The 144,179-nt window shown below is 30.3% G+C and overlaps 11 protein-coding genes and 1 long non-coding RNA gene across 22 annotated transcripts; 6 read left to right on the top strand and 6 right to left on the bottom strand.

Moving 5' to 3' along the window:
• Nucleotides 1-6,694: 6,694 nt before the first annotated feature.
• On the bottom strand, nt 6,695-8,130 carry LOC107605725 (putative galacturonosyltransferase-like 1). The gene has a single exon (XM_016307694.3). It carries the CDS (start codon nt 7,876-7,878, stop codon nt 6,805-6,807), a length of 1,074 nt encoding a protein of 357 aa, XP_016163180.1. The 5' UTR covers nt 7,879-8,130; the 3' UTR covers nt 6,695-6,804.
• A 13,194-nt stretch (nt 8,131-21,324) lies between these two features.
• On the top strand, nt 21,325-23,891 carry LOC107647809 (protein LYK5-like). The gene is made up of 3 exons (XM_088491202.1): nt 21,325-21,375; nt 21,798-22,422; nt 22,675-23,891. Exons 1-3 carry the CDS (start codon nt 21,325-21,327, stop codon nt 23,886-23,888), a joined length of 1,890 nt encoding a protein of 629 aa, XP_088347328.1. The 3' UTR covers nt 23,889-23,891.
• Nucleotides 23,892-24,064: 173 nt separating this feature from the next.
• LOC107605724 (protein DA1) lies at nt 24,065-30,531 on the bottom strand. Of its 2 annotated transcripts, none has more exons than XM_016307692.3 (12): nt 30,078-30,531; nt 29,365-29,526; nt 29,146-29,236; nt 28,476-28,632; nt 27,671-27,806; nt 27,467-27,550; nt 25,780-25,899; nt 25,486-25,698; nt 25,315-25,377; nt 25,103-25,221; nt 24,771-24,829; nt 24,065-24,608 (listed from the first exon to the last, which is right to left on the bottom strand). In XM_016307692.3, the coding sequence occupies exons 2-12, from the start codon at nt 29,482-29,484 to the stop codon at nt 24,316-24,318; spliced, it is 1,455 nt and encodes a 484-aa protein (XP_016163178.1). In that variant the 5' UTR covers nt 29,485-29,526; nt 30,078-30,531; the 3' UTR covers nt 24,065-24,315. The 2 variants fall into 2 exon arrangements, with proteins under 2 accessions (XP_016163178.1, XP_016163179.1); XM_016307693.3 differs by having other exon boundaries at nt 27,671-27,791.
• A 6,885-nt stretch (nt 30,532-37,416) lies between these two features.
• On the bottom strand, nt 37,417-44,070 carry 5PTASE11 (inositol polyphosphate 5-phosphatase 11). 3 transcript variants are annotated; one of them, XM_088490257.1, is made up of 8 exons: nt 44,043-44,070; nt 41,773-41,938; nt 41,409-41,542; nt 40,052-40,131; nt 39,741-39,866; nt 38,973-39,160; nt 38,549-38,686; nt 37,417-37,836 (listed from the first exon to the last, which is right to left on the bottom strand). In XM_088490257.1, exons 2-8 carry the CDS (start codon nt 41,905-41,907, stop codon nt 37,603-37,605), a joined length of 1,035 nt encoding a protein of 344 aa, XP_088346383.1. In that variant the 5' UTR covers nt 41,908-41,938; nt 44,043-44,070; the 3' UTR covers nt 37,417-37,602. The 3 variants fall into 3 exon arrangements, with proteins under 3 accessions (XP_088346383.1, XP_088346382.1, XP_088346384.1); XM_088490256.1 differs by lacking the exon at nt 44,043-44,070 and adding an exon at nt 42,043-42,181; XM_088490258.1 differs by lacking the exon at nt 44,043-44,070 and having other exon boundaries at nt 41,745-41,938.
• Nucleotides 44,071-44,279: 209 nt separating this feature from the next.
• Nucleotides 44,280-47,245, bottom strand: LOC148563164 (zinc finger BED domain-containing protein RICESLEEPER 2-like). Its single transcript, XM_088490255.1, has 4 exons — nt 47,116-47,245; nt 45,004-46,720; nt 44,606-44,894; nt 44,280-44,536 (listed from the first exon to the last, which is right to left on the bottom strand). Exons 2-4 carry the CDS (start codon nt 46,681-46,683, stop codon nt 44,439-44,441), a joined length of 2,067 nt encoding a protein of 688 aa, XP_088346381.1. The 5' UTR covers nt 46,684-46,720; nt 47,116-47,245; the 3' UTR covers nt 44,280-44,438.
• A 17,477-nt stretch (nt 47,246-64,722) lies between these two features.
• Nucleotides 64,723-67,968, bottom strand: LOC107648581 (zinc finger BED domain-containing protein RICESLEEPER 2-like). 3 transcript variants are annotated; one of them, XM_016352393.3, is made up of 4 exons: nt 67,705-67,968; nt 65,668-67,346; nt 65,255-65,570; nt 64,723-65,185 (listed from the first exon to the last, which is right to left on the bottom strand). In XM_016352393.3, exons 2-4 carry the CDS (start codon nt 67,306-67,308, stop codon nt 65,055-65,057), a joined length of 2,088 nt encoding a protein of 695 aa, XP_016207879.2. In that variant the 5' UTR covers nt 67,309-67,346; nt 67,705-67,968; the 3' UTR covers nt 64,723-65,054. The 3 variants fall into 3 exon arrangements, with proteins under 3 accessions (XP_016207879.2, XP_088347814.1, XP_088347813.1); XM_088491688.1 differs by having other exon boundaries at nt 65,668-67,282; nt 67,705-67,881; XM_088491687.1 differs by lacking the exon at nt 67,705-67,968 and having other exon boundaries at nt 64,833-65,570; nt 65,668-67,322.
• A 1,383-nt stretch (nt 67,969-69,351) lies between these two features.
• Nucleotides 69,352-72,181, top strand: LOC107605723 (F-box/FBD/LRR-repeat protein At1g13570). Of its 2 annotated transcripts, none has more exons than XM_016307691.3 (5): nt 69,352-69,519; nt 69,662-69,716; nt 70,183-71,025; nt 71,236-71,391; nt 71,664-72,181. In XM_016307691.3, the coding sequence occupies exons 2-5, from the start codon at nt 69,714-69,716 to the stop codon at nt 71,940-71,942; spliced, it is 1,281 nt and encodes a 426-aa protein (XP_016163177.1). In that variant the 5' UTR covers nt 69,352-69,519; nt 69,662-69,713; the 3' UTR covers nt 71,943-72,181. The 2 variants fall into 2 exon arrangements, with proteins under 2 accessions (XP_016163177.1, XP_016163176.1); XM_016307690.3 differs by having other exon boundaries at nt 69,362-69,558.
• A 1,153-nt stretch (nt 72,182-73,334) lies between these two features.
• On the top strand, nt 73,335-79,717 carry LOC107647807 (MATE efflux family protein). Its single transcript, XM_016351856.3, has 9 exons — nt 73,335-73,613; nt 74,517-74,712; nt 75,619-75,964; nt 76,679-76,765; nt 76,899-76,955; nt 77,423-77,661; nt 78,634-78,752; nt 79,054-79,140; nt 79,658-79,717. The coding sequence occupies exons 1-9, from the start codon at nt 73,335-73,337 to the stop codon at nt 79,715-79,717; spliced, it is 1,470 nt and encodes a 489-aa protein (XP_016207342.1).
• Nucleotides 79,718-84,122: 4,405 nt separating this feature from the next.
• Nucleotides 84,123-89,367, bottom strand: LOC107605722 (large ribosomal subunit protein uL30w). Of its 4 annotated transcripts, none has more exons than XM_088490289.1 (8): nt 89,310-89,367; nt 87,840-88,192; nt 85,886-86,064; nt 85,675-85,772; nt 85,504-85,561; nt 84,887-84,966; nt 84,696-84,798; nt 84,123-84,612 (listed from the first exon to the last, which is right to left on the bottom strand). In XM_088490289.1, the coding sequence occupies exons 3-8, from the start codon at nt 86,060-86,062 to the stop codon at nt 84,397-84,399; spliced, it is 732 nt and encodes a 243-aa protein (XP_088346415.1). In that variant the 5' UTR covers nt 86,063-86,064; nt 87,840-88,192; nt 89,310-89,367; the 3' UTR covers nt 84,123-84,396. The 4 variants fall into 4 exon arrangements, with proteins under 4 accessions (XP_088346415.1, XP_088346414.1, XP_088346416.1 ...); XM_088490288.1 differs by lacking the exon at nt 89,310-89,367 and adding an exon at nt 87,467-87,555 and having other exon boundaries at nt 87,840-88,119; XM_088490290.1 differs by lacking the exon at nt 89,310-89,367 and adding an exon at nt 87,467-87,559 and having other exon boundaries at nt 87,840-88,116.
• Nucleotides 89,368-94,663: 5,296 nt separating this feature from the next.
• Nucleotides 94,664-96,548, top strand: RPS9 (ribosomal protein S9). Its single transcript, XM_016307686.2, has 2 exons — nt 94,664-95,165; nt 95,993-96,548. Exons 1-2 carry the CDS (start codon nt 94,830-94,832, stop codon nt 96,278-96,280), a joined length of 624 nt encoding a protein of 207 aa, XP_016163172.1. The 5' UTR covers nt 94,664-94,829; the 3' UTR covers nt 96,281-96,548.
• Nucleotides 96,549-98,057: 1,509 nt separating this feature from the next.
• LOC107605720 (putative hexosyltransferase MUCI70) lies at nt 98,058-101,997 on the top strand. 2 transcript variants are annotated; one of them, XR_001612548.3, is made up of 7 exons: nt 98,060-98,557; nt 99,569-99,789; nt 99,877-100,053; nt 100,139-100,294; nt 100,763-101,039; nt 101,285-101,681; nt 101,777-101,997. XR_001612548.3 is itself a non-coding variant. In XM_016307685.3 (6 exons), the coding sequence occupies exons 1-6, from the start codon at nt 98,173-98,175 to the stop codon at nt 101,515-101,517; spliced, it is 1,449 nt and encodes a 482-aa protein (XP_016163171.1). In that variant the 5' UTR covers nt 98,058-98,172; the 3' UTR covers nt 101,518-101,997. The 2 variants fall into 2 exon arrangements, 1 of the variants encoding a protein (XP_016163171.1); XM_016307685.3 differs by having other exon boundaries at nt 98,058-98,557; nt 101,285-101,997.
• Nucleotides 101,998-129,277: 27,280 nt separating this feature from the next.
• LOC110263659 (uncharacterized) lies at nt 129,278-134,002 on the top strand. The gene is made up of 2 exons (XR_002349556.2): nt 129,278-133,368; nt 133,522-134,002. It is a non-coding gene; the product is annotated as an uncharacterized LOC110263659 (long non-coding RNA).
• The last annotated feature ends 10,177 nt before the right edge of the window (nt 134,003-144,179 follow it).

Raw genomic sequence — 144,179 nt, 5'->3', positions numbered from 1 at the left:
ATACTTAATATATTGAAGTGAAATATCACTCAATATGTAAACATGTACAAAAGAAAAATATTAAATTAAGAATTATTTTAAAAATTTTAAGTGCTGTTAATCTATTTAACTGATCTAACAAGATTTTCTAAGTTTTTGTCTCATAAGACGTAAAGAAATATTTTGAAAAAAAAAATGAGCAAATTCAAGTTTTCAAACGGTCACTTTTATTTCTTTCTTGAATGATTATATGATCTCTATATTAATTTAAAAATTATTTTTTTACTATATTAAAACTTATTTTATTCAATTATTTTCTGCATTAATCTTTTTATTTATTTTGAGAAATCTTTCCCAAAATTCTTTTCCAAATCAATTCCAAAACCTATGCAGCTCTATAACTTTTCCACAACTGCTCTTTACTTAGCATTGATCACTACCACTCTACCATCTAAGTTTGCTAAACTTCCAAAAGAAAATTTTGATTCCAAAAGATTTTTGCTCTTAACAAATTGGATTTTTTTCAAATTTTTAGTTGCTAAGAATGGCTATCTTTGTTTGTTGCTCGCGGCAAAGTATATCCTGATTTGGTTAGGCCATTTTATGCTGATATGACCTATCAAGATTTCAGGATTATTTCCTATGTCAAAAGCAAGGTTTATTATCCTTGACAAAAACAAAATTGGTGAAGCATTGAAATATTAAGATATTGGAACCAATTTTTTTACTTTTGGAAAATGGGACTCTGATTTTATTGTTAGCCTAAATACTAGGGGGTCCAAAATCAACATAGTCAAAAATGTGATCCATAAAGTCAACAAACTTACTGATTTGTTGATAATGTGTACCAAAATGCAGAGGAGAGACTAAGCAGACCTTGAATTGGAGATTTCAAAATCCAATCCAAGATAGGTATAGTTGAGCAATACTTTCAAGGAGCTCAATAACTTTTTCTATTTCTATATGTATGTTGTTGTATTACTGTTTTGTGCTCTCGATTGATGGATGTTCATAGACAAGGGGAGCATGTTGAAAAATCAAGGAAGTCATTCATTACTATCTCCTTAATTTTAGTTTAATCATGTTTGTCATCAAATGAAAGATTTTGAGTCAAGAATTGAATATTCACCTTGTGATGACAAACATAATTAATTTTCTATTATACTTATTTTTTTTATGAATATTATAGGTATAAATGGATTCGCAATCAAAGATCAAAATCAAGCGATTCATAATTTAAGCAAATTAGCACATATATGAATAATATACTCTAAGATTCAAATAAAATATATTTGGATAATTGCTGCACTTAATATTAAAGAACAAAGGGAAAGATTCTCTTTTTATGCCAACGGCTAGAATATTAATGTGTGCAATGGCTAGCTTGATCAAAAGAGAAAGTATGTTAACATTGAAGAAGAGATATCAAGCTGTAGTTTGAGTGTTTGATTTTGAAAATGTGTTGGGGTTAGAATGCACTTGATTCTTCTTAATTAGGTTGGGTTAGCATCTAGGAGTTACTAAATTTGGGATAACTTATATGAGTTATAAGAGTGTGAGTCTCTTGGAATTGATAATTGTAATAAGTATTGGTTATAGTAAAAATTCTACCATAATTGTAATACGTTGTGTTTCTCTTCTCTATCCTTTTCCTTTACAACTTTTACTTTTGTTTTGATCTGCACTCTGGGACGAGATAAAATCACAAATAAAATCACAAATAATTTCCTGAATTTTGTGTACTGCACAACCTCTTTTATTAAGTATTAAAAGTGGTTTTTTTATTTAACCCTTGTTTCTCAACTCACTTGTGAACTTTAAATGACATCAGAACTTAGGCTTAAGAGACAAGCTTCATAGCTTGGAGTTATAGATCCATGGCAAACAACGCTTACATACACTCTAATAGAATGATAATTCAACAATAGACCATTATATTTCAACGATATTAACTATACCGATTGGAAAGAAAGAATGAAGATTTTCGTATAATTCATTGATTACAATATCAGAAAGATCATTTTCAATGGACTAGACATTTTTACTAAAGTCAAATGAAAAAGAAAATGTTTTAAAAAAAGATAAAAAAAAAAAAAACAAAAACTATTTTAAGTTTTTTTATCTAATATTTTTTTTTCACAATTTTGGTGATGTAGATGGAATAAAATAAAATATAAGTTTATTTACTATAAATTTAAAAATATAAAACTTTGTGGTTAACATTCTTTTAAGCTTGTTTGGGGTAAGTAAAACCATTTATTAAATATTCGAAAATTCAATTATAAAGAATAATTTCTTTGTTTAATTTCTTCGGCTCCAATGCAATAATCAGCTTTCTTCTTTTCCTTTCAGTGTGGATTCCTCATTAATGCACATGGGCTTGTTTCCTATAGTTGAAAGGTTATTCAGCTGCCACTATGCCCCTTTTCAACCTCATCCCATTATTATTATTATTATTTGTATCACGACAAATGCTAAAAATGAATTCAATAACTCAAGGAAGTACAAGCAATAAATAAATAAACAATGAGAAAAAGAGTTCAAATTTCGTTGGTTTTTTTTTTTTTTTACTAAATACAGAGAAATTCGAATCCATAATCTCTTAATTGAATATAGAAAAATTATATCGTTTGAATTATAATTCATTGGTTTAATTGGTTAGTTTTAGATAGCAAAATTAAGTTCATTTATATAACGAACCATGTGTTTGATGTAATATATAACCAAATTTATTTCATTTTGGCATTATCAACGTTTGTAAGTTAATAGGTATTACAAGTAAGCACGAAAACTAATGCAAGTCCTAGTTGCTTAGTTGTTTAAGCTCTATGTCTCCAGTTTTAAGAATAGCGGGTATGTTTAAGGAAAATTCATAAACAATAAAGGTATTAGCATGTCTATTAATCAATTTTTTTATTTATCAAATGTGTATAATATTAAATAAATGTGAGATGAATCAAAATAGTAGAAACTTCTCACTAAATATATAAGTAGAAAAAATTAGGGTGCACATGGTCGAGTGAAGTCGGGTTTGATGTGACCCAGATCCGGCTCGAAATATACACCGGGTCTATTTATTAGACTCGAATCCGACCCTAAATCCGATGAAACCAATATACTTTCGGGCCACAATTATACCGGTGAAAACCGGGCCGTTAACATTACATTATGTTGATACCTTCTTGTAAGCTAGCATATAAAAATATCTAAATTTCTAAGACTCCAACCATTAGTTAACATGGTAAAATTCACTTAGAAAAATATAACAAGAACCAACTCTTCTTCAAAATTAAAGCATAACCACAATCAATACTAATATTCTCTAATAATACCAAATATTTAAATCAATACAAATAACACAATCTTATGTATTAGTCTAAAGTCTTATGCATTCTAAACATAAAACATTAATTTATAGTCTTATAATGACTAATAACACAAAATATTAAGATTTACAATACTTAAATTCCACATAAGAATAGTCATGATCCATCACTAATAACACAAAATATTAATTGTGTATGATGATCGGACCACCGAGCCAATTTCGGGTGACCTGAGCTATGACCCGGACCCGATCCGAAATTAGGGCCGTCAAAATTGGCTAAACCCATCGGGCCAACCCGTTTACCCATTTAAATGGGCGGGCTTTGCCTCAAATATTAAGCCCGTTTAAATTTCGGGCTAAACGGGCTGAGCCCGATTAACCCGAAAAAAATGACGGGTTAAACGGGCTAGCCCGCGGGCTAAACGGGTGGCCCGTTTATTTTTTTTTTACATTTTTAGCTAATATTTCTTCCGATCCGACCCGAAAATCCGACCTATCAACTAAAAAATATTTTTCAAAAAATAAAATAAAATGATAAACGGGCTGGCCCGTTTAACCCATCGGGCTGACCATAAACGGTCCGGGCTAGAAAATTCTGGCCCGCAAATAAAACGAGCTTAAACGGGCCAGCCCGTTTAACCTGCGGGCTTAATGGGCCGGGCCTAAATGGGTCGGGCTAGCCCGTTTGACAGCCCTATCCGAAATAATGACCGGGTCTATTTTTAAGACCCGTACCCGACCTTAAACTCGATAAAATCACACCAAATTAATCCTTAAAATGTTCGGGACCGGGCCTAAGGAAAGCTCAGGTTATGAAATCGCTTAGCCAAGCAATTCATATTGAAATATGGGAAAGAGAGCGCCGTCTACTCATACTCATAATGTCACTCGAAACGAATGGGAATAAGTAAATCAGAAATGAACTTATATAATTGCGTAGGTGACGGCAGAAAATCCATCAAGTAATGTGATACCCTTCGTCCATTCAACAAATAGGGGCCGTTCAATAATTTGTCTTGCATTCCCAAAATCATCACCTTGGCATTGAAAAAAAATGTCCCTGAGTCCATGTCGTGATAATAGAGCAAAGCCTTAATGCCGAACTTGATAAACAAACAAAAACAACTAAGAGGTCCCTTCCCTCCTGTGCACCCCTAGATACAATACATAATTAATATTGAAAATTTTATTGTTAGAACGATAAGTAGCTTTTATACGGATAAAAGAGGATTTTATCATTTCATTATAATTAATAAGATATTTTTTAAAAGAGAACAACTAGGAAATCAAAAGTATATCAGCCAAAAATCAACCAAAATGTGTTTTGATTCCATAAAAAATCGGGTTTTGATTCGTGCTCTCAGGAGCGGTTTTCAAACATATTATTCAAAAAATAATTTTAATTAAACAGTTTTATTTACTTTTTGGCTGGTCACATTTTGGTTCATATACTTTTTCTTTTTAAAAATATATTATAATATATGAAATGAAAAAGTTGATACTAATATGTTTATGCTTTTGTGATGTGGCACTAAGTAAGTCATAGGTGTAATTGTCCTCGTCACTTTAGATTTTAGGTTTGAACCTTGAACTTCATGCATCAAAAGTGTATACTAATAATTGTACTTATTAGTAAATAGTTAAATTCATTCTTAAAAAATTATTCATTTTTATATTGGTTTTTCATAATTTTTTTTAATTAAATTTATTTTTTAAAAATTTTAAATCGATCACATTAGTTTTTTTGTCATTTTTTTATTACTAGTAGTATCAGAATTTATTAACATGATGATAAATTTATAAAATTAGATTAAATCAATTCTAAATTAAGGAATTTCAATGTTTCAAGGTTCCCTTCAATTTAGAATTTACTTGATTTAATTACATAAACTTATTATTTTAGAAGTCAATTAAGACTATTAGGTGTATGTTGTGATCAGTGTGATGTTACTTAATGTGTCGCATTAATAAATTTCGATGTCGTTGACAATTTGAAAGTGACAGAAAAACTGATGTAACTAACTTAAAATTTTTAAAAGATAAATTTAATTAAAAAAATTTTTAGAGACAACTTTAAAAACAAATGATCTTTTAAAAATGAATTTGACCATTTACCCTTATACTTATACTATAATCAACCAATATAATTCATATAATAATGTTTGGTGAGAGTAACATTTCATATGTACTAGTTTTATCAATTTTATTCATCACTATATTATATGAGAGAAGTTTGAAGATTAATAATTTTAATTTATATTAGTCAATAATACTCAATAGCTCACACATTTAGCTCAATAGCTTAGAACCATACTTTAAATTAATATTTTTAAATATTATTGATTAATATTGAATAAAAGCAATAAATTGTGTTAGTTCTCTAATATTATTTATATTATATTTCATACTGAATTTTTAAGATTGGGCTATCAAAAGTTGCCTCCAAATTTCACACACACATAGTAGAGTAACAAAATCGGAACTTCATATTACTAAATAATAATGGAAAAGTATTATAAAAACAGAATTTTATATTAGTGATTGTTCATGTTGTTCAAAAAAATTATTAGTTATCTAGCATTGCCCAATGATAATAATAAGATCAGAGTGCAGAGAACAAATGAATGATAAAGATGTAAAGTGAAAATTATCTATGCCAAAAAAAAAATTTCATGTTGTTCTCTTCATTAGAAACAAAAATTGCTTTCTGGATCCAATAAAAGATATCTCTTTCTCTATATACTCACTAATAACTTGTTTACAAATTTTCCTAATAATACAATTATCCTCAATGAAAAACTCATAAACCAAACTAATCATCTTTGTTCCTTCATTTACAAATCACAAATATAATCCTTCCCTTCTTTCTCTTGTGAAAATGAGTTTTTCAAATTTTTGGGAATGAATCAACAAAAAGGATCATCAACCTTTCTCTGATCTCTCCCCTGCATATGCTTTGTTCTGTACATAGCTAATTTTCACATTGAAGAAAATTCATATATGATCTTAAAAAGCAAGAAATTTCTATTTACTCTTGTTTATTCCTTGCTTCACCAACCAGCATTGCAACTCATCTTTGTTTTCTTATTTTATTGAAAAAATATCAACTTTTTTAACCTTACCTAATATGTAATTTGACGTTTAAAAACAATTAAATACTACCTAAAAAAAAGTGAAAATTCAACTGCAGTCGACTTCACATGAAGTTATAGCTGAAAGTGGTTAGATGATTTGACTAAATTTTCATCTAACGGCTATTAGCTATCAACTTCACGTGAAGTCTGTACTTAAGTTTTCACCCTAAAAAAAGTTATTACTTACGTGAAATTATTTTCATGTAAAGACGATAAATAAAAACTATTAGATGATATAAAATATTTGGCTAAATTATCGTCTAACAGTTCTCAACTATCATCTTGATTGACCTGTTGCAATGCTGATTTGTTATGAAACAAACTCATGGATCCAATAAAAAGAAACAATTTTGTTGATGATGATCAAGAATCCAAAGAAAAAGGAGTGATCAAAAGATCATAAGGTGCCCAAAGAGCATCCAAAGGACAAGGTCTATTAGCATCAAGCCTCACCCATGGCTTCCCTTTCCCACTCCAATGCAACAAACTCACAGGCCCAGGATGAAGATCTCTACACAAACCTCTAAAGTTGTCTCCACCAAGCCCATGCTGGTTCCACCGATGGTCCACACTTCCGATCTTCCCCGCGAAAACCAGTAAAAATGGCGGCAACGATCCAAGCTCGTAGATTCTCATCCTCTTCTGAAGCTCCATCCATTCCTCTATCTTCCTTGTGTAATCTCCTTCCCGCCATTTCTCAAGATCAATCACCATCACCCCAGTGTTGAAGTAACAAGCTTTTCGATTCGCAAACGTTAGCGAAAGCGAAGGGTTGGACCAAAACGTGGGAGTGAAGTAAGCTGTGAAGTTTGCATTGCAGTATTCCGGTGCTGCAAGAACTTGATCCTTGTTCAATGGGGTGGAGGCTAGTTTCGTAATTTCATCGACTAGTACGAGGTCGGAGTCGAGGTAGACTATCTTTTTCACGCATGTTGGGAGAATGGTTGGGAGGTAGGATCTTGCGTAGTTTAGAGAGCAATCGAGGGCAGAGCGAATTGACGTTGAAATCAGGCCAGAGACTAATTCGTCGCTGAAATCGTAGAGTTTGAATTTGAGGTATGGGAATGATTTTGAGAGTGTGGTGTGTAAGAGTGATGATGAGTTGGATTTTGTGGAAGAAACAAAATGGAAGAAGATGTTTTGTGGACATGAAGAGTGTTGAAGGACACTTAGGATTGCTGCCATGGAACCTCGTATGTATGTCTTGTCTAGTGTCATTGCAACATGAACTAGTTCATCAGAGCATATGTAGTTATTGTCTTCAATGGAGGGGCAATTTGGGGAATTGTAGAATTGAGGTGCTTCTTTGAATTGGTGTTGGAAATTGGTGTTTGTTGAGGATGTACATGGTAGCAATAATAAGAACAAGGAGAGGGTGAGAATTAGTAATGAGAGTGGTGATAATGTTGGTTGTGATTTTTTGGGATTAGAGTTCATAGTATGATGTTTTTTTGTGTGTAATTGAAATGGAAGGTTGAGAAGGGTGTGTTTTGATTTGAATATATTGATATGGGTTATGGTGATGATAATTGGAATTTCATGATTATTCAAACATGCTTATTTCATTATTCCAAAGATGCTTAAATGTCTTTGATTTATTAGTAAAAAATATTTTTTTTATATAAAAAAAAAGGAAAAGATTTTTAGAGAGAAAAGAGAGTAATGGGCTAGGCTGGCTTGGAGGGTGAGAGTGAGAGAGAGAGAGGGGAAAGTCAAGAATATATATATGGAATTGAAGAGTAGGTGGAGTTCACATATATAATATATATATATATATATAATAATAATATAATTATTTGGTCATAGAAATGTATCATTTGATGGCATTGTTTTTGTAACATTTTCTTTTCAGGTATGGGATGGGGACCCTTACCTTCTTTCTAAGGTTCTGAACTATTTAATTAAGAGAAGTGTTAGGTCCAGTAATTTTTGTGTTTTGTAATCATCAATTGGCCATCAATATTGTGAGATTATATCCAATGGTGGGAGATCACTCACTTTTTTTTTTATGGTTAAGTGCTGACTACAAAACACAAAAGTTGCTGACCCTAGACTTTTTCATTAATTAATTACCCTTCATGTGTATGTCATTTAAATATATCTATCTATGTATTGTATGGAATATGGATGGGCTATATATAATTATATATGAACTCTGAAATTAAATATACATTGGATTAAAATTATGGATGGGGAGAGAGTAAATACTAAATACTTAAATAGGGTCATCTCATCCACTTTACAAAATACAGGGTATGTAGTATGTACCTTTGTAATATAGTGTACCATGAAATAGGGAATGTATCTGAATTTATATTTATGACACAAAGATCCCACCCTTGGTTGTATCTTCATTTTTATTTCATTCTTATTTCTTTGAGACTTTCTTATAATGGAAATAATATCAAAAAAGGGTTTTGAGCTGATCTAATTTTGAACTAGGTTTAAAATAGATATAGTTATATTTTAAAATAATAAAATATATTTTTACCATCTAAAAAGTAACGGAAATGTTTGTTAACCAAAGAAAATCAGCCAAAAACAGTCATAACTTGCCTTATTTAGCATTCATTAATTGTTGCGACAATTAATTAATGCTAAATAAGGCAAGTTCTGGCTGTTTTTTTTTTCTACCTAGCATTACCCAAAAAGTAATAACTTAAATTAAATTAGTTTTTCTATAATAAATTGTTTAATTATGTTAAGTGTCCACAAAAAATCAGTTACCAATTAACTTTTATATATAAAAATATATATTTAGTATTTTATAATAAAATTTTATTACACTATTGTTTAAAATTTTAATTATTTATTTATTATAAATTTAATTATTTTATTATGATAAATTTAATTATAGTGATGGTTAATTATTTAATTAAGAAATATATAAATAGATAGTAACTGGTTAAGTGATTCAATTTTAATGTATATGGAGAATCTTTAATAATTTATTCATGTGTATAATATTATCATACAAAAGAAGACTAATAATAAGTTTAATGTTTTTTATTGGATATATAGGAACAAATTTGTTTATAAGAAGTTGAGAAATGATAAATATATCCAATAAAAAATGAGTTATTATATATCATCTTTAAATTCCAGAGGAGTAAAATCAAATGTGAAATTTTAATTATGCTCTTAATTATCACATGTTCAATATGAAGTTAGATATAAAGTAATTCTCTTCTTTCTTATAATGATTTTATCCATATTAATTAAGAAAGAGCACTTTCAATTCCCTTCATCTTGGATTAGAAATTTAGAATGGTAGAAACTACTTTATGCACAAGTAACAGTGACACAAGACTAGTAAAAAAATATTAAAAGAAAAAACCCCTAAATTTTAAGCAAGCATATTCAATTAAAACGTTGTTGTTAAGGCTATATTCACATTCGTCTAAGGCACATTGAATGTTTTTCATGCTTCATGACTTGTTCTATTTTTTTTTTAAATAATTTTAAACTATCATGCTCTAATCCGAAAACTATGTCCCAGCAACCGAATCTTCCATAAGGAGCATTTCCAAGGAAGAAAATTTCCATTAAAATAAATCCACCAAAGTATAATTATATTTAAATTTTGATTAGCTGATTATACCAACTTAAATTATTAAAATGTTACTAATATATAAAAGATATAGAAGACATTTGGAAATTGATTACAATATCAAAGTCAACATATATGTGTGCCGATGTGAAATATACATCATCACATGTAAGAAATTTATATTATTTAGTCAATATTAAATTTTAATTATTACTTCTTCACTAATTATATATAAGTGAAATAATGAAAAAGAAAACCTAATGGTAAGAATAGTATTTTTTTTTTTAAAAACAAGAAAAACTAAAGTTAATCAACCTAAACTAATATTATATATATAATATAATAGGAAGAGTTTTAGGTATATTGGAAATACTAGTGTTCCAGTTATTTTAACCGTTGATATAAATTATAAAAAATATATATAATATATATTAATTAAAATCAACGGTTAAAATAACTGAAACACCGATATTCTCAATATAGCTGATAACTTTTCTATATAATATGCTTACTAATTCTGCAGCCAATGTCAACAGTGATACTAACTATAATAATATCTCTCCTTTTAAAAATTTAAATTAATAAAAAAAAACACATAAATAAATAGTCTCTACCAATAACTTAAACTATATAAAAAGATGTTTATTTTGAGTAATAATCTAGTTTAGTTACATGAGAGACCAATACAATGGTCTATTAATATTATTTATTATTATTAATTATTATTGGCATGAGAATCAATATGACCAATTAAAACCTTGTAACCCTAAACTTATCACCCACTTAACCATCACAAGACACACACATATATATATATATATATATATATATATATATAAAAAGCAAAAAGTGAAGCCAAACACGTTGTTTGCAAGCAATTATATTTGATATTTTGAACTTTGGGTAAAAGAAAGGCATCTCACCTTTCTTGATGACATTTGACATGTTGCAACTTATTTGTTATTTACACGTACATAATTTTATATAATTATTGTGGATCTTATTCATCATTAGTGTTCACAATTTTCTCAACTTTCATAGGTTAAATCATTGATTAGATATGAAATCAAATTAAGTTATTTCAATGTTGATTCTGTTCTTCCATTCCTATATGTATGTCAATGCAAAATAATATATATGAAGTTTTTCTTTTTATATAAAAAGTTACTCCGCAAATTCAAAAATAATGTAAAAATATTTAATCTTCATAATGTTAATTAAACTTAAAATTAGACATTATTTAACAACCCACAAGCCATAATAATGTAATATGCACGATAATAATTTAATTATTTAAGCAAACTTTTCCCTTATTATTATGATAGCATAAAAATAAAAATTTATATTTAAATTAAACGATATACATGAATTAATTTGACTATTTTAAGATGACAATATTTATAAAATAAAATTATTTGATAAGATCTACACATAATAAAAAAATATATATTTATAGCGATGATTAGTAGTTCAAATTTTTTTATTCTATAAATCACCTAATTTTAGAGAAGTCAAATCTATATATGGATAGATATATTCCTTTCCTTTATTCATGCAAAAAACTAAACAATATAAATGAAAACCGAGTGAAGAAAAAGAGAAAAAAAAAAAAAAAAAAAAAAAAGAGGGGACAAGATTTTTAAGTTTTGGGGTCCCCTCACCACTCCTCTGCTCTCGAAAAATATGATTACTTTTGGCATTATATATTTGTTTGTTCTCAAAAGATATATTAAAAATTTAAATGATAATAACTTAAAGCGTTTAGTTTAGTTTTTCTTTCTTTCGTTCTTTCTTTTCTTTTTTTTATTTTTGGAAAAAAACGCGCTTAGCTAGGTTCATAGCTTGACCTCACAAACACCTCAAAAGTCATATAATTGTTGTAAGAGAATTTTGTTTATTATAGCAGTTTACAGTTGGCAACACCTTTAATATATACTCTCTCTAATCTAATTTTGGAGTGTCCACTCTATTATTGATGATTAATCTATTTGAGTTCCAATTAATAGTATTAACATAAGTTCCAAACTTAATTACCAATAAGTATATATACAAACATATTGTTGTCGGTGATATATGATCAGTCAATGTTATCAACATTATCCACACACACATATATATAATTGAACAAATAAATGATATTATTATATATAAGATTACTGTAATATATATAGATGGATTATTCCATGTGGACAATGTTGAAGAAAGCCACCATTCCTAGTAGTACGGTCACACACACATTACGTAGTGGATTTTATGGGCAAACAGATCTGATTTTGGACAAGTTTTGCAGGTAATACTTTCATGAAAATAATTAATAATAAGGATTCTAAAGATTATTTATAATAGTTAAAATTGTAAAATTTTAGATAAAAAAGAAAGAAAAAATAGTAATTTTATATATGAGTAAGTATGTTTTTGGTCCCTAAAGTTTAGGTCCAGAATCGAAATCGTCCCTCTTGTAATTTTCGAATTAAAATCGTCATTAACGTTTTTTTTTTGTATTAAAATCGTTCTTTTTAATAAAATTTTTAATTTAATTCCTAAACTACCCCTATTTTAATAAAAAAAATAAAATTTAAAAAAATAAAAAAAAACACGTTTTGGAGGAGGGGGGCAAAGGAAACGCATTGGGGGTAGGGGGGAGAAAGGAAACGCGTTGGGGGTAGGGGAAAGGAACCGCCGCTGCCACCATCGCCGGTCCGCCCACGAGCCGCCGCCGGAACCACGACCAGAGGAAGACGTCGCCGTTCATGCATGCTCCTGCCACCGCGTTGGGGGTGGGGGAAAGGAACCACCCAGCCGCCGCCGCCATTCACCTTCTGCTTCTTTGTGCTTGAATTTGTTGATTTGGCTTTGTTGATTTTCTGCTTTCTGTTTCTGCTTCTCTACTGGAGGTGGAGGTGGAGGTGGAGGTGAGGGGTGGGGGTGGGGGTGGGGGGAAGGGAAGACGGGGAGGGGGGTGACGCGGGGTGGGGGTGGGGGTGCGGGGAAGGGAAAACGGGGAGGGGGAGGGAGAGGGGACGCGGGGTGGGGGGAAGGGGAGGCGGGGAGGGGGAAGGGGAAAGGGGGAGGGGGACGGCGGCGGCGTTGGTGGTGGTGTTGGTGGTGCTGGTGGTGGTGTATGTTGGTGTTGGTGGTGGTGTTGGTGGAGGTTGTGGCGGTGGTGTTGGTGTTGGTGGTGGTGGTGGTGGAGGAAGTAATTATGTTGGTAGTGGTGAGGGTATTTTTGTCCAAAAAGAATAAAAAGGACGATTTTAATACGAAAAAAAACTTTAATGACGATTTTAATTCGAAAATTACAAGAGGGACGATTTCGATTCTGGACCAAAACTTTAGGGACCAAAACCATACTTACCCCTTTTATATATAACTAGTTAGAGAATAAAAATCATTAGATAACACACAAAATTATAAATATATGATATTTTTTGCATGAAAAAATCATTTATTTTAAAAATTTAAATTAATAAAAAAATAACATAAATAATTATATCATTAATATTTTCTCTCAAATAAAAATTTGTTTTAGTTTGCTTGATTACGCATAAATGTTTTTTGTCCGTTTAAAGATTATTAATTAATATATATTTTAATAACTTTCATCTAAACCACTCATATATAATTATACTACTTAATAAATTTACATATTTCATTCTCATCTAAGGCAATATATCTCTTTAAATAAATCACATAAATAAATAACAATAATATTATATGTATATTAAAAATTAACTATCAATAAATTATTGTATAAAAATATATATATTTGATATTTCATAAAAAATAATTTTTTTTATTATAAAAAAGTTCAATTATTTTACTATGATATTATTTTATTATTCTAATAATTGATTATTTAGTTAAAAAATATAAATTAAAATATATATTTAATCACAAATATATAGTAGCTGATTGATATATATATATATATAGAGTTAAATCTCAGAGTGGTCCCTGAACTTGCACTCGACACTCAAAGTGGTCCTTAATCTTGCACTGGCCTCAATATTATCCCCGAATTTAACACAAGTGTTTCACGGTCGTCCCTGAAGCATTTTCCGGGGAATATTCCCTAACGGAGCGCTAACGTGTGTGGAGAGGCGCCACATGGATATCTGACGTGGCTGTTATCATTTTTTAACTCAATTTAGTCCCTGAATTATTTTATAACCCTAATCCCCAATTTATTATCAGAAACCACTCTGTTTCTTCTTTTCTGCTCTCCTTCGTCTTCTCTGCCATTGTTGAGCTGCCATTGTTGAACGTGATTTGAGTGGGTCATGGTGGGTGGAGACAACAATTTGAGGTTATGATGAAGGCCCGAATTTTGGAGGTTATGATGCTCAAGATGTATATCATGATGAGTTAGATGGGACAAATTCTTGGCATTCCGAAGAAATGAAGACACCTCTAACTCAGAGGATGACGACTCATTTCCTGTTTTCAGAGAAGAAACAAGGTTCGGAAAACTCCAATTAGAGGTAGGATGAAATTCAACACGAAGATGGATTTTAAGGAGGCTGTGAGGGAGTATTGCATCCAGGAAGGTAGAAGAGTTAGATTCAAGAAAAATGATAATGTACGATGCAGGGCTTTATGTAGGGGTGAGGAATGTCCATGGGTTATCTATATCTCTAAGGATAGTGAGATTGTTTGCTGGCAAGTTAAAACCTTCAATGATGATCATACATGCCCAAGGGAGACAAAAAATAAATTAGCTAACAGAGGGTGGTTAGCAAACAAGTTGGTGAAGAAGCTTATGAAATTTCCAAATATGAAGCACTCTGAAGCTTTAACATACTTCAAACCCCGCAGAAGAGCCCACTTTTGACAAGATGTATATTTGTCTGGATGGGTGCAAGAATAGATTTAGTGCGGGATGCAGACCTCTAATAAAGCTTGATGGAGCATTCCAGAAAACCATATTTGGTGGACAAATCTTGACAGCAATTTACGTCATTGCATATGCCATTGTACCAGTGGAGAACACGAATAATTGGAGGTGGTTTCTTGAGCTGCTGCAAGAGGATCTAGGGAGCTACACCCAAAATGGGTGGTGTTTCATTTTAGACATGTAAAAGGTAACGATGTCTTTGCTATTTACTGGTTATTGTATTTTAGTAAGGGTTGAACTCCTTAGATTGATGTATTTTTTGTAGCCATGTTTTGCTTTCATGATTCTGTTTCTATATTTACTGATTTGTTTCACACATTATTATTGCCTGTATTGATAGAATGGGGGTAGGAGTAGAACTTAATAAATCGTGGGGATGAATTTGCTGTCACTTATACATGTGTAGGGATTAATTTGATGTCACTTATGTAAGGTGAGGGACCATTTTGGGTCCCGATATTGTAAGTTATTAATTTCAGTGGTTTCGTGCAGGGGCTAATCACAGCTGTGCAAGAGGTCTTCCCTGATGTCCACCACAGATTTTGTGTATAGCACTTGCGGAGAAACTTCAATAAGCAGTGGAAAGACAATGAACTTAGAGGATTACTGTGGGAGTGTGTAAGATCTACTGCTCAAGAGGGATTCATTGAGGGGATGATGAAAATCCAGAGAGCTAAAAAGGAAGCATGAGAGTACCTTTCCAAATGACGAAGAGATGCATGGAGTCGGACCTTCTTCCCCTCCCAACCAAAATGTGACAACATATATAACAATGCTTGCAAAGTATTCAATGCTATAATCAAGGAAGTAAGGGCCAAACCAATTATCACACCACCAGGTACTTCAACTATTACTCCACCCATCATGACCCACTAAAATCACATTCAACAATGGCAGCTCAACAATGGTAGAGAAGACGAAGGAGAGCAGAGAAGAAGAAACAGAGTGGTTTCTGATAATAAATTGGGGATTAGGGTTATAAAATAATTCAGGGACTAAATTAAGTTAAAAAATGATAACAGCCACGTCAGATATCCATGTGGCGCCTCTTCATACACGTCAGCGCGCCGTTAGGGAATATTCCCCGAAAAATGCTTCAGGGACGGCCGTGAAACACTTGTGTTAAATTCGGGGATAATATTGAGGCCAGTGCAAGGTTAAGGACCACTTTGAGTGTCGAGTGCAAGTTCAGGGACCACTCTGAGGTTTAACTCATATATATATATAATCAAATAAATGAGTTAAACCTCAAAATGGTCTCTGAAATTGACGCCGTGCACTAAAATCGTCCCTGAGATTCCAATTGCACTAATTACGTCCATGAGATTGAAAAAAGTGCATCATATTAGTCCCCGACTTTTTTCCATTAACGACGTGATGATATGGCATGATGACGTGGACTGTAAGTGACACGTGTCACTTCATGATTTGGCCACGTGTAATGGTATGATGATGTGGTGACCAATGACACGTGGCATGCTGACGTGGATGGTTGTGCCACATGTCACAATGTTATTTGGCCACGTATCCGTTTGTGCCACGTGTCGCAACAGTATTCCTCCACGTGTCATCTATTATGTCATCGTTGTATATGCACCAAATTAGTCACTCACTTTGCATTAAGTGACTCATTTTAGTCCCTGAAATTGAATGTCGTGCACCAAACTAGTCCCTTCACCAGTTTTTTCTCTTTTTTTTTTTAAATTTAAAATTTTAATATCTTGGATACACTAATTTTAATTCTATTTTTTCATATATCGTTTAAATACAAGTGCTTTCATAAAAATTTTTAAGAATTTAATTTTAATTATATAATTTTTTAATAATTTAATATTGGTAAATTTTGTAATATATAAGTATGTTATTATAAAAAAATAATTATATGATTAATTAGACATATTTTTTTTCATAAAAAAATATGTGTTTTTAACAATAAATTAATAATTAAAATAAACATTTTTTGTCTTATGAAATACACGTTTTCGTTATGTGTAAATGAGCTAGATTGAAGGCACTTCAAGCACCCTCGTTACCATCTTTGACCTCTGCAGTCTAGACGAAAGAGGTCGGAGATGGTAATGAGAGAAGCTTGAAATGCCTTCACGTCAACTCCAAAACGACGGTTATTAGGGATATCCGCAAGAAAAAAATATTTTATAAAAGTACTGAAAGAGGTCAGAGATGGTAACGAAGGTGCTTGAAAAGCCTTCACGTCAACTTTAAGTCGACGGTTAGGGTATTCGCAAGAGAAAAAATATTTTATAACAACACTTTTATTTGAAGAACATGTGAAAAAATAGAATTGAAATTAATGCATTCAAAAATATTGAGAATTTTGAATTTATAGAAAAAATTGAGAAAAAACTGGTGAAGGGACTAGTTTGGTGCACGACATTCAATTTCAGGGACTAAAATGAGTCACTTAATGCAAAGTGAGGGACTAATTTGGTGCATATACAACGATGACATAGTGGATGACACGTGGACGAATACTGTTGTGACACGTGACACAAACGGACACGTGGCCAAATAACATTGTGACACGTGGCATAACCATCCACGTCAACATGCCACGTGTCACTGGTCACCACATCATCGTACCATTACACGTGGCCAAAATTATGAAGTGACACGTGTCACTTACAATCCACGTCATCATGCCATGTCATCACGTCGTTAATGGAAAATAGGTCAGAAATTAATATGGTGCACTTTTTTCAATCTCAGGGACGTAATTGGTACATTTGAAATTTCAGGAACGATTTTAGTGCACGACGCCAATCTCAAAGACCATTTTAAGATTTATCTCTCAAATAAATAGTATTATCTTGATATTAAGATTAATAACAGGGTGACAGAGCAATAATGCATATAAAAAAAAAAGAAAAAGAATCTATAAAAATGATTGTAATGTAAGAGAGACGCGTTAAAAGGTAAAGTACTGAATGGGGTAACATGATTTGTACGACATTTTTATTCATTCACACACAACCGTACATTTGTTTTTTAGTTTCTTTGTTTTGTTTCAAAGTCCCATTTCTTCGGTGCTTCCTCACTTTCACAAATCTTAATCTCACCAACTTCTTTGTACATCAATGACATCGGATGGAAAGAAAATTTGAAATCCAACACAATTAAAAAAAAAATTATACAGATTTTGGTAATTATCAAAGGGTGTTAAAAACTGTTTAACAACATTTTTTAATTTGAGAATTTATATATGATGTTGGCAATAATAACAAATTAAGTTAATTATTTTCATTGGCAGCTCTTTCAAGTGCTATATGGCCTAATCATATATATATGCCTTGCTAATATCTTCTTAATTATCACAATCACTCAAATCTTTGTCTTCTCATTAAAAATGACATACTTTAATTTATTGCATTCATTCCATGGCGAATCTTTGAAATATTGAAATTTCTATGTCATTTTGTTGTGTGGTCTATTTTGATATATATTCCATCCAAAAAAAAGAGGGAAATTAAAGGAAAAAGATATTGATATGTAAATCATATTTTTTATGGGAAATATAATTTTTTTTTTTAATAACAAGAGCCTTGATCAACTCGTTTTGAATTAATAAAGATAATTAATGATGTCCTTTTTACTTCCAAACTTCCATGAGCTTTCCTCAAAACACTATAAACACATTCAATTTGCATATTCTATACGCAACATCGTTTCATGATAATTACAAAATTTAATTACTGTATTCCACCAAATAACAACTAATTTTGGTTTAAAGTGACAGTCATAGAATATTTTTTATAAGAAAAAAATAAAAACAAAAAAAGAATGTTACTATCATCGTTAATTGTCATTTTTAGACTGCATTTGCTTATAAAGATAGAACATTAAATCAGATCATAAAGATACAAAATTATATTTGATAGATGAGACATAAATAGAGATATTATGTTTAGAGACATTTTGTATCCATCATGATAAGAAGGACACAGAAACAATAACAAAGGACACGATTTATTTTTTATTTATTTTTTATTATTCTTGTTAATTTTTTATAGTTATATTTTTTTATTATTATATTTTTCTTCTCAAATTTTTTGAATGAAAAAAATGAAAATAAATTAAATTTTCATAATTTATTCTAGTTTATCACCAAACACAATACAAGAATACAAAATTTTGTACTTTTGTCTTTTATGTCTTATTTTCAGTGTCTTGTCTTATTCTATTTTCAAAAACAAACACAATTTAAAGACTATAGAAATAGAATTGTATAGTTAATTGTAGGATGGATTAATTTTAAGATTATTTAAAAGTGGTATATTAGTCATAGAAGATCTTTTGTGAAATAAATAAATAAGTTTTATTAAGAGCTCTTCACTTATAATTATCAACAAGAAGTTTTCTCATAATTAAAATGACAAAACTTTACTTAGTTGTTCCTTCTTTAATTTGTTATATGAAAAAATTGCATAAAACCCCTTAACAAAAAGAAAAAGCATAGTGATGCTGCAATTAACACGTATCAAATTTTTAAGTTATAAACTATTTACTTCTTTTTATTCTTTTCGATTTGAGATTATCGTTCACACTTATATAAACTTGTAAACAACAAACAGCCAGAAGTCTTTTAAATTAAATTAAACTAGCTTAGATACTTGCCATTAAAAAAAAAAGAAAAAGTTACATCATATTATTATTTATACCCAATCTAAATTTTGGGACATATATAAATTATTTCTAAATGATGGAAAGCTACATATTTATTTATTTATTTATTTCTTGGATCTATTTGCTAAATATTCAGCCATTTTTTTTACCAAAAATCTGAGACTGGACTTTTTTAAAAGTCTTTCATCACATCAAGGAAAAAAAATATTGGATAAAGTATTAAATTGGTCTCCTAGATTTGGTTTTGGTCCTTAAGGTTTAAAGTGTTCTATTTAAATTCAAAAAAGTTTCATTTAGCATCAATTTAGTCCCATAATGAGGTCAAAATTAAATAATTAACAAAATGTCCTACATAACAACAGTACAAAAACAAAATCGATAATCTGGAGAACAAGTACAAGCTCCAGAGGCATAAAATCAACCATTGATACATCAATACATTTATTTATTATTTTTTTTATAATATAAATAAAATATTTTCTATAAAACTAAAGAAAATGATAAATAAATGTATTGATGCATCAATGGTTGATTTTGTGCCTCTGGAGCTTGTACTTGTTCTCCAGATTATCGATTTTGTTCTTGAACTGTTGTTATGTAGGACATTTTGTTAATTATTTAATTTTGACCTCAATGTGGGACTAAATTGATGCTAAATGAAACTTTTTTGAATTCAAATAGAACACTTTAAACCTTAAAGACTAAAACAGAATTACGTCCAAACCTAGGGGACCAATTTAGTACTTTACCCAAAAATATTTTATCATTGTTGTTGTTGTTGTTTTTTGTTTTTTTTGGTCTAATTTAGCAGTTAGAAAGACCACCCTCTTCTGTCCAAAAAAAAAAACCTTCTAATGAAAAAAATATAAAATAAAAAATAAAAAAAAAAGAAAAAACTATCCATTGTAAATAATCCAAAATATACTTTAGATATTAGATATCTTCCAATATATATACTTGAAGGTGAGATATTTTTTATTTTTTCCCCTCCAAGTGCCTTGGAGATATTTTAGCTGAAGTTTTTGTACTTTGCAGTAGGTTCCTTCATTTCCATGAATTAAAAAAAATTATTAAGAACTTCTTAGGGTTTATCTCCTTTTACTCTCTTAAATTATTTGCATTGGACTTTGATATATATTCTATGGGCTCTTCCCATTGTAATTTGTCTAATTTTAATGTGCACTTAGATTTAAAGAAGAATAATATATATTTCAAAATCAACCTCTAGTGTATGTAACTAAGAAATTCTTCCTCCACTACAATTTCTTTTTAATAAAAACATAAATAAAAAAGAAAACAAATAAATCATAATAAGTGCATATGCTTTTAGATGTAACCAAAGTCTAAAACTGTGTAATAAACTAATAATACATCTTCAAAATCAGCTAAAAGGCCAGAATTTAATTGCCAATTGTTTCCTCAATAAAACTGGATTATATTATGTGTATATCAAAATTAGCTACTAAAATTAGTCATTAATATAAAATATATATTAAAATATAAATATATATTAAAAATAAATTAAATTACACATATATTTATATATAAATATATTAATGACTAATTTTAGTGTATTAATAATATTTTTTATAAAAGTTTATAGTACCCTGAGGCCTGAGCTATGAAATAGTCAACAAATTACAACATTGTAAACTTCGTCTTTGTCTCTTTGATATTTTTGTTTAAAATAAATTAAATTCCCTCACATTGTATCACTTATTATTCTACTATAAAAAGTGCAAGTGAGGCATCAAATATCTTCAATTTTCATACACTTAAATGTTCTCATTTTTCATCAATGAAACATCTTGTGTATCTAATCATTTTCTTCTCACTCAGACTATGCTCGGTAAGTGATTATTTTTAAGGAAATTACGTCTTTTTTTTTTTTTTTTAGGGGGTAATTACTATATTTATTTTATTTTATTTATATGTTGATATTTAATTATGTGTTAGTGTGTTACAATGTGAACAAACATATTTTTTATATCGTTTATTTTTTTAAGAAAAATAATTTTATTTATAAATATATAACCCTTAACTAGATATCAGTGTAGATAAGATTTACATCAATAATATAAGAAACTTTTCTTTTTTTGAAATTCACTTATTATTCCCGTTAACAAAGTCTTATCTCACTGGGTGAGATCGACTAATTACTCTCAGCATTGAACTTTTCAAATTCTTTCTTTCTTTCTCAAGAAGTTTTGAACTACTAATCTTAATTAACAAACTAATTAAGCTTTCTTTGTTTCTTGAAATGGCAATTAGGCACAACAAAACTACTCAGGAAACTCAATATTAAGATGCAACAATGATGACAAAAAGGGACCTTCACCATCATTCCTCTACACATGCAATAACAATGGCATCAAGAAATCATCATCATGCATGGCATTCTTAATCTTCAAATCTCAACCTCCTTACAACACCATCACCACAATCTCCAACCTCACTTCTTCAAACCCAATAGACCTTGCAAGAATCAATGATGTCACTACTTCACACACAATGTTCCAAATTGGTAAAGAGGTTATTGTCCCTTTGAAATGCTCTTGTTCTTCAATGAAGGACACCAAGTATTACTATTACCAATCCAAAACCAAACATGTCTTGGGTGCAATTTTGCCACAAACAACATATTTCAATGTTGCAAATGAAACTTTCCAAGGCTTAACCACTTGTGATTCCCTAAAGAGGTTCAATCCTTATCCGGAGCTCGATTTGCGCGCCGGCATGGAGTTGAATGTTCCATTAAGGTGTGCTTGTCCAACATGGAATCAAGAAAGAAATGGCACCAAGTATTTGATGACTTATTCTGTGAATTGGGGTGACACCATTTCTAGCATTGCATCAAGATTCAATGCAACAATACAGAATATTCTTGAAGCCAATGGTAATTCTAAACACTTTTTGATAGATTCTAATCATAATAAGTGATTTATAAATCTATCAATCTATTCTTAATTTTATAATCTCCAAATACTACTTCAAAGATATTGGTTCATTTCATTCACTACTCTGTCTTTTAGCTTACTTGTGATGATAGTTTCTTTTAAGTATTTTATATTTCAATGGAATTGTCATATTCACATATCATATCTTATGATATTTAATATTTGTGTTCATATTGTTGCAACATATATAGGTATTTCCATGGAAACTACAATTTTTCCATTCACAACTCTTCTGATTCCTTTGCCAAGTGAACCACTGAGTTCATCAACAATCATAGTTGCCAATGTTCCACCATATGATTCTACTTCACCACATGCCAAAACCGGTTCCAAAGGGATCGAGTTAAAGATACTAGTAATATTCAATATAGTTCTTGCTGCTATATTGATTCTGAGCATCATGTTATCTCTAGTGTCTTTGATGGGAAAGATATCAGAAAGATTCATCAAGGCAGGCAAAATCCATAAGAGAAATAGTGCAATTTCAGAAGATATCCGCGTCGAAATAGTGAGCATTGATGTGAACTATTCCAAATTGTACAAGTTTGAGGAAATCAAGGATGCTACCGAAAATTTCAGTTCAAGGAACAGAATCAAAGGTTCTGTATTTCACGGCGAATTCGGTAACAAAAGGGAAGGTTTTGCTGTCAAAAGAAGAATAAATAAAGGGTATGCTTCAAAGGAAATAAATTTGCTTAGAAGAATCAATCATTTCAACTTAATCAAGCTTCAAGGGTATTGTGAAAATGAAGATTTGTTCTATCTTGTGTTTGAATTCATGGAAAATGGTTCCTTAAGAGAATGGCTTAGTAGTGAAGAAAACTCATTTTTGCATAAAAGTTGGTCAAACAGGATTCAAATTGCTTTGGATATTGCAAATGGACTTCAATATCTTCACAACTTCACATATCCTTGTTATGTTCACAATGGTATTAACAGTGGAAACATTCTTCTAAACAAAGATCTAAGGGCAAAGATAGCAAATTTTTCTCTAGCAGAAGAATTATTAGAAAGGAGAATGATAATAAGTTCAAGTTCTTCTCACACTTCAGATGATGTTTATGCCTTTGGAGTGGTACTTTTGGAATTGATCACTGGCAAAGAATGTGTTACACTGCATGGTTTATCAAGAGAAGGAATAATAATGGTTTCTAGGATCATGATGAATAATCTCATTGGCAAGGAGCATGAAGAAGAGAAGTTGAGTTTTTTCTTTGATCCAAGGCTCATTGGAAACATTGAGAGAAAAAGTGCTTTGATGCTAGTTAAGCTAAGTTTAGCTTGCTTGAATCAAGAATCAGAAAGTAGACCAAACATGTCAGAGGTGGTCTCTACCTTGTGGAAAACACTTTCTGAGTCCCATAATAATTGTTGGAGTGAGAAAATTGTCATGTTGAAATGTTAATAAATGTGTGCAGAATTTATGTCTACATATAATAAGGTTGAATGTACAATTTTGTTTTTTTCTCTTTGTAGTTATTATAGGATATTTCAAATTTCACAATCATTGTATCAAATTTTATGTATTATCACAGAATTAATTAATAAAAATGGACCTCTCTAGTACCCTAAGACTACACCTTTGCTATGAAAGTGTTCTCCCCATTGTTTTTCGCTTTTTCTTCTTTTGCTACAAAAGTACTATTATGTTGCAAAAAATCATATGAATGTAATCAATGCATCCAAAATGGTATCCATTTTAATTACAAGTACAAAAAAATCATGAGTTTGCCAAATCTAATGCCCTAAGGAACCTTTTTATCTCCAGAAAAGAATGAGGGAAAAAACAATGTGTAAAAACAAAAAGTGGGAGGGTTTTTTCTCAATGCTTTTCAAAATGGAAAAGTACCAGTCATCCATATATGGTTTAGGGTCTTCTGAAGACCATACTTCTGTACTGCTTGGTGACCTGCCCTAAACCCGTCTCCGTAAACTGGCGAGATGTCGGATTCAATCTGGTGCTTGAAGAACTCGCCGAGCTTCATCTCAAAAGGGGGTCTTTTCCCTTTTCTAGATGTTGAAGATGAGGATGAGGCTGACGCCGAAGTGAGCTCAGAATGCAACCACATGTATGCCATAACCTGACATATACCTTCTTCGACGTTTTGACTTAAGGTTCGGTAGCCTTCACAAATAGAGCAGATAGCTTAGAACGAAGTACATCGATTTGATGACAGATATTGAAATGCATGATTAAATTCCTTAAATCTTAAACCCTAAACTCCAAAATGGATAACAAAGTTCACATGATACTCTACATTCAAAGAATTTCTAGGTGAAATAGTACCTTTAAGCCGCAGCCAAGCATGCATCATCTCGTGAGCTAGGATCGATCCAGTAAGCAATCTGAAAAGATAAAAAAGAATTGTATTCATAAATAGAATCATGATTCATCCAACCACAAGATGAGGAAACAGGAATATGCAAACATATAAATTGAATATCAACAAGAATATGAAGAAAAATACCATGAGCAAACTAGCAGACACAAAGGCAGAAGAAAAATACACTGATGAATTTTTCCCTTGCAGAGCTAGATTTGTTAACTTTGAAAGATTTATGTACTCATAAGCATTGAGCTTTGTGACTCTGGAATTTGTAAAAGCATTGAATTATTACCTTGGAAGTCCGAATAAAATGAGAATTGCCGTCACATCACAACGTCTGGTCAATTTGTATGATTGTGTTCTCATGTCGACCGCTCTATTTCCTGCTCCAAGTCTCGGTCGTCTTGAGATCTGATTAAAGTTCAAATGCAATGTATCATTTAATAGTGCGGGCGAGAGAGAAGGAAACGTCACTAAAGCCGAAAACATAAAAGGAAATCTTACGCTGCTGATCGTCTGCTCTTCTGAAAGGCAGAGTCCTCGAGTTTCCGGCATGTGATAGTGGCCCTGGCCAAGATAACAAATAAGCAGGATGAAAACTAAAACATTAAGATCAAATTTATCAGATATTATAATATAATTACTATAAATAGGTGAAAATGCATTTTCACTTACATGCTTCTCCCCCTCTCTTGCTTCATTCAGGGCTTGTCTTTCAACCAAGAGCAGTGGAATTTGCTGCTCCAATTTCATGTCTAAGCTTTCATAAAATCTTTGTATATCGACATAAAGCGGTTGGCATTCGCTTGTATCCATGATAGCAGAGTCGAGGCACTCTAAGCAAAGCTTCCGGCCATCATTAAGACCAATATATCCAGTCTCTCGTGGCTGTGTAGGAAGATAGAAAATTTTAATGACATTGTTCAAAATAAAAGTTCATTCATGATAAAATTTTTCATTCATACTAACCTCCATTCGCTCACAGCTGCAACATCTAGGAGTGTTATCGTGTTCATGAGAAGGGCAATATTTTTGGACCCAGAATGGATGTGCCCTATATTCAATAAGACCAGCAGGGTTTGTTGGAATCTGTCAAAAGATATATATTACCGAATTAACAGCTACCGCAATGAGGTATAAGGTGTAAATTACTAAATTCTGGTGAAAATTGAGTAGCATATACTTAATTAATGCCAACACTTGAGAAGCTATAAAAACATCATGATTTCACGAACGACATCGGCTTTAGATCTATACCATCAAGAACACAATGCACAAACTTTGATAACATAACATCTTTCCACTCTTCTCATCCATTTTTACATATTACATGGTAAATGGAAAAGAAACTTTTTTGGCCTTTTGGGTATCAATTACAATGAAGGGGAGCCTTGGAGCAACGGTTAAGTTGTCTCCGTGAGACTTCAATGTCACGGGTTCAAGCCGTGGGGTGAAGACAGAATCTTGTGGAAGCATTTGAAGGATGGAAATCTTGACATAGCGAGTACCTACAAGCTCTTATCTAATGAAAATTTAAATGAAGACCAAACTTGGAACATCATTTGGAAATGGAAGGGTCCTCAAGGAATCAAAGTGCTTCATGTGGATTATGGTGAATAAATGGCTTATGACTGCGTGTAGAAGAGCTAGATTTTTTGGAGCTAGCTCGGACTGCCACCGCTGTCTTGGACAGCAGGAAACGCTGCTACATGTGATGAGAGACTGCCAGGTAGCAGCCAGGATTTGGTCAAGCCTTATCCTCCCTCAACATCTAAACAATTTCTTTAGAGCTCCCTTTGATCTTTGGGTAAGATGGAACCTCATATCACACATTGGTAGAAACAAAGAGGATTGAATTTCTTGTTCTCCCCACCTTATAAAAGAGCTGTGGATGCAAAGGATTTCATAATCCCCTACGTTCAAAATATCAAAGAGGCCTTCAAGAAGGAATCTCTCATTAGACCACCCCCCAGATAGAATTGAGGCTCACATAAAATGGAAGCCTCCTTCCACGGGATGGGTTAAAGACGACTCGGAGGGATGCTTAGAGATGAGCATGGAAGATGGATTGCTGGGTATGCAATGAATGTAGGAGTCACAACCGCTTATCAAGCGGAATTATGGGGCATTTTGAAAGGTCTTGAGGTGACTTGGGACTTGGGCTTTAGAAAGGCAATTATAGAAACAGATTTTAGAGCAGCCCTAGCGATGTTACAGAAGCCAGAGAAATGCTCACAACACCCTGATCCTATTATTAGATTACACTGGATGAGGAGTAGGGATTGGAGAATGAAATTTACTCTCCTTCAGGGAAGGAAACAGAGGAGCAGACCTCCTAGCAAGAAAGAGCTTAAGCTTGAGGTTGGGATTCCGTTTTTTGGATCAACCATGTGTTGAATTGAGGAATGTTCTGTCTGATGATGTTACAGGGGTTCAGTTACCCCACTTTATCTCTGTAGTGTAGTCTTTGGGCAAAAGCCCCGTTCATTCACCAAAAAAAAATATATATATCAGATTAAGCTGAGTACATTACATCCTTTGGATGCAGCCCTTTCCCGGACCCTGCATTAACGTGGGATGCTTGTACACCAGGCTGTCCTTTTTTGGGTATCAATTACAAATTTACAATAAACAAGAACATAAAATTTGTACTCACGAAATGCTTGCAGACGTCACATTTTGGATGGTAGCTTTCCTTATAGCATGATTTATGGTAAGGGTAATTTCCCGACGTGGAGAACTACAAAAGTAAGAATGCATGTGTAAAAACAACAAATCCATAGCCATGCAAGAAAAAACCCATTAATGGAAAAATGAAATCAAGAACAGCATTTTGGCAGGTAAATGGAAATTCGGGCACCTCATAATCGGAGATCGGTAGGTTGCAAGCATGACAGCGGAAGCATTCAGGATGCCAGAAAGCATTCAAACAATTTAGGTATCGTCCATAACCAATCTCATTATGGCAGCCGGCACAAATCCTATTATACAAAAAACTAAAAAACATTCAAATATTTCTGCATCACATGAACATATGATATCTTGATTTAATAGCAAATAGAGAGAAGAGAATAATTTCTTCATCAACTGAAAACAAACACACAAGTTTTGTTCGTGAGATGCATGATGCGAAGTTTTCAAACCAACAAATTATGATATTTTGCAGGCGAAAAATTTAAGTCATTGGGATCTGTGTTATTTGTTTGCTAATTGAACTATACGTGCGGTTATCAATCAATTACGGTAACTTTATGGTATATATGGTACAATATATTTGAAAAGGATACTAAATATGAAGACTACTATGCATGTGTATATAGATTATTTGATAAATGAGAATACCAATGTATTATGCTACATCCTAGTTCAGTTACATCCTCCCGAAAATATCCATAACGAGGCACGAGTGCCAGTTAATAAGTAGTCTAATAAGGACCAGCAAGAATAGATGGGGAAAATATGTTAATGAATACAAAGGAGTAAAACATATGTCAAAATAGAGAATTCGAAATCATCAAGCATGACAGAATGGTAAATGGTGAACAGATAATTTTAGATGATAAATTGATAATCTTAGCATGCACATTTAAGTAGCCAAACAAAGAGTGTTGAAATGGTGATACCAAATTCGTACAATATTGTGTGACCTGTCCTCTAACTCGTACCTTGATCCCATTGGGAAATACACTGGTACTGGAATTGGAACCGCCGGATGGGGTTGATACATGTTTTCGTTTCCATATTTGGGAGGAGACTCTAGATTTAGGCTTTCTTCTATAGCTCTGGCAAGTTGTTCATCTTCTTCTAATTGAGATCTGTAGTCTGCATAATAGACAGAAAAACTCATTGACATAAATTCCATTTTAGTTGGTTTTTAAAAAAACACAATTTACAAGGTTAAGGTAACATATATCATCTATAAAGGACAGAGCGCCGGATCCAAAAATATGTAAAAGTAACAGTTAATGTTCAACACAAGCAGAAAATTTCTAATGTAAACAAACTGCAAAAGCAAAACAATAGTAAATAGCTACGACTAAATAAGTTTTATTCAATTCTATAGCAACTGAATTTACCATTGTAATTGACAAAGACTACATTCAATAGACTATCACAGATTTGATAACAAACTTCTCATAATTACAAAATGAAAAATAGGGCGATTGAAATACAGGAACAATAACTAGAACAACAGCGATAGACATTATGGAAATTTAGAGCATTCCAATTTGCATTATTCTGTCTCTGAACTTAACAACTAAAAGAACGCAATGGTGTAAATGCGTTATTTTTCTTTTAAAATATACCATAACAGTTTGAAGTTATATCACTCACCATTTACATGGTTTCCTCTATGATTTTGCTCTGCCAGAGATAATGCAATGGCACGATCTATATCTTCGTTCTCATTCTCAGGCCAAACATCCTGCATCCAAATTCCCATCAACATATGTTTGAAAAGTTGGACAAACAGTAAATAGAAACAATGGCATATTTCAACACTTTGCAAAAATTTTCCAATGCATTCAAAAGCAATTGTTAAGGAGTTCTCACGTTTGTTACACCAGACGTCGATGGCAAGTAAGAATCCGCATCCCCGTTATAATATGAATGGTAATGCCCTTCCGAAATCTTTTGGTCGGAGCCTTTAAAAAATTTGCTAAGCCAACCCATAATTCAAGTTGCTATATGTTCATAATAGGTACAAATTCCTTCCTGAAAATCAAACAGCCAACAATAGTTCAATTAACTCGAAAACTCCAATACTATTGGAATTTGGAAACACCACTACTATTGGAGACATAGGTTAAGTGCTATTCAAAGAAACTATTTCCATCTTCATAATATGTATGCATTTCAATTTGCATACTCCAAACAATAGTTTAAAGGGCACAAACTGACAAACTCTTTCGATTCATTTCGACATCTTCAGCAAAAACAAATTGACTTTTTCGCCTCAAACAATGACTTGGGCAGAAATTGCAATGGATCAAAATCATAGTTTGCAAAACTATAAACAAACCAAACACACCTTTAACAAGTGAAGCTGCAGCTAAAGAGAAAAAAGGTACATCTAGAAACATATTTGAGAACTGAGACTCAAATTGCAACTCTAAGTAAATAACTCCAAAATTAAAGAACCCAGAAGAACAAAAAGTTTTTTTCCCAAGCTCCATAGACCAATTTAATTGATTACATAAAAATAAAAATCCAAATCCTGGGGCAATAATTCAATAATAAAAAGAAAAAACAATAAATAAACTCACCTCTTTCTTCAGAAAAAGCAGAGAGAACAAGATCAAAGTAAGATTCTAGAGCATGTAAATTTGCTTCTCCTTTTCTCTCTCCAGCAACTGCAAACTTGATGATGATGATCTAAGAAACTTCAACTCAAGTTTTTGTATGTGTTAAGGGAAAGCAAATAGAAGGAACAAGGAAGGAGAAGGAACAAAGCAAAAAATATATGTTTTATTTTTTTTTTCCTTTAATTTCAGAAACGAGAAACAGGAACACGTATACTCCACAATATCATTGACAAAGAGGAAAAAAAATCAAATTTTTAAATTAAAAAAATAATCTTTTTACAATTGGAAACAGGGGAAAGTATAATAAATGCACGGGATTTTTCAGAAAGGTCAAAAATTGATGAGATTGATGATAACACCAAAGGGGGGAAGGAAGAAGGTTTGACAAAAAAAGGGTTTTGGAAATTGATTAATTAATTTATTTATTATTAATAATAATAATTTATGGTGTTGTGTTGTATGGGAAACAGTGGTTGTGACAAATTCAACTATTTGCGACAAAAGACTACGAAGAAATTCAACAAGAAACAAGGTTTGTGTTGTTTAAGTGTGTTGTGTTGTGTGGGGTCCTCTTGGTTCTTTGTTCTTTCTCTTTCTTCAAAGGAATGAGATTGAAGAGAAAGAGAAGAATGAGAAGAGAAGACCCCAAAAACGCAAAAGCAGAAAAAGAAAATAAATCCCAAACCCAAACGCGGTAATCCCAGAAAGTTTCTTTTGTGAAAGGAGGAACAAAGAAACAACAAAAAGGTTTTATTGAATTTTCTCTTTTTTTTTTATTTGTTTTGGTCAATTAAAGGTTTTAATTAATGTGAAAATTGAAGTGGAGTTAACTTTACGTGAAGTTTATAGTTAAGAATTATTAAATGAGCCGATAAATTTGATTAAATTATTACTTACCTATCAATTTTATATAAAATTAATTGTACCTGAATTTTTGTCTTTAACTAATTATGTTTTGGATAAGAATCTATAATAATCTCAATTAAAAGATAATATACCATTAATATTTTTATATTTATTTTTATTTAAACTAATATTAGTAATTTTTGACTTAATTCATGTTAATACATTGAATAAAATAAAATTCAATTATGTTAGGTATAGGTGTATATTAAAAAATAAATATTAAATTAGTTATTTGTATGTTAAAATATAAATATATTATAATTATTTTTTGTGTATATGTAATCTTTTTTAATAAAATTTGAATAGATAATATGATAGCAAAAAAATTACATGATAATTTTTTTTCTGAAAATTTTTTAAACAAAAGATAACTACTCCCCACTCTTTTAGTTAAATCTGTTGTTGAGTTGTGTTGAGATGGTGATGGAGATGGTCATTGTGCAGATGAGTTATTGAGGATAAAATTAGTAAAATAATTTTGACAAATGCCGATTGTCAAAAAAACAATCTTAAAATATTTAATTAAAATTTATTTAAAATATTAAATTAAAATATATTTAAAATATTAAGATTCAACAATAAAATTTAAAAAAAAATTAAAATTTTAAAAAAAATTCAAAAATTTCAATATTAAAACATATATTTTGTCTTTTTTTTTTCTTATTAATATCTCCTCTAGCTGAGTTATTACTGGTAATATTACAAAGAGGATTTTCTTTTTAATTATTTTCTAGTCAACAAGAGGTTTTAACTAATTACGCGTTAGGTATGGACTTATCCGGAATCATTGTGCATTAACTTATTTTAAAAATATCGCTTAATAATTTTATTAAGAGTAAAGTATCGTTTTTGTCCCCAACGTTTGGGGTAAGTCATATTTGTGTCCCTAACGTTTAAATCGTCCTATTTGTATCCTTAACGTTTATTAAAGTGATTCAATGTTATCTTACTATCAATTATACTAACAAATCAGATTATATTTTTCAATTATTCTCACTTAGATGTATTCATTCTCAATTAGGTCTCACTTGGATGTGGTCGATTTTAATATTATATCCACTATTTGTGTTTAGATTCAATTATGTCCTTAGAAAACTAAATTATGTAAATGTTGTAGGAATTAGTTTCAACATTTGATGAGCTATTTTTTGAAGTAGATCATCGATTCTATCCCAAACATTTATATTCTAACTTCAAGAAGAGGTTTTTAAAACTCAAACTAAAGCGCTCATGATGTGTAATTGATGGCAGGATAACATTGAATCACTTTTACAAACGTTAGGGATACAAATAGGACGATTTAAACGTTAGGGACACAAATAGGATTTACCCCAAACGTTGGGCACAAAAACGATACTTTACTCTTTTATTAATTGTAGATCGTTATTATAATCAGCATATGTATTCATGCTCTATACGAAATAATATACAAAAATATATAAAATATTTTTTTAAAAAAATTAAACAAAAATAAATAATATAAATTTTATTAACAGAATATAAAATATAATTTATACTTACTTTTTATTCATAAACACTATTGTATAACTATTTATGATCTCTAGTCTTCATAATAAAAAAGATAATCACAAAAGATGAAGAAAAAGAGGTACAATAACCTTTTTTAATGTTATTTTATTATTCAATATTTTAAATTAGAAATAAAATTTAGCACTTAAGAAATATAATTTGAACATTAAAAAGACTCAATATGTGAATAGTTATAATAAATTAATATACATAAGATAAAAAAATTAAAATTTATAATAAAATTTTGTTAAAACTTAAATAAATAGAAATAAAAGAAGAAAATAGAAGAGATAGAGTACAATAATAAATAATAATATTTTATAATTTATAAAAAAATATAAATAAGTATTATAGGAGAAAAAACAAAACTTGTTTAATAGAAGAGTAATTGATAAAAAAATAAAATTTTCTTATAGTATATATTATTTTTTATAGCTAATAAGTTATGAAATACAAAAATAAATAAAATAAAAAAATATTGAAATTGTGTCTTTTTAATTAATTGATGAAATGTTCACAATCATATAATTGATGATGGATATGTAATTATTAGACAATAAATTATAATAAAATAAAAAATATAAACAATGACTAAAAATTAAAAATCAAAATATTTAAAATAAAAAAAAATTTTGATAAACGATGACTCAAAATTAACATAACAATAAATTGAATCAAATAACATATATTTAAATTAATTAAATAATTTATATAATAAATTAATTATTATTAGTTGACTAAATAAAGTAAGTCAAATAAATAAAAAATATTTTATAAATATGTTATGTAAAACTTATAACGTTTTTAAAAATTATTAATCAAATAAAGAGCGCAGTATTTTTTGAATTTTAAAACTTAAATTTTGAATTTTAAATTTTAAATTTTAAATTTTATACTCTAAATTTTAAATATTAAATTTAAGTAATTGACATAAAATATAATAAATAAAAAATTAAAATTTATTTAATTGATAAAAAATACAACACGTTTATTTAGTAAGAAAAATATTGCAGACTTGACAAATATATTTCTTTTTTTTTTTTTTAAGAAGTGGAATTGACAAGATCCGCATGTGTTAGCTTAGCCCATACATTATGCAAATTTATTATTATGTTTGTAATATCTTACAAGTCAAGTCATCCATGCAATGCTAAATTTTTCAATAGAGATGCTTGTGCTAATAATTAATATCACGAAGTAAATTATATTAAATATGAAATAAGTAACTTGTAACAATTTGGGTCAATATAAAACATACATGACTTGTACAAAAAAAAATTAATAAATAAAAGACTTTTGAGTGGAGAAAAATCTATGCATTTGAGAAGATATGAAAGTTGGAGGGCTTTTGCTTTCGGGGTAACTGGAATGTTGAAATGCCACTCATCAATAGAACAAATCTTTTAAGCAATTGATTCTATTTTATTTATGGAGAAATATTAAAGGTAGAGATTTACGTGTAGTTATCTTTAGGTAAAATTGATAATTAATAACTGTTATATAATTTTAATATGTTTGATTAAATTGTTGTTTAATAATTTTTAACTATTAAATGCATAACTCAACAGTATAAAGAACTAATTAAACAATTTAATTTTAATAATTTTATATGTGCATTTAATTATATACATAACAAAAAATAAGTAAATATATAACTATTTTTTATTTTAATTATATAAATAATTATCTAAAAAAACGACTATAATTAAATGACTGTATAAAATATTTTACGATATGAATGTATTAAAATTAAACTACTAATTAAATAGGACAGTGTTGGACTTGAAATATTGATTAACAGTGCTCATGGTGGAGACTAATGTGTAATATAATAAATGGGCAAGTTGATATGTTTTATTTCACTTTGAAAAGTTATTATTAATGTATAACTATCTGTCATTTTATTTTATTTATTTTTTATTTATTTAATTACATGTTATTCTCTAACATCTTATAGGTAGTGTTTGTTTTAAGGTACTGAGACAGAGACTGAGAGACTAAAATTCAGTATTATGTTTGTTGGTTCAGAAACTGGTACTAAAATTTTTGTCAGTGTTCCTAAAATTTCAGTATTTCAGTACCTCCAAAAAGTAGGGACACAGGAGACTAAAATTTTTAGAGATTGAGACTGAAACTTTAATAACATTTTATACCTAAAATATCCTCATTTCAATTAATTAATTCTAATTTTACCTTTTGTATAAATTAAATTAGAGTTTCATTCTTGTTTCAATTTCTGTCTCTTATGTAGCGTTTGGTGGAGAGACAGGGACGGAAAGACTAAGACTGAGAGACAGAGACTAAGAGACAGAGATTGAAATAAATCTCAGTATTCTGTTTGGTGCAAAGTGGGAGACAGAAATTGAAACAAGAATAAAATTCTAATTTAATTTGTACAAAGGGTAAAATTAGAATTAATTAATTGAAATGAGAATATTTTAGTTATAAAATGTTATTAAAGTTTCGGTCTCCATCTCTAAAAATTTTAGTCCCTTGTGTCCCTACTTTTTTGAGGTACTGAAATACTGAAATTTTAGAGACAGAGACAGAAATTTTAGTACCAATCTCTGAACCAACAAACATGATACTGAATCTTAGTCTCTCAGTCTCTGTCCCAATACCTCAAAACAAACGCTACTTAGTCTCAGTCTTTCCGTCTCTCTCTCTTCACCAAACACTACTATAGAGGTCTTGCAAAAGTCTTACTTATACCCTATATATAGGTAATTCTAAGTATAGTAGACAATAAAAATATTAACACAATAAATTGGATTTAAGTAATAATGTTTTGTAGAAAACTTTGAAAAATGATGAAGATTCCTCACATCAGAATCGAAGATTCCTCACAAATATAATGTGCTTTCCCAAGAGTTGTGGCATCGAATCTGCTTTGCATCTTAACGGTTAAAGAAAATGATGGACCAACAACAAATTAAAGGTGTGAAAAGCAAAAAAATTAAAAATAAAAAAGAAAAGAAAAAATGGATTCATTTCATTTGTCAAAGATCAGAAGAAAAAAAGAGTAAAGGTTCAAAAGCATGAAGAGCCAAAAGCTTAATCCAGTACAAGTGTGTGTTTGAGGCTTTATGTAATTTTTTTAATATAAAAATAATTAAAAAGATTAATATTCATCCTGTGTGATTAGAGTGCTAGAATTTACATTTTAAATAATTAAGTATTTATAATTATCGTGTATTGATTATATAAGCAAATATGATTAATATGTCTAAACTTCCCAATAATTTGTTGTGACATATATATATATATATATATATATATATATATATATATATAATGCATGGTGTATAAAGAAAGTATAAAAAGAAATTTTAATCATATAATCACATATATAAAGAAATAAATAAAACTAACGTTTAATTAAAGGACAATGTATAATTAACATATTAAAGTTTAAAAAGAAGGGAGATTCTTTAGTTGGACGGCTAAGGCAAATGAAGATTCCATAATAATTTCAAATTAATTTTAAAACCAATCGATAAAAATAATCGCGCATACATTATTGAAAACTATAATATTAAGGAGACAAAAAATTAGTCATAATTTATTTTATTAATTAATAAATATTAAATAAGATAAATTTTAATTATTTTTTATTAATTTATTTTGGTTACTAAACATTTTCGTATTAAAAACATTAATTTAGATGAGATTAGAGTTAAAGTATTATTTTACGATATATTGATATAATACAATTCTTAAAATGCTTTTCAACTTTTATTATATTTATTATTATTTCGCATAAAATGTGTCATTAAAACAATGTGAAAGAAATGCATCTCATCAATTAAAATAATGGTATTGGGCTCTCTTAATTAATACTGCTGGCCAGGAATTTCTAGCTTTTTGTTTAAAAGATTAAAAACGCGTAAAAAAAAATTCAAAATTTTGCTAATGAATATTGTAAAATATCTGCTATAGTTTTTTTTTTATCATGAAATATATTATAAATTTTCTGAAAAAAAATAATGTTAAACCTTTAATATACTTGTCAATCATCATGCCAAAAGAATTGTTAACTTGATTAAGCATTTAGCTAGATATTTGAAAATAAAATACAATAATGGCAATATTTTAATCTTTTTGTATATAATCATTGCATTAAAAATTATTAAAACTTATCTTTCCAATAATTTTTAATAAAATATTTTATTTCATAATACTCTTAAAATATATTTTTAAAACTAATATCATGGTTACTTTTTCATACGAGAAAGAGTGAATCAATGAATCATCGATTGGTATTTGAAAAATCCAAAAGAAATGACAAAAACAAATAAATTCAAATAGTCGGCAAATAAGTAAGTCAACTTCAACAATGGTGGCTTAAGTTGGAACAAATCCAAAGGGCATTAACCAACCAATCATAAAATCCCCAAAGACAAAAACAAAGTCAATAGTTAATAAACCGACCAAATTAAATGACTTTATTAGCTTCCATCGTACTTGCCTAGGAATCTACTATACTACCAATAATAACTAACAAAAATTCACATTTCACATTTTTTGTCTTTTATTTTTAAAAAAATTAGGTGACTATCTAATATATTTTTTATTTATTTTTTAATATTTGAATAATTTTATTATATAAAACTCATGTTTTATAAGTATAAATAGTAATTTTTTTTTATGAGTAGATATGTCAGTATTTTCAATTTTCGTAGATAGAAATAATAATTTATTCTAAAATTTGAATTCCTTAAATTTTATCAATTACTACTTTATTTGTTAGTTAATTTTTTACTCTTAACATTTAAGGGATTAAATTATTATTATTATTATTATTATTATTATTATTATTATTATAAAAAAATAAATATTGAACAAAAATATCAACAGATGACTATTGATGAAAAATTTAATTTCCAAATGTTTCTATCTCTAGTACATTAATTAATTAATACAAAATTATTGACAAATGAGAGATTATATAAAAGAATCTGAAATAGTAATGATTAATGAACAAAGGAAAAATTACGACATTACATTATTAGAATACGACGTTTCAAGCGAAGCACTTGCTAACTAGAAATTAAAGTTGATTAATATTATTATTATTATTACTATTGCTAATAGAATTAGAGTTTTCAATTATTGGTGGAAGACGACGTTGACGAATTAATCTTAAGCAGAGATGTGCCTTTACAGGTTTATGATCAGAACCATTAATTTCATCCATGGATTCATAAGAATGTAAAGTTGCTTCAATGTCACTTTCATCTTCTATTTTGAATAATATGCGATCGGTCCATGCTGGCACTCGAACCTGCTTTAATCACATTCATTATCTCATAATTAAATTACGATGAATGTCAATAATAATAATAAGCTAAAACCACACACTAACACAAAGCTTTAATTAAGTAATTAAATACACACGTTGTTTGACAATAATATAATAAATAAATTAACCAGTTGTTCGTTCTTAATAACCAATAATAAGAGTAAATTATAAATAAGTTCTTGACTTTTTATCTTTAAAAAAATAAATTTTTGATTAATTAATATAAAAATATTCATCATTTTTTAAAATGTGAAACATTTAAGTTTTTCAGAAAAATATTATTTTTATATATTTTAGACGAAAGAATTTAAATATTTTGTATGTTAAAATAATATAAATGCTTTTATATTTTCAATAAATTATAAATTTATATATTTTTGAATTAAAAAATTAAAGATCTATTTATATTTTTTTAATAAGAATAATAAACATAGAGGAGTACTAGGGGCAGTAATTTTTGTGTTTTGTAACCATCAATTAACTGTCAATAATGTTTTTAACGGTATAAAATCATTCATTTTTTTTATGGTTAAATGCTGACCAACTTTTTAAAAAATTGCTGCTCCGAGACTTTCCCATCATAAACATATGATCATAGCAATCTAGCTAGCTAATCAACCATATTAGTAGATGGCATAATAATGTTGTCATATGGAATTTAATTATACTAGAATAAGATGAATAATGAGATGACCTTGTAACTTGTATCATAGTTGCTACTTCCTTTGTTGTATTTATAAGTAGGCTTAAATGTCAATGTTCCCTCACAGAAGCCATTGAATATTTGTCCACGCCCAGCTTCTTGTAAAAGCTGATCTTTTCCATGCAGCCTCTGAAATGAAAAATAATTAAAAGGGACTAATAACTATTTTATTTTATTTGAAAAATATTATTTGTACACCAAAATCGGCCACTAAAATCAGCCATCAATATATTTATGTAAAAATATATGTGTAGTTTAATTTATTTTCAATATGTATTTATATTCCAAGATGTATTTTATATTGATGGTTGATTTTGATGACTGATTTTGGTCTACACGTAGCATAATCGATTTTATTTTTATTCATGGTAGCAATTTTGTTGTGTATTATATGATGCCTCTATAATATATATACCTGGTGAAGGTGATTGTTGATAAGATTTCTGGCTGGATAAGTATGAATGCCTTGAAGCCTGTAGTTTAAATCTCCTAACCAAATAGTAATATGTGATGGTCTTGAATATGGATTCCAATTCTTAGAGAATAGAGAGTGTGATATGTGCCTGCATTCACAATTTCTTTCCTCCACCTTGCTTGCATGAGCTTATGCAAATTTAAAATAATTAACACATTAGTATGTAATTATCCAATATATTTCAAAACATTTTTAAGAAAAGTTTATAATTAGAAATTAATATATGATGTTGTCTAAAATCACAACTTATATTAAAAGCTTAATTATATCATTATTTAAGTTTTGTATACTCATTCTTTTTTATATTGTAGTACCAAATTCACACATTATCTTTTTTTATAGTATAAATTTTATTATTTAATATTTTTGTCATGATATTATTTCTTCTAAACGTTTAAGTTAATAAAAAGAAACACATGAATGAATAATATTTTTAACATATTTTCTTGAGTAAAAGTTTCTTTTGAGTTTGTTTGTATTTTTTATAAATTTTTTTTCTCTTTTAACAATTTGTCTTATGCTAATTTTTTTTTAGAGATCAATAAAGATTACACTCTAGACTTTTAGGTCAGAAAAATTCTAATATCATATAGTAAAACTACTTTTTCAAAAAACTTAAATTAAAAAAAAAATATATAAATAATTATATCTCTAACAATTTAAAACAATTTTAATTATGAATTATATATCCCTTAAATATATATTTACCGGAGAGATGGCAAGAGATGAAAACAATTCTAATGCCTTTGTAGTTAATTCGGATTGCAACAGCTCCTTTCTTTCTTCCAATTATTCCTCCAAATCCCCCAATTGACTGTTTGTCCATCTTCAATTCTGCATATAGTAAAAACTATTACATATATTAGTAGCATGATTTTGAAAAGAAAAAAAAAAACACTAATAAAAAATGCTAAAAAAATATTTTTATTATTCAACTAATTAATTTCTTAAAAAAAAGTTACCCTTTAGTATATTTATTTTCTTTTCCTTAGTATTGCATAAGGGTCAGAATATTGTACCTGTAATGGAAGATCTTTTTGCATTTGATGGCCCAAATAGGTAGAGCTGCAAAGATCCCATTATTACTTTACCTATCATGCTTCATTTAAAGAAAAAAAAAATACAATGATGGAAAAGAGAAGAACATTAATTATTAGTTAGTACACAAACAAAAGAAAATCAAAGATGGTCCTAATTTTGATGATGACAGAATAATGCTGTAAATAACAATAATTGTTGTGCTTGTAAATTCATGTAATGATGAGGTGCAAGATATTATTAATAATACAAGATTTTATATACTTTTCTTTTTAAGTGAAGTTCCAAGAGTTGCATTTTGTAACATGACACTTATTAAGAGATAGATATAGATATAGATATAGATATAGATATAGATTCTTCTAGCTATACTATATATAAAACATGGTGCATGGCATAAGGTATGAACATATATGTAAGGTGCATCATCACTCATCAGAAGTTGACAACACATTACAATTGGATAAACTTTCACAACTTATTGCGCCACACTTCTAAGTTCTATCTCCCTCGATCTTAAAGCCGAACCAAAAGTTAAGGCTTTTGTACTTGAAACAAAAAAATCTACCAAATAATAATAGGTGGTCAATAATTTTTAGTTAAATACATAGCTAATAATTTCATTTTAATTCTCTTAACTTCTCACAAAATAGAAAAAGAAAACCCAATTTTCTTTTAGAAAGTTTGTTACAACTAGGCCTACAATTTTTTTTTGTTTTGGGGGGGGGGGGGGGGGATACTAACTTAGCTTCTTGACTTCTTGTTTTCAGTTGGTGAAACTTAATATCATAATTTCTTTGACTTTGTCATTAGGATAATTAATTGGTTTCATTGTTTTTCATTTTTATATTAATAACTCAATCTTGGCTAAAAAAATGTTGATGATGTAACATAATAAGTCTAAAAATAATAAGATAACTATTGACATTAAGATGTCTTATATAAAAAATTATATATAATTGACAACTATTAAATAATTTGATTTATTTTGACTAAATTGTTATATATAGTATATCTTGAGTTATTATCTAATAATAATGGCTTACGTGTGGCCAACGAACTATAACTTAAATAATATAGTCTTTCATTTCTTACTTAGAGGTCTTGAATTCGAGTCTCAATCTTAATTTTAGAAAAAAAAAGGTTATGCTAGGTAATCAATAACTTTTTTGAACAACATGAATAACCACCAATAAAAAAAAAACACACTACACTTCCAAATTATCCACTTAAATCTTAATATTAGAATAACCATCCGCAAACCTAGTGAAATGAGTATCTGATATATCCATTGTTCACATTGTCTACCTATATTTTTCCAAAAAAAAAATGGCTTACGTGTGAGTTTCATGTAGAGCTTCTTTGAGGAGTGTTGCAACTTTTCTTTCTTTTGGAGCTTCTTGCAATCCAACTGCTAAAAGTTCAAATTCCCGGTTGCTACCAACCATATCTGCCAGCTCTTCAAACGAAACCTAATAATATTCACAATTTAATTAAATTAAAACATACATGAAAAAACAACAAACCAAGTTCATAACATATATATTTGGTTTCTCGTTTGAAAATTTTCTAAAACCGATCATATAATAATATAACCCTTATTATATTCAAGTTAAACTACTAGCAACAATATAATTAAAGTGTTTTTTTTTTTTTTCAAACGAAAAACCTTACTTGTTTAAATTAGAATTGTTATCTGCACCTGGCCATTCATATTCCAAGTAGCTATGGAGATACATAGATCCGAATGAGTTGAAAAGTTGCAAACATTTTCAGCTTCCACCGTTCTTATTCCTATGTGAGTTGGAGAAGCTTGGTTATGAATGAAACTCATCATTGGCCTCCTCTTCCACCTTGAATAATTCTTCCTGAAAAATATTCAATAATAATTCAATGTCACAAAATATATTAAGAAAATATATGTGTAGTAATAAAAAAATGTTGATCATAATTATTCCATAATTTCACTTACCCTTTGCAAAAGAGGTTCCCCATTGTGTTAATTAATAATATATGTGATTATCAAGAACAAGAAATTTCCCAAAAAGAAGAAGATTATTTTGAGTGAAAAGTCACTATTTTTGAAGGATATAATATAATAACAAAGAGAGATGAAATGAAGGGTTTTTAAATTCATTGACTTGGACCATACTTATATATATAGAGAGGGGCATGCATGACAATTATTTATGTGATGCTTCTCTACCATTCTAGAGATCTTCAATATTATTGAATCAATTTAAAATTGAAACATTTGAATATGATATATTGTTTTGTTTTTTTTTCTAACGAGTTAGGTTGAGTCTAGTTGACAATGAAGAGAAGTTAAAAACAAAGTTGAAAAGGACCATTGAGTTAAGATTATACCACACACCATGCAATTTACGTCAAGCAAACATACACTATCTTAAATCTAAATTATAAAAGTCTAACAAATCATACGTCTAAGATTATTGTCAATCGAAGGAGTAATTAGAGGCTGCTACAGCTATATATATATTTGGATCTATATAGCTCCAAATCTTTACTTTTTTAATAATAACGAATAATAAAAGAACTAATAAATTATTATGATAGCTTGTTTAATGCCAACATGAGTTTTTTTTTTCCTTTAAAATTATTACTAGGTATATAAATTAAAATCCATTTGCAATTCGAGATTTATCTATTGTTTTTGTAGATTTAATTGGTATTATGGTGTATATATTAATTATAAAATTTTTACATATGTGCACGTATTATTTGGTACAAAATTTACTTAAAAATCGTTTATAACGCATCATTCATGTGTTCTATATTAAAAACATAGAAATGATCGTTAAGATCGATAGTTTTAGGGTCCTTATTATGTTTATCCTTTTTTTCCAAGCATGTTTTTATTCTCAATATGTTTATTCTAAAGGCAATAATTAAACACTACTTTAGCGCATAGCATAGTAGTATTTGAACTCTATTTTTACCTATTAATTCTTTCATGAAAGTTTGAATAAGAAAAATATGACTACCAAACGCTTTAAATTATTTTCCCCATGTAATTAAGAGTTTTGTGAAATTTGTAAATATGTTATTACTAACCACATTTAAGGGTTAGTACATTTATAAAATACTACTACAAATGTATTGAAGAAAGATGACAAATCCCACTCAAGTGAGTAATAAAGCATTGATTCATGACCATCTAGCATGCATAAATATTTGAAAAAAAGAAAACTATTTTGTCCTTACATTAAAACAAATATTAATTAACTTTATTCTTCTTCACTAAAAATATTATCCCTTAAAATTTTCCTAATTATATTACACATACTAAGATTTATTAATTGGCGGCTACATTAATCCGAATTGGGAAAGGATAATTCAACTCAACACGTGGATATTAGTGTGCTATTGCTGAAGTAGTTTGGCTACCTATAAAACATTTCCACATGTTCATACGAATAGACTCAATAGAGAAATGCTAAAAGTATACGAAATCCTTTTGGCGCTGACCATATTAAAAACCGCTATTATCTGTATTATGCATGCTATTGAGTTGAAAAGCTAATATTCTAAAAAAGTGTAAACTAAGAATAAAAAAAACAAATTAAGATACTCATCAAAAAATTAAATTTATTCGATAAACCTACTTAAAATAGATAGTTTGTTGGGTAATTTTGCTAAATATTTTGAATAATTTTATTAGACTAATTCAATAGGTATTGAAGTATTGAACTATTTTATATCTTTCATAATTAAAATAGAAGAATGCTAGGAGGCAGCAATTTTGGTGTTTTGTAACCATCAATTGGCCATCAATAGTATTTTTAATGGTGTGAGATTACATCTAATAGTGGAAGATCACTCACTCTTGTTTTGATGGTTAAGTGTTGGCCAGAAAACACAAAAGTTGTTGGCCTCCTAGACTTTTCCATTAAAATAAACAAAATATTTTTAATGGTGTGAAATTACATCTAATGGTAAGAGATCACTCACTTTTGTTTTGATGGTTAATTGCTGGCCAGAAAACACAAAAATTGCTGCCTCCTAAACTTTTCCATTAAAATAAACAAAATATTGTTAGAAAATAAAAATGATAATTTAATCTTCAGATATAACTATAATTGATTGTTACTAGGAAAAAAAAAAGAAAATACTACTATTTCTTCACAAAAATACTCTTCTAAAACAAAAGGTATCTTCATAATCAAAATTAAATTTGACTACCTGAAATTAAATCCAAACAACTTCTGCACTTCTTCATACGGTACGGCTGAACAAAATTAGTTTGTATGTCTCAGAAATCATAGCCAAAAACAAAAAAATAGGCAAAAAATTAAGTAGAAAGCATGACTCTAATAAATTGCAAGGGTAAATGGATGATCCAACTCTTCAACCATTAAGACCATCATCATCATCCCCATCTTCATTTTCATGAGAATCCCATTCACATTCATCTTCATCACAATTAAAGTGATCTTCATCTTCATCTATTACCAAAATAGAAAATTAATAAAAACAAATGGATATATGATAACAGAATATCTGAAGGAAATTACCTTTACAGTAAAAACCACGCAACCAAGTTCGACCACACATGAAAGCTTCATCATCCTCTGAGTACCTTCTAAGAACTCGACCACCAATACTAAATTCAGACTTAGACGCCACATTCGTAATGGGAATACTCAGCAAGTCACAAGCCATCTTTGATAATTCTGGAAAGCGTTTCTGGGTATACTTCCACCATTCCAATACATCCAAATCCTCATAATAATCAAAGTTCAAATTTGGTTCATCCAGATAGACATCAAGTTGACTCTTTCCAACTCTTAGTGCAAGTTCATGCTGTTTCAACGCCTTCCATACATAACAGTCACCATGTAAACATCATGAGTCAATTTAAAAGAGAAAAAAGAAGGTTAAATCATATATAAAATTGAATAAATTTACTTACACTAAACATTCTCTGCTTCATTTCATTTAATCCAGCTGAACTTGATGGTGCAGGGTGGGAGCGAGTTGGAGTAGCACTCTGCACATTGGAAGTAGTAGAGGGAATGTTGTTGTTGCTTGTATATCCCTCAAAAAGCTTATACAACTTTCTTTTCACATGCTCTGTCTTCTCATGACTTGTAGAAGGATCAATTTTTGAAAAGAGAAACTCCAAAGAAGAAAGCTTAATCCGAGGATCAAGAACTGCTGCAAGTCCAAGCACAACACTGTACTCCTCCCAATATGTCTTAAATTCTATCAGCATTTTTTCTCCCACACTCCTTATCACCTCATCTTCACTATTTAAACTTTCTTGCAGGGCCAGTTGAATTTGGTGAATTTGTAAAAAGTATAAGTTGGAAGTGGGATATGATGTGTCGGAAAACAATTTGGTAATGTCAAAGACGGGAAGTAAGAATTTATACATCCTTTCGGCTCTTTTCCATTCTTCAACAGAAGGACAGCACTTAAAATCATGATCTTTCGCTTGAAAGTTAACAAATGCACTCTGTTTTTTGAGAGCACATTCAAGCATCAAATAAGTTAAACTCGATCTAGCAGGAATATCTCGACGTAATTCAAGCTTGGTGCCTTTACCACCAAGCGTTGCAACGCAATTTTTAAACTCTGTCCTCCTACTATCTGATTCCGTCACGTATGCAACACTTTTCCTAATCTTGTCCAATACATCATGACATGCTTTCAATCCTTCTTGCACAATAAGATCCAAAATATGGGCACAACATCTCACATTAAAAAACTCTCCATCACATAACAACCAATTCTCCATACACAAATCAGTTTTCAGATATTCTTGCATGCCATCATTGTCTGGATTATTGTCATAAGTGAGAGAAAAAGTCCTTTTCTCTATTCCCCACTCACTCAAACATTCTTGAATTTCTGAAGATATATGAAATCTATAAGGAAAAGGTATGTAGCGAAGACCAAGAATTTTACTATTCAACTTCCAGTTTGAATCAACAAAATGTGCACTCACAAATATATAATCCTCAAAAGTAACTGTTGACCATAAATAGGAAGTTAGACAAATCCTACTAGGAATACTTGCTAGTGTTTGTTTGAGCTTCTCCTTCTCTTTCATATGAATCTTCGACACAGCATCTCTAATAGCGTCACTAGAGATGGGCACTATCGTATGAATCTTCGACACATCTCTAATAGTGTCACTAGAGATGGGCACTGTAATTGGATTCATAGTATGCAACAAATCTACAAAGCCATCTTCATCGAACACACTTATTGGCATATCATGCAGAAGTACAGCGGCAACAGCCTTCTTAAGTAACACCAATAGGTATATCCAAGGATACTTTGATTGCCCTTGCATATCCTTAACCAGTTGACGAACATCTTCAATCTCAATTTCATCACATTGATCAATATGGTGGATTAATAATGATGTCCCATCTAAACAATCCTCAACTTTTAATTCCTTTCCACAAGCATTACACCTAGCCCTTTCTTTTCCATCCTCTCCATCAATTTTGGTAAAAAAATTCCAACAATCAGAGATTGTTGACTTACACTTTTTACAGGTAGGTTCTTCAAATTCAGTTTCATGTGTGAAATCTTCCATTTCCAGACTTGGCTGACTCACAGATTGGTCAGACAGTTCCATTTTAATTGTCAAACAACAAAATGGACGATTCAAGTTACTGCAGAAAACAACATAGCACAACACAACAATTATTTGAGTTCTGGCTTCTAAAGTTAATTAACTAACACTAACATAAAACGAAAAACATGTATCAGTATTTTTTTTTTTCATGAATGAGTTTGATCAATTAAATTTGAAAAAAAATACTGATCAAGTAAGTAAGTCGCAACTTAAAATAACACAACTGAATCTTACAAAGTTAAAAAACAAAGGAGAGAGAAAAGAAAGGTGATATTGCATAACACAGGAACCAGAGAACAAGGGTTCTTCCTGAATATTACTACACTACGAAAATCCGAAAATAATAAATATCGTATACAATGTATAAAAGTTAACCATGATTAGAAAAAAAAAAGCACATAAGTGACACGTATTTCTTTCATCTATACGTACGACAAGAAGGCAAGATGCGATCGCCGGAGACGAAGAGCGGAAGAAGAAGCAGCTCGCCGCCGGGAGAGAGAGTAACCTTCGCCGGTGATGGAAGAGAAGAAACGGAGAAAACAAGCAGAAGAGTGATCGAGTGAGAAATCGGAAGTTTCAAAAACCTAAGTCATGATTGAGTGAGTAGTGACTGAGTGAGACTGAGAGTGGAATGTGGATAGCTTCTGACTTTGTGTGTATTCGCGCGCCAAATGTGTGTGTGTGTGAGAGAGAGAGAGAGAGAGAGAGAGAGAGAGAGAGAGAGAGAGAGAGAGAGAGAGCTCTACGTGTATTGGGCTAATTGGGCTAATTGGGCCTACGTGTATTGGGCTAGTTTTTTGGCACTAGTTGAATAGAACATTTCAGGAGTATATCATTGTCACACAAAATCTGAAAAAGCTTATTGGCCCAAAATTCAGCGTCACAAGAGTATGGCATGGGCCCAATTAAAGGCCCACTCATGATAGACAGTCAACAAGCTTCATGGATAAATGGGCCAAGTATTTGAAGCCCTTTTATAAATATTGGCCCACAATTCAGTGTCACGAGAGTATAAATTTAATGCACTATATTGGTAGTGCTTTTAGTTTGAATTGTTCAGGTACATACAAAAACAAAAATGGGTACAAAATACTTTGAAGCCCTTTTACGAATTAAAAGAAAAAAGGGTTTAAGATTTGACTTAACTTTCTATGCTTTTGTTGAATCCAAATTAAAAGGCAATGATTAAATGGTAAAAATATGTTATTTTAATTTTAATAATACTTTTTAATAGTTATTAAAATTTTATAATCACTATAACAGTTGTAAGTATAGACATCATAGCATACACTTAACTAATTATGTTTTATAATTATTACATCAACAAAAATAATTAATTTTTAATTTATTATTTAAAAATTATTTAAACACATTAATATAATAAAATAATCGTGATCATAATAATCACTTATAAACATTGTTGCCAACTCTTGTCATATAATTGTGTAAGGGTGTTCATGGTCCGATCCGGTCCCAAATCTTTTAAGGGTTAATTTGGTGTGATTTTCATTGGGTTTAGGGTTGGGTAAGGGTCTCAAAAATAGACCTGGTCATTATTTTGGGTCGGGTCCGGGTCATAGCTCGAGTCATCCGAACTCGGCTCGATGGTCCGGTCATCATATACAATTAATATTTTGTGTTATTAGTGATGGATGATGACTATTCTTATGTGAAATTTAAGTATTATAAACCTTAATATTTTGTGTTATTAGTCATTATAAGACTATAAATTAATGTTTTATGTTTAAAATGCATAAAATTTTAGACTAATGCATAATAGTGTAAAATCATGCAAATCATGCAAATGATTTTTGTGTATTGTGGCTCGGACCCCTATAATTGTGGTACAAAAATTTAAGAATTTTCATTATTTTGTCATGCTGACATCATCACGTCTATATATCTGTTGATTTAATGATTTCCTTCTTTTAGTTTCACAAATATAATTATGATTAAGAAATAACCCCTACTTTTCCGGGTCGTATGTTTCTAATTTTCACATTATGTGTGGGGCTCTACAACTTAGGATTATTTCATCTTCTTTTTTACTTTTTCCCTATCTTCTTTCAACTACTAAGTTTAGAAATTAAATGAATTCAATCTTAGTTAAATTATGCATAAATCTATAACAATATATAATATCAATACATAAATTTTGGTGTCTAAATTTTTATTTTTAATTTTGCTTTTTTTAATAATCTATCTCCATATAAATCAGTTATTTCATATTAAAAAATTTACAGTACCTCATTTTTTCTTTTATCATATACATTTACGTTATTTTTATCTCATTAATTTATATTCACAAAATTTCTATAATTATCTCTTTCTTATGTTAAATAAAAAAATTTCTGCCCATTTTTTACAGTAATCTTATTAAAAATTTTTTATTAGAAGAATAAAAGTAAAATAGTTTAATAGGATAACATTTTTTTATAAAAAGTTTATTTAGAATATTTTTTTTACCAATATATCAAAATTCATTTTACATATAATATTCATTCATTCGAGTCCATTCATGAAGTACCTTATAAAAATTATATTTAAGTAATTTTTTTATCTTATAACTATTTTATATTTTGAAATTTAAAATTTTGTATTTTTATTTTTATTCAAGGTTTATTTTTATGTTTTATTTTAATTCTGTTAATAAAAACGTGTTAACATTAGTTTTAATGTTTAACTTTTAGGATAAATAAAAAAATAAGACCTTTTTTGTAAATTAGATGATTAAAAAACTATTTATTATAGAAGAAGTTAAGTGGGAAGGAATTGTAAAATCATTAATAACACAAAATATGATTTGCATGATTTGCATGATTTGCATGATTTTACAATTCCTTACCCACTTATGCATATGATTTGCATGATTTTACACAAAAATATTATATGTATTAGTGATTTTACAAATCATGCAAATCATTAATTGTAAAATTATATGCGTAAGTGGGCAAGGACTTGATAAAATCACTAATGTATATACACACAATTGGGAAGGAATTGTAAAATCATGCAAATTATATGCGTAAGTGGGCAAGGACTTGATAAAAATCACTCAATTAAACATAATATAAACCATAAAATAGTGGTTTATCAACCTCCCACACTTAAATATTAGCATGTCTTCATGCTTAGCTTAAGGAGATAGAATAAATGAGTAGGGAAAAACAAAACTCATGCAATGCAATGCCTATGTATATGAATGCAACTATATGATTCTGCCTACTTGGTCAAAAGTAAATAAGTTGTTCAAGACAAACATAAATCAAATTCCACTAATTCAAATTATATAGTAAAAACAAGTAAACTTGTAAGAAGATAGCTCATAAAAGCAGGGAACATAGAATCAAGCATTGAACCCTTACTGATAGTGTATATGCACTCTAATCTCTCAAGTGTATAGGGCAATCACTCTACTCTTTTCTAGTCATGCTTTCTAAACTTTGTTCTTCACCTAACCAATCAACAAGTATTTAATGTACCAATGCATACATCATGAGGTCTTTTCAATGTTGTAATGGGGCCAAGGCAAGGGTGAGGATATATGTATGGGTAAGTGAGCTATAAATTGAATCATTGACTAACATAAGCTCTCACATAAACATACACACACTCTATATAACTTTTTAAATCATGCCTAACTACCCAAATTTCCCACTTTTGCATCATATACTCATGTATCAATTTTTCTTTTAATTTATATCACATATGCAATGATCTTTTATTAAACTTAGCATTGGGGTAATTTTTTTGTCCCCTTATTTATTTGCTTATTAAAAGGGATTTTTTTTAAACATAAATACAATATATCAATGCACATGGTATTTTAATTATCTTGGTTTCACATGAGCATGCACCCAAACTCCAAATAATTTATCAGTTGAATGCCCTTCTTATCATCCCAAGTTCCCACAGTTTTTCCACACTTAGTTGATACACAATTTCTATCTTAAGCTAACCAAATATTCAATTTGGGATATTTAATTTGTTTTTCTACTTAAGGATAGTGATGTGGTAAAATTTTAAAATAAATAGGGATAAAAAGGCTCAAGGGGGTTAACAATGGTGATATAAAAGGGTAGGCTTGTTTGGGATAAGTGAGTTGATAATCAAATAATGGCCTCAATCCTATGCATGCATATAAATACACTAAACATTGGACATATAGGATGGAACAAAATATAGATTACAATCATAGAGAAGTAAACACACAAAAATAAAATATTATGGTTAAATAATATAACCATGCAATTAAGCTCAAATCTCACAGGTTGTGTGTTCTTAGCTTTTTAAACTATGTTCCAATTTACAATCTTTAAATCAGTTTAACACAGAAGTTTTGATTTAAATTAGTGAAAATTTTAAAAATAAGATCTTGAAAAGAAATTTATTATTTTTCAACTAAATAGAACATGCATGCAGGTAATCTATTACTATGCAATCTATCCTATCTTAACAAAAGAAAAATAACCTATTGGTGTTAAGAAAAGAAAAAGAATTTCCCATAAACAGCTCCTTGAGATATGTGAATCGACACTGGTTACGGCACTCTCTGAGCTTTGTCTTCTGGTCCTGTCGGTCCAACACAAATTTAGTGTGAATGAATTTATTAGCATGTTAATTGTGATTTATACATAAAGTCAAACTTTGACTCACAAAAAGGCAAACCATAAATCCAAAGCATACTCTTTGTGATGCATACTCAAAAAGAACCCTACAAGATCAATAAGGGAAAGAACTTAAAAAGAAGCAGAATCTTCCCAAACTCTCTCTCTCTATATGTATATACAGTTTCAGGAAATAGCAATCAAAGATTAATGTATCGAAGTTTTCAATTTGCAATAAGATCGATCACCTTGCTCCTCCTTCCCTTTTGTTGGCGGGGCTGGGGCCCTTGTGGCTCGCTCTTCTTGGTAAGTTCTTGGCGAACCGCATCCTCATCAATCTGATTCATGGTGGTGAGGGCAAGCTGAGGACCCGCATCTTCTTGCATATCTTTGTTTCCATTTTCTCTGACATCAATCTTATTTCCATCTTGACGACAATGTGCATCTTCTCTCGGCACTCCCCTATCTTGTTGATTTTTGTTGTTGCCCTTCTTGGTAACATCAACTTGGCTGAGGGCAAGCTCATAATGAGGAACCGCATCTTCTTGTATATCTTTGTCAGCATCCCATTTTCTCTGATATTCTGGAGCTCTTGCTTTAATTCTTCTCGTTGGAGATCTCGCAGTTTGTTTTGCAAGTTGTTGTATGAATGAAGAGGACTTGTCACTGTATGCTTATTCCATTTTAAGGCATTCCATTTTGAGAGCGTTAAGGCTATAATATAATGTGTAAACTTCTTAATAATATACCTTCTAGTTCAATGGTTAGAAGAAAGAATCTTAAACTCCAACACATGAGTTCAAATTCCATTTTATACATTTTAAATTTTATTGTATTTTTTATGATATTAAAATCAAAATATATTAAGTGAATTATTTATTAATATGAATATATCTTATATATTATATTTATTAATTTATTTTAAATATATATATTAAAAGTATTAGAAAAACAAATTTATATTATTTATTTTATATCTTTTATAATAGGAATAAAAATTAAAATTTTATGAAAAAACTTTGATATAAATAATTTTTTTAAATTAATTTTAGTTTAAAATAATATTAAAATATATAAATTTTTTATTAAAACTTTTAATTTTAATATGGTACTTTCAATTTTTTTCGGCTCCCTCTTTATAAAATTTCTGGATCCGCCACTGGGAGTAATCTTCATGATCCAAATCCTTTTCCAGAAGCTTCAACACACACGTCGGTGTAAACACCGAACTGAGCATATCGTACGTGGCTTCGAAATTTGGTGACTCTGGTCTAAAATGGCGGCGGTATTTACATTCTCTCTCCGAATACCTTCCTATTTTTTCTGCAATGCGCGCACTTCGGCATTCTGAGAAAGAATCGAAGCCGGTCAGAGAAACAAGAAAAACGGGAGAAAGCAATGGACGGTGGCTCTAAGTCTAAGAGTAGAAACAAGAAAGAAGCAAGCTCACAAAACCGGCTTGACTAAGAAGTTAGTTATTTATACTCGAAGAGTTACTTAGCATTTTGCATTTTTCTTACTTTGCTCCTATAGAATAAAAAAAAATAATAATTAATTTAAATTTTTGTTGATAAAATCTTAAATGCCGATAATATCATATTTTTATTTATTTAAAAAATATTTAATTCGAATATAGTTATAACTTAAATTAATTTGTAAATAATTGGTATATACTAATCAAGTAATTATGCATTACCCAAATGATAAACAAATTAAAAGTGTATAATTTAAAATAATTCTAATATTTCGTGATCATTCTTATTATTTAAGTTCTATATATATTATTTGTCATTGAATTACCAATTATACTGTTAATTAATAAATTCATATCAACAAACAATATTTAATAAAATTTTTTCCGTTTAAATTTTATAAAATGTTTACTTAACAAATAAGATAAAAATAAAAATAAAAAATATAATAAAGTTTTTAAAATAAAAATAAATATAATTTAGTTGAAAAGTACATTTACTTAGATAAAACACACTAATAAATTAATTCAACCTCAAAATTACGTCAATATCTTATTTTGATTTTCATTACAAGTATATCCTAAATGATTCTATGCAAATCGAATCAATTGGATCCGATTTAGCATGTATATGTTGTAACAGTAATAAATCTAATTGATTCGATTTATATATTAAAATAGGATATTGACGTAATTGAGGCTAAAATGATTTATGAGTGTGTTTTACTCTTGAATATACTCTTAAACACAGGTAAATATTAATTTTGTTATTTATTTACAAAATACTTCATTCGTACATAGTTGTAACTTAAATAAATTAGAAGATAAATAGTACTTATAATGTATTACACAAATAATAAAAATATTAAAATAGTTTATAATTCAAAATAATTCTAAAATAAATATTATTGTAAAATAAATGAAACTATTTTTTATTTTATAATATGTAAAATTTATAATTATATAACATATAATATTAATAATATAAATATTTTGTTTTATAATAATAATATTTGAGTAAAATACTCTACATAGATTAAGACACTAATTTGTAATCAGTGACATAAAATTAAGATAAAATAATGTCTATTTTGTTGTAATATAAATAATTAAGGAAGATATAATAAATATAAAATAAAAAAATATAAATAAGAAATTATAGTATTACTATTCACTACAATTACTATCACAATATAATTAATATATTAATATTGTAGTATAAGAAAGAGAGAATAGTATAAGAGAGAGAGAAGAGATTGTTGTTATTGATTTTGTGTGTAGTGTATAATCAAGGGAGGCTTAACCTCCTATTTATACATGAATAGGGTCCACATTTTCAACCTTCATTAAATGGAAGTTCTCTTGGTAATATGAGTAGGTGGCTACTCCAATGAAGATTTAATGATTGTCATCATGTGAAAATACATCATTTTGACAATTGGATGATAGATTGTAGGGTTTGATTTTTATTTAAAGTAAAAGTGTTACTTTTATTTAAAGTGTTGCTAAACAAATAAGTTACACTTTTTAAACAAGAATCATCATGAAAAGATGTTTTTAGTATCTTCATGTGAGTAGTTGCCATATGAGTATTCTACCATGAAAATATTGAGCCATCCATGTTATTAATGGTCATCCACATCATTCATACTTATCACAACACTCCCCCTTGGATGACCATTTAGGATTATTGACTCATTAAAACCTTACTAAAGAAAACTCAATGGGAAAAACTTTAGTGAAGGAAAAATAGTACAATATTCTTTGTGATGGGGACTGTCTCATTAAAAACTTTGTCAAGAAAAATCCAATGGAAAAAAACTTGACCAAGGAAAAAAGAGTAGAGTCTCCCCTTCTTGTCGACATCATTTAATGTTTCGAAATCGGCGCATCCCAATCTGATGTACCAATCTTTCAAAAGAGAGTTTTGTGAGTGACTTTGTAAATAAATCTGTCAGATTGTCACTTGAGCGGATCTGTTGGACATCAATTGTCCATTGATTTTGAAGATCATGAGTGAAGAAGAATTTGGGAGAAATATGCTTTGTTCTATCACCTTTGATGTATCCACCCTTAAGTTGGACAATGCATGCTGTATTATCTTCAAACAGGACAGTTGGAGCTATCTTATGATCAATCAGTTCACATGATGACATAATATATTGGATCAAACTCCTCAACCAAAAACACTCGCGACTAGCTTCATGTATCGCTAGTATTTTGGCATGATTAAAGGATGTTGCAGCAATCGTATGTTTCGTGGACCTCCATGATATAGCTGTACCACCATATGTGAACAAGTATCCTGTTTGAGATCTCCCTTTGTGTGGATCAAACAAGTATCCAGCATCCAGTGGCATGTCATTGAAAACTCTCTGTGCACTGTCTAAACTCCCACTTTTAGCATACATGTCAACCAATGCAGTAGCCACAAAGATATCATGTTGAAATCCTCTTTGTGATGCATACTCAAAAAGAAGCAGACCTATCTTCCCAAACTATCTCTCTATATATATATATATATACACAACACAAATTTAGTGTGAATGAATTTATTAGCATGTTAATTGTGATTTATACATAAAGTCAAACTTGACTCACAAAAAGGCAAACCATAAATCCAAAGCATACTCTTTGTGATGCATACTCAAAAAGAACCCTACAAGATCAATAAGGGAAAGAACTTAAAAAGAAGCAGAATCTTCCCAAACTCTCTCTGAGCTGAGGACCCGCATCTTCTTGCATATCTTTGTTCCCATTTTCTCTGACATCAATCTTGTTTCCATCTTCATGACAATGTGCATCTTCTCGGCACTCCCCTATCTTGTTGATTCCTGTTGTTGCCCTTCTTGGTAACATCAACTTGGCTGAGGGCAAGCTCATAATGAGGAACCACATCTTCTTGTGTATCTTTGTCAGCAGTCTGATTCCCATTTTCTCTGATATTCTGGAGCTCTTACTTCAATTCTTGGACTTCTCGTTGGAGATCTCGCAGTTTGTTTTGCAAGTTGTTGTATGAATGAAGAGGACCTGTCACTGTATGCTTATTCCATTTCAAGGCATAACTCTAAGATAACCGTAGCAACCATATATTAGCCACGAAAGAATGTTTGTGGCTAATCGGAGGGTTGCATTTTTAATTTGCCACGATTTTAGCGTTATTAGCCACATCGTGAAGACCTTCAAAGAGCCACAATTTGTATATCATTGTCCACGTATAATGCCGTGGCTAACTAATTTGTGCAGGCCAGTTTTTTCAGTCACAATTTTTTGTGTGACTAATGTTGGGTTATTTAATCACACTATTTTTGTAGTTAACTCACTCTATTTTTCACATACAATCTGTTGCTAATTTATACTAATTTGCTCTAATTGAACAATTTTATTAAATTACAATTATATTTATATATATAACATTAATAACAAAAATCAAACTTTTTAAATATATAATATCTAACATTTTTTCATAAAAAATAATAATAATAATAATAATAATAATAATAATAATAATAATAATAATAATAATAATAATAATAATAATAATAATACAAGTCTAAACTTATATATAATAAAAAATAAAAAAAAATTAACATAAATAAAATAAATTCTAATTCTTTCTAGAATAAATATATTTAAAATTTTAACTATTATTATTAAATACACAAATTAAATGTCTGGCATATCACTGGATAAACTAAGCATTTTATCATTGTATTTTGATAATAAAAATTTATACAGAGCTGTTAACTGAATCTTGCATTGGTTTCTTCATATCCATAACTTTTCCTCTAAAGTTTCTCACACGTCCTACATTTTCAGCACTAAAGACTTTTACAATTTACAGCGTTGCTCTGTGGGCCAATACACCCAGAACCGTACCAATAAATTTGCGTCATTATCTCGACTTTGTCCATGCCTATCAAGTTTCATAATGTCTTTTTCATCATTTTTTAAATACCAAACTTGAATTGTTGTCCTTTTGCCAGTTGTGATTTCTCCCATAGAAGTGTCTACAACTGAATACAAAATTGAATAAAAGAAATAAAATAAATACTAAAACTCAAAAAATCACGTAAAAAAATTGAAATTTCATATACTTTGACATTCACGATTAAAGGGTCATTATAATCTTTTCTGGTAGATACAGTTGCTTGATTCGTCCAAATCTTCTGCAAATTCTTCATTGTTGTTGACATTTTGTGGTTATCGTAGTTCTGCTAAAAGGGCCTCTCCTAAATTATTACGTTTTTGCTCCACAAAAAAATCTGTTAAAAAAACCAACAAATAACATCAAAATTAAGAAAAAAAAAATATGTATTTTGAGTTTGGAGGATACCCTGTCATATGATAGGGTTCATATAGTGTGATTAAAAAAAGTGGTGCTGCATAAAAGTAGAAGTTAAAAGACAACGTGAATGATGGGAAGTTATATTAGAATTTGTCTGTGATTATTTTAACTTTCCGCCAAAAACTACCTCAAGTTAAGCGCACATTAAAATTTTAAATCTTAAAAATTCAATTTAATCATTGTTGTTTAGATTGTCTTTTAACTTTTTTTAATCTTAAGAATATTTCTTTCTATTTTACTGTTTATTATCTACTAAATATACTTTAAATTATTTTATTTTTAATACAATAGTTATTTATTTATTTATTTTTAATGGTTAAATATGATTAAAAATTTAAATTTAAATTTAAATTTTAAGTCTGTAATATTTTTATTTTTAATTTTTATTATAATAACAATAAATAACCAAAAAATTACTCTAATAAATATATGACTCTCACAATCTCTCATTTCATGTAGTTGATAGTTGATGATTCAAATAATGCACTATTATTTAATTATTTACCTATTATACACGAAACAATATAATAAGAGTTATACAAGTTACTAATAAATTTTATTACATTAGACAAATTAATTATCACATAAAATTGTTATAAGAAATTTTACAAATCAATTTTTTTTATTACTTAATAAAATTGTAAACTTTTATACAAGTAACTCATAAATTAATTAGTATTAATTTTTTTATAACTAAAAATAATTATAAAATAATTAATTAATGGAATATACCAATTAAATAATAGTATAAATAAAAAATTTAATTCATAATTTCACAAAATAATTTTTAAAACGATAATTATGTATATAATAAGAGTACAGTACTCACAAAAATATATAGTGAGTACTAAACCATATAAATAAAAATTAATTTTTTTAAAATTTAAAAAATAATAAAATAATTTATTTTTAATAAAAATTAAATTTTTTTATGCTTAAAAATTATTGAATTTTTTATTATCTATTCAAATTATATTATTTTAGCTAAATAAATTTTATCTTTATAATTAATTCAAATATCAGAATATTATCTTAATTTTTATAATATTATCTTTATTCTGGAGCTCTTGCTTCAATTCTTCTCGTTGGAGATCTCGCAGTTTGTTTTGCAACTTGTTGTATGAATGAAGAGGACCTGTCACTGTATGCTTATTCCATTTCAAGGCATTCCATTTTGAGAGCGTTAAGGCTATTGGAGTAATCTTCATGATCCAAGTCCCTTTCTAGAAACTTCAACACACACGTCGGTGTAAACACCGAACTGAGCAGATCGTACGTGGCTTCGGAATTTGGTGACTCTGGTCTAAAATGGCGGCGATATTTGCATTCTCCCTCCCTGCATACCTTCCTGTTTTTTCTGCAACGAGCGCACTTCGACATTCTGAGAAAGAATCGAAACCGGTCAGAGAAACAAGAAAAAACGGGAGAAAACAATGGACGGTGGTGATATCATGTTACCATGGTATAAAGAGTTTAGGAAAGAAATAAAGAATTATTTAGAAAAGTATCATTTTTGTTATTCATATTTCTCATTTTGTAATTACAAAAATATATAGACCAAGAGTACGCTAAGAGTACATTCGTTATGGAATAATATCCTAATAAATTACATTGATTTTTTTCTAATCCTCTTTGATATTTTCCTGATTTTGTTCCCTAATTATGACATTCTAATAGATGGCTCTAAGTCTAAGAGTAGAAACAAAAAAAAGCAAGCTTACAAAACCGGCTTGACTAAAAAGTTAGTTATTTATACTCGAAGAGTTAGTTAGCATTTTGCATTTTTGTTACTTTGCTCTTATAGAACAAAAAAATAATAATTAATTTAAATTTTTGTTGATAAAATCTTAAATGCCGATAATATCATATTTTTATTTACTTAAAAAATATTTAATTCGGATATAGTTATAACTTAAATTAATTTGTAGATAATTGGTATATACTAATCAAGTAATTATGCATTATCCAAATGATAAACAAATTAAAAGTGTATAATTCAAAATAATTCTAATATTTCATGATCATTCTTATTATCTAAGTTCTATATATATTATTTGTCATTGAATTACCAATTATACTGTTAATCAATAAATTCATATCAACAAACAATATTTAATAAAATTTTCCGTTTAAATTTTATAAAATGTTTACTTAACAAATAAGATAAAAATAAAAATAAAAAATCTAATAAAGTTTTTAAAATAAAAATAAATATAATTTAGTTGAAAAGTACATTTACTTAGATAAAATACACTAATAAATTAGTTCAACCTCAAAATTACGTCAATATCTTATTTTGATTTTCGTTACAAGTATATCCTAAATGATTCTATGCAAATCGAATTAATTGGATCCGATTTAGCATGTATATGTTATAACGATAATAAATCTAATTGATTCGATTTATATATTAAAATAGGATATTGACGTAATTGAGGCTAAAATAATTTATTAGTGTGTTTTACTCTTAAATATACTCTTAAACACAGTTAAATATTAATTTTGTTATTTATTTACAAAATACTTCATTCGTACATAGTTGTAACTTAAATAAATTAGAAGATAAATAGTACTTATAATGTATTACACAAATAATAAAAATATTAAAATAGTTTATAATTCAAAATAATTCTAAAATAAATATCATTGTAAAATAAATGAAACTATTTTTTATTTTATAATATGTAAAATTTATAATTATATAACATATAATATTAATAATATAAATATTTTGTTTTATAATAATAATATTTAAATAAAATACTCTACATAGATCAAGACACCAATTTGTAGTCAGTGACATAAAATTAAGATAAAATAATGTCTATTTTGTTGTAATATAAATAATTAAGGAAGATATAATAAATATAAAATAAGAATATGTAAATAAGAAACTATAGTATTACTATTCACTACAATTACTATCACAATATAATTAATATATTAATATTGTAGTATAAGAAAGAGAGAATAGTATAAGAGAGAGAAGAGATTGTTGTTATTGATTTTGTGTGTAGTGTATAATCAACAGAGGCTTAACCTCCTATTTATACATGAATAGGGTCCACATTTTCAACCTTCATTAAATGGAAGTTCTCTTGGTAATATGAGTATTCTACCATGGAAATATTGAGCCATCCATGTTATTAATAGTCATCCACATCATTTATACTTATCACAACACTTCTCTTTGGATGACTATTTAGGATTATTGACTCATTAAAACCTTACTAAAGAAAACCCAATGGGAAAAACTTTAGTGAAGAAAAAAGAGTACAATATCCTTTGTGATGGGGACTGCCTCATTAAAAACTTTGTCAAGAAAAACCCAATGGAAAAAAAACTTGACCAAGAAAAAAAGAGTACAGTCTCCCCCTCTTGTCGACATCATTTAATGTTTCGAAATCGGCGCATCCCAATCTGATGTACCAATCTTTCAAAAGAGAGTTTTGGGAGTGACTTTGTAAATAAGTCTGTCAGATTGTCACTTGAGCGGATCTGTTGGACATCAATTGTCCATTGATTTTGAAGATCATGAGTGAAGAAGAATTTGGGAGAAATATGCTTTGTTCTATCATCTTTGATGTATCCACCCTTAAGTTGAACAATGCATGCTGTATTATTTTCAAACAGGACAGTTGGAGCTATCTTATGATCAATCAGTTCACATGATGACAGAATATATTGGATCAAACTCCTCAGCCAAAAACACTTGCGACTAGCTTCATGTATCGCTAGTATTTCGGCATGATTAAAGGATGTTGCAGCAATTGTCTGTTTCGTGGACCTCCATGATATAGCTGTACCACCATATGTGAATAAGTATCCTGTTTGAGATCTCCCTTTGTGTGGATCAAACAAGTATCCAGCATCTGCATAGCCAACTAGTTGTGACTTGGATGCATAGGGATAAAACAATTCCATATCAACCGTTCCATGAAGATATCAAAAGATTTGCTTGATTCCACTCCAATGTCTTCTGGTTGGAGAGGAACTATACCTTACTAGTAAATTCACTGCTAATGATATGTCAGGTCGCATATTATTAGCAAGATATATTAGCGCTCCAATGACACTAAGATATGGTACTTCAGGACCAAGGATATCTTCATTCTCTTCTTTAGGACGGAATTGATCCTTCTCCACATCCAAAGATCTTACGATCATTGGGGTACTCAAGGGATGTGATTTATCCATATAAAATCTTTTCAAGATCTTTTCTGTGTATGTCGCTTGATGAATAAAAATCCTATTTTTTGTATGCTCGATCTGCAGGCCGAGACAAAATTTAGTCTTTCCAAGATCTTTCATCTCAAACTCTTCTTTTAGAGTTTTTATAATTGTTGGAATCATCAACGTACACAGCAACTATAATGAATCCAGATGCAGTTTTCTTTATGAAAACACATGGACATATATCATCATTCTTGAATCCATTTTTGGCCAAATACTCAGTAAGACGATTATACCACATTCGTCCAGATTGCTTTAGACCATATAAAGATCTTTGCAATTTGATTGAGTATAACCCTTGCGAATATTCATTGGATGGTTTAGATATCTTTAGTCCTTCAGGGACTTTCATATAGATATTCCAGTCTAATGAGTCGTATAAATAAGCTGTTACCACATCCATTAAATGCATATGCAATTTATGATATGCAGATAAACTGACCAAATAATGCAATATTATCGCACACTAATTGATTTATTAGAGGGAAATTATTCAATAGTTTCATGTTTTAGTTGATACCGGAGTTTTAGATGGGTGATGGATTAATAAATGTTGAGAGGGTTTATGATAGGACACAACAACTTCATCTGAAAGATATATTCAGCTTTACATCTCAAGAAAAGGCTTCATTTATTTGTATGTGAATTTTTTTATCCAACTACTGTGTATAAAATATCAGTCACACTGCCAAAAATTTTTTGTTAGAAAGTTTCCTCCTTTGTTGCTTCTGAAAGTGTTGGGGATATTTATCTTGAGAATGGAAAATTGAGCTCCCTTCTTATATGAGCAATAAGTCATTCTTTTTTCTGACACAAATTTTTATTTGGTTATGTAAATGCTAAATTGGTAGTATTTGGATGATATTTTATTGCAAAATTATCTTTAACATAAACTCATCCAATACAGAAGCAGTAGAAAACTGGCGCAAGGAAAGGTTGAATGAGATTAAGTTGGCCCTTGTTAGAGGGACTTCGAGCTCAAGCATCAATTTTGAAGAGGCAGGTATGGCCGTATGGGCAATTGATTTTCTGTGACATTTCCTACATTTATGAGACACGTTCTTGTCTTCTGCACATTGGTAATGAATGCTCACACAAATCTTTGACACTTTAGTACTTTACAAAATATCTATTTGAACTTCGTAGGCATACTAGCAAGGCGGAACTTAAAACAAAATTTTGGAGGGGCTACATAGAAGATAATTGTCAAAATGTTTTTGATATATACCCCATTTAAGATAAGTTCTTCTAATCTCATTTCTCTGGTTTGGGTGATATTGCCAAATTTAAAGTCATTTTTTAGGGTCTCGCTCCAAAAAATTAAGATCAAACTCATCAGATGTAATTTTTTAAACTTTTGAAGGTTGTATCTCACTTTTTTCGTAATTCATTAAAGTAGAAGAACTACAAGTGTTAATATTATAAAAATTATATGTTCTCTTTCTTAAATATTAGCATTCCTCTTAAAAAATGCATCAATTCTTTGATTTTTTATTATTATTTTATATAAAAATTTAAATATATATCCTATAGAATATGTAAAGAAGAAGTTAGAAAGACAAATATTAAAATTTATAATATTTATTAAAATTTTTTTATCAATTTATACAAATACAATAATATTAATACTTATTGAATATTTTATTATTTTTTATCATATAAAAAATTAAATTAAATAAATAATAAAATATAAAATAATATTAAATTAAATAAATAAAAAATATTTATTTTTTTATATTTGAACTTAAAAATAAAAAGAGTGTTGCTTATTGAACTTATTGGGTATTTTAAGTTATAATAAAGTATTTAAACCAATTGAATTATTTTTTATCTTTTGAAAAAGTAATACTAATTTTTTTATAAAAAGTTTGGGGGCGTCATGGCCCTTTGTCTGAACTAAGCTCCACTACTGCTAGCAAAAGCTTTGGATTCTGGTTGGGATACGCTTTCTGAAGAAATTGGCCTTTGGATACCTGTTCAAGTCGCAAATGAGGAACATGATGACAAACCAAATGGTGCTGAGTAGTTTGGTAATATCATGTTCTTTAGACTATTTTTCTGAGTCAACCTCCAATATATTCTCTAACAAAACAATGAATAAAGTTGTTCCTTTGTTTTCTTAATAATGAACCTGTTTGGTAATGGAATGATGAGGGGCAAATTTGCCATTTGTGGTTTACTCGATGTCATTTAAGTTGTCATTTGATTTCTCTGGGATCAATTAACAAATTAACATGCAAGGCGTCACAGAATCTTGAAATATGCATGTATATTTTCTCTGTGCTAAAACAAATTTTTGCATGTGACAATCCACAGATGAGGAAGTTCTTCCGGGTAGGCCCCTTCCACCCGTGTGCAATGCGGAACTTCACACAGATTATGGTGGCGATGCAGTTCGATGGGGTCTTACTCACCCATGCACGATTGCACGTAACATATTCACACTTATTCCTTATGTGATAGCTCAATTCGTGTGTAATTCGAACCAATTAGGTTCGAATTATGTGTGTCTAGTTCGAACCAAATATGTTCGATTTATATGCAATTGGAGTTCGAACCAAATAGGTTCGAATTACATATAAGTATGCTTTGACTTATTCGTGAATCAATCTTCAATTTGACTTATTCATGTAATAACTATCATCCATTAGTGTATTTGCGTTTTTTACCCTTATTATTAAATTTATTTTTATTTAAATAGTATTTTTTAGTTTATCAAACTAAAAATTGTGGATGTAAATTTCATTTAAAATTTATTAATCAATAAATTATTATATATACAATATATAATTTAATACTCCCGACATTAGTTAAAATATAGGTGAGCTGACTACTAAAGTAAGTGTTTGATTAGACTAATTTTTTTGTTGAAAAAAATATTATTTTAAAAAAATAAAATATTTTTATTAAATTTTAAATATATTTAGATATATCTTTTAAAAAATATTTTTATTAAAAAATAAATTATTTTTTTTGTAAAATCTAATAATACCTTATTCTTAAAAAAAAATAAAAGTTTTTAATTATTTTTTGTTTACCAAAAACATCATTTGCCACATACCTATAAAACGTTTCCACTTGTTCACACAAATGGTGACAAATAAAAGTATACGAAATCCTTTTGGTGCTAACCACGTTAAAGACTGCTATTATGCAAACTTCAAAGTTAAAAAATCAATATTCAAAAATAGTGTAACTTACTATTTTTTATAGTGATTTAAACATTAATAATTAACATATAAATTAATTTGATATTCTTTAAAACATTGAAAAATAGATAAGTCGTCAACTAGTTTTACTTTTACCAAATGTTGAGTAATCTTGTCGAATAAACCCAATCTTTAATGAAGATCAAGTTATTTTACATCTTGTAAGAATTATCAAAGCTCAATTAAAAATGTTAATTTAATATCCAAGATATATAACTGATAACTGTGTGTCAACTAAAAAAGAAAAAACAACTAATATTTCTTCTGAAAGATACTTCTGCTAAAATGAAAAGTAACTTCATAATCAAAATTAAAATAGACTACCTGAAACTAAAACCAAACAACCTCTTCACTTGTTCATACGGTACTCCTGAACAAAATTAGTTTTGAGTTTCTGAGAAATCATAACCAAAAACCAAAAACCAAGAGTTAGGGACAAAATAATTAACTAGAAAGCATGATTGTAATAAATTGCAAGTGTAAACGGATGATCCAACTCTTCAACCATTTAGAGCACCATCATCATCATCATCATCATCATCTTCATCTTCATCTTCCTTTTCATCTTCATCTTCATCACAATCCCATTCACATTGATCTTCATCACAATCACATAAATCTTCATCTTCATCTATTACCAAAACAGAAAATAAATAAAAACAAATTGATATATGATAACAGAATATCAGAAGGAAATTACCTTTACAGTAAAAACCACACAACCAAGTTCGACTACAAATGAAAGCTTGATGATTCTTTGACAGTGTTGAGCTTCTGTACTTTCTAAGAACTCGAGCACCAATACTAAAATCAAACTTAGACGCCACATTCGTAATGGGAATACTCAGCAAGTCACAAGCCATCTTTGATAATTCTGGAAAGCGTTTCTGAGTATACTTCCACCATTCCAGTACATCCAAATCCTCATAATAATCAAAGTTTAAATTTGGTTCATCCAGATAGACATCAAGTTGACTCTTTCCAACTCTTAGTGCAAGTTCATGATGTTTCAATGCCTTCCATAGATGACAGTTAGCAAGTAAACAACATGAGTCAATTGATAAGAGAAAAAAGAAGGTTAAATCATATATAAAATTGAATAAATATACTTACACCAAACATTCTCTGCTTCATTTCATTTAATCCAGCTGAACTTGATGGTGCAGGATGGGAACGAGTTGGAGTAGCACTCTGCACATTGGAAGTAGTAGAGGGAATGTTGTTGTTGCTTGTATATCCCTCAAAAAGCTTATACAACTTTCTTTTCACATGCTCTGTCTTCTCATGACTTGTAGAATGATCAATTTTTGAAAAGAGAAACTCCAAAGAAGAAAGCTTAATCCGAGGATCAAGAACTGCTGAAAGTCCAAGCACAACACTATACTCCTCCCAATATGTCTTAAATTCTCTCAGCATTTTTTCTCCCACACTCCTTATCGCCTCATCTTCACTATTTAAACTTTCTTGCAGGGTCAGTTGAATTTGGTGAATTTGTAAAAAGTATAAGTTGGAAGTGGGATATGATGTATCGGAAAACAATTTGGTAATGTCATAGACGGGAAGTAAGAATTTATACATCTTTTCGGCTCTTTTCCACTCTTCCACAGAAGGACAGCACTTAAAATCATGATCGTTCACTTGAAAGTTGGCAAATGTACTCTGTCTTTTGACAGCACATTCAAGCATCAAATAGGTTGAATTCAATCTAGTAGGATTATCTCGACGTAATTCAAGCCTGGTGGCTTTACCACCGAGCGTTCCAACACATTTTTTAAACTCTATCCTCCTACTCTTTGATGCCGTCACATATGCAACACTTTCCCTAATCTTGTCCAATACATCATTACATGCTTCCAATCCTTCTTGCACAATAAGATTAAAAATATGGGCACAACACCTCACATTAAAAAACTCTCCGTCACATAACAACCAGTTTTCCACAGACAAATTAGTTTTCAGATTTTCTTGCATGCCATCATTGTCTGGATCATTGTCATAAGTGAGAGAAAAAATCTTTTTCTCTATTCCCCACTCCCTCAAACATTCTTGAATTTCTGAAGATATTTCAAATCCATTGTAAGGATGAGATATGTAGCAAAAATCAAGAATTTTGCTATTCAACTTCCAGTTTGAATCAACAAAATGTGCACTCAAACATATATAAAGCTCAGTAGTACAAGTTGTCCATAGATAGGAAGTTAGACAAATCCTATTAGGAATACTTGCTAGTGTTTGTTTAAGCTTCTCCTTCTCTCTCATATGAATCTTCAACACATCAGCTCTAATAGTATCACTAGAGATGGGCATTACATTTGGATTCAAATATTGCACCCACCTTAGAAAGGGCCCTCGATAAAATGCCCCTATTGGAAAATCACTCTCAAGTACCATGCCAACAGCCATCTTACGTAATACCAATTGGAATATCTCAGGATACTTTGATTGCCCTTCCGTATCATTAACTAGTTGACGAGCATCTTCAACTTCAATTTCATCACATTGTTCGATATGGTGGATTAATAACGCGGTCCCATCTAAACGATCCTCAACTTTAAATTCCCTTCGACAAGCATTACACCTAGCCCTTTCACTTCCATCCTTTCCAACACCAATTTTGGTGAAAAAATTCCAACAATCAGAGATTGTTAGTTTACATCTTTTACAGGTAGGTTCTTCGGATTCAGCTACATGTGTGAAATCTTCAGATTCCCTTTTCGCACTTGGCTGACTAACAGATTGGTCACACAATTCCATTTTAATTGTCAAACAACAAAAGTGGACTATTCTAGTTACTGCAGAAAACAACATAGCACAACATAACATAATTATTTGAGTTCTGGCTTCTAAAGTTAATTAACACTCACAAACAGAAAATGAAAAATAATAGGCAACTCAACCAATACAGAACAGAGTCACAGTATCAATATCTAGCAGTATGTTCTTTTCATGAATGAGTTTAAAAAGTAAAAAAAATGAAATAAGGATAGGAAAAAGAAAAGTGACATTGCAGAACACAAGAAGCTGAGGACAAGGGTTCGTAAACAATGTTACTACACTCTGAAATTTTGAAAACAATAAATATCGTGAACAATGTTTAAAAATTAATGATGATTAGAAAAAACAAAACAAAAGCACATCCGTGACACGTACAGCAAAGAAGACGAGATGCGATCGCCGGAGACGAAGAGCGGAAGAAGAAGCAGGTCGCCGCCGGGAGAGAGAGTAACCTCCGCCAGAGATTGGAAGAGAAGAAACGAAGAAAAAGAAGAAGAGTGATCGAGTAAGAAATCGGAAGTTTCGAGAAACCTAAGTCATGATTCAGTGACTGACTGAGTGAGAGTGTATAGCTTAACTTCTGTATTCGCGCGCCAAATGAGAGAGAGGGAGAGAGAGAGAGAGCGCGCGCCCAGCGCTGTGCGTATTGGGCTAACTTAGCCTACAAAAAAAAATATATACAGGCCTATTTAAAACCTAGCCCATAGTTTATGTTTTCTTTTGAATTTAATTTTATATACTCAACGCGACCAAAAAAAAAAAAACATATACTCTGAATATAAAAGAGTTTAATATTCTAACAAAAAAAAAAAGATTTAACATAACCAAAAAATAACAAGACCAAAGAAAAAAAAAGTTAAATATAATCAATTTGTGATTTGGTAGGAATCATTAGTCCACTTAAATATGGAAGTTTCAAATTTCTTTGTGCTTAGTCATTGGATTGCCAAGTAATTAGCTTGAGTTGATTTAGTAGTTAGTTTACTAGTCCACTTAACTAAGTATTAAAATTTGAATTTCGACTTATATATGCAACAATTTTTTGACTAATGACAAACTTTTAAATAAAAAACTGATTTGCCAACGAATTAGTCCTTTAAAAAATATTGTAAACAAAAACAAATTAAAGAGTTTGATATATACATCAAATTATGGATGGTTACTTTATCAAAATTAATTAATTTTTAAATATATCACTTAAAAATTAAAATTAATCTAAATATAAATATTTTATTAGATATTATATAAAAAAATTATTGTCAGTATATTAAAATTAAATTTTTTATTTATAATATTTTTTAAAAAATTTATTAAAATACTTGTTTGTCAAATTTTAAAAATTATTTTTGATAAATTATTATATATACAAAATAATATTTAAATTCTAATACTTATTTAAATAAATTAATTCATTAATTACTAAATTATTTTTTTAAAAAAAATCTTATATACATTATAGAATTCGCGTCAATTGATAACCACAATAAATTAAATAAGAATGAGAAAATATAATAAAAAATACGAATATGTTACGTGTATACTAAAATTAGTCACTAATATAAAATATATATTAAAATATAAATATATATTAGTAGCTAATTTTAGTGTACTTATAATATTTTTGTCAAAAATAACTATAATAAAATGTGAAGTAAAAATTTTTATTCAGGAAAAATATCCACAGGTAAGCAACTATTGTATTTTCTTAATTAGTAATTAGAGAAAAGGATAAATAGGTCCCTGACCTTTTGTCCCGCGGACATTTTCGTCCCTAACCATTGAAAAATACTTTTAAGTCCCTCACCTTCACAAAACTTGGACGGATCAGTCCCTCTGTCCAAATACCTCCGTCAGGGACCGATCCGTCCAAATGTCTCTGTCAGGGACTGATCCGTCCAAGTTTTGTGAAGGTCAGGGATTTAAAAGTATTTTTCAATGGTTAGGGACGAAAATATCCGCGGGACAAAAGGTTAGGGACCTATTTGTCCTTTTCTCTAGTAATTATTAATAAGCAAATTCATTAGGGGTTCTTAGTTTCGAAACCACTTATTTTGTCATTTATACTCTTCTTCTCCAGCAAATACAACACGAAACAAGCTCTATGCTCTTCCACATATCAGTTTATACTTTATAACCACTACACTGCCACTACTCTCTGATCTAAAACCCCTCTTTGATCCGATTCCTCTGGTATTCAGACAAGCTTGCTTCTTGGATTCTTCAATTTCGGTCCTTTTTCCATTACTCTCATCATTCTCTTCATAATTGTTATATATTTTTAGTCTGATTGTTGAATACGTGTTTTCATGTTGGGGCTTTTTCTCTGTTGTAGGTACCTTCGAAGATTACGTGCGTTGCCTGGAAAATTTACTTGCTAGCTTAACATGGTAATTTCCCACGATTCTTCTGCATAATTTATACGTCATAATATGAAATTTGATGGATTTATTCATTAATTTTATTTATATATTTTGTTTGGGAAAATTTAGGGTTAAAAAATGATGAATTTAATCTTTCTATGGCACGTTGGTAAACCTTCTAACATGTATTTTGAGTTTATGATTGAAGAAAGTTTGCTTCTAGCTTTTGTTCTTGTGGATAAGCCAAATTGCTACAAGCAACAGCTTTGATGTGTTGCTTTGTGGTTTTTGGTAAGGAAAAAATACAAAATTTGCTAGCTGGAAATTTAGACACCACTAAAATAATTTTTTAATTATGCCAAATTGTCAAACTATTTTGCTGTCCGAATTTCGGCATATATTTTTCGATTTTCTAAAGACCAAAGGCCACCATGTATCTAGTAACATAGTGTTTTTTTAACTGATTCTTTCATCCTTTGTTTGATATGTGAAGCGACGAGAACAAGTCCAGCCCGCTTGCCATTCAGATTTTGAGCCAGATAGATTGAGTTGCTTACCTGGTCATGTTATAGACCAAATTCTTTCGCATTTGCCCCTTCGGGAAGCAGTGAGAACAAGTGTGTTATCAAGCAAATGGAGGTACAAATGGGCAACGCTACCAAATCTTGTGTTTGATAACCAATGTCACTCGGTAGCTTCCCAAGATCATTCAGATATCAAGAACAAGCTTTTGAGAATCATCGATCACGTACTTTTACTTCATGCTGGGGCAATCAACAAGTTCAAGCTCTCCCATCGCGATCTCATTGGTGTGACTGATATTGATCGTTGGTCACTTCATCTAACCAGAAGGTCTCTCAAGGAGTTTGTGCTGGAAATCTGGAAAGGGCAGCGCTATAAGATACCATCGTGCTTATTTGCTTGTCAAAGTTTAGTTCATTTAGAATTGTTTAATTGTTGGCTTAAGCCTCCATCGACATTTCAAGGCTTTAAGAACTTGAAGAGTCTTGATCTGCAGCATGTTACCTTGGCTCAAGATGTGTTTGAAAACTTAATATCTAGCTGCCCTATGCTGGAACGATTAACGTTGATGAACTTTGATGGTTTCGCTAATCTCAACATTGATGCACCTAATCTTCAATTTTTTGACATTGGAGGCAAATTTGAAGATATCAGCTTCGAGAACACTTTCCAGTTATCTGTAGTATCCATTGGTTTGTATTTGAACTTTGAAACCAATCAAAATAGATTGCGTGGCAGTTCAAGCAATTTGCTCAAGTTTTTTGTTCATCTCCCTCATGTTCGAAGGCTAGAGGTTCAAAGCTATTTCTTAAAGGTATTTTTTCATATCATATTTTAATTTCTTGATCATTTGAATATTGAATTAAGGTATTACCCTATTAGAACGTTTGAATGGTGCAATGCTAGTTTTTGCTGACAAAATATAGCGTATTGATGCCTTGGTAACTTGGTTTTGGACCTTAAGATCAACCTTGAGCTGTAATATTCTGATTTAGAGCTAATATGTTTCTTCTTTCTGCCCCAGTATTTGGCAATAGGGGCTGTGCCGCTAAAGCTTCCAAGACCATGCATTGATCTTAGTTACCTCTCCATTCGTATGAACTTCAATGATTCAAAGGAAATTTCAACTGCTTTATGCCTGCTAAGAAGCTCTCCTAATCTGCAAGAACTAGAAGTATTGGTGAGTACTCACTTTAACTCGAGTGTTACTTGATTTTGGATAATAATTTTCGGTTGCACATTCATATTTAGTCATTTATTTTAAGTTATTATTTTCTAATTTTAGGAACTTTGGCATTATTTGATCCATGTTATTGACTCCATCTAGTGGGACAAGGCTTAGTAGTAGTTGTTGAATGCTCTCGAATTTTAAGATTAGTTTAGCTTTGCGCATATGTCCTGTCCCTGGAAATTCCCTATATTTTAACACGTGCAAGTGATGATTGCGTGTAGGCTCGCCCTGATGAGCAGAACGTCCTGATACACCCTTATTGCGGGGAAGATGAATATTGTAGTTGTCCTATCATGCAACTGCGACATGTGAGGATAGATGGTGTCTCTGGTACCAAACCCGAATTAGATTTTATCAGTTTTCTGCTTCTGTATTCGCCGGTGCTAGAAAGGATGACTGTGAAGCCGGTTTCAAGCGGAGTGACTGAGTTGATGAAAGAGTTATTAAGGTTCAGGAGAGCTTCAGGGCGAGCTGAAATCATTTACCAAGAATCTCCTTGATGCTATCATTATATTCTTAAATGTAATTATCATTTTTTTATTTTACTTTGTGTTTCTTTTTGGTGTTGAATGTATGGCTTTTCATGTTTCTACACTTAGCAACTTGTAACTAAGAAGCCATGGTGTGAACCTACCTATGCTTAAAATCCAAGACATCTATGCATTCTATGACTGGAAGAAGTTGCAATCATTACAATTGAAAATTTAAGTCATTTTATTATTTAAGAATTAAGATCTTAGTAAGGAGTGTCTCAGTGATAATAATCTATATATTAGATTTATATACTTCAAACTTTAAATCATTTTGGGTTGGTTTATCTAGTCAGCTTTTTGACTCATGATTTCAGTTTAATTTTTGGATTTTTCTTATTAGTGGATTATTGATAAATACTTCAGTTTTTAGTAAGTTTTTGTTATGCTTGAAAGAATCAAAGATAAATTGAGCAAGTCCTCATCTTTTTTGTTTTATAATGTGAATTGTTGTTTGACAGAAATTTAATGCAGAAATTATGGATCATACTATATGTTTATGTGGTGACAATAACATAGGGAAATATGCAGGGGGAAATGAGCACGTGCTATAATGCTTAGAAGCATTTGGGGCAATCAATTTTGGCCAATATTTTTTGGTGCGGCTAATTAACTTCAAACTTTATAGCTATCCTTCAAGTCAATAAATTCAGGTTGAAAGTTTGGGTAGCTGAAACACCCACTTGTATATAATTATTTTCTTATTTCTTTTTTTTTCCCTTTTAAAATGTGGAAATGAATTGAAAACTTTAGAGGGAAGCATCAATTTGACATAAGAAAAAATAAAAATACCAATAAATTATTCCTTAAAAATAGTTTATTGGTTTGTGATACATACTACAAGGATGAATTATGTTATTAATAATAAAATTTTACTAGTTTTAATCAAAGATATTTTTAGATATTAGTTTATTAGTAAAATGATTTTTGTGGAGTTTCTTTTTTAAAAAATAAGCGTGAATAACCAATTTTCATGTCCCAATACAAATTTTGAATTACATGTAGAAACAGGGATTGAGGTTCAAGGATTGAACTCTTGACCTTTCGAATCTAGAACTCTAATACCATGTCATGAAACCACTCATTCCAAAAGCTTAACCTAATAGGAAAATGTAACACTAATGGTTATATTTCTAATACTTCCTAAACCTCCATTGTACACATTGTACAAAATTTCTATTGGCTCCCTATACTTTCTCAAACCGTAAAAGACAGAGCCAAACCAATAGCAAGTAGCTACCATTCAAATACATAGCTACCTAAGATTTCCTCATCTCCAATATAAGTTATTGCAGTCACTCTCCAATATTCAATGACCCTTTGAAATATTATAATTTTTTGAAATTACCTAACTTAGTAACCATGCCTGTCAACACCACCCCATTACTTGATAACAATAATGGAAACCATGGTATCATTAATGCTGAGAGTGATGATGAAAGGCCATTTAATTTGGTTAAAAAATTTGGATTTGAATCAAAGAAGTTATGGAAGTTAGCGGGGCCAGCAATAATCACAGCCTTGGCTCAGTTTTCACTTGGTGCACTCACTCAAACATTTGCTGGTTTGACCAGTGAGCTTGATCTTGCTGCTGTTTCTGTTGAAAACTCTGTTATTGCTGGCTTGGCTTTTGGAGTCATGGTAATAAGTAATAACTTTACTTTCTTAATTTAATTTCTTTTCTTGCTACTTGACTTCTTTTACATAATTTGATTCTCTGCACATTTATTTATGAGTTAGGAGACATAGACACATCAATAAGTATAATTAATTTTTCATTCAATCTTAGGCCTTTTTAGTAGGAATGGCAATGAAGTCAATATGGTGACTTTTCACTTACCCATCCTAACCTACCTTATTTTATAGTTAAAAATTCAGGTGCAGTCGACTTCACATGAAGTGAATAACTGAGAGCCATTAGATGGTTTGACTGATTTGACCAAATTTTTATCCAACGACTCTTAACAATCAACTTCACATAAAGTCGACTGCACCTGAATTTCCACATATTTTATATAGATTCCGCTTTGCTGCTATTCACAAGTAGTAAAGATTTGCACCGTAATCCTATCTTGCGAATACTTGTTCTACCCCTATTCGCTTTTATAACTTTTTAAATTAAATTTCTTTTGTAACTTATATGTATAAATATACACATTAGATTGAAAGTTTTGGTAGCTGAAACACCCACTTATATGTATATATTGCCATCCCTACTTAATTACATAGAGGTATATACTATTTAGTATTTAGTCTTTTGTTAACAAGTTCCTTACATTTGCAGTTTTGGTGTTGCCATTCTCTATTTTTGTGAGCATTAAGGATTTGTATTTATTTTATCATTAACCAAAGTATGAAGTTTAATTTGCATGTGCTAGATTTACACCCAATTTGGCAATGTTAGTGATGAATGGGCAAATCTAAAAATAGTTTTTTTTTTTTTTTTGTGTCAATGTCATATTGCATTTTTGTTTTTGTATATTTAATTTGTGTCTTTGTACATGTCTCCAAATACAATAATGTTAAATGAATACAAATTAACAGTTGGGTATGGGGAGTGCATTGGAGACACTATGTGGGCAAGCATATGGTGCTGGTCAGATTAGAATGTTAGGAGTTTACATGCAAAGATCATGGATCATCTTGTTGACCACTGCCCTTATTTTGGTACCTATTTATGTTTGGTCTTCTCCCATCTTAAAGCTCATTGGAGAGACTGATGAAATCTCAGATGCTGCTGGTTAGTTCTCATTCAACTCTTCCAGCTTCATTGTAAAAAATTATGTTATTGCATAATAATAATAATAATAATAATAATAATAATAATAATAATAATAATAATAATAATAATAATAATATTGTCTTACATCATTAAAAATAAAAAAGATTAATTATAACGACAGCTATTTGCAATTTAAGTGTCCTTAAATAATAATGTAATTCAATAGTAGTATAAAAATATTCTAGTTGATTATTAGGAAAAAATTGGCTTATATTATATATACACACTTTCTCAATATTTTATATAATTAAAAATAATTATGCTAAGAACTAACTAGGAGTGAAGTCAACTCTAATCAACTAGTTAAAAAATAGGTTCGTTACAAAAAAAAATCACTACTATAATTTTTCAAATTTCAAAATCAGAAATAAAAAGGACAGACTTAGTTGGCTTATATTATAGTTGATCTCCTGGACCTTTTCAATTAAAAAAATACTAAAAACACTTAAAAGTATTGGTTTGTATTTTAATATTAATAAAATATTAAAATATTATTACAATTTATCTAAAAAATACTTTATATATATATATATATATATATATATATATATATATATATCATTTTCGTATCTTACAAAAAATTAAAACTACATATCCGTGGATTCGGTCTAGTGTTAGTACATGCTTCCTAGATTATTAGGAAGATATATATATACACACACTCAATTTTTTCTTTAAATTTCTCACTTTTTTTTTAAGTTACAAACTGTTTTAAGTCAACTAAAATTATAATTTTGTTTTATAAATTACTAATTAAAATTGTCTATTATAGATAACTTTTAATTCCAATATATAGTCACCAAAAAAAAAATTCCAATATATCATTTTCTGATGTTATATTACTTTTATTTTCTAATTGGGTAGGAAAATTTGCTTTGTGGATGTTACCTCAATTGTTTGCTTATGCATTGAACTTCCCAATCCAAAAGTTCTTACAATCACAGAGGAAAGTTGCAGTGATGTTATGGATATCAATAATAGTGTTGGTGCTACATATATTTTTCAGTTGGCTCCTAATATTTAAGTTGGATTGGGGCTTAACTGGAGCAGCTATTACCCTTAATTCATCATGGTGGCTAATTGTCATTTTGGAATTAATATACATTTTCGTCACAAAATCTGATGGTGCTTGGAGTGGATTCACATGGCTAGCATTTGCGGATTTGTATGGTTTTGTCAAACTTTCTTTGGCTTCTGCTGTCATGTTATGGTATTTTCTCCACTATTTTCTCTAAGAACGTTTTCATTTTTTATTTTTATTTTTACAACTATGTTATCTACACGTTAAAATTAAGGTTAAATTATACAGTTAGTCCTTACACTTTCAGTAAAATTACAAATTAATTTTTACACTTTAAAAGTTTGTAATTAGGTTTCTAAAAAAAATTAAAATTTATAATTTAGTCCCCGCCGTTCAAAAAGTGTTTGATTTAACAAAATATTCTCAACATATTAAATCAACACTTTTTGAACGGTAAGAACTAAATTGTAAACTTTAATTCTCTTTAGTGACCTAATTATAAACTTTTAAAGTGAAAGGACCAATTTGTAATTTCACTAAAAATGTAGAGACCAATTGTATAATTTAACTTAAAATTAACTACAAAAATCAACTACTAGTATAATACATATTAAAAATTAGTTAAACAACGTATATACAAATACACAATAACTAATTTTAATAGCAGATTGTAGTATACAAATAATATTTTTATTATTTTTTATTTTCACTTCACATTTTTTTATTATAAAATTTCTTAAATAAAAAATAAAACTACAAATCAAACTCACCCTTACTTTGAGAATATAGGGGAAATTAGGATGAAAACATTTTTTATTAATTATTATTTTGTGATTTTGCTCTATTAAGAGCTTTTACAAATAAATTGCACAAACTTAAGAAAAATTACTTTTCTAATGGCAGCTTGGAGCTTTGGTACTTGATGATATTGGTGGTGATAACAGGGCGTCTGAAAAATCCTCTAATACCTGTTGATGCCATATCTATCTGGTAAAATTTCTTTACTCTCTCTATCCAACGTCTCATTATTTCCTTGTAGAAAAAGTTAACAAAAGTTTCAATTTAATCACCATTATTGTGTTATGTTCCTTGTAACTCACTTATTATTGTTCACATGTTTCAGTATGAATATAAATGGTTGGGATGCCATGATTGCAATTGGCTTCAATGCTGCAATAAGGTGACTTAATTAGCTACATCATATAATAACATTTCAGGTTCTATATAATATAGGAAGAGTTTTAAGTGTACTAGGAACACTGGTGTTCTAGTTGTTTTAACCGTTGATTTGAATTATAAAAAATATATAAAATATATATTAATTAAAATCAACGGTTAAAACAATTGGAACATTAGTATTCTCGATAACATTTTGGCTTACTTAAAGAAAAAGGGTTTGTAAACATATTGAATGTAATTAAGAGAAATATTAGGGCCAGTAAATTTTATTAATATAACTTTAATTTAGATAACAATATATTTTTTGAATATTACGTATAAAAATGATTTGTTAGCTAAATATTTATCTAAATAATAAATTTTATTAATCATATAGTATTATTATTTAATTAATTTTAATTTTCTATTTCATTATTAGATACAATAATTTTAAAGAACTTAAAAGTTTGAGTTTATTTTTCTGAACAGTGTGAGGGTATCAAATGAACTTGGAGGTGGTGATTTCAATGCAGCAAGATTTGCAGTGTGGGTGGTTTCCATAACCTCAGTTTCCATAGGAGTTATAATTATGATTATAGTACTCACAACAAGGGACTATTTTCCATACTTGTTCACAACAAGTGTTGCTGTTGCAAAAGAAACAACTAAGCTTGCTTCCTTATTAGGTGTTACAGTGCTTCTAAACAGCCTTCAACCTGTCCTATCCGGTTAGTTATCTCCAACATATTATATTTATAAAAAAAAAAAAAAAGTAGAAACTCAATTATAGTCTTCATATAAAGTTGATATTTGAGAACTGTTAGATTATAATTTAATCAAATATGTCAAATTATTTAAGGATTTTTAACTATTAACTTTATATAAAAATAGCTGCATGTGAGTCTCCACTTTTAAAATATTGAGTAAAGTATCGTTTTTGTCCTTAACGTTTGGGGTAAGTCCTATTTGTGTCCCTAACGTTTAAATATTCAATGTTATCTTGCCGTTAAGGACAAATAGGACGATTTAAACGTTAGGGACACAAATAAAATTTACCCCAAACGTTGAGGACAAAAACGATACTTTACTCTAAAATATTTGATTTGAACAAAATAGTTTTTGTTTTGTACATGTGTTCTTGATTTTTTTTGTTATTTAACTAGCTCTATAGTTAATTTTTTTTGGTTTGCGGTTAAGGCTTAAATAGTTAAATAAATTTTGAGTCCTTGTAAAATATGTGACTTTTGACTTGGATATCTATTCCTAATTTATTCTTTATTAAATATCATTATCATCAATCATAAATACTTGTGCATATATAAATCAGTTCTTATATCAGTTTTTATATATTTATGCATAAATTTTTGTATTATTTTACACATTTTAATGTATATGTATTTTATTTTTGTATTTTAATATATATTTTATATAAATAAACGATTTAGTGACGGATTTTTATATATATATATATATATATATAACATGATTGATTAAATTAAATATTGACGTAACAAGTTAAAAAATGATGTATTTTATGTTATATTATTGTTTATTTAACTGAATAAACTAATATTAGAGATTAAAACAGAAAGTTTTAAATTTTATAAAAACAAAATTATATGGAAAAAAGTGTGCATTTTATTGACACAACTTATTTAAAATTAAATGTCAAATACCTATTATGTTGTACCTATTATTAGGTGTTGCTGTTGGAGCTGGGTGGCAAGCTCTTGTAGCATACATCAACATTGGATGTTACTATATTGTTGGTTTACCAGCTGGGATACTTTTGGGATTCACATTTGGTTTTGGAGCAGAGGTAATAATTAATTACGATTTATATTATTTCTATTTACTATTCTATTTTATTTACCAATGTGATGCCATATAAATTTTTGTTTAACTTCCATTCAATAAAGACTTGGTATAAGAAAAATACGGTAGCAATGACTTAATATTATAACATGTGACATATATCATACTCTAATTTATTCTCATTCTTTTCAAATACAGAGTTTAGAAAGAAAAATACAATAATTAAAAAATGTTGATTGTGGACCCTTTATTAAACATGTTTATAATATTATGAAAAACATATAATTAGATTTTACTATTTTCAGGGTATTTGGTCAGGGATGATTGGAGGCATAGCTTTGCAAACCATAATCCTTATCATCGTCACATCAGTAACCAACTGGAGAAAAGAGGTTTTTTTTTTTTTTTTCCCTCTTATTATCATAATACAAGTGTAGATTAAGATTTAAGCAAGACATTGAATCAGTTAATAATTTTTTTTTTCCATAGACAAGTTCCTAAAGAAAAAAAAATTACTAAATAAGTTCTTCAAGAATTGCAATGTAGGACTTATAATTTCTGAATGATGACATGACACACTAAAAAAAAGATGAAACAGTTTTCCAAGAACTTGTAAATTTAATATTGTAATTTTTTCAGGATATACTTAATTTTTTTTTCTAAGAATTTATAAGTTGATCACAAAAATTTCTTAAAATTTAAGTTGATACATATCTTATAAATTCATCACAAAATTCTTCAAGAATATCCCTTTTTTTTCTCTTGTTACTCAAGTAGTAATTTACTAAATTAATGTCTAAAAACATTTGGATTTTTGAACACTAAATGTGAATATTTACTCTTTAAGAATTAAGTAATAATATGCTATTTAATATGTTTCATATTTTGGCAATGGAAACTTGTTCACAGGCTGATGTAGCTGAAAGTCGCGTGAAGAAGTGGGGAGGATCAATTGCTTATGAACAATGATTTTTGTTCACCCTTTGAATTTTGCCATTCATGATTATTTGATTAAATTAAAAGCATGATGAATTGTAAAACTATTAGTTAAGAATTTGGATCCTCTAAATTTTAAATTTTCACTTTACCTAAAGTGTAATTTTTCAATTCTCACCTTTGAATAATTTTTTTTTCATATTTTCTTTTAGTTTCATTTGTGAAATAAATGATAAAAAATCTATATTATTCTTTAAAGTAAAATTCAAAATTTAAAGGATTCAAATACATTAGTTAGCTCAATAATAAGTTAATAACTGAGCTGAGTTATGAGCAAATCTTGCTGATAGTAGAGTTGGGAATTCAAAATCTAAGAAGTTTTCTTAGACAAAAGTTGTATCATTATTTGCTATTTTATATTTGAGAGGGTTAACACTTTTTTTTTTGTTCCACTTCAGTTTTATTATTATTATTGCTATTTTATAATAATAATAATAATAATAACAATAATAATTAAAAAGGCTCGAGATATTTTGAAAAAATTTAAGTAAATTTTTAGAAATATGTACTTTGAATCAAATTATTCTCAAATATAATTCACAAAATATATTTTGCACACTTAGGTAATCATATTTAAGACTTTAAAAGATATCTTAATGAATAAGGAAAAAAAGTTCAACAGAATAATGGACAAAAAAAATTAGTTTGGCTCATACAAAAATGTTCATGATTAAAATAGAGTAATTTATTGTTTTTTATTTTAAAAAAATATTTTTTTCTCTCTCATAAATTACTCTGAGAAAAAGAAAATACATTAATTCCTTATAGATTATACTAAACAAAAACTTTTTACAAATGAAAATGATTCATAAATTTAATTTACTATCTTGTGAAAATATTTAAATATTATTCAAAAAGTGTATATAATAAAACTGTCACTTTTTAATTTAAATTCTATTTTGTAAAAAGTAAATATCTTATTGGTAGATAATTTACTCAAAAAATAAATGTTTAATTATTCTCTTGTTCCCTATAATTTTACCAAATTTTCAATTAGGTCTTTATACCTTTTTTCTTTTTAATTAGATATCTACACTGCTTTAAATTTTATAATTAGATCCTTTCTAATGTAAAAAATGTCACAATTAACTGAATATTTTTTTGCAAATTGAAGACATTTATGATTAAAAAATTTTGAGAGAAATATTATGTTAATTTTAACGTTTTTGATATGAAAATAACATAATTACAAAATTAAAAGCAGTGTAAAGATCTAATTAAAATTTTTTTATAGTAATACAAATAAGGAATTCTTATGCTAACATGACGTTCATACATTAAGTTTAGAAATTTATTTGCTTAGGTGTTGCCACTAAAAATTTTTAAAATTTTATTTATAAATTATAAATTATTATTTACTTAGATCGTTACTTTTTAATTTTAAATTATTTTCTTAGGTTATTTTATTTAAGTTGTTACTTTTTTAAATTTTAAATTATTTGTAGATTATTCTTTTAAATTATAAATTATTATTTATTTAAATTATTTACTAGAATTTTTTTAAATTTTATTTATAAATTATAAATTATTATTTGTTTAGGATTGTTACTTTTTAATTTTAAGTATATGCAGGGGAGATGATTAGTTTGGTTTATGAGTTTTTCATTGAGGATAATTGTATTATTAGAAAAATTTGCAAACAAGTTATTACTTATTAGTGAGTATATAGAGAAAGAGATATCTTTTGTTGGATTCAGAAAGCAATTTTTGTTTCAAATGAAGAGAACAAAATTAATAAGTTTTTTTGGCATAGATAATTTTCACTTTACATCTTTATCATATCATCCATTTGTTCTCTGTTTTATTATTATTATTATTTAGTAATATGAAATTCTGATTTTGTTACTCTACTATGGGTGTGTATGAAATTTGGAGGCAACTTTTGATAGCCCAATCTTAAAAAATTCAGTATGAAATTTAATATGAATAATATTAAAGAACCAACACAATTTATTGTTTTTATTCAATAATTAGTCGATAATATTTAAAAATACTAATTTAACGTATGGTTTTAACCTACTGAACTAAATGTGTGAGCTTTTTTTTTTTTTACCAAAGATAGGAGACTCGAACCCACAACTTTTTAATTGAGTATGGAGAGACTAAATGTGTGAGCTGCTTATTATTATTGACTAATATACATTAAAATTATTAATCTTCAAATTTTAATTTTAATTTTAATATGAATAATATTAAAGTACCATTATTAGTATACACTTTTGAAGTTTTGATGCATGAGGAGTAGGGATGGCAATATACCCTACCCGCGGGTACCCAACCCGACCCCACCCGGTCGGGTAGGGTTTTCGTGCGGGTCGGGTAGGGTGCGGGTTGAGCCTCAACCCTACCCGACCAACCCGCACCCTATATATATGTTATATACTTATATAAAAATATATATTTAAGTGGATGTTGAACTAAAGACTTCTTACTAAATACAAAAGATCCTTAGTCATTAAAAGAAGATTATTAATTGATAATTTAATAAACTTTTTTTACATAAAATTCAGTTCTATTTTAAATTATCATCAAGTTATATAATAACATTGTTTTTTTTTTTGTAATCCGCAGGTAGGATCGGGTACCCGTGGGTTAAGAGCGGGTAGGGTTAGAGTTGAGATATTCTCAACCCGCGGGTAGGATAGAGTTGAGCTTATATAAAAATCTTAACTCGCAGGTAGGGTTAGGGTTGACTCCAAACCCTACCCTACCCTACCCATTGCCACCCCTAATGAGGGGGTTCAAGCCTTCAAGGTTCAAACCTAAAATCTAAAATGATGAGGACAATTACACCTATGACTTAGTGCCACATCACAAAAGCATAAACATATTAGTATCAACTTTTCATTTCATACATTATAATATATTTTAAAAAAGTATCTTATTAATTAATTTCTGAAATTCTCACAAATGTCTAGAAATGTAGTGTACCGTCCCCATTGTAAATGGTTTTACACTTTTACTTACCCCAAACAAACTTAAAAGAATGTTGACCACTAAGTTTTATCTTTTTAAATTTACAGTAAATAAACTTATATTTTTATACTTTTATTCCATCTACATTACCAAAAATGTGAGAAAATATTAGATGAAAAAAATTAAAATAGTATTTTTTTTTTCTTTTATAATACCTTTCGATTTGACAAATCAATGATTAGTCCACAACGAATGACAATTTTACTTAAAAATTTACTGCTAACAAAATTGTTGTATACGCAAAGTGAGATTGAACACCATACTTTGAATTGTGAACAAAGTGTTGTGAGGTACTTTTTGTGGGGGCGTTAAAGGAGGTTCTTGAGGTGATAGGCTTAGGATACCGTAAGAGTAAGGCAATGGGCTTTTTAATTACTGTAACTTTTTTGCATCCTACTCATTCCATAATTTGTTTGTTTTTCCATTCAAATATTATTATCCAAATTTAGATCAAAATGCTCTAATTATTGTGATAATTAATTTTCTCTTCAACTGTTATCACAATTAGAGTGTTTCTTAAAGACTTAATCATATGGTCTGCATATATATTTCGCAGGTCCCCCGATAGTTTAATATTCCTCCAAATGTAGATGTAGGTTTTTTTTTTTTTTTTACATATTTAATTTCTGTTGTGTTTCTGATTATATTTGAGAGCTCTGTAATTTTTCTTGAATTATAAGTAGTTCGTGCATCTTCTTCATCAATTTCATATTTTTGACTTGTTGATTTGTGAAGTGATCTTGTGAAAATGAATTTGTGATTTGTTGATGAATTTCATATTGAATCTAAATTTGCATCAACTTCTATCTCTTTTTTTCTTTAAATTTCTGTTGATGCTGCATCGATTTCTTGTTTTGTTGATGGCTGAGATTTGGTTGCTTCTTGGTTGATTTATGGTTGTTGTTGTAGTGGTAATGTAGGCTTAATCTCTTCTCACTCAATGAGCATTATAATCAAACTCGTAATCAAATTATCTTTCACTCTATGAGCATTATAATCAAACTCGGTAAACATGTATAATCAAACTCAATAAACATTTATAATCAAACACAGTAGTCAAATATAGCACTGAATTTTAGCATAATCAAACTCAGCAATCAAATATAACACAGAACCTGAATATAATCAAACTAATTAAATATGTATAATCAAACTCAAATTATAATCAAACTCTTATGACTTATTGGCTCTTGCACAACAATAAACTGGTGCTGGCTGCATAATTCTTCTATCCAATTTATCATCTATGAGCAATTCCTTTACCTCTAATGACATTCTTGGCAACAATATACAGTTCTTGCTTTTGGAGGCTAGAACCAAGAATATCAAATTCAGTAATCGCAAAAAAATTTCAAAATAACAAACTAACATAAAAATTCAAATCACTAACAACAAAGAATTCAGAATCAAAAAATTATAACAAAGACTTCTAATCAAGTATTCAACAATAAAAACTCAGCATTCAAAAACAGAAAACTCAGCATCCAAAGTCAGAAAATCCAAAAACAGAAAAACTAAAAGAATCCATACTCAAAACAAAGAATTCATTGTCAGCATCCAAAGTAAATTCAGAATCACATCACCAACAACCCCCAACCCAGAACACACAATTAACAAAATTTACAACCACCGATAAAATCAATCATCAACTCCAACTCAGAATCTCATCCACAAAATTAATTCATTCTCCTAATAAGCTCATTGATGTAGTTCTCCCTGTTTCCGGCATCTCCTCCTTCAACATAGTGGTTCCTCTTCTTCTTCAAGCCACCCAATGGAGCCTTGAGCTTAAATGGCCAAAGGAAGTTGTTTGCTTCCTTGAAATGGGAACCAACTGTTATGATCTCATGGATAAGATCTTCGATGCAGATAATTCCATGTTCGCCCAGTGCCTGAAGCGTCATCCAAGGAAAGCAGTGAGTAGATAGAATGTATTTGAATTGTATATTCTAATGCTAAAAATAATATTACAGACCTTCTCAATTATGGAGTTGTCGGTTAGGGCAATTCTCTGCTTGTTCAACTTACCAAATCCCCTCTTGTAAATAAGCTCTTTTACACTCTTCAGATTTGGGTATCTACAAAAGGAGAGGATCTGGTACGCTTAGCCCAAAAAATAAGGGATTCATCACATTCAAAAAGGCATGACAGCACAAGTTTACATACCCATAGGTCACATATGGTTCAACCCTGTGAAGCATGTTCATTGTGGCCTTATTAACTTTTAGGAACACACCATTGAAGATCTGTTGCAAAAAAGAAAACAGAGGCAAGGGGATTAAACATTAGTATGGGTACTTTACACAGTGTAAATGGCAAGATTTCAAACAGATAGTATTACTTACAAACAAGTACCAAAAACATTACATATTTTCTTAATTGACTATGTCAAACTTCCATGACACTATATAGCCTCAAGACTTTTGGGCAAATGCAGTGAAAACACACATAAAGCCAAAGAACAAAAACATCAACACTCCCTTGGGGAACATAACAAGTGACAGAGAGAGGATCGAGAATATGAGAGCAGACGTGTTTACTCCCCATTTTTTGTGACTCAACAACAAACAAAAATCTGCCTGTTCTAACATAAATTGAATAGTGTTTAACAAACCTATAAACAGGGACTTGAATTCAAGTTGAAGCACCTCAATGATCATCACATTAAACATGGTTATAAAACAACAGTCATGAACTGTACCACTAGCACCAAGTAAACCATAATAACGCCCACACAAGAAATAACACAATAAAGCTCAACATTCAATGATTATAAGCAGTACCTGTCTCAACCTCAACAACTGCAAGATCTTTCTTGACTTGGGGTCCATGGCATTGATACTGAAAAAACACAGCTCAAACAAGTAAGAATACCCAGATTACAGAATTGGTTAAAACTTGGGACACAGTATAAATAGCATAAATATGGAGTAACAAAGGAAACAAACACATACCCACGGATGCGGATGATAAACAGGAGTTTAGCCTCTGGATCAACATAGAATCCACCTTTCAGCTTTGCTTCCCGCTTCAATTGGATCAGCTCCTTTTCCTGTAATATAAAAGCGGGTCAATGTGGCAGAGAAAAATGCAAAGCGCAATAAAGGAAACAGAAACAAACATTAAAACAGAGAAAAAGGGAAATAGGTTAAGGTGAAATGCAACCTGCTCCTGGTATTCCTTTGCATATTGCTTTGCCCTGCTGTAAATGAGCTTGCGGCTCTCAGCTCTCTTCTTCTTTGCAGCATTAAGCTCCTCCTTTTTCTTCAAGGCCCATTCCTCCTCCCTCTTCTGCTTCTTAAGCACAGACTCGGGAACAATTGCTTTCACCTCCTCACCCATCTCTGCCATTCATTCAAAATAAAAATCTCAGTTATAATTAACATCCAACAAAGAATTCATTAGTTTCAATTATTATACTAACACATTTCAGCTCCAACTCAAAAGCTAAATGTTCAGTGTTTCAAATAAGAAAACTACATGCTCTCTTAAACAATAAAAAATAGGTCCTTCCAATGTTTTTTAACAATGAAAATCCATTTACATCAAATTCATACTAAGAACAGAGAACTTCCATTGTTTTTTTAACAATGATAATCCAATTTTCCACACAACATGCTGAATACAAGCTAATCAGATCACGAGATATAATAGGAATAGTACGGACAAATCAAACGAGCGACAGAAAAGAAATGAAGCCGAAGCAAGGAATGAAAATCAACACAATTGAATGAGACAGATAATGAACAAGACATAATCATAAAAATAATACACAGAATTAAATTAAAAAAAAGGGAGTTTGATCATGAAAGCATTGAAAGAATCTTATCAAACACTTGGTATGCACTTCATTCGCTAATACAAGAAATACCTAATACAACTTAATCAATCACTCCGTCCCCACCCCGACCTCTAAAAGGAGATTGTGCAATATCCGAGAAGGAGACGACCAATGAAGGGAGCAACAACAAGCCGACGCACGGACTAATAAAATTATTAAAATTTAATATGCATATAGCTATTATAAAAACTAAAGCAGTAACTAGGTAAAAATATTTGTACATTTCAGTGTAAAAGAGTCATGCATATCATAATTAAATCAATTTTCTTTTTTATTCTCAAATTCTATTTCACTCTATGACTTATTGGCTCTTGCACAACAATAAACTGGTGCTGGCTGCATAATTCTTCTATCCAATTTATCATCTCTGAGCAATTCCTTTACCTCTAATTACATTCTTGGCAACAATATACAGTTCTTGCTTTTGGAGGCTAGAACCAAGAAGATCAAATTCAGTAAACACAAAAAAAAAATTCAAAATAACAAACTTACATAAAAATTCAAATCACTAACAACAAAGAATTCAGAATCAAAAAATTATAACAAAGACTTCTAATCAAGTATTCAACAATAAAAACTCAGCATTCAAAAACAGAAAACTCAGCATCCAAAGTCAGAAAATCCAAAAACAGAAAAACTAAAAGAATCCATACTCAAAAGTCAAAACAAAGAATTCATACTCAGCATCCAAAGTAAATTCAGAATCACATCACCAACAACGCCCAACTCAGAACACACAATTAACAAAATTAACAACCACCGTTAAAATCAATCATCAACTCCAACTCAGAATCTCATCCACAAAATTAACTCAGCAAGAAAAATTCAACAAAATCATTGAAATTAACCATCAACCATTATTTCAAAAAATTAGCAACATCATAAATTGAAGCAACAGCGCTTACCAACAACAAGGGAGGAAGGGAAGTGTCGGTGAGGGAGGAAGGAAACTCAGATCGGACAGAGGGAGGAAACAGAGAGGGCTCGAAGGAGACTGGCTTGACGACATCACAAAAATAACATAAATCACAGAACAATTCGTAAAATACAAAAATTAACTCACAGACATCTCAAAAACATATAAATTACATAAATCACGGATTACACAAAGAATCACATAAATAATAGAAATCAGAATTAGAAACAGAAATATAAATTATAATTAACCTAAATTATAATTAACCTGTCTCTCAGAAATCATAACACTGCTACTGTAATTAACAAATGCTTCAAAATCAAAGTAAATGAAAATTTCAGAGTTCACGGAAGGTGACTTACCGGAGAGCAGAGCAGCTGTTGGCGAAAACGAAGAAGAGGCGCAGACGCGAAGACCGGCGAAAATGGCGAACACTGGAAGACGGCGACGACTCAAGGGCGCGACGACTCACTGCTGTAGTGAGCGGTGACGTCGAGAGTGAAAGGGGAGGATCTTAGCGTTGGCGGTGAGGGGCTGAGGGGGTAGGATGTGGCGGTCGGCGGGGGTGAATGATGAGACCGTGAGAAGAGAGTGTTTGAGAGTGATTTTTGAGAGGACTGAGGAGTGAGAGTGACGGCTAGGGTGAGGAGGTTCTTACATGACATATATATAATAAAAAAAAGTGTGGAAACCAACTAAATTGTGGAAATGGATCCTTTCAATTTTTTTAACAATGGAAGAAGTAAAATGGATCTCTCACCATTAATTTTTTTAGTGGAACTAATAATAAATATGAGAGAAAAAATAATGAAAGATTAGAGATTATACTTTACACTCTTAATTTTTTTAACAATTGAAAAAATTCATTCCCTTAAAGTATAGGACAACTAAGCTATTTTTTTTTATTTATTTTAAAATTCCAAAAATTAAGATGGTAAAAGATGATTTTTTTTGTTTTATTTTGTAATATATTTATGAGTAGAGTATCGTTTTTGTCCTTAACGTTTGGGGTAAGTCCCAAAGTTGTCCCTAACGTTTCAATCGTCCTATTTAAGTCCCTAACGTTTCAAAACGGACTCAATGTTGTCCTGCCGTTAGGGATCCGTTAACAGAATTGACGGCAGGACAAAATTGAGACGATTTTGAAATGTAAGGGACTTAAATAGAACAAAAACATTGTGGACAAAAATGATACATAGAAATAAATTTTAATTTTATTCTTCAATAATATTCAATTATTTTACGTAATATTCAATTATTTTTTAATCACATCTAAATAGATTACACTTAATCATATTACTTTCATTTTAAATAAATTAATTTTTTATAATTTTAGTCTTAAAGATTTTTAGTTATTATGAAATATTTGCAAAATGACTAGTATATAAACTTGCAGAAAAGAAAAAAATAATATATATACAATAAAATATAAATTATATCTTTTGTCTCTAATGTATCAAAATTTTTTAAAATTATAAAAAAATAAACTTATTTAAAATGAAAGTAATGTGATTAAGTGTAATTTATTTAGATATAATTAAAAAATAATTGAATACTATGTACAGTAAAAAATTAATATTATTAAAAGATAAAATTAAATTAAAATTTATTTTTATGTATCGTTTTTGTCCCTAACGTTTTCGTCCTATTTAAGTCCCTAATGTTTCAAAATCGTCTCAATTTTGTCCTGCCGTCAATTCTATTAACGGATCCCTAATGGTAGGACAACATTGAGTCAATTTTGAAACGTTAGGGACTTAAATAGAACGATTGAAATGTTAGGGACAACTTTGGAACTTACCCCAAATGTTGAGACAAAAATGATACTTTACTCTATATTTATTTTTAGGGTTAGGTCCATTTTTAGTTGGTTTTCTAGTAAAACGATATAATAATTAATAAAGGGCATTTTATTTTAGTCTCTTCACATATGCAGATATTACACGGGTTTTTACAGTTCCCATATTTGTTCTTCGACAGTAAATTCCTGTAGATATTCGTTTCACCGGGGGTTTTGTCATTCCTAAATAAATTTAGGGTTTGAGCTTTAAAGAAAGAAGAGCAAGACTATTATTTTTTTTTTTAATCTAAAGCTGCGTCGTTTCGAGGGTCATCACTAAATCGAAAATTTAAAATAACTTGTTCGATTTTGTCAATTCATCAATTAATTGTTGATTCAACCAATTTTTTACTGGACGTTTTAAACATTATCCAAACCAACCACAAAAAAATTGATGATTTCATTGGAGTATAATAAATTAAGCAAAAAAAAAAAAAAAAACTACTCTATATGATTGAGTTTTGGAATATTTAATAAATTTGTAAAATTCTCACAATGGTCTAAAAATATAATGTACCATCCCCATTATAAATGGTTTTACCCTAAACAAACCTAAAAGAAGATGAAATATTAAATTTTATATTTCATATTTTTAAATTTATAGTGAATAAATAAACTTACAATTTTATTTCATTTGCATTACAATTTTAGTTAGATAGAATAAAAATTATTTCATCTGCAGACGAAGACTAGGGATTGACACCGAATTCGAGAAAAGAGGTGCGATTGTTGAATGAAGAAGAAGGGCGGACGACCAGACGACCAGACGACGAAGGTGGTGCCTGAGCTTGATGGACGACGGCAGTCCTTGCGGCGCTGGTGGAGAAGTTAGGGTTTCAAGTGGCAGCTCTCTGAAGAAGAAAAAAGGGTAGCTGGGTAGGGTTTCAAGGTTTTTTTTTTTCCTATTAAACTTCAAACAGCACTGTTTAAGTAAAATCGATTGGGTCTCAGTTCAGTCCGACTGGCCGGTTCAACGGTTTACAAATAATTTTTAATTTGTGACTTTTTTCTTTTAAACGAACCACAAAAAATGTCCAATTCGTGGTTAGACCGATCCGACCAACCGGTCCGATCCGATTTTTCAGAACCATATTTTTGAGTTCTAGCAATAAGGATGGAGTTATTGTCGTCCTATAATTTGCTAGAGCGGAGTTATTTAACGATAATATTCATTCACAATTTTCTCAAAATATGTTTTTTTTTTTTTTTTGAAATTTTACCCTTTGTGCAATAAATTAAAATGTTTAGAAAATAGTTTTACAAAATTCCATGTATGGCACAAAGATGTTCTTTGATTTTGAAGATGAAAATGTCATTCAATATAGAAACAGGTGTGTATGTTTCTTTTTTTTTTTTATTCTTTAGCTTTAAACTATTTGTGTGTCATCTAATGTAATTTTTTTCTTTATTTATTTAGTATTGCAAGATCTGAATGACCTAGCCTAGAGGCAATATCGGCAGAATTTCAAATGAGGCTACATTCATAAAAGTTTATCAAGGCAAAAACTATTGAGCAGTTAAAGAATTAGATAGATAATTTAAAAAAATTGGAAAAAAATTAATTCATTGTCATAGATTATTTTTATTTATTCATCTTAATTATTTAAGTTTAATTTTTAGATTTAAAAACTCACCGAATTAGGAGATTTGTTTAGTTTTTATATTCAAATTAAACTTAAATTTGTTTTTAAGTTCAAATTATATTTAAATTTTATTTTTGCTATCAATCTGTCATATTATGTTTTTTCTTCTCACGTTAAACCAATAAATTTTTTTTTTTAGAATGTTGTTTGTGTTGTCTTGGCTATCTGCCATAAATTATATTATGGATACTCCAAAGTAATGGTACGGCCAATATAAATATAAAAAGTCTACTTATGTTCTTACAAAAACTTTCAAATGTTCAAATTATGACGAAACTAAAAAGATTATTCTTAATTTATATTTTCTGATTAAATTAAAGACAAGCATTAGAAATTAAAAGGTGATAAAAAAAATTAACATTAATATATAGTTGATACAATTAAATAGGATATGTTAAAAAAGAATTTTTAATTCAAATTACTATATTCCTAAGTGAACAACAAATATTTAATATTAATATTCTCATTCTAATTTTTATTTGCTAATTAGAAAATTCTATTTAAAATTTTAAAATTTTAATACTAATTCCTAATTAAGTAACTTCTTAACCGTTTGATTTTTAAATTTAATTTTTTTATATGTTATATCTATAAATTTTTTCTTTACTTAATTCACATTGTTATCTTTCAGGTTGTGTTTGTTTCCGAAAATAAGACAAGATAAGACACTGAGAAAAAAATATAAATAATAGAGACATAAAATTTTGTGATATTGTATTCTGTTTGGTGATAAACTAGAACAATGTATGAAAATTTAATTTATTTTCATTTTTTAATTCAAAAAATTTAAGACAAAAAAATAATAATAAAAAATATAATTATAAAAAAGTAACAAGAATAATAAAAAAATAAAAAATAAATTATATCCCTTGTTAGTGTAGATAGACACAAAATATTAATTCAATATTTTTTGATACATTGTCTTTATTCATATTTCCTCTATTAAATACAATTTAATGTCTATATATTATTGTCTCAGTATCTCTGTAAACAAATATAATCTTAAATTGTATTTGCATAATAGAAATATTCTTTCTCTCTTTTTAAATTACAAACTATTCATTTTCAATCTCCTTATTTAAATATATATGAATTTTATATTATTTCATTATTATGCATTTCTCTATGCTTAATTATAGTGAGACTATCTATGTTAACTTGTATATTAACCTATTTAAAAACTGGGCATATGCACCTTTACATATGTTGGGCAATTCACGAAAAAAGATATTTATCTTTTAAAAGTATGGAAATACAACTTTTATAATTTAGATACGAAAATACATTTTTTTACAAATGTATGTAAGGAAAAGTTTAGGGGTCAGCAACTTTGTTAAATTTTGGCCAGCATATAACCAGCAAAGAAAAGTGAGCTATTGGATGAAATCTCACACCAATCTCATACCATTAAAACCATCATTGATGGCTACTTGATGACTATAAATCACAAAAGTTACTTGCCCATATCATTCCTCTCTATGTAAACCGTGAAAGGGGTCCCACGGATTTAAAATACACGTTGATGAAATACACGGATTTTAAGTCGCCGGAAGGATTTCACACTTTACGTTGATGAAGCATGTTGGAAGAAACTGTAATACGGGTTCCACGATTTCTGTGAGAATGTAAAACATGTATAAACCGTGGGAGAAATCTAACGGTTTATACACGAGTTTCACTATATATACCAACCTAGAGTGTGTGAGATATATTTACATTTATTATTTGTATTGTCAACGAAATAAGACTATATTTTATAGTACATTTTGAATTTATTCAAATTATAAAAATGATATAATTTTAAACGATTTGGATAATATTAATTTGATTTATACTTTTTAATCTAATTCAATTTTATGCAAATGATTGATTTATATAGTACTAATTTAAATTTATTTTTCAAACTATTTTAATTTAATCTAATATAATTTGAATTAAATAGAATTATATTCTATTTAAATTTTAATTTTTTAATTTAAGTATCTCATTCAAATTTTTTGTACATATATTCAAATAATATTTTAATTTTTTAATACGTATATTTATATATATTTATTTAAATAATACTCTAAAATTTTTATTTTACTCCAAAATATTTAAAATTTAAATAAATATAATTTAAATTTTTAAAATTTTAAACCTTATTATTTAGATGATATATAATTTCATATATTTTCTAATAATTTTTTTAATAACTTAAGAAGGATAAATTAAAAAAAAAAAAAGCTTCAAGAGAAGTTGCAAGCCTATAACATCATTTGGGATAAGCATTTGAAAGTCTCGCCATGTAAACAACCATTTAGTGTATTCAATTTTTTCTTTTAACTAAGTTTAAATGTACTCCATATTTTGGACTATTATTTTAGAATCTTTTCAATTTTTTAAGTGTAAAACAAATAAAAGGACAAATGACTGAAATAAAAATGACACTCTACTATCCATAGTTATCAGAATCGAACCGGTAATCGACTCGGTCATACGACTGGGTTACTGGTTCAACCGGTGAGTCACTAATTTATTCGGTTGACCCGATCATAATTAAAAAATATATAAAATTATAAAAATAAAAATAAAAGTTATATGCATATTTTTGAAAATATATTAATAATAATTAAATATCAATTTTTATATATAATTATTGTTGAAAAAATGATAATAAATTAGTCACTAATACAAAATATTTTTTCAATTTAAATAAAAAAAGATAACGTAATCAATATCAATATATTTACATCCTATGAGTTGTTACTTATTTGGTATTGATGTGAATCTAATGTTAAAACTTAAAAGGATAAAAAATAAAATAAAATAAAAAATCATTCACATTTTGTTATATATATATATATATATATATATATATATATATTTTGGTCAAAGATATGACTAAGAAGCAAAATTGGCATAGTGGTTAGGGAAATAGTTGAGGAAGCTCCTACAATGGTTCGGCGACCTGCGACGGGTCTAGTGCTACCTGAGGTGCGAATTGGCCGTTTTAAACGGATTTGACCACTATTAATCGGTTCAAATGCATGTTCAGTCCAATTAACTAACTGAATCGGTCGTGTAAACCGTGGTTCGGCGGCCCGCAGGTACACCGTAGATCCGCGGTGGGTCTAGTGCTACCTGAGGTGCGAACTGGCCAGTTTTAAACGGGTTTGACCACTGTTAATCGGTTCAAATACATGTTCGGTCCAATTAACCAACTGAATTGGTCGTGTAAATCATGGAACCCCTCCAGTGATTTACGTCTATTTCAAATCCGTAGGACTCCTTCCACGGTTTATATAAATTTGTAGAAAGTTGCATCTTCATATCCAAATTACAAAAGTTGTATGTTCGTAATTTTAAAAGCCAAATATTTTATTTTCTTAAATTGCCCTTATTTATATATCTATTCAAATTTCAAAGCGTTATTATGTAAATGACAATGACAATATTATACTAAATTAAAAAAAGTTATTATACAAAGCCGAAGAAAGTGTTATATTAAACTCAAAAATTTAGAATTATAAAATATTATTTTTGATTTATAATGTCAAATTAAAAGATAAATTCGTTAACACTAGTATATATAGAAATTTAATTAAAAATTAGATGAAATTATAAGAACACAATTAAACAAAAAAAAGCTAACGAATTATAGTTAAAATGACATAGTCTTCTTATTCTTATTTAGAGGTCTCAAATTCGAGTGACTCCTAAATTTAAAAAATAAAAAATAAAAAATAATAATTCATTGTTACAAAAAAAAAAAAAAAAAGGCAACTTCGTTATCCTGCCCTATAAGTTATAACTCTATCTTCAACATACAAATCCCTTCATATCCAACCAAAGCTTCCATTTTCGCGAAGGTAGTTACAGTTGCAGACATGGCAGCTTCACTCTCATCCCTCACTTCCTCCTTCTCTTCACTCTCCTTCTCTTCTCACGTTTCCCAAAGACCCCACGCGCTCACGCTCCCTCCCTCGCGCGTCTCTAAATCAACTACATTCCCCTCCCTCGCTGTCTCTGCCTCTTCCGCCGCCGCTGCCGTTTCTCCGGCGGAGCCAGAAACTGTTGACCTCAGGCGCCTCGTCAAGTCCAGACTTCCCGGTGGATTCGCCGCTCAAACCATCATTGGTACCGGTCGCCGGAAGTCTGCCATAGCTCGTGTTGTTCTTCAAGAAGGAACCGGGAAATTCATCATCAATTACCGTGATGCTAAGGTTAATTTCGCATTCCAAGTTCAATTTCACTTTGTTATTAAGTAAAAAATTTGATCTTGTGTGTGCTTGTTCATAAAGCTAAGGTTAATTTAGTTTTTAATTCTAACTTTAATTGATTTTGTCATTAAGCAAAAATTTGAGCTTTGGTTTTAATTTTAGTAGTAGAATTCTTGTCTTAGGTATGTGTGTGTTTTCATCAATGTGTGTAAGGATAATTTCATTGTAAGTTCAATTGATTTTGTTATTAACTGAGATCTGCAGATGCTTATATGGCTGAAATATTCAAATACCTTACCAGTGGTTCTTTGTCTATTGATACTTGAGAATGTAATTAAGTCATATGAGATGTGTTTTTTCATTCTAAGTTAAATTAGTTTCTCTATTAAGTAAAGATTTTAGCTGAAGTATGCAATTGGATCTGTATATATGGATGAAATAGGAATGGTATGTATGTGTATTATTGTTTTAAATATTGGTGGTAGTAGTTGTAGTTGTATTGTACTTGTAGTTAAAGATGAAGAATAGCTGCTTATGTTGTTCATTAAATAAAATATGTTGTTATAGTGTGCGTTCACTTTCGAGTGTGATTGGTTTAGGTGGAAATAGGAGTATAGGACAGTAGTAGTTCATGGTTGATTACGAATGAAAATTACTTGATGCTTGCTTGATAGTTGATACAGCTAAAATTGATTCTGATTTTCACTTCGCATAGCATTTTTTGATCTCTTGCCGTCTTCTAATGTCTATTCACTTTGTTATTAAACATAGTTTAGCCAAGGTTTGCAGTTTGATCTGTTTATATGTAATATGTCATATATGTTTCACAGGAATATCTTCAGGGAAACCCATTGTGGCTTCAATACATTAGGGTTCCCTTAATAACTCTTGGATATGAAAATAGTTACGATGTTTTCATCAAAGCCGAGGGTGGTGGCCTCTCTGGTCAAGCGCAAGCAATTTCCCTCGGTATTGCCCGCGCCCTGCTGAAGGTGAGTGAAGATCACAGACAACCTTTGAGACAAGAAGGGCTTCTGACTAGAGATTCTAGAGTGGTTGAAAGGAAGAAACCTGGTCTGAAGAAAGCTCGTAAAGCACCTCAGTATTCCAAACGTTGAGGTCGAAATCATACATGTATGGTTTTTGTCTTTTTCTTTCCTTTGTGTCTCTGTAATTGATTACATCTTAAACAATATCAATTGTTCTCATTTTAGTTGTAGATTTCCTTTTAGAAATGTTAAGGAGAAATTAAATAGTTCCCATGGCTTCTGTATACATAACCATGTCCTTTGTTTCTACTTATTTTTCCTTTTTCTGTATCAACCTACATTGAATTTGGAATTGTAGGCATGCTATGAGTATGATTTTACTGTGTTGTATCCTTTATCCCCTCTAGTCTCAACAAAAATCATTATGGTAAATTATACTAACCTTTCTTGAGGTAAGTGATGTTACACACGGCACATGTTCATATAAAAATGTTGTATGTCATATAACTTAAATCTCATGAGAACCTGAGAGGTTAATGTATACTTTTATAAATACAAGAGTGTGCTTAACCTCAGAAAGATTAGTGTAATTTATCCAAATAATATGGCAGTTTTAATTTGCAAGACCTTATCTTTGTGGTCTTTACCCGTCATTTCTTATTTGTATAGTAATTACCCCTGTTTTTCAGTGAACTGAGATGGTTTAAACATAGGCATGTAAATGATCTGAATATCTTAAATTTTTGCGTTTATGTATAGGCCAAGCTTATGCCTGTTATAAAGGAAGGGTATTAATAACCTTGGCTCTCATTTATACGAACCACCATGGGACTTTTGTCAAATATTTGCAATTTTGCATGAGTTTGTTATTATATATAAAGGTAGTAAGTTACCATGCTTGGGAGATGGATCCTCTCAATTTTTTTTAACAATTGAAGAAGTAAAGTGTGATATCTCATCATTAATTATTATAAGTGGAACAAAAAAAAACATGAAAAATAGTGTATTAAAAGGTTAGAGATCACATTTTACTCTCTCAATTTTTTTTTAACAATTGAGAGGATCCATTCCCCATGGTTGTGGTGAGCATATGAAATGCATTCACTCACATGAACATTCTCTACTTACCAGCTTTATAAGGCATATAGCCATATACTACACGGTCCTCGATTAAAGGATTTGATTTGATAAATGGCAGGGATCCTCAATCTCAATCCAAAAGTCTTTAGTAATTTTTTTGTTTTTTGGTTATACTTAATATTTTTATTATTTAATATTTTGAAGTTGACATAAGTTTAGTTGATGACTATGGCTTTGAATTTTGATATGGATTAGTGTTAAATTCGTACGATGCATAGACTTATATTTAAATTTGACGTGTTAAATTAAAAATAATATTTTATAATTAAATTTTTTGAATTTAGTATAACACGACTATCATCATTATATAATAAACGTACTGAATATACTATTTTATCTTTATTTATCATGAATAGACGACAAAATTTATTTCAACAACAATTGAACGAATATTTATATATAAGTTTAGAGAGAGGTTTTCATTGTATTTAAAGACATTGTTCAATAAAAAGAGAAAATTTATATCACCTACTAATTTCTAAAAATATTTTTATGTGAATAATCACTCTTAAACATAAAAAATGAATTATGATGTTTAAATCTCTCAAAAATTTTCTATTAATTAAAAAAATAATTGTATACTAAAATTAATCACTAAAATTAATTATTAATATAAAATATATATTAGAATATAAAAAATATATATAAAAACTGATTTTGGCAATTAATTTTGATATATAAATGTAAAAATATATATATATATATACAAGTTCCCAAATTTCGTAATTACTATTTAGTGCTCTTCTTTTGTTGCATTTTATATACAAACTTCGATAAATCTCGTTCCCATTTGGTCATTTCCCCCTCTTTCTTCAATTAATCCACCCTTCACAGTTCACACCAAAAATCACCATCTCCTTCTTCTTCTTCTTCTATCTACGATGTTTGCCAACAACCACACCAACGTATCGATCACCGTTTCCGACGAAGAACCCGACGAACTCGGTCGTATGCGCGTCCGTGCTCGCCGGAAACGGAAGAAACTCAGCAACAGAAGGCTACTCCGGCGGCTCTTTGTGAGGTACTGGACACTTCTCGTCATTATCCCCGCCGCGTGCTTGCTCTTCTTCGAAGCTTCTAGAATCGCCCGCTACAATTCTTCCAGCTCCAATAACGTGGATTCGGAAACAGTTACAGAAACTACGGGTGATAATCGCGCTGTCAATGAATCGAAACCCGCGGTGGGAAAGGGAATGGGAGTGGAGCAACATAAGAACCTGAATCGCCTTGATCCAACTACTCATGTTGTTGGTGGTGTTAGAGAACGTAAGTTTTTTTTACTTGCTCCTGGATCAGCTTATTTTTCTCACTAAATTAAGTCTTTATATTATATTTGGTATGTTTGGTGTATATACAAGACTGAGTTGTCTTAGTATCTTATTTGATTCAAGATAAATATGGATATGAAATAAGAATGTTATTAAAGAAAATGTTGTTAGTGTAATTATGTGTATAGTTTATTCTCTTTTCAATTTTGTGTTTTTACAATGTGATGTGGAATTTCTTTGTTCAATGAATTATGAGTTTAAGTTATTTTCGTGTATGTCCCTTCTAAACAGCTGCAATGTAGAAAAATAAATGGTTTCTGGTTAAGATAGTGACTGTGGAAGTAAGCCGTTAGTTAAATATTGAAAATTATTGAAGTTTATATTGTTGGATTTCTTAATTTTGGTGAATGTAGCTCAATCGACAAGTAAAAGTAACAGTGTGAGTGTTTATATTAATGTGATTAACTTATTGTTGTTGTTGTTTTTGTTGTTGCTACTTGTCGTTTAATTATGTGGCATTGGCATTCATTTGCTGCTGAAGCAAGGTTTTTAGATATATTTTTGGGGTGCTTGAAGGAGGCCTCTTTGAGAGTTAAGAATTATGATGATGTGTGGAGTAATATGGATTGTTCACTGAGCGAATGAGTTAGATAGTGTATGCATCACGTTCGACAAGAGTTGTCTGGTAGAATAATATGGTTAGTAACTGAAAGTAATAACCCCTAGCTAAACCAATTGGGAACTATTTATAGTTAATGCTTAATAACTCTGTCTAAGTTGCATTTCGTAGCAAACTTTTACATAATACACAAAAGAAGATTGTGTTAGTAAGTAGTCAACAGATAACACAAAACTTTGTCTATCCTTTGTAGGCAGTTGTGTTGTAATCACTCATAAACTATGCTATATATAGCTGGCATCAACTGATCTATGCAGTCAACTCTATTTGTGGGACTGAGCTTGACTGTTGCTGATGTTGAATGACATGTGACTTTTCTAATGGTATCAGGTTGCTTGAAGATCCTACCACCTGAAAAGCTTGAGACCCTGGATTTTCCTGAGGAGAAAGAATCAGGTGGCCCTATTGATGAAGTTTTATATATGTTCTCAGAGAGTGATGCATCTTTTGTAGGAGGAAATACTACACTGTCTCAGTTACGTACAGAAGACATAAGATTTAATTACTTTACTGGGAATCAAACTTTTGAGGAGAGAGATAGAAGTTTTGAGGTTATAAGCTGATTGGTAGTTTTTATTTTATTTGATACTTGGGTTTCTATTTGGCATGCTTGCCTTATACCCTGTTTCTTTATATAGATGAAGAAAAGTGTGAAAGTTCATTGTGGGTTCTACAGTGTTAATGGAGGATTTAAAATATCTGATGAAGATAAGAGTTACATGCAAGCTTGCAAAGCTGTGGTATCAACTTGTGCATTTGGTGGTGGTGATGATCTATATCAACCGATTGGAATGGCTAAGGCTTCGATTCAGAAGGTTATTTAAGTAGTATAAGAATTCATTATTAATGTATCTTGGAAGCCACCAATCTTATTTGCCAAATCAATTTAGTGATGTGCAGGTTTGCTATGTAGCATTCTGGGATGAAATTACTGTAAAAGCACAGGAATTAGTAGGACGTAGAATTGGAGAAAATGGATTTATTGGGAAATGGCGTGTTGTTGTCGTTCAGGATCTTCCTTTTTCTGATCAAAGGTTGAATGGTAAAATTCCCAAGGTATTAAACCTTAGAGCTCTTTTCTGCATATGGTAAATGATGTAGCTAAACTTGATTCCTTGTTGCACATAGTTGTTCTGCTATGATTCTTATTCTGTTTCGCCCATTGTTATGTAAACACGCATACAGATGGGTTGTTTTCTTCACCAACTCCCTTTTAATATTTCATTAACTCCATCAATTGTGCATATTGACATATGCTAGCTTATCAAACTCTAGATTTTGCCTAAACTCGCAAAGCTTAATTAAACGTGAATTCTAAAATTCAACTTGCAAACTTGATTTGCAGATCTTAATTAGTAAACTTGAACAAGTTTATGTGTTAACTCAAGATTTTGATAACCTTAGACATATCTTTCATTTGTGAAGGATAATATATGTCCATCGTTCTCTACTATTTTCCGCTCCCCTTTTTTATTTTTTATTTTTCCTGATTCTCTCCAATCTTCTTCAATTGGACATTTTCAGATGTTAAGCCATCGCCTTTTTCCTCAAGCTAAGTATTCTATTTGGGTAGACGCCAAGTCCCAATTTAGGAGGGATCCACTAGGTGTTTTGGAAGCCCTACTTTGGCGCTCAAATTCGATACTTGCCATATCTGAACATGGAGCTCGAAGTAGTGTCTATGATGAGGCTAAGGCTGTTGTCAAGAAGAACAAAGCCAAGCCAGAGGAAGTTGAAGTGCAATTGAATCAATACAAAAAAGATGGCTTGCCTGAAGACAAGAGATTTAATGGAAAGAAAGGTTTCGTTAAATTATATTATCATTACTAACAATATTCTTAAAATTGTTCTAATTTTAGTGACAACGAAAGATTGCTGTTGTAATTCATCCAAGGTTTTCCTGTCATTTTTTTACCACTACTAATGTCTATAGCTGCATGTATGTGAATAATGAATTGTATGCTAATGCTTTTATGATTATATTATCAAACCTGGACTTCCATTGGATTGTTTTTTCAACCTTTGCACCATTCTTGTGCTTTGCAGCTCTATGTGAAGCCTCTGTTATCGTGAAGAAGCACACACCGCTAACTAATCTGTTGATGTGTGTCTGGTTTAATGAGGTTGTGCGCTTCACTTCTCGGGATCAGCTCAGCTTCCCATATGTTCTGTGGCGGCTGAAAGCATTCAAAAACATCCATATGTTCCCTGTCTGTACCCGGAAGGATCTTGTCAATAGCATGGGACACATCCGCAAGGCAAAACCATTGCAAGGCTGACCTGATTTAGTTAAATGGTTAGAACCAATGGCTATATTTGCAATTGTCTAACACATTCCTTTTTTGATAGATTCATTGGTCCCTGTAAGTATGATCGTTACTTGTACCACAGTGTGAGCTCTCTGATTAGATTATCTCAGAAAAGATATAGCTTCTATGAAAAGGTAAATCAAACAAACAAAAAAGATTTTTGCTGTGTAGCTGGTTCCTAACACACATGAACTTGTATGGTAACGTCAATCTTTTCATAATTTTTCAGATTGATGTTCCAATAAATCATGTGAGTTGGAAGTTGGAACAATGTTAGACATACCAATGAACCAGTTGGGCATAGCATAATATTATCCGTGCGGGTTGTACGTGCATTGTCAGCTTGGGGATTCATATTTGTTACTTTCTTTGTTCTCTTTCATCTATTATTGTTACTTTTTGATACATCTTTAGATCAATATATAGTTTTATACACAATTAGTTGTTGAAGGATGGGTTGTTGGCAAAAAGCTTAGCTTAGGATATAGTTGTGCCTAGATGTGTTGCTTTTATGGATATTTGGTTTTAGTGTAAGTTTAGCAATTAGTTATATGTTTGTGGTCTGTCCCTTTCTATTACCAAAATGTGGAGTTTTAACACCTGATAAAAAGATACCTATCGTGTTTTAAGTTTCTAAAACGGGTAAATTGGTTTAAAACTTAGAATTCATGATCCAAATGATGCATCAATAGCTTTTAGGGGGGAACTTCTGTGGCCTTGACATCAAGATACATTTGACTAATTCGTCACAACCACAAATTCTATTTGTAAGTTTTTTATTTTATTTGTTGGACAGGTATATATGATTGATTGATAGGCTTATATGTCCATAAACAATAATTAACGGGCTTGGTCTTATTGTGGTCTTCGAGTTTGTTTGGAAATCGTTGGATAAAGAAATTTTTTTTTAAAAAGGCCATCAAAAAATAAGTATGTTTGGATAGAAAGTTTAAAATGGGATATAATCCAAGGGGATCATTTTAGGCTAAAAGATGGCTTATAAGTAAAATAATACTTCGAATTTTATGATTACAAACAAAATATTTTTTATCCCCTTATTTTGAATTGTAAAGATTTTATTAATTTAAACTCAACTATCAAATAATACATAACAATATTTACATAACAGTATAAATAATTATCTTGTACTATTTTACAATTATACTACTTAAATTTTTGTTTCCTCAAATATTCCAAAGATAATAAATTATTTTAAAATTACTTTTTAACTAAAGTAACCAAATATAAATTGATTGTCACATAATTAATTATTTTAAAATGCCATTATAAAAATACAAGTTATTAAAATAAATTTAATTTTTAAGAATTTTCAACAGAGATTTGTCTCCGTGATCTTGTCTTGCCTAAAAACCATAGCCTGCTGCTAACAAAGGTCTCTTTCATCGCTCAAAAAGTTTAAAAGGAAAATCTCACGATAATTTATATTATAAAAATAATTTATAAACTTTTAAAAAGTGGCTAAAAAATTTGGTAATGGGATTTAGGGTGGTGTATTGGGTGGGAATGGGTGAACCTAGTGTATTTACGCATGGATGAAAATGTCAGGTAGAAGAGTAAGACGTAGGGAGTGTGTTGGACAAGTGGTGCTGGCCAACACGTGGGGGGAGTGAATCCTTTCCGGTGAGAAAAAAACTGGGAGGAGTGTATCCAGTATTCAATCTAACCATTTATTACACTTTCTCTCTTATTTATTTCTGGTCTCATTTATAGAATCAAATGTGATAAATCACACTATATTCTATTAATTGTTAAAAAAATTGGAGAGGTTCCTTTTCCACACCTGAGAATGTGTTGAAACACGTGAGGAGCATGTTGAATGATTTTCACAATAATATACTTCAAATATTAATATTCAACCAAAAAATCATCTCTATTTTCATATTAAAAATATTTTTTGTTAAAAAGTTGATATGATATAATTCATATCGCATGTCAGTTAATCTCCGGTATCTCAGCCAGTAGAAATCCAATATACCATGGGACACGCGCTTTAGTCGCCGCCCCAGGATTTGTAATTTTTTATTGTATTTGGTTATGATGTATGAACATTGATACAAATACAAAATATAATGTTAATATATAAATTTTAAAATCTTATATGATAAGGAGATAATTATACATATAAAATATAAAATGTTTTTTTGATTAATCGTAACGATATTTTAATATTTTATTTTAATTATGTCAAATATTTTAAATATTTTTTATTTTAATAAATAATAATATATATTATATTTAAATTTATTTTAAAAATATATATTAAAAATAAGTCTGGACTATTTGCTAACGTGGTGTTTGGCTATTTGCTAACGGGTATCATAGCTGGAACTTTATAGAAAGCACTAGATTATAATTATATTTTCTTTTAATTTTTTATTGTATTTTCAGGTGATGCTTATCTAGAAAGCAACAAACTCTTCAACGGCTTCCCACCGCCTTAATAGGAAAACCGCGTCAAATCAACGCCACTATTTTCTTAAACGCATCATAACCGTCCATTCTCTCACCCACCGACTTAATCATAGCCGTCCATCCTCACCCATCTCTTCGTATATAAACACCTGCGTTCTCTGGATTCTCCTCATACTGCATTGTAGGTTATTTTGAACGCGTTCTTGCAATGGTTTCGGTTTGAGACTCCTTATCTTTTAGCTAATTCTACTGTTCTTCGCTTTTGTGAATATTTGCTTTAATCTTCTTCGTCTTCGTGTGGTTCTCTATGGTTTTAATCTTCTTCGTCTTCGTGTGGTTCTCTATGGTTTCCGATTTCAAGATATCATTCATGATCTAGAAGATTCGATGTGTGTTTGCTGTGAATTACTATCTGATTCCTATTATAGAATTGTATTCGGATTTGCGGATTCTGGATTTGCTTAGCTGCTGATTGAGGTGCTTTCTTCTGGATTTCAATAAAACGAGGAGTTTGTTCTTCATATGATGATGATCTTTGAAGCTAATATAATTTTGAACCACTGGTGATCCTTTCTTTCAAATCAATATCTTTGAAAATTGTTATTAGGTTGCTCAGGGAAAAGAACGAACATATGAACGGAGTGTTATTCATTGTTTGCTGGATTGGAATTTGAATTTCTCTGCTTAAGTGTGGAGTTTTCTTGGATGGTCTGTTAGCTGGATTGAAGATCCTTTTTGTTCTGGAAGTTTGGTTGAGCTTTTCTAATTTGAGGATCTGTTCTGTTACGGTTCTGTGTTGTTGAACATGCTTTTTTTTTTTTTTCACGGAACTGTTTTCCTGATTGTTCAGGCGAGATCTTGATTGTGAACGCTAGCTTTTGTCGGTGATTGGAGGATGAATTCTGCTTCTTCCTAAATCCGAAAAAACTGAGAATTCTCTTTACCCGGCTTTTTCTGAAACTTCTATTCTTGAACTATTGTTCTTATGTATAGAGATTTAGCTACGGTTTTGCTTGTTGAACATGGCTTTTATTTCACGGGACTGTTTTCCTGATTATTCAGGCGAGATGTAGGATGTGAACGCTTGCTTGTTGGTGATTGGAGGATGAATTCTGCTTTTGCCTGGATCAGAAGAAACCGAGAACTTTTACCCTTGCTTTTTTTTTTCCCTGAAACTTCTTTTCTTCTACTGTTCTTATCATCATCATGTAGAGGGATTCAGCTTCGGTTTTGCTTGCTTTGCAGTGCATTTGGGAGGTTGGAGATTTGTAGATCGGAGATATTTGGAGAATTTACTGCTATAATCGACACGGACGACTAGATAACTAATTCCTTAAAACAGAACAGATTCTTTACTTTTATCCGTTTTTTAAGATTCAATTATAAATTATAAATCATGCATGTGAATTAAAATGTGAATCATATTCTATGCAGCGTTGTCCACCTTGAAGCGTGGTTTTGAGTGCGACACATACAGAGGATAGAGAACAAGAACAGTTTTTCTAAACTTTCTTTCCCTGCATTTTCTTTCCCAACCTACTGTGCTAGCATTGTGAATTAAATGTGGGTGTGTTTCTATGCAGTGTTGTCTGATATTGTTACCCGCGGGTGTTGAGTGCATCCTGGTCGATATGTTTCTTGCACTTGCCTGGTTCATTTGTTTTAAGTTTTGCTTCTTCTTTTTTATTTAAATAATTGGCTGCTTTGGTTCTTTGTTGTTTTCTTCATAATTCTCTCTTTCAGCATCCGTTGCAACGCCTGCAGCCAACGTTGCAACGCCTGCAGCCAACGTTGCAACGGCCCCAGGGTGCGTTGCAACGGCCCCAGGGTGCGTTGCAACGGCCCCAGGGTGCGTTGCAACGGCCCCAGGGTGCGTTGCAACGGCCCCAGGGTGCGTTGCAACGGCCCCAGGGTGCGTTGCAACGGCCCCAGGGTGCGTTGCAACGGCCCCAGGGTGCGTTGCAACGGCCCCAGGGTGCGTTGCAACGGTTCTTTGTTGTTTTCTTCATAATTCTGTCTTTCTTGGAAATCGGTTTGTGTTTCTCTTTTTTGCCTTAGGAGCCAATTGAAGGATATGGGATTGCACTTAGGCGATGTGTCCAAGATTCCGAAATTGATAATTCCCTCCTAACATATGCATTAATTTTTTTTAGTATTAAATAATAGTTTGATTACGGAGTTATCTTGTTTGTGTCTGGAATAATGGTTAGAAGATATATGACAGGAAGGCTCAAAATAATACAAGCTTCATAATCTGATTAACTTCTTTTTTAATTATCTTGCATTAATGGTCGTGCAAAATTCAATTTGAACTTGGTTCTCTTGCAGTGTTTTCGTTTTGGTCGAGTAAACATTGTGTAGCGGGTGACGTCTGTACCTGGAGTTTGGACGCACTGGATCTCTCGTCTCTTGTCTCTTGGTTTTTTTTTGTTTTTTTGCTAGTTCATATGCATAAGTATGCAGATATCAATTGAATTTCATCTGTTCATTTGCAGTGTTGTCTTCCAATCAATACTTTTGGCAACGGCATTCATGTACAATGGTGACTTCTAACTGGCTTTAGTGTTCTCTGTGTCTAACGGCTTGTTCCTGTGCATTTCATTTCTTCGATGTTCTTCCATATTGCTTGGGCAGGAGTGTTCTTTGTTCTGTTTTTCCTGTGAATTTCTATCTAGTCGTTCATAGAACTGTTCTTGGATTTGTGGATTTTGGATTGCTTAGCTGCTGATCAAAATGCTTCTTTCTGGATTCCATAATTTTAGGAATAGTTTACAGTGTCACAGGGAAAAGAACTGGCTATGAACATATGGACAGGGTGCTATTCTTGTTTGTCAGATTGGAATTGTGATTTTCTCTCGTCAGGTGTAGCGAATTATGTGGATGATGTGTTAGCTTCATTTAAGATCTTTCCTGGAAGTTTGGTTGAGCTTTTCTAATTTGATGATCTGGTTCAGTGATAGTTGTGTTGTTTGAACATGGCTTTTCTTTCACGCAGCTGTTCTGTTGATTGTTAATGCGACATTATCTGGATTATGAATGCTCGCTTTTTTGTTGGTGTTTGGAGGATGAGTTCTACTTGCCCAGATCTGAAGAAACTAAGAACTCTCTGAATCCTTGCTTTTCCTGAAAATTTTCCTATTCTGTACTATTCTTATTCCCGGAGATTTAGGTTTGCTTGTTTTTGCTTGGTTTGCAGTGTATTTGGGAGATTGGGGATTGTAGATCAGAAGAATATTCTGCAAGACAGGAGGACCATATATCTAATTCCATAAAAGCAATATGATTCTCTATACATTTTATTTCCTTGATCATTTAACTACGTATTTATGAAGCATGCATTGTGAATTAAAATGTAGTTTATATTCTATGCAGTATTGTAGCCGGCTTGTTGAGCACAATGCATACAGTGGATGGATTCTAGTTTCCTAAAACAGTTTTTCCAAACTCTTCTTTCCTTTTTGTTCATTCCAACCTACTGTGCTAGCAGCATTTGAAATAAATGTCTTTGGTTTCCCGTGCAGTGTTTGTCCGATCATGGGTGTTGAGTGCATCCTGGTGATATGCTTTTGCAATTGCCTGGTTCATTTGTTTAATTTGTGTTTTTTTTTTTAATTTTAAATTTGTTACTTTGTGTTGTTTCCTTTGATACGCTCTCCTGCTTGGAAATCGGTTTTTGTTTCTCTATTCATTAGGAACCAATTGAAGGGTATGGGATTGCACCGAGACTGTATTCAAGAATCCGAGATTGATATGTCCTTGTTGTATTATTCTTTTTTCTGCCCCCTAAATATTATAAAATAACTTTATATAGTCATTTCACGTTGTTTATGACGACCAATGCTTTTCACTGGTTGCAGCCATTTAAAATTTTGGATTAGAAGATATGATTTGGAAAAGAAGCTATGCAACAATAATACAGGCTCGGGATCTTGGATTAAACTTGTCTTGTCTATTGAATTTTTCTGCCATATTTATTTTCTAGCATTAATGGTTCATTCCAAGTTCAATTTGAACCTGTTTTCTTGCAGTGTTATGTTCGTTGAGTTGGTTGAGTAACATTGTCCGTGTAATCGTTAGATGTGGAGTTGGTGACTTCTACCTGGAGTTTGAATGCCCTAGATCTTTTCTTTTCTCTCCTATTTTCTTTTCATGTATTTAGTATGAACATGACAATTCCTGTTCCTTTGCAGTGTTGTCTTCAGTCGATACTTTTGACTACCATATTCATATGGTGACTTCTAACTCGGTATAGCAGTTTGTGTTTTGTTCTTCATGATTTTGACTGTTAGCTTTGAGAACCATGATAGGCCCAACCTGTTGTTCCCTCATCCTAGTTGTGGACGCTCGAGATAAGAGAGTAAGCGTTTAATGAGCTCTTATTGGTCGTCATATACCATATATGCTGACTGTATCATATATACTCAATTTTGCTTTTTATCACACTCCTTTTTGGGCCGAGCACATAAAGATTGTATTCAATCACATGAATCGTATGGTTGTTTATGCTTCCAGCTATCTCCGAGCAGGATCTCATGGTGTATCAGTTGTGGGGGGTTATTAGTTCTCAGTCTCACTAATAAGGATAAGAGGATTTGATTTAGTTCAACTTTTTTGGTGGTGTTTTCTCTCTGGATGAGGTATTGGAATTGAATCATGAACATGCTTTTGTGCAGTTAAACCACCGAGTGTATTGGAGATTAACTTCGGGGATTCAGGCGCAAGATTTTGTCTGCACAATTTTCCCAACTTAACTTTGCCATTTGTTCTCGCCTTATGTTTTGGTTTGATCTGGTCTTCCGTCAGTTTGACAAGTAGTTTCTTTTGTTTATTTTCAGCTTTCTGCATACGTGTTTGCCATAATTTGGCACATTACCCTAATTGGAGAATATTGCTTGAACGCTGTGAGGTGTCTGAATTATGTTAAAACTTTTGGATTGTTGTGCTGGCCTTAAAACTGTTCTTGCATGTGAAGTATTGACGGATTTTGTTATTAAGTTTTAACTTGTCTTGATTTTACTTTACTGCTAAGGGAAACTGTAACCATGATGGCTTGATTTCACTTTCTATTAGGGAAATTGCAACTATGATTTTGTTTTGTGCGCGCATAACTAGAAACTTCTTTTCGGTTCATCTCTGTCACTCTTCATGTTGAGTAGTGTTTGGCAGCATCTGGACTTTGAAATATTGAAGGACCTCTTCTTGGATGGTTTAACTAGGATTTTGTACTTAAATGAGCAACTTCTGAATGGTTTTCAAATGTTCATTGTATAGTTTTTAAAGCTTCATGTTTGGATTTTCAACTTAATATTGTCTTTTGCTCTACGTTTGGCTCTTCTATATTCCACAGGATCAGGGATTTGTATTTGGACTTGGGTATTGAAGGACCTAAGCATAACTGGTGGCTGGTTTTTTCTGGATCTTCACCTTAATCTCTTCCCTTTTTCCTAGGATTCAGTGTCTTATGTTTGTCAGGAGCTGGGATTTGCAATTGGACTTTCCACGGGTTTTTAAACCTTCAACCTAAACATCACTTTGGAAGATTTAAGTATAATTGGGACAGGTTTTTAACAGCTGCTGCTTCTTTCTTTGGATTTTCAAAAATTCTCTTTCGTCTGGCAGGATAAGGGATTTGTAATTCGACTTTTGGGTGTTAAGGAAGCAAGTATAACTGATGACTTTTAACTGGTTATTAAATTTTTTTTTTTTGTGGATTTTCACCATGATCTCTTCCATTCTTCTACGGTTCAGTGTCTTATGTTTGGCAGGATCTGGGGTTCAATCTGGAGTATCGTTGGATTTAAAATATAACTGGGACTGGTTTTTAAAGCTTCATTGTTTGGTTCTTCAACTTAATTTTTCTCTCTCGTTTTTCTACATTTGACTTTCACATTCAGCAGGTTTAGGGATTCATAATTGAATTGGAATTTTCCTCTTCCGTTGTTATATGTTTGGCCAATATATTCAGCAGGTTTAGGTGTTGAAGGATCCAAGTGTAACTGGTTACTTCTAATTGGTTATCAAAAAACATATTTTTTAGTTTTCACCTCTCTCTTCCGTCCTTCTGTGGGTTCAGTGTGTCTTATGTTTGGCAGGGATTTGCAATTGCAACTTAAATGGTTCAACTTGACATCACTTTCGAGTATTGAAGGAGTTGAATATAACTGGGCCGGGTTTTTAAAGCTTCTGTTTGGATCTATTTTAAAAGATTTATCTTTCTTTGGATTTTCAACTTGATTTTTCTCTTTTGCTCTTCTACATTTGGCTCATATATTCAGCAGGATCTGGGTTCGGTAATTGGACTTTGTTCTTGAAGGACCCAAGTATAACTGGTGACTTCTAACTGGTTATTACATTTTCTCTGTATTTTCACCCAAATCTTGTCCCTTCTAGTTATATTTGGCAGGAGCTGGGATTTGCTTTTGGATTTTAAAGTTCAACTTAACATCTATTTCGACTTTCTATGGGTTTTAAATAATCAGCTTACCATCTCACTTCAACTTAACCTCTCTCTCACTTTCTATGGGGTTTTAAATATTCAGTTTACCATCAGTTCGGAGTAGTGAAAGATTTACAGTACAACTGGTGACTTCTATCCAACAAACACCACACACAACAAACAAAAGAACACACTAGAACCACTCACGTCTATTCTACTCTTCTACATCTGTGAAGCGCCCCTTTTCTGCTTATTGATTGCATGTCGGTTTTTGTCTGGGTTACTTTTGCATTTATTTTGAATGCAGGATCTTATGGTGGTCAGATACACCCGGTTAGACATGGTTATTTGTTAGTGTTATGATTATATGCTTTTTTGTTTGAAGATCTCTACCCCTCAAATTTCATAATGTATGTAGGTTAGCACAGTAAGTATGAAGTTTGAAATGGAAATGATGCTCTTATTCATCTATATTAATTTTCCTCCTCGGGGGACTTGATTGCCTCTTAACTTTGCATGGAATTTTGTTGTAGCCTCAGGTGAATTTCGGTGAGGGAATGTTCTTGTTGCTAGGGATTTGGATATTACCGTGGTAGCAAAGGGTTCAGGAATTTTATTTATTTAATTCATGATGAATTACGAAGTTTGTTTTTTATTGAGGTATACCATCATTTTGCGAACTTGCTTTTCTGCAGTTCGCGAACCCCATTTTTGGCTGATTTCAATCTTGGGGGAACGGAAGATCACTGGCGTTCAGGAGTTGGTAGCTGTTTCTGAAATCTGAACTTTTCTGTTGCATTCTGTATTTTTCTCGTTGTGGGAACTGTGGTCTAACTTCTGTGCAGTTCGAGTGAGGACTCTGGCATGCGGAGAAAAGGGGTGTTTCAGGGAATGGCTGGGGTGATTGGTGGTTCTACAGCAGTTATGGTTGTTTTTTTTTGTTCTGGAAGCAGGATAATTTGTTTTAATTCTTGTCTCTTGCCGCGCATCTATATTATTTGATATCTGCAGTCTGGTGAAGATATTTTCCATGTGCAAATGTAGTGGTTTCTGTAGTATGCCATGGTTCAAGTGCATCCCTCATCTTCTCTAGCAAAAGAAGTAAAAGCAGGACGATGTTTTTTGAGGTCTGCATTTTCTGCTCCGTGTCTTTCAAAGCTGTTTCATTTTCGTGGATTTGTTTATAAAATCTGTTTTAATGGCCCTTGTAAGTAGCTCTTTTGTTTGTTTATTCTCAACTTCTGACCCACTACAGAATGGTTGGTGCTATTGGGTGGTTGTTACAAGTTAAGTTCTATGTCTTTGAAGTAGCATTCTTGTGCAGTTCTCTCTCGCAGCTTTGCAGTAAATTATATGTGCATCTACTATTCCAGTGATTTTTTGTGGTTTGGGTTTTTGTTTGGATCTGGATGGGTGGTAGTGTCGCCATGCAGTTTGTTATGTGATCTTTAGGCCAATTTTATATGTTCCTCATGGTTTCTTTTGTTGGGTGTGCGCTGGTTGATGTGCATTGTTGAATTTTGAATGGGTACTAGGAAGGTATTTCGGAGGCTATGATCAGTGCTAAAATAAAGCCATGTACGTGTTGTGTTGGTTCCAACAGTATATGACTGGTAGAATGGTGGTATTGATGTTTATGCATTGTTCAACTATTGTTCAGTAATTTTGGTTTTAGTTCGTTGCTTTTTGGGATGCTTGGTGAAGCTTTTGAAGGTGGGTTTTGCGGTAACTGATGCCAATATTATCGAAGACTATTGCTGGTTCAGTTCGGTTGCTTAGCTGCTTTGGTGTGTGTGTTCACATAACTCCGTTATTTTGTCATCCTTGTGTATATGCATGCTGAACTATTCAAATGGTATATATTCTTGCACGCCGAACTTGCTATTTGGATTATGTTCTTACCTAATAAAATGCGTCCGAGTTATTGCTTTACATTGCTTCTGATCCAATGTTTTCAAGTAGAGTGGGATATATGTTGTGTTCGTGTGTATAGGATATGTTTCAGGTATTTAATCGGAGCGGCATCATGGAGAGGAAGATTTGCTTTACTGTTTTCTCTTTTTTGATTTCACTGTATTGCAAAGATTGTACTGTGGATTCTTATAGTGAAATGCCTTTATTATTGTTCCCGTGGATGTAGGTCATTTGACCGAACCACGTAAATCCCCTGGTCTCCTTTCCCTACTACTCTTTCCCTACTACTGGACTAATTATTTTATGCGTTTCGGTGGCTGAGAGCTTTAAGTCAAATAGGAATAAAATTGAACAGGCGATGATCGTAAATTCGTAATTGATTCCAGAAATGCACAATGCACTACCAAATTAATACTGGTCTAAAGTCGGTTAAGATAAAATCAAGTTCAACAACCGCAGAATAATACACTCGATGAGTTCGCAAAATTCAGAAGAACTAACAACTTAAAGATAGATAATTTTTTTTTTAAATAATTAGGTTACAAACAAACGAAGCCAACACTAGCGATACTAACACCTCTTTGGGGTAAAAACAGCAACATAAGGCCTTCCCTCAACAACACATCGAGTGTCATGAATCCAAGCAAGTAGTATCAAATCAAAACAGATATAAATCTTTTCTCCAAGTCTCCACTCCAAACAATCCACTAATTTATTGCAAATGAACACCTCTTTGGGGTAAAAACAGCCAACATAAGGCCTTCCCTCAACAACACATCGTGTCATGAATCCAAGCAAGTAGTATCAAATCAAAACAGATATAAATTTTTTCTCCAAGTCTCCACTCCAAACAATCCACTAATTTATTGCAAATGATCTGTTATATGCCAATTCAAAAAAAGAAGCTCCACATTTTGGGTACCGTAAGATTCAAAATAAAGCACCAACAGAAATAAAAGAGAAAAAGTGTGGATAAAATACCACATAAGTAAGCCAGTCAAACTAATTAATTTCTATGAGTTGCATCGTGTTATTCTTATTTTCTTTCCAAACTTCTCAACAAGTGTTACATATCTATGTAATTAAGTATCCAAGTTGACTCAATTTTAAATAGAGTTATGCGCATTAATGAGAGTGAAAGCAAGTGTCCACTCATTATGAAAAGTTTTTTTTTTCCTTGTTTTTCTTTGTCACGCTTCTTCTTCTTCTTTTCTCCTTCAGGCGGCTTCTTCTCACGTTCGTTTACGTACGGAGCATCTTCTTCTTCTTCACGTGTTTTCTTCTTATCGTTATTCTTTTGTTTGTATTTTTTTTGTCTTTTTCTCCTTCTCTCTGGTGAAGAGGAAGAAGAGTTTTAAATAGTGCAGAATGAACCGAACAGTCGAACACAGTATTCATGGTGAAACAATTATATAGTATTGAGTGAACGAAACATAATTCATTATATAAAATCAAATTCAAACAGTTTTCTGCAGAATTAACGAAACACAGTACTCATGGTGAAACAATTGTATAGTACTGAGTAAACGAAACATAATCTATTATATAAAATCAAATTCAAATAATTTTGCCTACAAATTAAAATCACAAAGGCCACTGAACCGAACAATGTTCATGTGGTGAATAAATAGCGATAAATTTTTAATCAACAAAAATAGTATTTCTCCATGCAAAAGAAGTACTGAACATAGTAACAACCAATTTCAAAATCCTAGTTAAATTATCCACCGAATTGAAGAAGAAGAAGAAGAATCTAAGTGCGCGAATTTGAAAGAAGGAGGAGGAGGAAGAAGATGAGGAGAAATACTATTCTTGTTAATTGAACACCATTTATTCACCATATGAATATTGTTCGGTTTGGTGGCCTCCTTTTACTTTGTTCAATATTTAAGATTATTGTGATAGCATGCAGCAATTATTCCCTAGCTGTCTCAACGTAATAACCTCATTCAACTTATTTGAAGTTGAATCATTCATTGTTTCCATTCAGAAGTGTAGATCAAAGAAGAAAACGAAAAAGAAGAGGAACGACGGAGCTTATTACGTTGAATTCAATGCAGATCAATAATGAAGAATGCGATCAAAGAAGAAAAACGCAAACAGAGGAGAACGACGAATTTTATTAGGTTGAAGAAGAAGGAGGAGTAAAACGCAATACGTTATATAAGGTGCGTGTATAACAAACGACTGTGAGGTGGGAGAATGCATGTGTGAATAAAGTTACTTAGATAACATCCATGTATTTTTTACATGGATATAGAGCTTTTTCCTAAATTTATTTCTCTCAAAGTTTAGCATTTAATATATATATATTTACTTCTTTTTTTTTACCATCTTAAATATGAATACTACTCCATCCAATGGTCTTAACTCCTCATCAAAAATAAATTGTCACTGATTCCATGCCAAGCACAACTGCACCCGCATTACATTTTACACCTATAAATTCGCCCAAAAAAGCACATTATTAATATTATGGTTCAAAAGATAACCACCTATTGCAGTCACGTGTTTATGAATATACTCTATAGTCTATATATAACCATCAACTCTCTTTTTTCCTTATGGTGCTTTCTATGGTCTATTTCTTCACTCTATTGATTGGTCACAACTTTTCATAAGAAGTGCAAGCATTCAAATTTTTTCATTCACTCCAATGGTGTTTTATTACTTCCCAAATTTTATGTCGTTGAAATTCTTTATTTTCAAAGAGCTTAAAATTTCTAATTCTCCATATTATCGACACTAGCAAACCATAGATTGATATATAACTTCATTAATTAGTCGGACATAATCTTACTAAAGTTCTAATAAGATAAAATTAAGTTGAACAACTGCTGAACAATAACTTAATGAAAGATAAAATTCTGCTTGGAAGTAGGCTGAATCATTAATTATTTCGATTTCCCGATGAATGTGTATGGGTTCTACTAATTTTGTCCATAATCAATATCCGTCGAAATGAAATAGGATTACAAATGTTAAATTCTAACTTCAATAATGTTTAGACATTTTGGGCCTGCATCACTAGCACCCACGTTAGATAATATTGGGCTTTTAACCCAACTAATGTTTGTTATTATTTGTTTGTCCAATCATCAAATTAAGCTCAACAATTCTCTTACGATTATGTCAATGTATAGTACTATCAGATAAAAATTGATTAAATTATATTTATTTCTGACAAAGTGGGTAACCTTTTAGGCCTAATCACGGTCAGAGTTGAAAAAGGTTTGAAAAGTGTTAACAATACAAATACTTTTTATTTTTAATACCCAATAATAAATATATAAATTAAAACTAATATTGTTTCGTACAAAATCATAAAATGTATATCTATCTATTCTATTATATAAAAATTGGGTTTCTACACTTAATGATGGAGCTGATGTGGCATGCTTTTGAGAGTGTTTTCCGATTTATTTCTTTTAACTCATTAAATACAAGTTATTACGATAAACTAACTATATCAACTAATTGGTTTGATTAGATATTTTAATATCATATAATTTATTATAATTTTATCAATTTGATATGGTAATATTTTCTAATTCATTTATTTTGATATTTTGTTAGTATTTTTTAATTTAATTCTTTTAATTTATTAAATCAAATTTATTGTGTGTACTAATTAATTAATTTGATTAATTTATTAGTCATTAAATAATAAATTTATGAATAAAATAGACAACTGAGATATTTTTAACTAATAATTAAATCAAATTAAATAGTATATATTAAGCTAAATTTAAATCATGTGAATTAAAAATTAAATTAAAATAAGATAATTTTTTACTTATTCAAGTTGAGTGCAATAAACACAAATTAATTTTGTTAGATAATCATAGTTGTCTGATCTACTACATATAGATGGCCACACAAAATTATAAGAATCATAATTTTTATTACTCTTGTTATTTTAACTTTTCTTTTTTTTTTTTTTTAGGTATAATTTTTTTTATATATAAATGTACCCAAAATGAGAAAGTATGGATGGGTGTTTTATTGATTGTTTGTTTGATGAATATATCTCAATTTAGTCATTTTACTAATGTGGATGGAAGTTGACCTATAGCAATTCAAAGTAGCCAATGTATTTTTTTATAGCATTAAATAGAAGAATATTTGTTAAAATGAATATATCCATTGTAATGATTTTGTTTTTCAATTGTTATATTTTTATGTTAGTAGTGTAAATTCTTTGAAGGTACAAGATAATAAAATAGGTTGACTTAATATCATTAGAAGATAAATTTAATGGTTCAAACAAGTACTACTAATATTGTTAAAAAAGTAATTTGTAATAATAATGTGATTTACATATTAATTTTTGTAAGTAAATTCATTTCAAAATGTAGAAATTAAACACAATTACGCTAAAATTTTAAAGGTAATATAGAATTTGACAACAAATTTAACACTCATTAAGGAAATAAATTTATTTATGCCTATTTCCTAATTATAAATTAAATAATAACAAGACTTATAAAAAAATATTAATGTCATCATTTTTATTAATTAAATCATAATATTAGGTAATTGATAGTTTCATAGGCAAAAATTATTAAGTAATTACGTAAAAATTAGCAACGAATAAGTAATAAAAATTTAGAAAAAATCAATTATGTAATACCAATTTCATAATTAAAATATGTCTCATATCATATTCTCATATATTCTATTTATTATCTATTCCCTTATATAAAAATCAGGTTCCTGCACTTAATGATGGAGTTGACTTGACATGCATGCTTACGAGAGTGTTTAGCGATTTGTTTCTTTTAACTCATTAAATATAATTTATTATGATAAATCAACTATATCAATTAATTGATTTGATTAGATATTTAAATATCACACAATTTATTATAATTTATATCAAATTAATTTGGTAGTATTTTTTAATTTATTTCTTTTAATATTTTGTTAATTTTTTTTTAATTTATTAAATCAAATTAATTATACTAATTATCTGTATTAATTAATTAATCATTAAAATAACAAATCTATGCAAAAGATAGGTTCTTAATATATTTTTTATTAATAATTAAATCAAATCAAATCATATATATTGAGCTAAATTTAAATCATATGAATTAAGGACTAAAATAAAATAAGATGATTTTTTACTTATTCAAATTAAATGCAATAAATAAAATTAATTTTATTAGATAATCATAGTCTTTTAGTCTTCTATATATAGATAGCCACATAAAATTATAAAAATTATCATTTTTATTATGTTTACTATTTCAACTCTTTTTTTTAATGTATAAATATACTCAAAATGAGAAGGTATGGATGAGTGTTTCATTAATTGTTTGTTTGACAAATATTATAGTCTGAAAATATCTCAATTTAGGCATTATACCGCTATCGATGGAAGTTGAACCTGTAGTAATTCAGGGAGACCATGATGTTTTTTATAGTATTATATAAAAAAAATATTTTTTAAAATGAATATACTCATTGTAATTAATTTTCTTTGTCAATCTGTTATCTTTTTTACCTAACAAATAATATCCATGTTGAAATATTTTTTTCATCAGAAGCCATACATAATTGATTGATAATTTTATATATAAAAATACTCATGTGGTAATTAAATACCATATTGTTATCTCGTTAAAGTTAATTCTCCTATGATTATGTGAATCTATAGCACTATCAGATGAAAATTGATTGGATTACATTTATGTCCAACGAGGTAGGTGATCTTTTAGGCCTAATCACGATCAGAGTTGAAGAAGGTTTGAAAAATGCTAACAATACAAATACTTTTTATTTTTAATACCCAATAATAAATATATAAATTAAAATTAATATTGTTCCATACAAAATCATAAAATGTATAACATACTCAAAATATATCCAATTCGTATTAACGGTCATTGTTTATTAATTACATGATAAATCTGGTTATTAAAAAATATTAAAATTAACTTAAATATACACAATATTATTTTATGCTTTTCATTTTTGTTTTATTATCATAAAAAGTCATACATATTATAAGAGAACCTCATCTTTTTACTAACGGTTCTTCCATTCAATGGTTTCTATAAAAAAAAAATGCATAATAATATTGTGTTTGACAAGAATACATGGGATTTTAAAATGTTGAAGTATAGGTTTAGTCTTTAACATATTCATAGATGAAGTGCAGAATAGATAAAAAGATAGTATATATTCTTTAATATTTTAAATTTTTTATAATATTTTCATAAAACTTGATTGATAGGTCTTCACAATATTTTTTTTTGAATTTTTTAACAAAAATATATCTTAATTTTTGTCTTTCATCTTTTATATTCATTGATTATACTAATTTTTTCATAGCATATTTTTATCAACTACATGCATTATTTTTTGTTTTTTTTACTTTTTTAATTATTTTATTACCTTATTTTTTATTATTTATTTTAATTTCACTCCCATATGTTTATTGTATTTAACTTCATCTTAGCTTCAATTTTATAGTTAACTTTCAATATATAAATTGAAGCTATAAACTTTAAAATGCAATAGTTTCTTTCAAAACATGCTTAAATATATTATCTATTATATACAATGATTAGGATAAACAAATAAATATAAATTGAATATATAATTTAATTTTAATTTAAACTAAAAACTAAATAAATTGTCAGAAAAATAGCAACTAATTTTGTTTTTAATTTCTCTATAATTTATTTAAAGGTAAAAATCTTTCTATAACCACCAACATCGCCAATAACAAAATTATAACTCTCTATAATATATATATATATATATATATATATATATATATATATAATTTTAAAGTTATTAATCATAGACTATGAACAATTTTTTTTTTAAAAAAATTTATGGATCAACATGTAATTTTTTATATTTTTATTTTTTTCTAAAATTTTTTAAACTTATCAACATTTAAGTTGTCTATACATCACTTCTCAAAATATTATGATTTCACAAGTTATAATATGTGGAGTAAATCACCTTTATAAACCATTTGCAAACCAATTTTACGTATATCCGCCAAAATAAAAAAAATTATGCGCATGTCTCAATTTACATATCTATGTAAATCAAATTTATGGAGTTCAAATTATGTGTTTTCGTAGTAAATCGAATCTATAAGATTCGAATTACTTAGATGTTATCTATGCTACTAAATCGAATGAAAGAGATTCGATTTACAATGAGCTGGATTACTATTAAGTGAGTATAAATCGAACCTTATTGCTTCGATTTAGCATGGACCATATAAATCAAAATTTATAGATTCAATTTAGTAGGGGATGACATAATTCAAATTCATTGAATTCAATTTACTTTCAAATCACAATGTCAAGTAATTCGAATCCTATATATTCGATTTATTACTTATTACCTTAATTCGAATACATTAAGTTCGATTTATATAGAAATGTAAATGGAGATAACTAGGTAACGTCTTTGGGTTTGGGGGATTTAGGTAATTTTGAGGTGGCTTTAGTTTATCAATATAAATTAACCTAATATGTAATATTAATTATTGTTATATATATATATATAAAATGTGACTTATTTATGCATTGTTTGGATTAAAAGAATTTGTAGGGAAATAAAATGCTGGAGAAGAAAATAGATAAAAAAAAAAATCAATTTTTATTGTTTGAATCAACAAAAAAATTGAATAAAAAACATAAAAATGTATGTGGAACTCATAAATTTTGTCTCTTCAAAGTTGCGAAGAAAACTTATGCAAAAGTGCAAACATGGGTTAAAATTCAGAGTTACCATTTGAATTATAATTTATATATAATATATAGAAACATTAATATAATTTTACTCTATTATAATTTTTGCTCTTCTTACTTTTCTTTCCATCCAAGCAAAAGAAATTTTTTCCTCTATTTTCTTTCCATTCATTTTTTTTTCATCTAAACACACAAAAAAATATACTTTTCTTTTCGTTTTATTTCCTCTCATTTTTTTTCTTTTTACTTTCTTTCCTCTTATTTTTTTTATCTTATATTCAAATAATAGCTTAATGTTTATCTATTTATCTTCTATTAATATTATTATAACAAGGATACATGTGACTGTATAAAAATGATATAACCTAAACTTTGATTATATGATAATTTATTGAGTGGCTAGAATAGTTCCACGTCACAAACTAATGAATGCTAGCAATAGAAATGATCACAAAAATAGCCAAAAAAGGTATTTGTAGGGATTACTTGCATTTTGGGGCTAGATGGGGACTTGTGAAATTCTCACGACCTGCCATCCGAAAATGGATGGGGACTTGGTGTGGCAAACGGGCCAAAATCCGTATAACCCAACAAAAAGGAGAGTTAGGCTGAAAATTTGAGACTGCCAAATTTAAAAAGCCCGTCTACCCCGCACCGCCTAATCCATGAGCTTCAGCAGGAATCGGTGGGACGGTGCAAGTTTTTCCGCCGGGCCAAGCTTTTATTTTGTCAAGACCATTTTTTTACAAAATTCTTTGATGTTATTAATCTACAAGAGGATGAAGATGATAATTGAAGATGTTCTAAGTTATATTTTGAATTATGTTTTTATGTTTGATAGATTATAAACTTGAAGATGTTTAATTATATATTTTGGACAATATTTGTTTTGTTTTGGACAATATTGATTTTATTATTTTGTTTCAAAAAAATTGATTTATAATTATGTATATTACATATTTATAATTATAATTTTTTTTATATTTTTAGAAATTATATATATTGTTTAATATTTAATGATTTATTAAAAAAGAGAGCCCGCCAACCCACCAGCCTACCATTAGGCGGAGCGGGGGAAAAATTCAAGACCGCCTTACTAGGCGGGGCGGGGCAGGCTAACCCACCAGATTGCGGGCTTTTGACGAGACAGAGCGGACTTTCCTATTTGCCACCCCTAATGGGATACAGACATAAGAACCGGCCCATGAAATAAAATTATTAATTTATCCTAATTTATATATACATAAATTTATTTCTTAAATTTAGTAACCCTAATTTCTGCCTCCAATTCGAATTTTTCCTTTTTCTTTTAGACTTATTCTCAGTCTCGATCCCCTCTCTCTCCAACTCACTTTCTCTGCCTCTCAAGTCCATCACTACGTCGTTCAGTATCGTCCCAAAAATTATGTTATGTTATTATGTTAGAATATGTTTTTATGTTTTCTCCTTTTGAAATGTTATTTTTCATAACAAATATGTTATAAATTGTGTTGAATTATATTGAACTGATTATTTTATAATTATTATATTATGTCTTTTTGTGTTACTTTTTTTCAAAAGTTTACCGAGGAGATCTGCATTTTCTAAAGGGTAATTAAACAAGAACTTGCAATGACAGAGAAGGAATGGGGCATTTTTTTTAAAAAATAGGAGTGAGGGATGGAAAGGAGGTTTCTCACGCTCCTCTGAGTACTCATTATCATATCTAATTAGCAACGAAGATCTAATTTGAGTCGATTTAAGAGGGGACGCGTGGACTTCATCTGCATTGGGCCTTTAAAGTAACGAACCTAAGTCGGATTTCGGACCCTAATAATGGATTTTAGTTGATCTTGCTTGCATTGAAGTCTTATTAGACCCAAATATATCTTGAATTAATATTTTGAGTCATTATTATAGCAAATACTATACTATTTAATATTATAACACTTAGTATACGTAAAAATTGAATATATTTACAAGACATTTTTTTAATTCAAATTAAAAAATTAATTATCTCTTTTTTATTTTTAAATATTATTTTTTAATGTAACAAAAAAGTAAAAATAACAATAATAATTCACATCATTAAAATAGATAATTTTAATATATACATGACACTATATATATCAAAGATTATTATATATGATATATAATTTTTTTTTGTAATGACTATTTATATAATTTATTGAATAATTTGTTTATCTTAATATTTAATAAATTAACATAGAAAATATTATTTAACATACAAAATAAGTAACTTAAGTCATCATCTAGGATAATAAATATAATAGTGCAAATATTTATTTATTTATTAGTAGTAAAAAATATGTAAATAGTATAAACTGATATTTTTTAGTATAAAAGCAATAATAAAGGTTATTAATTAAGTTAATTACCTAATTAAAAAATTATAAAAAATTGTTTAAATAATAATAACAAATACGATCACTATTTTTACATATTACAAAGTTTATGAAAAAATTTTGGATAATAAATCAATTCTCAATAGATTATACATTAATTCTATCAAAAAAAGAAATAATTAATACATTGAATATTATTATTTACGTACTAATATAATATATATATTATCGATTATTAAGTTTATAATTAATTTTTAATTTAATTTTTGGTAATTAAAATTTAAATGATTGAAATTATTAAATACTAAATATTTTACATCTAATCAATTTATTTTGGGTTAAGTACTGAAATCGTCCCTAAGGTAAGTGGCGAAAATCAAATTCGTCCCCGACGTTTTTTTGCTATTAAAATCATCCCGAACGTTTAGAAACACTTTAAAATCATCCTTTCCCAAATTTTTGGACCAAAATACCCTCATCATCATCATTCTCCTCTTCACCTTCATCACCCCACCATCACCACTACCACCACCACAGACACAAACACCAACACCTTAACCCCACTCCGATAACCCCCCACCCCTCACCCACTCCCTCACCGTAAACCCCCACCCTTCACCCCCTCCACCCCCTCATCCCCCACCCCTCACCCACTCCCTCACCCCCTCACTGTAACCCTCCACCCCCTCACCCACTCTCTCACCCCCTCACTGTAATCCTCCACCCCCTCACCCCTACCCCTCACCCACTCCCTCACCCTCTCACTGTAACCTTCCACCCCCTCACCCCCTACCTCTCACCGCCTCCCCTTCACCCACTCCCTCACTCCCTCACTGTAATCCTCCACCCCCTCACCCACTCCCTCACCCATTCACTGTAACCCCCCATCCCTCACCACCTCCCCCTCACCCACTCCCTCACCCATTCACTGTAACCCCCCATCCCTCACCACCTCCCCCTCACCCACTCCCTCACCCCTCACTATAATACCTCCCCCCCACCCCCTTTCTCATGCCCCTCTCTTCATGTTCATCATCATCATCATCATCAACAGAAAATTCAAACATGCACAACAAATTTTACAAAAAATCCAGTCCACAGATTCAACAAATTCAGTTCACAGAAGAAAAAGAAAAAGAAAAAGAAGAAGAAGAAGCGGTGTGCGGTGCGGTGCGGGGGGTTGGACCCACGGTGCGGCAGGAGGGTTGGACGCGGGGCGGCGGCGGGTTGGACGCAGGGGCGGCGGCGGTGAGGGGGTGAGGCGACGGCGGTGAAGGGGTGAGGGGGCGACGGTGATGGGGGTGAGGGAGTGGGAACTGATGATAATGATGATGATGATGATGATGATGATGGGATGGGATGGGATTTGGGGGTGGGGTTTGGGGGTGGGTGTAGGAGGAAGGGAAATTGGGGGGTTGGGAGGGAGAGAGAAGCGAAGAGATGCTGATGAGTGAGGGTGGGGGTAGGGTTTTTTTTTTATTTTTATTAATAGTTAAGGGTATTTTTGTCCAAAAATTCGGGAAAGGATGATTTTAAAGTGTTTCTGAACGTTCGGGATGATTTTAATAGCAAAAAAGCGTCGGAGACGAATTTGATTTTCGCCACTTACCTTAAGGACGATTTCAGTACTTAACCCTTTATTTTTTTATTGAAATTAAAAAAATGAGTCATTAATCAATTCTAAATTTAAATTTGAATAAGAAAATAAAAATATTTTAAATTTTATCTCACTAACCATAATTAATTTTAAGACAACAAATTATTTTGCACATCATATATATATATAGGGGAGTTCTTTGGTAGCCAAGAATATAATGACTAAGAATGACCAAGTTTTGATTGACCTGTATAAAGAGGACAAGTGACGACAATAATAATTATGAATGGTTTTATTAGGTGTGTGAGTGTTATATGTAGTGCAGGGTACATTTGTAATTACATTTTTTAAAAAGTGCTTCATGTATATGGGCTTTATATGTAATTGGACAAAAACAAACATCAAATAATTACTATTTTTTTAAAATTAATCTAATATAAGGTGTTATCTAATTCTTCTTGACAAAATATTTTCTCAAATTATTTAAATTATTTTTTTCAAGAAAATTTATTATTTAATTAGACAAAATGTATTTCGAAAATAAAAATTCCATTAAAATGATGAGAATAGTTTTAATGATTACGTACATAATTACTATTTACTATTAATTAAAAAATATTAGCTAAGTATTTGTATTATATGTTTTAAATTACGAAATAGATAAATATGAAATATGCGTAAATAAATTTTTATTAAATATACCACATGTTATGAAATTGTTCTATAATTATTCACGTTATTTTATTAAACTATGCTACTATTTTTATTAGAGAAATGTTAAGGAATCATTAAAATTTATTCTTTTAGCTATCATTTAATCATAAACTCAATTTTTTTAGTCTAATTTTTTTAGTTTAGTAATCCAACAACATACTTTATCTCATATTTTTAAACATTGATGGCTAAATAATGACCAAAAGTAGAATTAAAATTTTAAACAAAATAAAAGAAATTAAACCTTTTTATTTTTTCGACAAAATAAAATAGTTGAAGTAGATGAAGCAATAAAATTTATTAGTTTAATGAATAATTTATTTATTTTTTAAATTTTTTTGGATTTGGTTCAAAGTTCACCAAAATAAATCTGACTCAAAGAATGGCTAAACTTTGATTGGTGGTGATCTATGAATAATATGAGAGTATAAATTTAAAAAGTGTCTAAATAGTAAATTTTATAAAAAAAAATTATTATTTTGAATAAAAATAACTATTAAACAGTATTGTTGATATTACTATAGTTATTATTATTTTTGTTCTTGGTATTATCGATATTATTGTTGTTATTATTAAAAGAAAAATTTTTGGAGATTATTAATCTTTAATTCTTTTGGCCATCTTTTGGTTAATATAAATACTAAATTATCTTTAATAGATAAATTTTATTAATTTATGTGTTTAAACTCTGAAAATTTTGAATACAAATGATAATAATTTATGTGTGTAAAATTTTGATAAACATAGGTGTAAATTATATGTTTATTGTGTATAAAATTTATGTAAATATGAGTATAAATTATTATCGGTTAAGTGCTTGAGGGATATTTAAAAGTTAAATAATATTTTTACTATTGTTACGTCTTAATATTTTCATAATTATACTATATAAATCTTGTTAGACTTATAAAATTTCTTTATTATAATTATTTGTTACCATAAAATCTAAAATATACAAAATTTATGCTGACGTGCCACTTTACACAGTTATATATAGGTTACTTTTTTCGAAAATAAATTTTATGGTTTAAAGTTATATGTTTGTAGAAACATTTTTTTTTGTTCAAAATTAAATACAAAATTTGAATTTCAGTTTTTATTAATTTTTAAGCTTTTTTCATCTTTTATTGTAACATGCAGGGACAATAGTGACTTCATCCACCCCTCAAATTTTAAAGAACTATGCCTATATATGGAATATATGTCTAAGAAAATAAAAATATTATATAATTTAATAATTTTATATGTGTTATTTTTTATTATGCGATAGGTTTATAGTTTAATTATTGTCTTTTTATGTAATTCTCATATAAAAAATGTAATTACCAAAAATAATTTATAACATATTTTTTTTATATATCCGGATAAAATCAATTCAATAATATTATATTATTCCTAGATTGCTTTTATGTAATGAAAAAAAATCTAAAAAAAAATTAAAAAAATTTATCTAAAATTTGACTCCTCCATATTAAAAATTTTAGATCCGTTCCTGGTAATATAAATACAAAAATATTTTATACACAACTAGAATTAAAATATATTTTTTCATAATTTTACATGGATATTCTAAGAAAATACGAGTAATTTTTTTTGTTTCTTACTTTTACGTTTTGTGCTTGTCAGTGTCCATTTATTCTTTAATTTTAAAACTTATAGTTTTGGAATTAACAAATAATATGCATAATTATGGATATACTAATTAAAAAATTAAGAATTTTTAGTTAAATAAAAAATAATAAATTAAAATCTTAAAAAGGCATAAAAATTAACAAATTTACTTCATAAATTGTGGTAGTTTTGCAGGTTTTATATTATATTTATTTCTTTAAAATCTTGTACAAGGACCACACTTATATAAATATTGAGAGGACAAAAAAAAAAATTAACAATGCATTTAATTTTAAGACAATCCCGTATGAATAATTTTTAACTAGTTTATTTAATTAAGTCAATTCTTGAAAGTATGACATTATGAATTTATGATTTATGGAAATCAGATTTAATATGGATTGATAAAGCGAACAAGTAAATCTTATTAAAAAAATTATTATGAATATTTTTAATAAGAACAATGCTACATGATCAACAATTATTATTATTTTTTGTCAGCACTTAACCGATAATAATTTGTACTCGTATTTACAGAGATTTTATACACAATAAACGTATAATTTGCACCTATATTTACCAAAATTTTGCACACATGAATTATTATCACTTGCATCCAAATTTTTCAGAGTTTAAACACATAAATTAATAAAATTTATTTATTAAATATAATTTAGTATTTATATTGACCAAAAAATGGCCAAAAGAACTAAAGATTAACAATCTCCAAAAATTTCTTTTTTAATAATAACAATAATAATATCAATAATACCAAGAACAAAAATAATAATAACTATGGTAATATCAACAATATTGTTTAATAGTTATTTTTATTCAAAATAATAATATTTTCTTATAAAATTTAGACACTTTATAAATTTATACTCTTATATAATTCATAGATCAGTCAAAGTTTAGCCATTCTTTAAGTCAGATTTGTTTTCGTGGACCTTGAACCAAGTTTAAAAAAATAAAAAAAATAAAAAAAATAAATTATTCATTAAACTAATAAATTTTATTATTTCATCTACCTCAACTATTTTATTTTGTCGAAAAAATTAAAAGGTTTGATTTTCTTTATTTTGTTTAAAATTTTAATTCTACTTTTGGTTTTTTCAATTTTTAGAATAAAATAATAAGAAGAGGAATATTAGAGGATTATCAAAATTTATTATTTTTGGTCATTATTTAGCCATCAATATTTAAAAATATGAGATAAAGTATGTTGTTGGATTACTAGCGACTAAAAAAACTAGACTAAATGAATTGAGTCTATGGTTAAATGATAACTAAAAAAAATAAATTATAATATTTTTTTAGCATTTCTCTAATAAGAGTAATAGCATAATTTGATAAAATAACGTGAATAATTATAAAATAATTTTATAACAACATGTAGTATATTTAATAAATAATTATCTACGCATATTTCATATTTATCTATTTCGTAATTTAAAATATATAATATAAATACTTAGCTAATATTTTTCAATTAATAGTAAATAGTAATTATGTACGTAACTATTAAAACTACTCTCATCACTTTAATGGAATTTTTATTTTTGAAATACATTTTGTCTAATTAAATAATAATTTTTTTTAAAAAAAAACTTTAATAATTATTTGAGAAAATATTTTGTCAAGAGAATTAGATAACACCTTATATTAGGTTAATTTAAAAAATAGCAATTGTTTGATGTTTATTTTTGTCCAATTACATATAAAGTCCATATACATGGAGCACTTTTTAAAGATGTAATTACAAATATACCTTGCAATACATATAGCACTCACACACCTAATAGAATCATTCATAATTATTATTGTCGCCACTTGTCCTTTTTATATAAGTCAGTCAAAATTTGGTCTTTCTTGGCCACTATATTCTTGGCCACCAAACAACTTCCAATATATATATATATTGTAGGATAGTATGGTCATTTGCTATTTTTTAATGGTAAATATTGTCAAATAAGGTGTAAGAAATTAGAAGAAAATGTATTTATAAATTTAGAAAATATTAATTTATTTTTTAATAGAATAAATTATATATTGAATAACAAAAGTTATTATTAGTTTCTCTTTGCACTAACTAATACTCAACGATGATGTTTCGGTACACCATATTATCAAGAAATATTAATCGATCTAATAACTTTTGTAATGACATAAATTTATAAATTTGAAAATTTAAAAATTATTTCATAAAATATGAAGTTTTAACAAGTAACAACGTTGATCATTTTGTTTTAACTTTAAGAATGAATACGATACTAACAAATAAAATTGTCCTAAGTAAATTCCAACAAAGACAAAAGTCCATAAGTATTGCTATTAATGAAAAATTAATCTATTTTAAAGACAAATACAATTTTTTTCTACGAATTTTCTAACTTGGCAAGTCGATGATTAATTCACCACATATTGGTGCTCCATTTATTAAAGGTGATATTCAAACATCAAATACTTACTTAAGCAGACAAATGAAATAACCATTCAACAAATTCAAATTAATTAAAATAAATATTAATTATTTTTAATATTATTTTTAATATTTTTAAATTGTAAAATATTTATAATAATAATTACTATATATATTTTTCATTTAAATTTTAGTAAATTTTTTTTTATATAATTTTATGTATTAGCTGTACAGGACACACGGGAACATATACTAATTTTTTATTGAGCGGGAACTTTATAGAAAGCACTAGATTATAATTATATTTTCTTTTAAGGATTTAATCAACATTCTTTTCAGGTGATGCTTATCTAGAAAGCAACAAACTCTTCAACAGCTTCCCACCGCCTTAATAGGAAAACCGCGTCAAATCAACGCCACTATTTTCTTAAACGCATCATAACCGTCCATTCTCTCACCCACCGACTTAATCATAGCCGTCCATCCTCACCCATCCCTTCGTATATAAACACCTGCGTTCTCTGGATTCTCCTCGTACTGCATTGTAGGTTATTTTGAACGCGTTCTTGCAATGGTTTCGGTTTGAGACTCCTTATCTTTTAGCTAATTCTACTCTTCTTCGCTCTTGTGAATATTTGCTTTAATCTTCTTCGTCTTCGTGTGGTTCTCTATGGTTTCCCGATTACAAGATATCATTATGATCTAGAAGATTCGATATGTTTTTGCTGTGAATTACTATCTGGTTCCTTTTATAGAACTGTATTCGGATTTGCGGATTGTGGATTTGCTTAGCTGCTGATTGAGATGCTTTCTTCTGGATTTCAATAAAACGAGGAGTTTGTTCTTCTTATGATGATGATCTTTGAAGCTAATATAATTTTGAACCACTGGTGATCCTTTCTTTCAAATCAATAACTTTGAAAATTGTTATTAGGTTGCTCAGGGAAAAGAACGAACATATGAATGGAGTGTTATTCATTGTTTGCTGGATTGGAATTATGATTTTCTCTGCTTAAGTGTGGAGTTTTCTTGGATGGTCTGTTAGCTGGATTGAAGATCTTTTTGTTCTGGAAGTTTGGTTGAGCTTTTATTATTTGATGATCTTTTCTGTTACGGTTCTGTGTTGTTGAACATGGCCTTTTTTTTTTCACGGAACTGTTTTCCTGATTGTTCAGGCGAGATCTTGATTGTGAACGCTAGCTTTTTGTCGGTGATTGGAGGATGAATTCTGCTTCTTCCTAAATCCGAAGAAACTGAGAACTCTCTTTACCCTGCTTTTTCTGAAACTTCTATTCTTGAACTATTGTTCTTATGTATAGAGATTTAGCTACGGTTTTGCTTGTTGAACATGGCTTTTCTTTCACGGGACTGTTTTCCTGATTATTCAGGCGAGATGTAGGATGTGAACGCGTGCTTGTTGGTGATTGGAGGATGAATTCTGCTTTTGCCTGGATGAGAAGAAACCGAGAACTTTTACCCTTGCTTTTTTTTCCCTGAAACTTGAAACTTCTTTTCTTCGACTGTTCTTATCATCATCATGTAGAGGGATTCAGCTTCCGTTTTGCTTGCTTTGCAGTGCATTTGGGAGGTTGGAGATTTGTAGATAGGAGATATTGGAAGAATTTACTGCTATAATCGACACGGACGACTAGATAACTAATTCCTTAAAACAGAACAGATTCTTTACTTTTATCCGTTTTTTAAGATTCAATTATAAATTATAAATCATGCATGTGAATTAAAATGTGAATCATATTCTATGCAGCGTTGTCCACCTTGAAGCGTGGTTTTGAGTGCGACACATACAGAGGATAGAGAACAAGAACAGTTTTTCTAAACTTTCTTTCCCTGCATTTTCTTTCCCAACCTACTTTGCTAGCATTGTGAATTAAATGTGGGTGTGTTTCCTATGCAGTGTTGTCTGATATTGTTACCCGCGGGTGTTGAGTGCATCCTGGTCGATATGTTTCTTGCACTTGCCTGGTTCATTTGTTTAAGTTTTGCTTCCTTTTTTTTTTTATTTAAATAATTGGCTGCTTTGGTTCTTTGTTGTTTTCTTCATAATTCTGTCTTTCTTGGAAATCGGTTCATGTTTCTCTTTTTTGCCTTAGGAGCCAATTGAAGGATATGGGATTGCACTTGGGCGATGTGTCCAAGATTCCGAAATTGATAATTCCCTCCTAACATATGCATTAATTTTTTTAGTATTAAATAATAGTTTGATTACGGAGTTATCTTGTTTGTGTCTGTAATGCTTTAAATTGGTTGCAGAAGTCTGGAATAATGGTTAGAAGATATATGGCAGGAAGGCTCAAAATAATACAAGCATCATAATCTGATTAACTTCTTTTTTAATTATCTTGCGTTAATGGTCGTGCAAAATTCAATTTGAACTTGGTTCTCTTGCAGTGTTTTCGTTTTGGTCGAGTAACATTGTGTAGCTGGTGACGTCTGTACCTGGAGTTTGGACGCACTGGATCTCTCGTCTCTTGTCTCTTGGTTTTCCTGTGAATTTCTATCTAGTCGTTTAGGTAGCCTTTGTTTTGAGGTACGGAGGTACGGAGACAGAGACTGAGAGTCTGAGATTCAGTATCGTGTTTGTTAGCTCAGAGATTGGTATTAAAATTTCTATTTCTGATTTCAGTATTTCAGTACCTCCAAAAAGTAGGGACCCAGGGGACTGAAATTTTTAGAGATGGAGATTGAAACTTTAATAATATTTTATACCTAAAATATTTTCATTTCAATTAATTAATTCTAATTTTACCCTTTGTGTAAATTAAATTAGAGTTTCATTTTTGTTTCAATTTCTGTCTTTCATTTTGCACCAAACAGAATACTGAGATTTATTTCAATCTCTGTCTCTTAGTCTCTGTCTCTCAGTCTCAGTCTTTCTTTCCGTCTCTGTCTCTCCAGCAAATGCTACCTAAATAGAACTGTTCTTGGATTTGAGGATTTTGGATTGCTTAGCTGCTGATCAAAATGCTGCTTTCTGGATTCGATAATTTTAGGAAAAGTTACAGTTTCACAGGGAAAAGAACTGGCTATGAACATATGGACAGGGTGCTATTCTTGTTTGTCGGATTGGAATTGTGATTTTCTCTCGTCAGGTGTAGCGAATCATGTGGATGATGTGTTAGCTTCATTTAAGATCTTTCCTGGAAGTTTGGTTGAGCTTTTCTAATAATTTGATGATCTGGTTCAGTGATAGTTGTGTTGTTTGAACATGGCTTTTCTTTCACGCAGCTGTTCTGTTGATTGTTAATGCGACATTATCTGGATTATGAATGCTCGCTTTTTTGTTGGTGTTTGGAGGATGAATTCTACCTTTGCCCAGATCTGAAGAAACTAAGAACTCTCTGAATCTTTGCTTTTCCTGAAAATTTTCCTATTCTGTACTATTCTTATTCCCGGAGATTTAGGTTTGCTTGTTTTTGCTTGCTTTGCAGTGTATTTGGGAGATTGGGGATTGTAGATCAGAAGAATATTCTGCAAGACAGGAGGACCATATATCTAATTCCATAAAAGCAATCTGATTCTCTATACATTTTATTTCCTTGATCATTTAACTACGTATTTATGAAGCATGCATTGTGAATTAAAATGTAGTTTATATTCTATGCAGCATTGTAGCCGGGTTGTTGAGCACAATGCATACAGTGGATGGAATCTAGTTTCCTAAAACAGTTTTTCCAAACTCCTTTCCTTTTTGTTCATTCCAACCTATTGTGCTAGCAGCATTTGAAATAAATGTCTTTGGTTTCCCGTGCAGTGTTTGTCCGATCATGGGTGTTGAGTGCATCCTGGTGAAATGCTTTTGCACTTGCCTGGTTCATTTGTTTGATTTTTGTGTTTTTTTTTTTGTTTTTAATTTTAAATTTGCTACTTTGTGTTGTTTCCTTCGTTACTCTCTCCTGCTTGGAAATCGGTTTTTGTTTCTCTATTCATTAGGAACCAATTGAAGGGTATGGGATTGCACCGAGACTGTATTCAAGATTCCGAGATTGATATGTCCTTGTTGTATTCTTCTTTTTTCTTTCTGCCCCCTAAATATTATAAAAATAACTTTATATAGTCATTTCACGTTGTTTATGACCTCCAATGCTTTTCATTGGTTGCAGCGATTTAAAATTTTGGATTAGAAGATATGATTTGGAAAAGAAGCTCTGCAACAATAATACAGGCTCAGGATCTTGGATTAAACTTGTCTTGTCTATTGAATTTTTCTGCCATATTTATTTTCTAGCATTAATGGTTCATTCCAAGTTCAATTTGAACCTGTTTTCTTGCAGTGTTATGTTCGTTGAGTTGGTTGAGTAACATTGTCCGTGTAATCGTTAGATGTGGAGTTGGTGACTTCTACCTGGAGTTTGAATGCCCTAGATCTTTTCTTTTTCTCTCTCCTATTTTCTTTCCATGTATTTAGTATGAACATGACAATTCCCTGTTCCTTTGCAGTGTTGTCTTCAGTCGATACTTTTGACTACCATATTCATATGGTGACTTCTAACTCGGTTTAGCAGTTTGTGTTTTGTTCTTCATGATTTTGACTGTTAGCTTTGAGAACAATGATAGGCCCAACCTGTTGTTCCCTCATCCTAGTTGTGGACACTCAAGATAGGAGAGTAAGCGTTTAATGAGCTCTTATTGGTCGTCATATACCATATATGCTGACTGTATCATATATACTCAATTTTGCTTTTTATCACTCTTTTTTTGGCCGAGCACATAAAGATTGTATTCAATCACACGAATCGTATGGTTGTTTATGCTTCCAGCTATCTCCGAGCAGGATCACATGGTGCATCAGTTGTGGGGGGTTATTAGTTCTCAGTCTCACTAATAAGGATAAGAGGATTTGATTTTAGTTCAACTTTTTTGGTGGTGTTTTCTCTCTGGATGAGGTATTGGAATTGAATCATGAACATGCTTTTGTGCAGTTAAACCACCGAGTGTATTGGAGATTAACTTCGGGGATTGAGGAGCAGGATTTTGTCTGCACAATTTTCCCAACTTAACTTTGCATTTGTTCTCACCTTATGTTTTGGTTTGATCTGGGCTTCCGTCAGTTTGACAAGTTGTTTCTTTTGTTTATTTTCAGCTTTCTGCATACGTGTTTGCCATAATTTGGCACATTACCCTAATTGGAGAATATTGCTTGAACGCTGTGAGGGGTCTGAATTATGTTAAAACTTTTGGATTGTTGTGCTGGCCTTAAAACTGTTCTTGCATGTGAAGTATTGAAGGATTTTGTTATTAGGTTTTAACTTGTCTTGATTTTACTTTACTGCTAAGGCAAACTGTAACCATGATGGCTTGATTTCACTTTCTATTAGGGAAATTGCAACTATGATTTTGTTTTGTGCGCGCATAACTAGAAACTTCTTTTCGGTTCATCTCTGTCACTCTTCATGTTGAGTAGTGTTTGGCAGCATCTGGGATTTGTAAGTCGACTTTGAAATATTGAAGGACCTCTTCTTGGATGGTTTAACTAGGATTTTGTACTTAAATGAGCAACTTCTGAATGGTTTTCAAATGTTCATCGTATAGTTTTTGAAGCTTCATGTTTGGATTTTCAACTTAATATTGTCTTTTGTTCTACGTTTGGCTCTTCTATATTCCACAGGATCAGGGATTTGTATTAGGACTTGAGTATTGAAGGACCTAAGCATAACTGGTGGCTGGTTTTTTCTGGATCTTCACTATAATCTCTTCCCTTTTTCCTACGGTTCAGTGTCTTATGTTTGTCAGGAGCTGGGATTTGCAATTGGACTTTCCACGGTTTTTTAAACCTTCAACCTAAACATCACTTTGGAGTACTGGAAGATTTAAGTATAATTGGGACAGGTTTTTAACAGCTGCTGCTTCTTTGTTTGGATTTTCAAAATTTTTCTCTTTCGTCTGGCAGGATAAGGATTAGGGATTTTCAAACTTTTGGGTGTTAAAGGACGCAAGTATAACTGATGACTTTTAACTGGTTATCAAATTTTTTTGTTTGTGGATTTTCACCATGATTTCTTCCATTCTTCTACGGTTCAGTGTCTTATGTTTGGCAGGATCTGGGGTTCAATCTGGAGTATCGTTGGATTTAAAGTATAACTGGGACTGGTTTTTAAAGCTTCATTGTTTGGGTCTTCAACTTAATTTTTCTCTTCTGTTTTTCTACGTTTGACTTTCACATTCAGCAGGTTTAGGGATTCATAATTGAATTGGAATTTTCCTCTTCCGTTCTTATACGTTTGGCCAATATATTCAGCAGGTTTAGGTGTTGAAGGATCCAAGTGCAACTGGTTACTTCTAATTGGTTACTAAAAAACATCTTTTTTTTTTTTTTTGTTTTCGCCCCTCTTCCGTTCTTCTATGGGTTTAGTTTGTGTTTATGTTTGGCAGGGATTTGCAATTGCAACTTAAATGGTTCAACTCGACATCGCTTTCGAGTATTGAAGGAGTTGAATATAACTTGGCCGGGTTTTTAAAGCTTCTGTTTGGATCTATTTTAAAAGCTTTTTCTTTCCTTGGATTTTCAACTTGACTTTTCTCGTTTGCTCTTCTACATTTGGCTCATATATTCAGCAGGATCTGGGTTCGGTAATTGGACTTTGTTCTTGAAGGACCCAAGTATAACTGGTGACTTCTAACTGGTTATTACATCTTATCTGTATTTTCACCCTAATCTTGTCCCTTCTTCTACTTATATTTGGCAGGAGCTGGGATTTGCTTTTGGATTTTAAAGTTCAACTTAACATCTATTTCGACTTTTTATGGGTTTTAAATAATCAGCTTACCATCTCACTTCAACTTGACATCTCTCTCACTTTCTATGGGTTTTAAATATTCAGCTTACCATCACTTCAGAGTAGTGAAAGATTTACAGTACAACTGGTGACTTCTATCCAACAAACACCACACACAACAAACAAAAGAACACACCAGAACTACTCACGTCTATTCTACTCTTCTACATCTGTGAAGCACTCCTTTTCTGCTTATTGATTGCATGTCGGTTTTTGTCTGGGTTACTTCTGCATTTATTTTGAATGCAGGATCTTAAGGTGGTCAGATACACCCGGTTAGACATGGTTATTTGTTACGTGTTATGATTATATGCTTCTTTGTTTGAAGATCTCTACTATTCGATTCTTTATGTGATTTGTCAAGTTAGTAGAATTCTTTGTGAAAATACCTCTCGAATTTCAAAATGTAGGTTAGCACAGTAAGTATGAAGTTTGAAATGGAAATGATGCTCTTATTCATCTATATTAATTTTCCTCCTCGGGGGACTTGATTGCCTCTTAACTTTGCATGGAATTTTGTTGTAGCCTCAGGTGAATTTCGGTGAGGGAATGTTCTTGTTTCTAGGGATTTGGATATCACCGTGGTAGCAAAGGGTTCAGGAATTTTATTTAACCAACTCATGATGAATTACGAAGTTTTTTTTTTTTTTTAATTGAGGTTTACCATCATTTTGCGGACTTGCTTTTCTGCAGTTCGCGAACCCCATTTTTGGCGGATTTCAATCTTGGGGGAGCGAAAGATCACTGGCCTTCAGGAGTTGGTAGCTGTTTCTGAAATCTGAACTTTTCTGTTGCATTCTGTATTTTTCTCGTTTGGGAGAACTGTGGTCTAACTTCTGTGCAGTTCGAGTGAGTACTCTGGCTTGCGGAGAAAAGGGGTGTTCAGGGAATGGCTGGGGTGATTGGTGGTTCTACAGCAGTTATGGTGGCTTTTTTTTGTTCTGGAAGCAGGATAATTTGTTTTAATTCTTGTCTCTCGTCGCGCATCTATATTATTTTAATATCTGCAGTCTGGTGAAGATATTTTCCATGTGCAAATGTAGTGGTTTCTGTAGTGTATGCCATGGTTCAAGTGCATCCCTCATCTTCTCTAGCAAAAGAAGTAAAAGCAGAACGATGTATTTTGAGGTCTGCATTTTCTGCTCTCCTGTGTCTTTCACTTTCGTCTTTGTGGATTTGTTTATTAGATCTGTTTTAATGGCCCTTGTAAGTAGCTCTTCTGTTTGTTGCAAGACAAGTTCTTTGTTTTTGAAGTAGCATTCTTGTGCAGTTCTCTCTCGCAGCTTTGCAGTAAATTTTATGTGCGTCTACTATTCCAGTGATTTTTTGTGATTTGGATTTTTATTTGGATCTGGATGGGTGGTAGTGTTGCCATGCAGTTTGTTATGTGATCTTTAGGCCAATTTTATATGTTCCTGATGGTTTTTTTTGTGGGGTGTGCGCTTCAGTGCATTGTTTAAGTTTGAATGGGTACTAGGAAGGTATTCCGGAGGCTATGATCAGTGTTAAAATAAAGGCCATGTACGTGTTGTGTTGGTTCCAACAGTATACGACTGGTAGAATGGTGGTGGTGATGTTTATGCATTGTTCAACTATTGTTCAGTAACTTTGGTTTTTGTTCGTTGCTTTTTGGGGTGCTTGGGGAGCTTTTGAAGGTGTGTTTTGCGGTAACTGATGCCAATATTATCGAAGACTATTGATGGTTCAGTTCTGTTGCTTAGCTGCTTTGATGTATGTGTTCACATAACTCCCTTATTTTGTCGTCCTTGTGTATATGCATGCTGATCTATTCAAATGGTATATATATGCTGATCTATTCAAATGGTATATATACTTGAAAGAGTTGCTATTTGGATTATGTTCTTACCTAATAAAATGCGTCCGGGTTATTGCTTTACATTGCTGCTGATTCCAATGTTATGTTTTCAAATAGAGTGGGATATATGTTGTGTTCGTGTGTATAGGACATGTTTCAGGTATTTAATCGGAGCGGCATCATGGAGAGGAAGATTTGCCTAACAGCCAGGAAAAATGGTTTAGCCGTTTTCTCTCTCCTGTTTTCTCTTTTCTGGTTTCAGTGTGTATTGCAAAGATTGTACTGTGGATTCTTATAGTGGAATGCCTTTATTATTGTTCCCGTGGATGTAGGTCATTTGACCGAACCACGTAAATTCCCTGGTCTCCTTTCCCTACTACTCTTTCCCTACTACTGGACTAATTATTTTATGCGTTTCGGAGGCTGAGAGCTTTAAGTCAAATAGGAATAAAATTGAACAGGCGATGATCGTAAATTTGTAATTGATTCCAGAAATGCACAATGCACTACCAAATTAATACTGGTCTAAAGTCAGTTAAGATAAAATCAAGTTCAACAACAGCAGAATAATATACACTCGATGAGTTCGCAAAATTCTGAAGAACTGCTAACTTAAAGATAGACAATCTTTTTTTTTTTTAAATAGTTGGGTTACAAACAGACGAAGCCAACGCTAGCGATACTAACACCTCTTTGGGGGAAAAAACAGCCAACATAAGGCCTTCCCTCAACAACACATCTAGTGTCATGAATCCAAGCAAGTAGTATCAAATCAAAACAAATATAGATCTTTTCTCCAAGTCTCCACTCCAAACAATCCACTAATTTATTGCAAATGATCTGTTATATATGCCAACTCAGAAAAAAAGAGGCTCCACATTTTGGGTACCATCAAGATTCAAAATAAAGCACCAACATAAAATAATTTAAAAGTGTGGATAAAATACCACATAAGTAAGCCAGTCAAACTAATTAATTTCTATGAGTTGCATCATGTTATTCTTATTTTCTTTCCAAAATAAGTAAAATTTCAGATGAGATGTTAAAGGCTCCGTATTGTAAAATAAATAAATAAATGAGAAAGATACAATATAAAATAAAGAAGCATAAACAGAAGAGAGGAGTATTGATATTTACTAATATAATTATCATATTATAATATAAAAATAATTTATATATTTACTAGTATTATATAATTGTAACTTAAGAATTAAAAGAGAGAAATAAAGAATTGTATATGAAAAGAGGAAGCGTATTTTATTATTGTTGTGTGTAATCAACGGAGGTTTAACCTCTTATTTATACATGTAAAAGAGTTCTCTTTTTTCTCTTTCATTAAATGTAATTTCCTTAGTAATATGGTATTTCACTATAGGAAATTTAAGCCATCCAACTCATACGTAAAATAAATAAATAAATGAAGAAGATATAATATAAAATAATGAAGCATAGAAGAGAGGAGCATTGATATTTATTACACTATAATATAAAAGTAATTTATATATTAATAGTATTATATATATTGTAACTTAAGAACTAAAAGAGAGAAATAAAGAATTGTATATGAAAAGAAGAAGCATATTTTATTATTGTTGTATGTAAACGGAGGCTTAACTTCCTATTTATACATGTCCTCTTTTTCATCTTTCATTAAATATAATTTCTTTGGTAATATGGTACTTCACTATAGAAAAGTTAAACCATCCAAGTCATACGTGGTCAGTGGTCATCCATATTGTAACACTCCCCCTTGGATGACCATTAAGAATTATGCCTCGTTAAAATTTTACTAAAGAAAAATCAAATGGGAAAAGACTTTAGTAAAGGAAAAAGAGTACAATATCCTTTGTGACGGGGACTGTCTCATTAAAAATTTTGTCAAGAAAAATTTAATGAGAAAAAAACCTGACCAAAGAAAAAATAGTACAGTCTCTCTCTCTTGTCAACATCATTTAATGTCTCGAAATTGACGCATTTCAATCTCATGTACCAATCTTTTAAAGGAGAATTTTGGGAGTTACTTTGTGAACCAGATTATCACTTGATCGGATCTGTTGGACATCAATTGTCCTTTGATTTTGAAGATTATGAGTGAGGAAGAATTCGGGAGAAATATGTTTTGTTCTATCACCTTTGATGTATCCGCCTTTAAGTTGAGCAATGCATGCTGCATTATCTTCAAACAAGACAGTTGGAGCTATCTTATGATCAATCAGTTCACATGATGACAGGATATATTGGATCAAACTCCTGAGCCAAAAACACTCGCGACTTGCTTCATGTATCACTAGTATTTCAACATGAATAGAGGAGGTTGCTGCTATCGTCTGTTTCGTAGACCTCCAAAATATAGCTGTATCTTCATATATGAGCAGGTATCCTGTTTGATATCTCCCTTTGTGTGGATCAGACAAATATCCAACAACTGCATAGCCAACTAATTGTGACTTGGATCCATAGGGATAAAATAATCACATATCAAACGTTCCACGAAGATATCGAAAGATTTGTTTGATTTCACTCCAATGTCTTCTGGTTGGAGATGAACTATATCTTGCTAGTAAATTCACAGCAAATGATATATAGGGTCTTGTATTATTAGCAAGATACATTAACGCTCCAATTGCACTAAGATATGGTACTTCAGGACCAAGGATATCTTCTTTTTCTTCTTTAGGACGGAATTGATCCTTTTCCACATCCAAATATCTTACGATCATTGGGGTACTCAAGGGATGTGACTTATCCATATAAAATCTTTTCAAGATCTTCTATGTATATGTTGTTTGATGAATAAAGATCCCATTTTTTATATGCTCGATCTGCAGGCCGAGACAAAATTTAGTCATTCCAAGATCTTTTATCTCAAACTCTTTTTTTAGAGTTTTTAAAATTGTTGGAATCTCTTCAGGAGTCCCAATGATATTTAAATCATCAATGTACACAGCAATTATAATGAATCCAGATGCAGATTTTTTTATGAAAATACATTGACAGATATCATCATTCCTGAATTCATTTTTGGCCAGATACTTAGTAAGACGATTATACCACATTCGTCCAGATTGTTTTAGACCATATAAAGATCTTTGCAATTTAACTGAGTATAACCCCTACGAATATTCATTGGATGGTTTAGACATCTTTAGTCCTTCAGGGACTTTCATATAGATGTCCCGATCTAATGAGCCGTATAAGTAGGCTGTTATCACATTCATTAAATGCATATGCAATTTATGATATGCAGATAAACTGACCAAATAATGCAATGTTATCGCATCCACTACAGGGGAATACGTTTCTTCATAATCTATACCGGGCCTTTATGAAAAACCTTGTGCTACAAGTCGAGCTTTGTAGCGTACAACTTCATTTTTCTCATTTTGTTTTCTCACAAATACCCATCGGTATCCAATAGGTTTTACATCTTTTGGTGTACGAACTATAGGTCCAAAGACTTCACGTTTTGCAAGTGAGTCTAACTCAGCCCTCATGGTTTCTTCCCATTTTGGCCAATCATTCCTTTGTCGACATTCTTCGACTGATCTTGGCTCAAGATCCTTACTTTCATGCATGATATTCAATGCCATATTATATGCAAATATTTCATTGATAATTGTCTTATTTCGGTTCCATTTCTCTCCTGTAAAGACATAATTTGTCGAGATCTCGTCATTTTCATAATTTTCAGGTACCTGAACGTCTTTTGGGATTAAAATTATATCAGAATTTTGGACAACTGCAGGTGTCTTTACTATGTCTTTTTCAACAGGAATAGTATTTACCTCTTTTCGCTTTCGAGAATTTTTGTCTTTGGAATCGACAGGCCTGCCACGCTTCTGGCGTGTATTTGTTTCGGTGGCAATTTGTCCAACTATGATATCAATTCGAATTGGGGCATTTTCTGCTAGTATATAATATTTGGTTATCCTCTTTGTATAAGAAAATGCATCAGACAGTTTATTTGCTATTCTTTGCAAATGTATAATCTTTTGAACTTTTAGTTCACATTGCCCTGGTCGAGGATCTAAATGCATCAAGGATGATGCATTCCAATTAAGTTTCTTTTCAGGAAGTTTACTCTCTCCTCCTAATGTTGGAAATTTTGATTCATTAAAATGATAATCCGCAAATCGGGCTTTAAATACATTCTCAGTTTGTATTTCAAGTATTCTCACTATAGAGGAAGAATCATATTCAACATATATCCCCAATTTTCTTTGGGATCCCATTTTGGTGCGATTAGGTGGTGCGATGGGAACATATATCGCACACCCGAATATTCTTAAATGAGAAACATTTGGCTGTTGGCCAAAAGCTAATTACATATGAGAGAACTGATGGTAACTCGTTGGCCTCAAACGAATAAGTGCTGCGGCATGTAAAATAATATGCCACCAAACCGAGGTTGGGAGATTTGTTCTCATAAGTAAGGGTCTAGCAATTAATTGGAGGCGTTTAATAAGTGATTCTGCTAACCCATTTTGTGTGTGAACATAAGCTATTGGATGTTCAACACCTATTCCATTAGCCATACAATAAGCATCAAAAATTTGGAAAGTAAATTCACTAGTGTTATCAAGACGAATTGCTTTGATTGGATTTTCTGGAAATTGTGATTTTAATCGAATAATTTGAGCAAGTAATCTCGCAAACGCCAGGTTGCGAGAAGACAATAAGCACACATGTGACCATCTCGAAGATGCGTCTATTAGGACTATAAAATATCTAAAAGATCCACATGGTGGATGAATAGGTCCACATATATCGCCTTGAATCCTTTCTAGGAATTCAGGGGACTCAAATCCAATCTTTACTGGTAATAGCCTTAAAATTAACTTCCATTGAGAACCTGCAGCACAACAAAATTCACTAGATTTAAGAATTTTCTGGTTCTTTAGTGAATGTCCATGAGAATTTTCAATAATTCTCCGCATCATGGTTGTTCCCGGATGACCCAATCGGTCGTGCCAAGTTATGAATTTATTTGGGTTAGTAAACTTTTGGTTTACAATGGCATGTGATTCAGTTGCACTAATTTTGGTATAATATAACCCAGATGAAAGTGATGACAACTTTTCTAATATAACTTTTTATTTAAATCATGTGTTGTGATACATAAGTACTCATGACTTTCCTCATTCATAGTCTCAATATGATATTCATTTCGGCAAATATCTTAAAAGCTCAACAAGTTTCTTAGAGACTTGATAGACAATAGTGCATTATTTATTATGAATTTTGCTCCTCCGGGAAACAAAATTGTAGCTCTTCCGGAGCCTTCAATCACATTGCCTGAGTCAATAATAATATTAACATATTCTTCTTTTAGCACAAGATGGGTAAAATATATATCACTTTTGAGAATGATGTGCGAACTTGCACTATCCGCAAGGCATACATCTTCATTATATATCCTTGCCATTTTCTTCAAAGACAAATAATAATAATAAAATGAGTAGTATGCACAGTTAAATTGAATTCTTGATTGGAATTATTTTTCTAAGAAACACTGCACATAATGTCATATACTAAAATTTTATTTTAAAAACTTGACACTTTTAATAATTTCAAAATTCATAAACATTAATATTTCAATTATTTATATACATCATATTTGAAACTTAAATACATAAAAAATAAAATTTAACAACAAGTTTCTTACATTATTTATTTACATGAATACTTAACAATCACACATATTAAACTATTTCATCATTAATCAAATGACTAATATTTCCTTCAGGATCCTCAAAAAAATCGGATACATCATAATGAGCGGTGGAATTTTCAGTATCATTTGAAACAAAATTTGACTCTTTTCCTTTGTCGTCCTTTTTTCAAAGATGCTTGATAAAGATCGACTAGGTGCCTTGGGGTATGATAGGTACGTGATCAATGGCCCTTTCCACCACAACGGAAACACTTGCCCAATATTTCTTTCTTTATTCCACTTCTGGTGAGATCCTCTCTTTTGGACATAATTCATTTTCCTTCCATAATTTTTTTTGTTACCAAAACTTTGCCATTTACCTCTTCCAAGGTAATGATTTGCCGTATTTACTTCAGGAAATGAGGGTGCGCCAGCTGGACGCGCTTCATGATTCCTTAAAAGTAATTCATTGTTGCATTCAGCAATAAGAATGTAAGAAATTAACTCAAAATATTTTTTAAATCCTTTTTCTCAATACTGCTGCAGGAGCACATTCGAGGCATGGAAGGTCGAGAAATTTTTCTCTAACATATCATTATCAGATATCTTTTCACCATATAATTTCATTCGTGAGGTGATTCGAAACATTGCCGAATTATATTCTTTTATAGATTTAAAATTCTATAAACGCAAGTGCATCCATTCATATCGGGCTTGAGGAAGTATCACCGTCTTTTGATGATTATACATTTTTTCAAGGTCTTTCCAAAGATCTGCAAGATCTTTTAATGTGAGATATTCATTTTTCAATCTTTCGTCAAGATGACGATGAAGAAAAATCATGACTTTGGCTTTATCCTTCTGGGATGCATTATTTTTAGCCTTAATGGTATCTCCAAGATCCATTGAATCAAGATGGATTTGAACATCTAATATCCATGATAAATAATTGTTTCCAGATATATCAAGAGCATTGAATTCAATATGAGAGAGTTTCGACATAATGAAAATTTGTTACCTAAGTTTTTCTAAAAATTTGATCAGAGTCTCGTATTGTAAAATAAATAAATAAATGAGGAAGATATAATATAAAATAAAAAAGCATAAATAGAAGAGAGGAGTATGGATATTTACTAATATAATTATCACACTATAATATAAAAGTAACTTATA

Source organism: Arachis ipaensis, chromosome B6, assembly GCF_059453495.1.
Source record: "Arachis ipaensis isolate K30076 ecotype BB chromosome B6, ASM5945349v1, whole genome shotgun sequence".
Classification (NCBI taxonomy): domain Eukaryota; kingdom Viridiplantae; phylum Streptophyta; class Magnoliopsida; order Fabales; family Fabaceae; genus Arachis; species Arachis ipaensis.
This window is presented reverse-complemented; position numbering and strand designations above follow the sequence as displayed.

Excerpts from the sequence above, each read along its gene's own strand:
- LOC107605723 (XM_016307691.3), top strand. Across the intron at positions 71,026-71,235 it reads TTCAAAGCTATTTCTTAAAG|TATTTGGCAATAGGGGCTGT; the intron begins GTATTTTTTCAT and ends TTTCTGCCCCAG. Across the intron at positions 71,392-71,663 it reads TGCAAGAACTAGAAGTATTG|GCTCGCCCTGATGAGCAGAA; the intron begins GTGAGTACTCAC and ends GATTGCGTGTAG.
- LOC107605720 (XM_016307685.3), top strand. The coding sequence starts at position 98,173 with ATGTTTGCCAACAACCACACCAACGTATCGATCACCGTTTCCGACGAA. Across the intron at positions 100,295-100,762 it reads TGAATGGTAAAATTCCCAAG|ATGTTAAGCCATCGCCTTTT; the intron begins GTATTAAACCTT and ends GGACATTTTCAG. Across the intron at positions 101,040-101,284 it reads GAGATTTAATGGAAAGAAAG|CTCTATGTGAAGCCTCTGTT; the intron begins GTTTCGTTAAAT and ends TGTGCTTTGCAG.
- LOC107605722 (XM_088490287.1), bottom strand. The coding sequence starts at position 86,071 with ATGGCAGAGATGGGTGAGGAGGTGAAAGCAATTGTTCCCGAGTCTGTG. Across the intron at positions 85,773-85,885 it reads CAAAGGAATACCAGGAGCAG|GAAAAGGAGCTGATCCAATT; the intron begins GTTGCATTTCAC and ends TTTATATTACAG. Across the intron at positions 84,967-85,503 it reads AGTTGTTGAGGTTGAGACAG|ATCTTCAATGGTGTGTTCCT; the intron begins GTACTGCTTATA and ends TTTTTGCAACAG.
- 5PTASE11 (XM_088490256.1), bottom strand. The coding sequence starts at position 42,065 with ATGGGGAACCTCTTTTGCAAAGG. Across the intron at positions 41,939-42,042 it reads GGGAACCTCTTTTGCAAAGG|GAAGAATTATTCAAGGTGGA; the intron begins GTAAGTGAAATT and ends AATATTTTTCAG. Across the intron at positions 38,687-38,972 it reads TCAACAATCACCTTCACCAG|AGGCTGCATGGAAAAGATCA; the intron begins GTATATATATTA and ends TTTTCATTTCAG.
- LOC148563164 (XM_088490255.1), bottom strand. The coding sequence starts at position 46,683 with ATGGAACTGTCTGACCAATCTGTGAGTCAGCCAAGTCTGGAAATGGAA. Across the intron at positions 44,895-45,003 it reads TGAAGCAGAGAATGTTTAGT|CATGAACTTGCACTAAGAGT; the intron begins GTAAGTAAATTT and ends GCGTTGAAACAG. Across the intron at positions 44,537-44,605 it reads GCGTGGTTTTTACTGTAAAG|ATGAAGATGAAGATCACTTT; the intron begins GTAATTTCCTTC and ends TTTTGGTAATAG.
- LOC107605725 (XM_016307694.3), bottom strand. The coding sequence starts at position 7,878 with ATGAACTCTAATCCCAAAAAATCACAACCAACATTATCACCACTCTCA.
- LOC107605724 (XM_016307692.3), bottom strand. The coding sequence starts at position 29,484 with ATGGGTTGGCTTAGCAAATTTTTTAAAGGCTCCGACCAAAAGATTTCG. Across the intron at positions 25,378-25,485 it reads CAAGAGAGGGGGAGAAGCAT|GGCCACTATCACATGCCGGA; the intron begins GTAAGTGAAAAT and ends TATCTTGGCCAG. Across the intron at positions 25,222-25,314 it reads AAGAGCAGACGATCAGCAGC|ATCTCAAGACGACCGAGACT; the intron begins GTAAGATTTCCT and ends AACTTTAATCAG.
- RPS9 (XM_016307686.2), top strand. The coding sequence starts at position 94,830 with ATGGCAGCTTCACTCTCATCCCTCACTTCCTCCTTCTCTTCACTCTCC. Across the intron at positions 95,166-95,992 it reads TCAATTACCGTGATGCTAAG|GAATATCTTCAGGGAAACCC; the intron begins GTTAATTTCGCA and ends TATGTTTCACAG.
- LOC107647807 (XM_016351856.3), top strand. The coding sequence starts at position 73,335 with ATGCCTGTCAACACCACCCCATTACTTGATAACAATAATGGAAACCAT. Across the intron at positions 73,614-74,516 it reads GCTTGGCTTTTGGAGTCATG|TTGGGTATGGGGAGTGCATT; the intron begins GTAATAAGTAAT and ends ACAAATTAACAG. Across the intron at positions 78,753-79,053 it reads CATTTGGTTTTGGAGCAGAG|GGTATTTGGTCAGGGATGAT; the intron begins GTAATAATTAAT and ends TACTATTTTCAG.
- LOC107648581 (XM_088491687.1), bottom strand. The coding sequence starts at position 67,308 with ATGGAATTGTGTGACCAATCTGTTAGTCAGCCAAGTGCGAAAAGGGAA. Across the intron at positions 65,571-65,667 it reads TGAAGCAGAGAATGTTTGGT|GCATTGAAACATCATGAACT; the intron begins GTAAGTATATTT and ends CATCTATGGAAG.
- LOC107647809 (XM_088491202.1), top strand. The coding sequence starts at position 21,325 with ATGAAACATCTTGTGTATCTAATCATTTTCTTCTCACTCAGACTATGC. Across the intron at positions 21,376-21,797 it reads TCTCACTCAGACTATGCTCG|GCACAACAAAACTACTCAGG; the intron begins GTAAGTGATTAT and ends AATGGCAATTAG. Across the intron at positions 22,423-22,674 it reads GAATATTCTTGAAGCCAATG|GTATTTCCATGGAAACTACA; the intron begins GTAATTCTAAAC and ends CAACATATATAG.